The sequence below is a fragment of the Ovis canadensis genome, chromosome 3 (genome assembly GCF_042477335.2).
Source record: "Ovis canadensis isolate MfBH-ARS-UI-01 breed Bighorn chromosome 3, ARS-UI_OviCan_v2, whole genome shotgun sequence".
Classification (NCBI taxonomy): Eukaryota; Metazoa; Chordata; class Mammalia; order Artiodactyla; family Bovidae; genus Ovis; species Ovis canadensis.
The window spans coordinates 225,139,711-225,280,158 of NC_091247.1; the positions used below are offsets into that span (position 1 = coordinate 225,139,711).

Genomic DNA, 140,448 nt, shown 5'->3' on the forward strand with positions numbered 1-140,448 from the left:
CCTGGGGTGGGTGGTGGAAACCCAGAGGAAGAACCTACCAGATGTTTAAACCATGTTGCTTTTGCAGTAGCTGAGTCCTGTCTGACTCTGCGACCCCTATGAACTGTAGCACAGCCAGGCTCCTCTGTCCTCCACGATCTCCCAGAGTTTGCTCAAATTCATGTTCATTGAGTAGGTGATGCTATCTAACCATCTCATCCTCTGCGGGGCCCCCACACCATGTTGCACCCACCTTTCAAACACCCTGCAGGATCTGTCTCAGCAGCTAGCGCTGGTCCGTTCCCAGCTTTCGAGTCTTCTCCACTTGCAAATGAACCGCGCCATAAATCCCGGCACAGGCAAAGGCATGATTTTCTCAGCAGGGGGATGCGGAACGCTTGGAGACCTATATAATAAGCCGCGATCGGCAACAAGCACTTTCTCTCCCTGTTCATTATTGCTGCGCTTTAAGAGGCACAGGGAGGTCCCGCTCTCGCCCGGATCCAAAGAGACGCTCTGAGACTGCCTCGGGGGCGGGCGGCCGCTCCAGCACCAGCAGAGACAATGGAATACATTTTGAAATGTCTTTTCCCCAGTGCGCTGCCAAGCAAAAGCCTCGGAACCCTTTTGGGAATTCAATGTACATGGAAAGAAAACGAGGCCGGGCGGTCGGAGCCATGTGCGCCTCCCTCGGCTCAGCTCCCCCCGCCCAAGGTCTCCGAGGCCGCGCCGGTTCCCAGCGGCTGTAGTTGGGGATGCGCTCGCTAAACGCAGTCGCTATCTGCAAAGGCTCACGTCCCCTTCGGTTTTGAAGGCGTCTCTGTTTCTTCCCATTGATTGAACCGCCCGCCGCAGAGGACGACCCCGACAGCTAAGCCCGGGAAAGCCGTCTTCCCTTTTCTTCTCTCCCCTCTGGACAGACCCGTACCGGTGGTGCACAGCAGAGGACCTGCCTGAGCGATGGGTCGCTACCCACTCTCCTGCATGACGTTCCCAAGGGAACACCAATTTCCCATGCTTTAAAAATTCTCCTTGGGAAAAAAAAAAAAAAATTTGTAGTCACGGAAGAGTCCAGCCAGCCTGAACTTCAGAGATGGAGAGCTTGAAGTTACAAGCTCTGAACGTATTGCTAAACCCGCGGAGTCCCTCTGATCCCTGCTGGGTCAGGAATCCTCTCTGCTCCTAGTGCTGCTGACAGTGGTGTGTGACAGTTTGGCCGATTTGGCCCACTTGAGGGGAAAGGCCAATTTGGGTCAGGGAAAGTTATGAATTAGACCAAGTATAATAAAATGTATGCCTTTTAAATGATCTATTTACAATCTTTATTTATAATTCTTCATGCATACTGTAAAGAAAGGTCTTATGAAGGGAAATTTGGGGCAGGCCCCTATCAGTCATATTTGCATGGTTTGACTCTTGCTGTGAATACAGTTGAGGACTTCCCTGGTGGTCCAGTGGCAAAGACTCCACACTTCCAAAGCAGGGAGCCCGGATTCGATCCCTGGTCAGGGAACTAGATCCCATATGCTGCAACTGAGTCCTGGCACAGCCAAATAAAAGTAAATAAATAAATAAGTAAATGTTTAAAAAAACAGACACAGTTGAGGACCAAAGTAAATCATTTATCTTCTGTCACTACCCAGGAGGAATGAAGATGCAGTATTTATCACCAAGACACTCAAGTAAAGAAAATTTTTCTTTCATTAACTAAACTTATAAAATAGTATAATAAACCAATAATATTTAAATAAAAATATAATAAAATCTGTGAAAACCAAGACCAACTGATCAATTTTTTTTTAATCAATATTTGGCTATTTAGAAGCCAATACATCTTTACCCAGAATATAAAGTTCCTAACACCAGAAAAATCTTTTAACCACAACCTTTGACCAACTCTCACTAAATGTGCTTTGCAGCTAGGACTTTCTAAGAATGTTTAGAACTCAGCCTCACTTGTGTTATTCAGAGTTCTTCAGAAAAGTTCACTGAGTCAAAAATGAATTCTGAATTAAGACCAAGACTCTTACCAAGACTAAACTTGAGCTTCCCCCTCAAGTTACAATATATTTATTAAATGTCTTTAAGGGAAAATCATTAAGTCCACTGAATTATGCATCACAGACAAACTATATGGGGCATATGTTTGTTTTTTAAATTTAAAACATATTCACTCACAAACATTTTCCAGAACACTTATGCCTAATAATTGTGTAATTATATTAAATGTGGGCTCAACTGTATAAAATTGTTACCTTCAAAAGACATTTTGGGTAAAGATGATAGAATAAGTCATCCCTCAATACCTAACTGTCTCCATGATGTGTTTCTGGTCCCTTTTATTTTCTGTTTGGGAAGTTCTTTGGTCAATGCCCACTTTACAGACCAAAGAACTGGAGCACAGAGGTCACACACGGAGCCTATGATAGAATCACTCACGAGCTCGTGAGCTGTTCTCTCCCACCAAGAAGCCACAGTCCTCGAGGGCTCCACATCCACCCACTTGTCTGTCTGTAGGACAGCAGATTCTAGATAAGCATGTGAGGTCAGTCACTTCATTCATGTCCGACTCTTTGTGACCCTGTGGATTGTAGCCCGCCAGGCTCCTCTGTCCATGGGGATTCTCCAGGCAAGAATACTGGAATGGGTTGCCATGCCCTCCTCCAGGGGATCTTCCTGACCCAGGGATTGAACTTAGGTCTCCCACATTGCAGACAGATTCTTTATCATCTGAGCCACCAGGGAAGTCCAAGAATACTGGAGTCGGTAGGCCATCCCTTCTCCAGGGGAACTTCCCGTCCCAGGAATTAAACCGGTATATCCTGCATTGCAGCTGGATTCTTTACCAACTGAGCTACCCGGGAGTAACTAAATGCAAACTTTAAAAAAATTCTGATTTATTGTTTAAAAATGGCAACCCCTTCCAGTATTCTTGCTGGGAAATCCCATGGAGAGAGGAGCCTGGTGGGCTACAATCCATGGGGTCAAAAAGAATCAGCCACAATTGAGCAATTGAGCACAATAATATCTCATAGAACTACTATCATATGAAATACAGTTTGGAAAATCATGTTTTCATATAAATCCAATGAGTTTTAAGAGTATGAAAAAATTTTCCTTTTCCTCCAAAGTTTAAAAAATCAAATCAAGAGTACCGTGGTCATGGGACTTCCCAGGTGGTCCAGTGGTTAAGAATCCGCCTTGGGATGCAGGGGATGTGGGTTCCATCCCTGGTCAGGGAACTAAGATGCCGCATGCTGTGGAGCAACCAAGCCTGCACACCGCAGCGACCAAAGCCTGGCACTCTGGAGCCATCGTGCTACAGCTAGAGAGTCCGTGGGCCATAGGAAAAGATCCTGCTGGTGCAACGAAGACCCAACAGTTCAGTTCAGTCGCTCAGTCGCGTCCAATTCTTTGTGACTCCGTGGACTGCAGGACAGCAGGCCTCCCTGTGCATCACCAACTCCTGGAGCTTCCTCAACTCATGTCCATGCAGTTGGTGATGCCATCCAACCATCTCATCCTCTGTCGTCCCCTTCTCCTCCCACCTTCAATCTTTCCCAGCATCAGAGTCTTTTCCAATGAGTTAGTTCTTCACATTAGTTGGCGAAAGTATTGGAGTCTCAGCTTCAGCATCAGTCCTTCCAATCACTATTCAGGACTGATTTCCTTAGGATTGACTAGTTTGATCTCCTTTCAGTTCAAGGGACTCTCAAGAGTCTTCTCCAACACCAGAATTCAAAAGTATCAATTCTTCAGTGCTCAGCTTTCTTTATAGTCCCAACTTTCACATGCAAGAATGCTCAAACTCCCACACAATTGCACTCATGCCACACATTAGTAAAGTAATGCTCAAAATTCTCCAAGCCAGGCTTCAGCAATACGTGAACCATGAACTTCCAGATGTTCAAGCTGGTTTTAGAAAAGGCAGAGGAACCAGAGATCAAATTGCCAACATCCGCTGGATCATGGAAAAAGCAAGACAGTTCCAGAAAAACATCTATTTCTGCTTTATTGACTATGCCAAAGCCTTTGCTCACAATGAACTGTGGAAAATTCTGAAGATGGGAATACCGGACCACCTGACCTGCCTCTTGAGAAACCTGTATGCAGGTCAGGAAGCAACAGTCAGAATTGGACATGGAACAACAGACTGGTTCCAAATAGGAAAAGGAGTATGTCAAGGCTGTATGTTGTCACCTTGCTTATTTAATTTCTATGCAGAGTACATCATGAAACATGCTGGGCTTGAGGAAGCACAAGCTGGAATCAAGATTGCTGGGAGAAATATCAATCACCTCAGATATGCAGATGACACCACCCTTATGGGAGAAAGTGAAGAGGAGCTAAAAAGCCTCTTGATGAAAGTGAAAGAGGAGAGTGAGAAAGTTGGCTTAAAGCTCAACATTCAGAAAACGAAGATCATGGCATCTGGTCCCATCACTTCATGGGAAATAGATGGGGAAACAGTGGAAACAGTGTCAGACTTTATTCTTCTGGGCCCCCAAGTCACTGCAGATGGTGACTGCAGCCATGAAATTAAAAGACGCTTACTCCTTGGAAGGAAAGTTATGACCAACCTAGACAGCATATTCAAAAGCAGAGACATTACTTTGCCAACAAAAGTCCGTATAATCAAGGCTATGGTTTTTCCAGTGGTTATGTATGGATGTGAGAGATGGACTATAAAGAAAGCTGAGCACTGAAGAATTGATACTTTTGAACTGTGGTGTTGGAGAAGACTCTTGAGAGACCCTTGGACTGCAAGGAGATCCAACCAGTCCATCCTAAAGGAGATCAGTCCTGAGTGTACATTGGTAGGACTGATGCTGAAGCTGAAACTCCAATACTTTGGCCACCTCATGCGAAGACCTGACTCATTGGAAAAGACCCTGATGCTGGGAAAGATTGAGGGCAGGAGGAGAAAGGGATGACAGAGGATGAGATGGTTGGATGGCATCACCGACTCAATGGTTATGGGTTTGGGTGGACTCTAGGAGTTGGTGATGGACAGGGAGGCCTGGAGTGCTGCGGTTCATGGGGTCGCAAAGAATTGGACACGACTGAGCAACTTAACTGAACTTTCACATCCATACATGACTACTGGAAAAGCCACAGCTTTAACTAGGTGGACTTTTGTTGGCAAAGTAATGTCTCTGGTTTTTAATATGCTGTCTAGGTTGGTCATAGCTTTTCTTCCAAGGAGCCAAACCTCTTTTAATTTCATGGCTGCAGTCACCATTTGCAGTGATTTTGGAGCCCCCCAAAATAAAGTCTGACACTGTTTCCACTGTTTCTCCATCCATTTCCCATGAAGTGATGGGACCAGATGCCATGATCTTCGTTTTCTGAATGTTGAGCTTTAAGCCAACTTTCTCACTCTCCTCTTTCACTTTCATCAAGAGGCTTTTTAGCTCCTCTTCATTTTCTCCCATAAGGGTGGTGTCATCTGCATATCTGAGGTTATGGATATTTCTCCCGGCAATTTTGATTCCAGCTTGTGTTTCTTCCAGCCCAGCGTTTCTCATGATGTACTCTGCATAGAAGTTAAATAAGCAGGGTGACAATATACAGCCTTGACGTACTCCTTTTCCTATTTGGAACCAGTCTGTTGTTCCATGTCCAGTTCTAACTGTTGCTTCCTGACCTGCATACAGATTTCTCAAGAGGCAGGTCAGGTGGTCTGGTATTCCCATCTCTTTCAGAATCTTCCACAGTTTGTTGTGATCCACATAGTCAAAGGCTTTGGCATAGTCAATAAAGCAGAAATAGATGTTTTTCTGGAACTCTCTTGCTTTTTCCATGATCCAGAGGATGTTGGCAATTTGATCTCTGGTTCCTCTGCCTTTTCTAAAACCAGCTTGAACATCTGGAAGTTCATGGTTCACGTATTGCTGAAGCCTGGCTTGGAGAATTTTGAGCATTACTTTACTAGCATGTGAGATGAGTGCAATTGTGGGGTAGTTTGAGCATTCTTTGGCATTGCCTTTCTTTGGGATTGGAATGAAAACTGACCTTTTCCAGTCCTGTGGCCACTGCTGAGTTTTCCAAATTTGCTGGCGTATTGAGTGCAGCACTTTTACAGCATCATCTTTCAGGATTTGAAACAGCTCAACTGGAATTCCATCACCTCCACTAGCTTTGTCCGTAGTGATGCTTTCTAAGGCCCACTTGACTTCACATTCCAGGATGTCTGGCTCTAGGTGAGTGATCACACCATCATGATTATCTTGGTCATGAGATCTTTTTTGTACAGTTCTTCTGTGTATTCTTGCCACCTCTTCTTAATATCTTCTGCTTCTATTAGGTCCATACCATTTCTGTCCTTTATCGAGCCCATCTTTGCATGAAATGTTCCCTTGGTATCTCTAATTTTCTTGAAGAGATCTCTAGTCTTTCCCATTCTGTTGTTTGCCTCTATTTCTTTGTTTATCAGTGAAGAAGGCTTTCTTATTTCTTCTTGCTATTCTTTGGAACTCTGCATTCAGATGCTTATATCTTTCTTTTCTCCCTTGCTTTTTCTTCTCTTCTTTTCACAGCTATTTGTAAGGCCTCCCCAGACAGCCATTTTGCTTTTTCGCATTTCTTTTCCATGGGGACAGTCTTGATCCCTGCCTCATATACAATGTCACGAACCTCCATCCACAGTTCATCAGGCACTCTATCTATCAGATCTAGTCCCTTAAATCTATTTCACACTTCCACTGTATAATCATAAGGGATTTGATTAAGGTCATACCTGAGTGGTCTAGTGGTTTTCCCTACTTTTTTCAGTTTAAGTCTGAATTTGGCAATAAGGAGTTCATGATCTGAGCCACAGTCAGCTCCCAGTCTTACTTTGCTGACTGTATGGAGCTTCTCCGTCTTTGACTGCAAAGAATATAATCAATCTGATTTCGGTGTTGACCATCTGGTGATGTCCATGTGTAGAGCCTTCTCTTGTGTTGTTGGAAGAGGGTGTTTGCTATGACCAGTGTGTTCTCTTGGCAAAATTCTATTAGCCTTTGCCCTGCTTTATTCCATATTCCAAGGCCAAATTTGCCTGTTACTCCAGGTGTTTCTTGACTTCCTATTTTTGCATTCCAGTCCCCTATAATGAAAAGGACATCTTTTTGGGGTGTTAGTTCTAAAAGGTCTTGTAGGTCTTCATAGAACCGTTCAAGTTCAGCTTCTTCAGCGTTACTGGTTGGGGCATAGACTTGGATTACTGTGATATTGAATGGTTTGCCTTGGAAACAAACAGAGATCATTCTGTCGTTTTTGAGACTGCATCCAAGTACTGCATTTTGGACTCTTGTTGACCATGATGTCTACTCCATTTCTTCTAAGGGATTCCAGCCCACAGTAGCAGATATAATGGTCATCTGAGTTAAATTCACCCATTCCAGTCCATTTTAGGTCATGACCCCTACCCCTGTCAAACACAGCCCCGCCCATCAACAGAAAATTGGATTAAAGATTTATTGAGCATGGCCTCGCCCATCAGAATAAGATCCAGTTTCCCCTGAAGTCAGTCTCTCCCATCAGGAAGCTTCCACAAACCTCTTATCCTGATCTGTCTGAGGACAGACAGAATGAAAATCACAATCACAGAAAACTAATCAAACTGGTCACATGGACCACAGCCTTGTCTAACTCAATGAAACTATGAGCCGTGCCGTGTAGGGTCACCCAAGATGATATAAATAAATAAAGATGAAGAAATAAACAAAGATAATAAAAAAATAAATAGATAAAGTCCTCCTTTATGTGTGTGTGTATATATAAAGAATACAGTGGACATAGTCTAGAAGAAAATCTTACAGGCTGAAGTTAGGATGTGTGTGTGCTACGTTGCTTTAGTCGTGTCTGACTCTCTTTTGGGACTGTAGCCCACCAGGGTCCTCTGTCCATGGGATTTTCCAGGCAAGAATACTGGAGTGGGTTGCCATGCCTTCCTCCAGGGGATCTTCCTGATCCAGGGATCAAACACAAGTCTCCTGCATTGGCAGGTGGATTTTTTACCACTAGCACCATCTGGGAAGCCCCTGAAGTCAGGAGGTCCTGGCAAATCATTTGATTTCATGTCTCCAGGTCTTGATCTCTTGTTCCCTGAGGTTCAGGGTTCAGCTCACACCAAGATCTGTGACCTGGCCTTCCACCTCATACCACGGGCCTCTTCCGCAGCTGCAAGGCTGCTCCACATGGGCCCAACACGCTTTTGCTAAATGAATCAATGCCCCTAAAAGTACAAATGATGTGGCACTGTTGGGAGGAAACAGGAACAGGCATCTCTGTTTAAAGCACAATCACGAAAGAGGATATTTATTGGGCTTTTAACTTAATCTGGCTTTCTTTTCTTTTACCTATGCATTAATATATGTTGTAATTTCCTATTTGGGGCTGACTGCAGAGATTGCTAGGAGCCAAGGAGAGAGGAATAGTGGGGAGGTGAAAAGCCCATACGGCCATCTGTGTGCTTCTACTGACACCAAAGGCTTATCATGAAACTGACACTCCCAGTGCAGTCTCACTTCAGATCTGCTCTTTTTGTGCAAGAAAGGCTCAGGAGGACCTGTCAATAATGGGAAAACGAGATATACCAACTACGGACTGAGTTTTAAATGCAAGTTTTCCCTCTCTTTGTCTGACCTGTGCCTAATTTTGCAGGTATATATTAGCAGTCAGTTGCTGGTAACCTCATCCTGCTTAAGTGCCCCATCTAGGATGCCCTGGCCAGCCTTGTTTTGTTTGTTTTTCTTTTTTCTTCTTTTTTTCAGTGATGGTTGTAGTTTTAGAAGGAAAGGTTGACGATCCTAAATAGAAGGTTCTGGTCCCCTACTGCAGTCCCTATGGAGGGCTTGTGGCTCTACTTTTAGCAAAGTAATTCCTTTTTTCCTGTATAGTTTTTGAAAAGGCAGGATGGGGATTTTGTGGCTGTTGATGTGTGTGTGTGTGTGCTGTGTGCTTAGAGTCTTTGCAACCCTATGGACTATATAGTCCACCAGGCTCCTCTGTCCACGAGATTTTCCAGGCAAGAATGCTGGAATGGGTTGCCATTTCCTACTCCAGGTGTTCTTCCCCGCCCAGGGATTGAACCCACATCTCTTTCGTCTCCTGCAATGGCAGGCAGATTCTTTACCACTGCGCCATCTGGGAAGTCCCAGGTGGCTGCTGGTACGTCCTTCTAATACATACCTGCAAAATTAGACATGTGCTGCAGTTGGACACATGTTAACAAGATTTTAGAGACTTTCCTGATGGCCCAGTAGTTAGGACTCAGAGCTTCCACTGCTGGGGGCATGAGTTCAACCCCTGATCAGGGAACTAAGATCCCACAAGCTGTGCAGTGCAAAAAAAATAATAATAATAATAAGATTTTACATTTTAGAGAGTAAGATTCATCCCCTGTTCCACTACATAGTAAGCCAGAGCCCTTCACCAAACATGACAAGCTGCTGTCGAATTTCTTCAAACACCAGGAATCACGCGGAACCTGGCCACGCCTTCAGCTTGCAGGACACCTTCATATCAGTGTCCTTGACCCCCTTTCCCTCTCCTTAAAAATTAGCGTCCATTTTTACCTCTGAGGAATGCTAGTTAGTTCATGGTCCAGGAGTCACACAGGAATCACCCTCAGGGCCCCCGCAGCCTTGGTGAGGACCCAGACTTCATTCTGAGTGCTGGGGAAGCTGGTGAAGGATTTAGAGGTGAGGCATAGCCTGGCCTCACTTACATTCTAAAAGGATCATTTCATTTGCTATGGAGACTATTTCCCCAGTGCAAGGGCGAGAGGATGGCTTGGGTCAGAATGGGCGGTGGTGGGTGGAGGAAGAGGTGGATCAACTCTGGATGAATTCTGAAGATAAAGTCAGTGGGATTTGCTGATGAACTAGGACACTTTTGCCCAATGTTTAAATCCCTGCTACTGCCTTGTCTACTGTGCCAGGTAGATAAGGTTCTGTTTCATATGTATTACTCAAGTCAAGACCCATTTTCCTGCCCAAATGTTAAGTGGTCAGGGCAACCCCACTGGCTGCACCGACTTCCTGCCCTAATCTGGCAGCACTGAGCTAACTGTACAAGCAAACCTGAGCCTCCAATTCCACTGCAAGTGTTCATGTGCATTCAAAGTGTGTGCTGCAGCCTTATTTAAGAGACTAGATAGGAACTTCCTCGGTGGTCCAGTGGTTTAAGACACCTGCTTCCAGTGCAGGGGCTACGAGTTCAATCCCTGGTTAGAGAACTAAGGTCCCACACGCTGCATGGCACAGCCAAATTTTTTTAAAAATAAAATAAAAGCCTAGATGGATGGCCACAATGGAAATGCCCATTCGTAGATAAATTATGGCACACCCAGACTCTGAAAACTAACACAATTGTTAAAAAGGAGGTAGAAATATACGGGCTGATGGGAAAGATGTCTGCCACATCAACACTGTCAGTAAATGAATAAAGTGCATGAAAATATGTATGCTTTCTATTTTTATTTTAAAAGCATGATCTAGAAGGAAATGGCACCCCACTCCAGTATCCTTGCCTGGAAAAGCTCATAGACAGAGGAGCCTGGCAGGCTGCAGTCCACGGGGTTACATGACTGAGCATGCGTGCATGAGGGTGGAGGGAGACGGGTTGGCAGCAATAAACTGGTAAAACTAAAAAAATAAAATAAAAAGCATGTGCATGAGCCTAGAACAGAGAGCTGGGAGGCTGCATACCGCTGTGATTGGTAACTTCCCCAGGTGTGGGAGGGCAGAGGGTGAAAAGGACCATATATACTCTGTACTGGTTGCTTTTTTTTTTTTTTTAACAATTATTGTGTTCTTTTTATAGTAAAAAATGAGATCTGTTCCCCCCACAGGTCCTGTCCAGCTCTTGCAGGAGCTGGAGAAACATCTCTGCCCCTCCCCGCACCCTCCACCTCTTGTTATCTCTCCCAACGCTTTGCTCCTCTAGTCCTGCCAGGCAATGCCCTGCCAGGCTGCTTCTGGCTCCCAGCTTTTGGCTTCATGCCCTGGACTCCATTAAAGCCTCTTTTCCATCTGGCAGTGCCCACAGTCTGCCATCTGGAGACGGCCCTCACCCCCAGATCCTACCCCACCAGGCTAACCTGACCACCCACTGCTCCCAGGGCCCCTTCTCTAACCCGGCCCCCATGCCCATGTCCTGGAAGGTCTAAGACACTGATACACTTTGAAGTGCTTCTCTGCTGGGAAACTTCCAAGGTTTCCACTGCCTGTGAAATAAAATCCAAGTGCTCTGGCAGGGCAATAAAGGCCCTTTGCAAAACTTGGCACAATGTCCCTGCCCACTTGGGGCCATTCTCCTGATTGCCATTACCCAAGCTCAAGCCACACCAAACTGCTCAGGGTTCCAAACATGCCACACCCTGTAGGCCCTGTGGTCCTTATACCTTTGCTCAAGGAGCCTGGGATCAGCTCCACACTGGTCCTTATCCTTCACCCCCAAGTACTGATCCCAGGCAAACAAATATATAACTGTCAAAGCCTGTGTAAAATTCCCCTCCTCCTGGAAGCATTCTCAATCTTACCTTAGTCCTGCAGGAATAGTTACCCTCTGCCTGCTCTGTATTCTGTAGCATTTTGTACATTATGAGGTCAGTCATAGCTCAGGAATCAAAAAAAAAAAAAAAAAACAACCATAGCCTGTGGGTCAAATCTGGCCTGCCACTGATTTTTGTTGGCCTGCAAACCAAGTGTGTCTTTTACATTGTAAATGGTGAACAAAAATCAAAAGGAGAACATTTCATGACATATGAAAATTATATGAAATGTAAATTTCAGTCCATAAGTAAATTTGATTGGAACAAAGCCACACTTCTCTACTTAGTTAATGAGTGTTCATGGTTGCTTTTCACGCTACAATGATAGAATTGAATAGACTCCATGACCGCAAAGCCTAAAATATTTACTAGCTGGCTATTTTTTGTGCTCTCACCTCATGGCATGTGGGATCTTAAGTTCCCTGACAAGGGACTGAAACCGCCTGCCCCAGCATTGGAAGCATAGAGTCCAAACCACTGGGCCACCAAGAGAGGCCCCACCTGGCTTTTTATAGAAACATTTGCCGGCCCCTGGACTGCTCTGTTTATGTATTTATATGTCAGTTTTCAACAAGACATTAAACTCATAAAAACAAGAATATGCTGTACTTCCTGTCTATCAAAAAGATAGCCCTTAATACTGTATCCAGCATGCAGCAGAATTTCAGTATTTAGTGAGCAAATGCTTAGCTGTGCTCTCAAAAGGGAGAATATACCAGGCTCCTGATCCATGGAGGAAATGTCACCATAAAACAAAGATCAATGCCAGGTGTTACTGGGATCAGTGGTTAACATTATTTTCATGAAGTGGAGAGAAAATAAAACATGTCACCATCTCGATTCCATCCACAATTTCTACTGATTAAGGACAAAAACAAAGGCATAAAACAACAAAAGAAAAGTTGCTTTTCAAGGAAATTTCCCAGGCTCCGTTCATTCCACTGATCTTATTATCCTAACGCAGGCTCTTTTAGTAGGGACTGTAATTATCTTAAGACTTTGCTTCAGATACACAGGGCCTCTCCATTTCCTCTCTTGTCACATCCAAAAAGCTGATTAGTTTCCGAAGTTCCCCACAATTTGGTCCTACCCCAACCCATCCAACCCCAAATAGGAATTCTCTCCCCACAGGCAAATTGGGCTCTATTCTCCCCAAACAGCCATTTCCCGCCAAGGCCACTGATTGATCTCTAAGCATCCTTGAAGACCTACCTCAAGCCCACTCCTCCTTCCTGGAAGATTCTGACTCCTCTAGGTTTCCAGGACATGTGTTAAAAACAAAGCAATTACCCGGTTAACATCAAAATATCCACACACAATAAATGCTGGGGAGGGTGTGGAGAGAAGGGAACTCTCCTACACTGCTGGTGGGGATGTAGATTGGCACAGCCCCTATGGAGAACAGTAGGGAGGTTCTAAAAAGAGCTACCATGTGACCCTGCAATCCCACTCCTGGGCATACATCCAGAGGAAAACATATTCTGAAAGGATACATGTACCCCAATCTTCACTGAAGCACTGTTTACAATAGCCAAGACATGGAAGCTACCTTAATGTCCATCGACAGAGGAATGGATAAAGAAGGGTGTGTGTGTGTGTGTGTGTGTGCGCACGCACGCACACACACACACGCGCACGTGCGCGCAATGGAATATTATTCAGCCATTAAAAAGAATGAAATAATGCCATTTGCAGCAACATGGATGGACTCAGAGAATGTCACACTGAGTGAAGCAAGGCAGACAGAGAAGGAGAAATATCACAGGATATCCCTTAAAAGTGGAATATAAAAAGAAATGGTACCAATGAACTTACAAAACAGAAAGAGACTCACAAACTTAGAGAACAATTTTATGGTTGTTGGGGAGAAGGATGGGGGGCAGAGATAGTTGGAGAGTTTGGGATGGACGTGTATACACTGCTACATTTAAAACGGATAACAGCAAGGACCTACTGTATACAGAGGGAACTCTGCTCTATGCTATGTGGCAGCCCGGATGGGAGGAGGGTTTGGAGAATGGATACCTGTGTGTATGGCTGAGTCCCTTTGCTGTTCACCTGAAACCACCGCAAACTATCACAGTTTGCTAACTGGCTATACCTCAATATAAAATAAAAAGCAAACAAAACAATTATTTGTCCTAGAACTCTTGGCACTTGATAGAGTCTGGAAAATTAGCAGCCACAATAGAATTACATATATTGTATATAGTATTACATACACTGCATTATATTATATATAATATACTGTATATTCTCTGCAACAGAAAACTTCATGTCACTGTGTTTGTGTATCCCACATGGGTCAAGACCCTCAGCAAATGCTTGAAGGTTTTTTGAGTTGGGGGGATCAAAGGAGGAGTAGCCGAGATTAAACAAGAAGCTCAAAACTGTAATACTAAAAGTAAACTAAATTCTTTTTTTCTAAAGTAAATTCTATAATGGAAAACAACATACGAAGCTAGTGACAGGTCAGTGGGATCAGCCTGAGGTTCAGGGCATAGGTGCATGCCGTCAATTCAGGACGCTCTCTTTCACCAGAAGAAAGCGTCACACAGGTCTCCAGGCCAGGATGGAAATGCGCCCCGCCCGAGAAGGGGTTCTAGAAGGAGGGAGAACGGGGTTTGGAGGGCACGATGAGGATGAGACACTGTTCTTGTGTGTGGGGGTGTCTTTCTGTCTCTCTCAGAAGCAAACTCGCTCCTGGAAACCATCCAAAGGGTGGGAGGCAGCCGGTGCTGGGTGGCAAGAGAATCAAATTGAGTCGAACCTCACTTGGTGGAAAGCAGTTTTCCCACCCTTGAGTCCTGGCCTGCAGGATTGGTTAAAATACTTGCGTTTCCTCAGTTGCAACACAAGGGGGTTGGATGAAATTTTTTCTGGAGCCCATCTGAGGGCCTCTGAGCATCTATGCCGCCTTCAACCTGAGACTTTTTCACAATCTAAATGGAGACTGAACTGCGGCCTCACCAGAGGTGGGAATATCCTGAGGCCAGGAACAGGAGCCAAAGGGAAGCAGTGGGTAAAATCAGCGGGTGATTGTCAATGCACGTGGGTGTCGCCCACCACAGGGATCCAAGACAGGATCCAGTCTCTGAGTGCTCCAGAGCCCTGTGATGGCGAGATGAGTGAGATGAGAAGCCCGGCTTCTCACGGACCCTCAGTCCCTGTTGAAAGAGAGAAGCCAGCAGGGCTGGGTGGAGCACCCCACATCTCCACCCTGGGGCGCTGGGGAGGGGACAACCCGATGGGCAGAGTGAGTGAGGCTCAGAGATAGGAGGAGGCGCCGAGGCCAAACTTGACCTCCCTTGAGAAGCTGTCCAGGGCCTGCCCTGGTATGCTAGAGGCCAAAATAATTACCACCCTGACCTCCCGCAAACTCTGTTCCATTTAGTAAACATTAATTTAGGGAGGCCCAGCACTCCCAGCAAGAAAGCAGCCTACTCTTATTGGGAGGAACCACTGTATCATCATAGCAACCACAGGTTATGCCACCAGTCCCTTTCAACTGAAAGCCTCTTGTCTTAGGTTGGGTGCCCTGGGAAACAGAGCTGGAGTCTCTTACTGGTGCATTCAGACAGCTAATTGGGGAGCCTCTCAGGAAATGGCCTTTGAACAAATCAGACAGGCTGGGCAGAAATTGAACTCTGATGCAGCTGGGAGTCATTGTTGTGTTAGCCTGCCAGGCTCCTCTGTCCATGGAATTCTCCAGGCAAGAATACTGGAGTGGGTCGCCATGCCCTTCTCCAGGGGATCTTCCCAACCCAGGGATCGAACCCAGGGATCGAACCCAGGTCTCCCTCTTTGCAGGCAGATTCTTTACCGTTTGAGCTACCCGGGAAGCCCTGCTTGGAGCCTCACCTAATTCCACAGGGAGCTGAAGAGCTGGGATGGACTTTCAGAGTGGTCCTGAATCAAGGTAGGGGACTGACCCCAGCATGGACTGGATGTTAGCAGAGAACTACCCAGGGAGGTCATATCCTTGGGCATGGCAGGTCCCTTAAGTAAAGGGCAAGTCTCAGGGAAGAACTCAGCTGTGAGCTTTCACAGCTGATGGCTGGAGGAACCTCGGAGGATGCCGGTTGGGCACCAAGCCTCCCCTTCACTTCTTAAGGGCAGCCTGTTTGGTTCTCTGTTCTCTGTATGTCAGATTTTTCTCTTCCTGCTCCTTAGGTTTCAAGGATAGATGATGGTCACACCATTGCTCCTAATTTTTAAAAAATGTGTTCCATTCTGAAGACAAACCTAGACTAAGGCTGGAATCTCAAACCCAATTCCAGATTTGTGGGGCAGAGACCTTGGCTCAACTTGGGTCAGTGTGCCCACCCAGGAATTAGCTATGGTCTCAGGTTAGAGTCCAAGATACCAACAAGGCTGCCCAGGACCCACCCTGGCGACAATGTGCATGGGAGGTGGACAGATCTCCCCAAAGGAAAATTCTTGTGAATTAGGCATATATCCAGAGGTAAGCACAGCAATGAGTGGGAGCTTCTAGACTGAGGTAATAACATATGCCAAGGCATGGGAGAGCAGAGAGTACGCCATTGCCGAGAGTTCATGCATTTATTCATTTGACAAACATTTACTGAGCACCTGCTATGTACCAGATGTAATTACACGCTAGAAATACAACTGCGAAGAAACTGGGAAACTGACAACAGAGCCGTAAGCGGCCGTCCCCAGAGCACTTCCCAGCAGTGCTGAATGCAGAACCTACTAGAATAATTCCCCGAGATGTTTTGGTGAGACGTTGATGTATAAAGTAGCAGAGGTTGAGTTGACCTTTGTCATTGAGCAAGAAGAAAGAAAACCCCATTTCTTCTGTTATATGGTAGCAGTTGAGGCATTCTAGTCTGTGTTGCTCTGGTTGCTTAATAAACCAGGAAGAGCCTACCTCATTTGACTGTGGAGACCGTGGTGGGCAGGATGCAGGATTCGGGGCACGGGCGTGCCCTGCACCTGGCTGGGGGAATGCCAAAACATTAGAACTCTGAGACCACTGCTTCATTTTACAGCAAGAAAATGTGTCCCACACCTGACTTGGAGGAACCAGATGCACCTGGACTTCCTGTTCTGTGCTCCTTCCATGCCCCAGGGAAGATTGCAGTCCTGGGCTCACCTGTGACTCTGGCAGCTGACCACGGCAGTTGACAATGGATGATCTGTCAGCCCTCCTCCCGCCCGTGCCTCTCCCCGAGCTCTGCCCTGCGGCTTGAGGATAGTGATATCACTGAATGCTGACTCTGTGCCATACATTGGGAGAAAGAAGGGAAAACCACTAGACCACTCAGGTATGACCTAAATCAAATCTCTTATGATTATACAGTGGAAGTGAGAAATAGATTTAAGGGACTAGATCTGATAGATAGAGTGCCTGATGACTATGGAATGAGGTTCCTGACACTGTACAGGAGATAGGGATCAAGACCATCCCCAAGGAAAAGAAATGCCAAAAAGCAAAATGGCTCTCTGAGGAGGCCTTACAAATAGCTGTGAAAAGAAGAGAAGTGAAAAGCAAAGGAGAAAGGAAAGATATACCCATTTGAATGCAGAGTTTCAAAGAATAGCAAGGAGAGATAAGAAAGCCTTCCTCAGCGATCAATGCAAAGAAATAGAGGAAAACAACAGAATGGGAAAGACTAGAGATCTCTTCAACAAAATTAGAGATACCAAGGGAACATTTTATGCAAAGATGGGCTCAATAAAGGACAGAACTGGTAGGGACGTAACAGAAGCAGAAGATATTAAGAGGTGGCAAGAATACACAGAAGAACTGTACAAAAAAGATCTCATGACCAAGATAATCATGATGGTTTCATCACTCACCTAGAGCCAAACATCCTGGAACGTGAAGTCAAGTGGGCCTTAAAAAGCATCACTATGAACAAAGCTAGTGGAGGTGATGGAATTCCAGTTGAGCTATTTCAAATCCGGAAAGGTGATGCTGTGAAAGTGCTGCACTCAACATGCCAGCAAATTTGGAAAACTCAGCAGTGGCCACAGGACTGGAAAAGGTCAGTTTTCATTCCAATCCCAAAGAAACGCAATGCCAAAGAATGCTCAAACTACCGCACAATTGCTCAAAATTCTCCAAGCCAGGCTTCAGCAATACGTGAACCGTGAACTTCCAAATGTTCAAGCTGGTTTTCAAAAAGGCAGAAGAACCAGAGATCAAATTGCCAACATCCGGCGGATCATCGAAAAAGCAAGAGAGTTCCAGAAAAACATCTATTTCTGCTTTATTGACTATGCCAAAGCCTCTGACTGTGTGGATCACAATAAACTGTGGAAAATTCTGAAAGAGATGGGAATACCACACCACCTGACCTGCCTCTTGAGAAATCTGTATGCAGGTCAGGAAGCAACAGTTAGAACTGGACATGGAACAACAGACTGGTTCCAAATAGGGAAAGGAGTACATCAAGGCTGTATATTGTCACCCTGCTTATTTAATTCATATGCAGGGTACATCATGAGAAACGCGGGGCTGGAAGAAGCACAAGCTGGAATCAAAATTGCTGGGAGAAATATCAATAACCTCAGATATGCAGGTGATACCACCCTTATGGCAGAAAGTGAACAGGAGCTAAAGAGCCTCTTGATGAAAGTAAAAGAGGAGAGTGAAAAGTTGGCTTAAAGCTCAACATTCAGAAAATGAAGATCATGGCATCTGGTCCCATCACTTCACGGGAAATAGACGGGGAAACAGTGTCAGACTTTATTTTTGGGGGCTCCAAAATCACTGCAAATGGTGACTGCAGCCAAGAAGTTAAAAGACGCTTACTCCTTGGAAGAAAAGTTATGACCAACCTAGATAGCATATTCAAAAGCAAAGACATTACTTTGCCAACTAAGGTCCATCTCTATGGTTTTTCCTGTGGTCATGTATGGATGTGAGAGTTGGACTGTGAAGAAGGCTGAGTGCCAAAGAATTGATGCTTTTGAACTGTGGTGTTGGAGAAGACTCTTGAGAGTCCCTTGGACTGCAAGGAGATCCAACCAGTCCATTCTGAAGGAGATCAATCCTGGGATTTCTTTGGAAGGAATGATGCTAAAGCTGAAGCTCCACTACTTTGGCCACCTCATGTGAAGAGTTGACTCACTGGAAAAGACTCTGATGCTGGCAAGGATTGGGGGCAGGAGAAGAAGGGGATGACAGAGGATGAGATGGCTGGATGGCATCACTGATTCGATAGACATTGAGTTTTAGTGAACTCCGGAGTTGGTGATGGACAAGGGGGCCCAGTGTGCTGCAATTCATGGAGTCGCAAAGAGTCTGACACGATTGAGCAACTGAACTGAACTGAACTGAACTGAACTTCTCTGTCTTATCTAGTCTACCCTAGGAATCAGGTGTTAGAGATTTGCTGGCTTGCTTATCTTCTTTTCCCCTACCTCTTGATAAGACAATGCGATTTAATAAAAGATAACCCATACATCTGCTGGATCATGGAAAAAGCAAGAGAGTTCCAGAAAAAACATCTATTTCTGCTTTATTGACTATGCCAAAGCCTTTGACTGTGTGGATCACAATAAACTGTGGAAAATTCTGAAAGAGATGGGAATACCAGACCACCTGACCTGCCTCTTGAGAAATCTGTATGCAGGTCAGGAAGCAACAGTTAGAACTAGACATGGAACAACAGACTGGTTCCAAATAGGGAAAGGAGTACATCAAGGCTGTATGTTGTCACCCTGCTTATTTAACTTCTATTCAGAGTACATCATGAGAAACGCTGGGCTGGAAGAAACACAAGCTAGAATCAAGATTGCAGGGAGAAATATCAATAACCTCAGATATGCAGATGACACCACCCTTATGGCAGAAAGTGAAGAGGAGCTAAAAAGCTTCTTGATGAAAGTGAAAGTGGAGAGCGAAAAAGTTGGCTTAAAGCTCAACATTCATTTCAAAGACAAAGATCATGGCATCCGGTCCCATCATTTCATGGGAAATAGATGGGGAAACAGCAGAAACAGTGTCAGACTTTATTTTGGGGGCTCCAAAATCACTGAAGATGGTGACTGCAGCCATGAAGTTGAAAGATGCTTACTCCTTGGAAGAAAAGTTATGACCAACCTAGATAGCATATTCAAAAGCAGAGACATTACTTTGCTGACTAAGATCCGTCTAGTCAAGGCTGTGGTTTTTCCTGTGGTCATGTATGGATGTGAGTTGGACTGTGAAGAAGGCTGAGTGCCGAAGAATTGATGCTTTTGAACTGTAATATTGGAGAAGACTCTTGAGAGTCCCTTGGACTGCAAGGAGATCCAACCAGTCCATTCTGAAGGAGATCAATCCTGGGATTTCTTTGGAAGGAATGATGCTAAAGCTGAAGCTCCAGTACTTTGGCCACCTCATGTGAAGAGTTGACTCATTGGAAAAGACTCTGATGCTGGCAAGGATTGGGGGCAGGAGGAGAAGGGGACGACAGAGGATGAGATGGCTGGATGGCATCACGGACTTGACGGACGTGAGTCTGAGTGAACTCCGGAAGATGGTGATGGACAGGGAGGTCTGGCATGCTGTGATTCATGGGGTCGCAAAGAGTCGAACACAACTGAGCGACTGAACTGAACTGAACTGAACCCATACTATCTGAATTTGTATAATAAGAACTTACTCTTCTTGTGATTAAAAAGGTAAAGCAGTTATCCATAGCAAGACTGTATATGAGCCTAAGCTGTAATGACATTTCAAAGAAGCAAGGACAACCTAGAATGCAGTTTCCTTAACTGTAACCTTTGAAAGAAAAGAGAAGCCCAAAGTGAGAGGATCTCTGACTGTCAGGATTGTATTTCCTGGGCAACAGCAAAGATCTGTAGGTAATGCAGTCCTAGGCAACTCAAGCGTCTCTGGGTAATGCCTGGCTGGCAGCAAGGGTCTCTGGGTAATGCCCGGGTGGCACCAAGGGTCTCTGGGTAATGCCCGGGTGGCAGCAGGGGTCTCTGGGTAATGGCTGGGTGCCAGCAAGGGTCTCTGGGTAATACCCTGGTGGCAGCAAGGGCCTCTGGGTAATGCCTGGGTGGCAGCAAGGGTCTCTGGGTCATGTAGTCCTGGAAAATGCAAGGGTCTCTGGGTAACAGCAAGTGTCTATAGGTAATGCAGTCTGTCGCTGATACTGCAATGACACAAATGCCCTGACATGGCTTTGTTTAACACCTAGAATGTGTTTCTGGTGCATTTGGCTACACCCCCTCTTCCCTGTGGAAGGACTCTATTTGGATCAGCCCCTATGTACTTCACTGCAGAGGCCCACATGGCTATCATCCTATCCCAAAATATCTGTGGCTGGGCTCCAAAACAAGAGACGCCTGTGTCTTGTGTTGTGTATAATTTTTGGTTATTAATTTGCTTTTAAAACTTCTGTAATTCTCATTCCACCATTCCTTATAAACTTTTTTATTTACTTACTGGCTGCGCTGGGCCATGACTGTTGCATACGGGCTTTCTCTAGTTGCGGCGAGAGGGGGCTACTCTAGTTGCATTTCGCCAGCTTCTCTTGCTGCAGAGCACGGTTTCTAGGGCATGAGGGCTCAGTAGTTGTGCTTGTGGGCTTAGATGCCACACAGTATGCGGAATCTTCCAGGGACCAGGGCTGGCAGATTCTTAACCACTGGACCATCAGGGAAGTCCCTCAAGCTCCTTCAGTTAATCGCATCTTCAAGATCTCTTTTGCCATGTAAAGTAACACAACCACAGGCTCCAGATATTAGGACGCAAACAACTTTGGGAGGTTTTTTTCCTACTACAATGTACTTTATAGATTTTCTTTTTTTGGACTCCTCGTAAAGTGTATTACACTCTCGTTCGCTTTTGTGTCTTGCCTCTTTCGCTCACCATTACGTTTGTAACATTCGTCCACGGTACTGTGTGTAGCATCATTCATTTTTTGTCATTGCTACATTGTAGCCCCTCAAATTCACACACCATGGTTTATTTATTCATCTTCACTGATGGCCATTTAGATCATTCGGCTTTTGAATTTCACAAGCAATACTATTTGTACACATGTATCTTGACGGTCAGAATCCTTAGTCATCCTGATTCCGCCTCTTCCGTCTCCTCCCCACTCTCAACCACCCCCAGCCTGGCTGTACTACCTCCCTGTCTTATCCCTCCTGTCATCACCAGCCGAGGGCCTCCTGACACGCTTCTCTGCTCTGGCTCCCAGCACAGGGTCTGGGGAAAACCATCTGTCCACAAAATGTTTCTTTGATGAATCTGAAAACAGAAGTGTTGGGGGCACATGAACCTTGAGACCCCCTCAGTTAGACATTCTGGGATAAAGAAAGCGGCTTCCCTTTCTCACCTGAGGCCACAGGAAGACCCTGGTGGTGACAGGACAGTGCAGTTGGACCACTGGTTGAGCTACCGAGATCTTCTTACACCTAATGGTCAGGAGCCTCCACAAGACCCTCCACGTATGGTTTGCAGACCTCCCCAGCAAACAAAGGGTTAAGGCGGACTCCAGCCTGGCAAGAGGTCGCACACTTTGACTATCACTCCAGAAGGGTGGGTGTGGAAGGAGAGTTAGCTTTACTGAGTCAAGGTCTATCGGTCTAAAAACAACAACAACAACTGATGGTTTGGGTGAGCTCTATTTTATGACTTCTTAATTAATTAATTTTACAGTAGGTCCTTGTTGGTTATTTTAAATAAGCAGGGATCTCCCTGGTGGATCCATGGCTGAGAATCTGCCTTCCCATGCAGGGGACACGGGTTCAGTCCTTGGATGGGGAGCTAAGATTCCACAGGGCAACTAAGCCCATGTGCCACAACTGGAGAGAACCCCCTAAATGCTACAACTAGAGAAAGCCCACATGCCACAACAAAGACCCAAATAATAATAATAATTAATAAATGTAGCAACATGTCTGTTTTGTGACTTTAAGGTCTAAATGAAATGAAGTCAAACCCCCACAAAATAATAATAATAAATAAATAGAGCAAAATGTTTATTTTGTGATTTTTAAGGTCTAAATGAAATGAAGTGAAAACCCAAAACCCCTGGGCCAAAAGACCTAAAAGGGAAGCTGTGGGTCTTTCTCAGAAGGAACTGGCTATTTAGTCCCTCAAAGAAGGGGTTTTGTTTGTGGAGGAGAAGCAGAGGCGGGCTGTTTCCTTCCATCTCATCAGTCACCTGCGGGCTCCGAGGAAACAGGTCAGGCCTGGCCCCCGGCAGAAGCGAGAGGGGAGGTGGAACAGCTGGCCCGGCAGAGGGTGCTGAGGTCACTGTGCTTCAGGCAGGACGGGGCTGGCAGGCAGCCAGCTAGGGCTGAGGACATCAGGGCACAGACAGCTCTTGTGACTGCGTGGCGTGAAGTGCCAGAGCGCATGGCCAGCCTCGGGGATGAGTCAGCTGCCCTCGGCCACCTCGCTCACCCTGAGGCTGCTTGTCCAGGGCCAGGCACCCCACCAGGACCCGGCACTCCTGTACACCAAGCCCCCCTCGCTGAGACCCCAGCACACCAGCCCCCCAGGCTGACCAGCCTGGGCTACTGCCCATCGCTTTCAGTTGGCTCTGATACACCCCCTGTCCCCTAAGTCAGCATCTAAGTCCTGAATCCAGGCCCCAAGCAAAGAGGATCTGCTCTCTCGAAGCCTCTGGAGCTGTGTCCACTCACTCCTGCCCTCCCTGTCTGCAGGGGTTGGTGGGGCGGTGGGGGAGAGGGCAGGGGTCTGTTCTGAGGCTGAGCCCATGCAGGTCACCCTCAGTCAGGGCCCTCGTGCCTTGGCTTGCATTTGTGTACAGCGGGGACATCTCTAACAGTGTGAAACTAAGCTGACCCACAGGGGACTGAAAATAAGATATGAGCAGCATCCCCCAGAGACTGACCCATAAAACTGGACACCAGAGGCCCCCAAACATGGGAGCAGTCCCATAGGCACTGCACCTAAGGAGCCAAAAAGAAAAGTACAGTTCTTCAGGGGCCCTTGTTTCCTGAGGTTATGCACCATTCTTTATTCTTCCTGTATTAATTCATTCAACAAACAAATCTTCAAGCTCTTTTCACGTGCCATAGCTGTTCTCGTAACCTATTACTGTGTAACTGTCCGCACCAAGACTTGGTGACAAGGGCTTTTCTGGAGACGACTCAAAACTAGAAGTGAAGCAAAACTGACCGATTTAACTGCATTAGAAACAAAACAAAACAAAAAGACTTCTGTGTGGCAATGAGTACATTCATAAGTCAAATGAAAGACATTTGGGGAAAACATATGCAACTCATGTCACAGAGAAAGAACTAATCTCTCTAATAGAGAAAAGACATTTAAAAACACAGATGGCCCTGAGGTTCATAAAAAAAAAAATCAAGCCCACTTAAATCAAGAGAGAAATTCTAACTATAAGCGCCCTGCGAAACCATTTCTCTTCTAGCAGATTGACACAAATTCAAAAGCTGGAAACTGGCCTCCTCTGCCAAGGCCACAGGGGAGCAGGCAGGCTTGTCCAGCACAGGTGCAGCGCAGCATGGGACAGTCTGGCAATGTGGAACTCTAGCAACATCATGGGAAAAGTGGGAGAGATTTGTCCACGTGTACATTAAAAAACAAAAAACCGAGGAATACTAAGAAATTAATACAAGTTTCCTGAATTGAGTGGTAAGAGTGAGTTGGCCAAGAATGGGGTAAAAACAAGATGCCCCACTGCATACCTTCTTGCGTGTGCCTCCTTTGAACAACAGGAGTGCCTTATCACTTCAAACAAATATGCATAACTTAATGAGACAAAAAATGCACAATGTCAAATTGTATAGGACCTAGCTAAAGTCATCCTTTAGAAGTGTAAAGCTTTAGGGGATTTCCCTGGTGGTCCAGTGGTTAAGACACCATGCTTCCACTTTAGGGGGCACAGGTTTGATCCCTGATCAGGGAACTAAGATTCCGAATGCCTTGAGATGCAACTCCCCACACCCACCCACACCCCTACCCCCACCCCCCCCAAAAAAAAAAACTGCTTAAAGCTTTAAATTCGGTGAATAGGATACAAGGGAAAAAAATTTTTTTAAGTTAAAGCAAGTTGGAACAGAGCAAAACAGGCTTGTTAATAATGGCTGACAACATTTCACAGTGCAACATACTTGCTATTCCCTCATGTATTTAATCATATCTAAATTATAAATCAAGGGTTCTTGTCAGGTTTTTGGTTTTTTAGTGGAACTCTTAAGTTTGGGTATAATTTTAATTCACAGAAAAAGCTGCAGAGATAGTACAGAATTTCTTCTATGTCCTTCACCTAGCTCCCTATGATGTAAACACCTCGAATAACCATGATACAAAGGTAGAAATTAACATTAGGATGTTACTTGAACTAAACCCTAGATTTTAGATTTTTCCAGTTTTTTCCAAGAATGTCCCTTTCCTGTTGCAGGATCCGATCCAGGATACCACACTACATTTAGTGTCAGAGGTTGCCTTTATTTCATAAACTTAACCGAGGGAAATTTCCCCTTGCTGAGGACTAGGAACTCCTGGGAACATTTCTGCCTCTCACTTATTAACACCTTCCTACCTCTCTGGATGTGGACAGCATTCTGAGGAATGTAACCAAGGGAGTAAGGACACAAGACCTTAAGAATTACTCCCTGACTTCCCCGACTCTGGGCTGTTGCTTTTGTGAGTCCAGAGGGACAGGCTGGGAGGAAATGTTCTTTGTAATTCTCAGCCAATTCAATTGGCAGAAGTTGATTGAGCTTCTGCTGTGTCCAAGGGCTCTGGTAGGTGCTAAAGGGGCAAACAGAATTGAGTAAGACCTTTTCCTAATTTTAGAAGCTGACATCTACGGACTGGACCCAGTTGAACACAACACCATACAGGGGATGAGAGGTGGTGTACCGGCAGCAAAAACAAGAGATGGGGAGATACATGTCTCACCTGCAAGGACTGAAGAGGGCTTCCTGGAGCAGGTGACTTTCCAACCATGCTTTGAAAGAAGGGTAGGGTTTCAATGGCAAGGCAAAAGGGAAGTGTATTCTGGACCAAACCACAAACAGAGAACCCATAGGCTGGGGTTCCTGCAGCTGGATGTGTGCCCCAAAGGGCAGGGAGACAGGGGACTTCCCTGGTGGTCCAGTGGCTAAGACTCCAGACTCCCAATTAACTCAAGGGGCCTGAATTCAATCCCTGGTCAGGGAATTAGATTCCACATGCTGCAACTAAGAGTCTGCACGCCACAACGCAAAGATCCTGCATGCAGGACTTTCCTGGTGGTCCAGTGGTTAAGAATTGACCCTGCAATGCAGGGGACACCAGTTCGATCCCTGGTCTGGGAAGATCCTACGTGTCTCTGGGCAACAACTGAGCCTGTGTGCCACAACTGGTGAGCCTGAGCTCTGGTACCCAGGAACTGCAACTACTGAGCCCACGTTCTGCAGCTACCAAAGCCCATGAAGCTGGAGCCTGTGCTCCCCAATAAGAGAAGCCTCCACATTACAACTAGAGAGCGGTCCCCACTCTTTGCAACTAGAGCAAGCCCATGCCCAGCAACGAAGACCCAGCACAGTCAAAAAAAAAAAAAAAGATCCTGCATGCCACAATTAAGACCCAGCACAGTCAAATAAGTAAACGTTAGAAAGAAGAAGGGAAGACGGGCCTCAGAGACAGTCTCTAGTGCTAGGCGGGAGATCCACCTCTCTCCAGCAGGCAGTGATGCCAAAGGCCAGAACTGTGGCCATGCAGCAGGGGGAGCTGGTGGCGGCAGGATGTGTGAGTTGGAGCAGGGGGCCTAGCTGAAGGGAGTCCTTGTCTTCTTGGGGTGATGGGCACCCAGCCCAGGGGGTCACTGGAATGGGAGGGGTCAGAGGCAGGCAGTGAAAGGGTGCCGTGGATCCCGGTCAAGATGTGAATGTGAGGATGAGGAAGAGGATGGGGTGGGATGACTGAGGGGAGCCTGACGGACATAGGTGAGGCAGCGGATAAGGTCTGTGAGGGAAGGGCCGACTGGACTGAGGAGTGCAGAGGGGTGCATGCATGCTCAGTCGCTTCAGTCACATCTGACTCTTCGGGACCCCATGGACTGCAGTCCACCAGGCTCCTCTGTCAATGGGATTCTCCAGGCAAGAACACTGGAGTGGGTTGCCATGCCCTCCTCCAGGGGATCTTCCCGACCCAGGGATCGAACTTGCATCTGCCTGTGTCTCCTGCATTGTGGGCCAATTCTTTACCCACTGAGCCACCTGGACCAACAGAATTTGAGGTCAATGTGCTAGCTAGAGAAGTCCCCACTCAGAGGTCAGGCTGGAGCCTGGTGCCAGGTATAAATACGGCATCATCCATGACAAAGAGGTGGAACCCAGGGCAGTGGAGGAAGGAGCCTCTTCACAGGGGCCATGTCCCTCCCTGTGGCTTCTATACCTCAGGGTCTATGACCCCTGTTTAACTTGTCCAGGAGGCCACAGCATTTCTGGAACTCACGGACACCACCATGCATGTACCCACTGAGAGATGGTCTTGTCAACCCCAGCTCCCAGCTGACCCTCACCACTTAGTAAGGTCCAATCTCCTTAACTCCACACTCGGCCCCATCCTCACGTTTATGCACACTGTCCAGCCACCAACACCTTTCCCTGCACTGTGATTCGCTGCCAGTGTGTCCCCCACCAGCCCTGTCTTCAGAGCCTTGATCTCTGATCCCCTCCCCCTGACACACACCCACACCCCAGGGAGAATTCACTGGACAGCTCTCTCTCTAGCCCTCAGCTGCCTGGATTCTGGGCTCCAGTTACGGGCTCTGCTGGGCCATGACCCCTCAGGGTCCTAGGCTTTCCAACTAGCAAATGGTGCTAAGCAAAGAGGAAGTATTTCCCCTTATTTGTCCTAGACCTGTCACTTTCAGAGGTTCAAAAGATGCACTTTTGCACCTTTATTATAGGATTTGGTACCTCAAATATCCCCTTCATGATTTGGAGTTCTTGATCCTCTCCAAGCTCAATGTCATTGTCTATAATCCTCCCTCACCTGGGGGTTCCTCCATGTTCCCAATTTACACATTCATTGGTTCACTGGTACAACCAATATCAAGGCTAGCTCGGGCCGGAGACCTTGAAGACCCCAGGACACCGTGAGAACACAATGGAGGCAGTCCCGCCTTCCAGGAGAACGTTAAACCACTAAATAAAGAGCCTCCTCACCTTTAGCCCTCCAGTGGGGGTCCGTGAGGACCCAGGGGGTGCCCCGATCGCTGGGGCAGCTTCCTGGGCCTTCTCCAGCTCCTGATCCCGCGCAGGGGTAAGGATGGCCATGGGGATTGAGCAAGGGTCTGGTCCCATGGCCCCCGAGTCAGGCAGAGCCGGATCTGTTACCTAAGACACGGCCCCGGGTGCAGCCCAAGATTTTGGAGGTCGTTTGGCCAGAGCCCGCGGGCTCCCCGGCCGCTCTGCTCACAGCTGAGCGCTCAGCCCCATGTGGGCGCGTACGGGCTTCCCATTGTAAGCACGATCCGGGATCAGGTCTCCGCAAGAATCCAGCCAGCCCGCCGGAAGTCCTGCACGTGGGAGCGGGGGCGGGGCCGAGGGCGGAGTGGGCAGGCCTTTTGTGGGCGGGGACGAAGGCGGGACGGGAGAACGGAAGCTGGTGGGCGGGGCGGGGCAGGGCAGACAGGACGTTTATTGGCGGGGCCGAGGGCGGGTTTGGGGAAGGGACGACAGCTGGTGGGCGGGGCGGGCCACGACCATTGGTGGCCGGGGCGGGGCGGGGCCGGGGCCGGGGCGGGGCCGGCTCCCGAGGAGCCAGAGCCAGAACTGAAGTGTCTTGTCCCACGGCGGAGACTTAGCTAGAGTAAAGGCCTCCGTGCAACCTTGGGACGCGAACGATGGGTGAGGCTCCGCAGTCCCGGGCTCCCTAGAGCCCGAACGATGGGCGAGGCCACCCACCGGCGCGAGGGTGGGGCCCCGAGAACGGGTCGCACGTGGTCTCTCAGGATTCCGGGGGCCCCAAGTTAGAGAAGCAAACTGGCGGGGGCTCTGGGGGCACGCGGGTCTCAGGCCTGGCCAGGAGCGCCTGCGAGTGAAAAGGTCAGCCCTGGCGATGGAGGAGGCAGCCGGACCTGAGCGGGCCGGTGCCCCGGGGGTCAGGGCAAGGGGCCTGGGGTCGCGCCACCCGCGCTGAATCCTCTCTCCACCTGATTGCCCCTGTGTGACCTAGGGCGTGGACTGCACTTCCCTGTGCCTCAGGCTTCTGGGTTTGGGAAGGGAGGGCGAGAGTGCTCCAACTTACTGTGAAGATGTGGGGAGATGGGCCACCCCATTGGGCCCTCCACGAAGGCTTAGAAAACCTTGGCCATTGCTTATTACTCTGTTTACTCCAGTTTTACAAGAAGGAAAACTGGGTCAAGAGGTTTTAGTAACTTGCTCCAGGTCGCATGGCCATAAGTTACAGAGCCCAGGCCTAGCTAACCCCCACCCCCAACTTATTCTAGAAAATTCTACTGTGAACCCCTCCCAAGGTTTTTCCTCACCCAGTGGACCCAGCTTACCTCTCCCTCCTCCAGGTAGCCACACACCCACATCCGGCTCTTTATTTCAGGTCTCATCTCAAAGCTGAAGCTTGCTGTTCCATGGGGCCACATTGCGGCCAGAGCCTGGGGCTCCCATCAAGCTGCCCCCGTTCTCTGCCTTCACGGCTGGCTGGACAATGCCAACTCCTTTGACAGACTCATCCCTCTTCTCCCAAAAGGTGGGTCTGGGGGCTGAAGGAAAACCATGGGGTGAGGCATCGGGTCTGTAGGAGAATCAGAAGTGGGGGAGATGGCTGACCTGGATGCCCCCCCTCTCTCTCCCTGTCTCAGACTTTTATTATGTTGCCATGGACTTCGGGGGTCATGGGCTCTCATCCCACTACAGCCCAGGTTTCCCATACTACCATCAAAACTTTGTGAGTGAGGTCCGGAGAGTTGCAGCAGGTGAGCAAGAGACAGAGCCTGTGTGTTTGTCTGTAGGGGTCGGGGGTGGGGTGGGGTAGGGAATTGGGGAGGTGCTCTGTGAGTGGGATGTGATGGCCAGGAAGCAACGCTGGCCTGAGAGTGCCTTGGGGTCTGGCCCTAATTCTGCCAGCAACTCATGGGTGACTTTGTGCAAGCTGGAGAAAGATCGCTTCTTCCCATGAGTTCCAACCCCTCAGTGGCACTGGGGGCCCTTTCAGGGTGTTTCCTGAGTGGAGCATCCCAGGGCACAGGGACTGCGGGGCCGAGGGCAGGTGGGGGAGGCTGGCCCCACCCTGACCTGGCTCCATGTGTTTTCAGCCCTGAAATGGAACCGGTTTTCCATCCTGGGCCACAGTTTTGGTGAGTGCACTGGTCTCCAGCAGTGGGGCTGAGAGGGAGAGGACTAGTACATAGGTTCCCTGAGCCCCTGGGAACTGCAAGGAGATATAAAGGAGTTCGTTAGACACTGACCCATGGGCACCATGCCCAGTGGCCTCAGGCAACCCCCTAAGGGACAGGTGGCCCCATGGATGGCCGTTGTCTCCTGATTTGAGAAGGGAAACAGAGTCAGGTCCGATGCAGGGGCCACGTGGCCCCAGAGAGGGAGCTTCAAGTTTGATGGTGAATGCAGAGCCCCGACTACTGATGGGAGACAGGAGCTGGGTGGCCTGTCTGGGGGTAGGTCCACCTCTGGGAAGGAGTCTAGGTAGGACTCGGAGAGCTGGGGAATATCTGCCAACTACTCTTTTGTCCCCCCAGGTGGCACTGTGGGTGGAATGGTGAGTAGATGGCTTTGCAGTGACCACCTCTGGCCCCTCCTCCCGGTGGGATGGGGAGAGTAGGAGCAGGAAGGGGTAGTGAGTCCCAGGCAGCGCATTAGTGGCCTGTGCCAGCTTCCTTTGGAAGCAGCCATGATAATCACTATTGTGAGGACATTCCTGATGGAGTTAAGTGTTTCCACTGCCCATCCCCTCTGCAGAGAACCCTGGAGCATCCAGCCATCACTGGGGTCGGTGCTGGGTGGGGAGGAGGGGAGAGAAAGGTGCCTTGAAAGGATAGGAGATTCCCGGTGGCCCAGTGATCAGTACCCTGTCCCCACCCGCACACCAGTGTCCCCAGGGGACAGTCTGAGACCGTCTCCTTTTCCTCCCCTCTTCATGCTTCCGTTCTTCGGTGTTGCATCATAGTTTTCCTGTATCTTCCCTGAGATGGTGGATAAACTCGTTTTGCTGGACTCCTCACCACTTGCCCTGGACACGAACGTAAGGATGGGGCTTGCGCACATGGTGTCCCTGGGGTACCCGGGTCCCAGATAGTGTCCTCAGCCCTGCCGCCTTGGCGGATACCAGGGAGGCAGGAGGAGGTGGCAGACGGTGGACAAGAGGGCTCAGGGATCCACCCCCCACTGCCCCCAAAGGCAGAGTGGTGCTACCTATTCCCTCGGACTGGACAGGGAACAGGGTCACTGGCCTGTGTCGTCCTCAGAGGCCCTGCTTGTGGCCTGGAGTCTGCAAAAGGCCAGGTTGATCACAACGGCAGGGGTGGAGAGGGGAGGGCAGTGGGCTGAGGAGGCCCTAGGGGTGCGCAGTTGGGCGGGCGCACCGGCACTCAAGTGCCCTCACGGTGCACACGCACTGCACAACTGCACACATGAGGCCTGAGTGTGGACTGGTGGGCAAAGTGTTGACCCCTCTCGCCAGCACCACCAATGACGACCACCAGGGTTGTCACTGTATCTGAGTCCTGGCTCTGCCATTTTCTCTGCTGTGTGACTCTGGGCAGGTCACTTTGCCTCTCTGGGCCTCAGTTTCCTCACCTGTAAAATGAGGAGGTTGGACTAGGGCAGGGGTCCGCAGCCTCTGGGACCTAATGCCGGATGACCTGAGGTGGAGCTGCTGTAATAATGATAGACATAAAGTGCACAGTGAGTGTAAAGCGCTTGACTCATTCTGACACCGTCTCCCTCCCCCACCCTGATCCAAGGAAAACTTGTCTTCCACGAAACTGGTCCCTGGTACCAGGAAGATTGGGGTCCCCGGCCTCGATGATGTGGAGGCACCCTCCAGCTCTGACAAGAGTCTTTCTGTTCCCGAGGGCTTAGCCTCACACAGCTCCTTTATCAGCTTCAGTTTTCTTGTCCATAAGATGTCCACAGATTCCGTAAGCGCAACAACCAGAGCTGTCTCTTTACCACCACACACCCAGTCCTGGCACACAGTAAGCACTCAATAAGTGCATTGCGTGAGTGGAGAGCTCGTGGGTTATAGTGAGGATCTCCGAGACCGTGGTAACCACCACTCTGGCGTCTTTATTGGTTTCACCCACTGAGCTGACAAACACTGTGCCCCAGGGGGGTTCCTCGGGAGTTTCTGGTGACCCTTTGCTCCTCCCGGGGTGGATGGAGGTGTCACTTCCCATCGCTGCTCCAGGCAGGGGGCCTTGGACGAGGCCAGGCCGTGCTGAGAGTGAGCTGGGCTGGAAATGGGTGCACTGGAGGCTCCCTCCAGGTTGTACCCCCTCCGCAAGTTCCTCTCCACCATGTAGCGTGAGAGTGTCAATTAGAACAGATGAACTTGCCGTTCAGTTGGACCCTAATAGTGCACCTTTGCAAAGCACTTGGCAGTTAACAGAGCTCTCTCTTCCCCTCCATCTTCAGCCCGACCCCTCCAGCTCTCTCGGGCTGCAGGCTGGGCTGGGCAGCTGTGACCGAGGCGGACAACTTGCTCCAGGTCACAGGGCTGACTGGCAGGGGTTGATCCGGTGCCCTGCCGCTCTCGGGTTCAAAGTATTCTCGGGCTAAAAGGGTGTGCCGCTGAGTGGAGGGTGGGGCTGGGCGAAGAAGTGGGTCCCTGTCCGCCCAGCAGAACCCACGTCTCCTTTAGGAGGTAGACAACTTGCTGACCTGCAAGCGGAGGGCCATAGAGCATGTGCTACAGGTGGAGGCCTCCAGGAAGCCCGCGCAGGCAGTCAGCCCGGAAGAGATGCTGCAGGGGTGAGTGGCGGGGGGGACCAGTGGGAGTCGGAGACCTGGGGAAGCTATGGACCACCGAGGGGGGAAGTCTCGGGCCTGGAGGAAGCTCTGTCTCCTAGTCCCAAATCTGCAGCACACCTGTTTCTCTGTGTGCTCACCTGGCGCTCCTTAGCCACCCCGGCTGGGACTTTGTCTGCCCTCACTCACCCCACCCTGTAGCTGTGCCCTTCGCCCCACCCCTCCACAAGCTCTCTGCCACTCCCGGTACCCACACACACACAGACACACACACTCACACAACACTGACACAAACATCCCCATTGGTACAGGCGCATGTCCTTGGCGGGTGGCCTTTCCCCCCCTTCCTCTTCTTTTGCTTGGCCCCCCACCCCCGCCCCAGGCATCCAGTGTCCCCTCTTCCCCAGGTTCCTGAAAAACAACAGCCACGTGGGCGAGGCGTGCGGGAAGCATCTCCTGCAGAGAGGAACCACACAGGGGGCCACGGGTAAGGGGCTCGCTGTCCAAGGCCTTTGCTTATGGGCATTGTCCTTTCTGAGGAATGACAGTGGCTAAGCTTTACCGCTGCTTGCTCTGGACCAGGCGTGATCCTAAGCGCTTCGCAAAAGTACCTCCTTTAATGCTCCTACTGACTTAAGCATGCTAAGTTGCTTCAGTCATGTCTGATTCTTTGCGACCCCGTGGACTGTAGCCCACCAGGCTCTATGGAGTTCTCCAGGCAAGAATATTGGAGTGGGTTGCCATGCCACTGCCCTATACTCATCCCATTTAAAGCAGGAGAAATGGAGACTCAGATGGGCCAAGCATGTGCTAGGTCAGACGGCTGCCGCACATCCCAGAAAGTCACATCCTATGGGGAACTTAGTCAGGGGTCTGGGGGCTCATTGTCGAGGCACAACGCTGCCCTGCTCTGCCAACCCGGTGTGCTGGGCATCCAGTGTCCAAGGCGAGGCTTAGAGGACCCCCACGGGGCAGGCGACTTTGAAGATGTTTTTCAGAATGGAGAAGTTGAGTTGGTGGCACCTTGGTTTCAGGGCAGCATCAGGCATGTGTTTTCTGCATGTTATTTCCCAATATATTCAATCAGGAAATCTCCACCCAGAGTCCGCTCTGTGCCCAGCCCCGAGGGTGGTGAGCCAGAGCCGATACCTGGCTGGCACGACCCCAGGGGACGCCATCCACAAGTGCCCTTGCTGGCAATGACTCCCCGAGTTGCTCAGAGAGCGTGGGCAAGCTCTTCTGGACTCCTAGACCTTCCCAGGTGACTTCAGTTTATGAAGAACCAAATGAGGCCAGAGTCCAAAGTCCAAGTGCGCTCCGGGAGCTGAAGGAGTTGTGAAATTACCCCCGCTGCTAGGGGTGGGGCCTTGGGAAGTGATGGGGACCTTGATTGGAGACAGTAGGGCAGCCCCCAGTGGCCATCATGTGGGGACTCAGGTGGCCAGAACTTCTAGTTGTTCAAGAGAAGCCAAAGTTCGGCTGCGCTGTCATTTTTTTTTTTTTCTTTTCTTTTTGGCCACATGGTGGGGTATGTGGGGCCTTAGCTCGCCAACCAGGAATAGAACCTGGGGCCCTGCAGTGGAAGCGCGGTGCCTTAACCACCGGACCACCGGGGAAGTGCCTGCTCTGCTGTAGTTTTTCTCAGAAGTTGCCAAACCACCATTAGGTCAAGGGGAATATCCCTGAGTGGGTTGGTGACCTGTTCTTGTCTTAGTTACCATATCTGCCCCCGCTGCAAATCCATCATGGAGAAGGGAGGTGGAGTACAGAGGCCTATGGGCTCCGGCTCCCCTGATGGCAGACTGGAGGGGCCCCAAGGCAGAAGTGGGCTAATCTGGAATAAGACGGGGTGCCTGGCGAGGCTGGAGAAGCCGATTAGGGCAGCCCGGGGTCACGTGAGACGGTGAGCAGACGCTGAGCCAGGTGTCAAGGGGGTGGGAGCAGAGGAGAGAGGCGTCCTGGGCAGTGGGCAGGCGGCTGGATGGCTGTGTCAGGACAAGCCCCTCTGTGGCAGTGTGGCCCTTTGAGGCCTGGGGTTAACCTACAAGCAGACCAAGCAGCCTCCCAGACCCAACCAGACAGGGTGACCCCAGGGAGCTGGTGTTCAGGCTTCTCCTGAGTCCTGACCCCCTGACAGCCCTCCACTGCATTCTGGAGCAGGTCACACCCCCATCATCCAACCCAACCCCCTAGGATGTGTGTTTCTTTCCTAGGGCTGCCTATACAAAGCCGCACAGATGGGGCAGTCCACACAGCAGATATTTATTCTCACAGTTTGAGGCCAGAAGCCAAGATCAGAGTGTTGGCAGGGCTGTGGCGGGCCATCTGAGCCTCCCCCAGCTTCTGGTGGCCTCAGACGCTCTGTGGCCCATGTGTGGCCCTGTCGTTCTCCCCAAGTCTTCCCAGAGTCTGAGATGAGAGCACTCTAGGGAAAAAAACATCAAGTAAGGGAGGCCAGAGTTGGGGCCGAGCTTGTCCTTTGCTGTCTTCAATAGGAGGCCCTGGGTTGACCTCGTGGAGAAGGTGACCTCTGAACCCAGCGATGCAGGGAAACCTCCAGGAAAGGCTTGAGGCAGGAGCTTGATTGGGCTTCTGGGAAAAGCAGGAGGCAGCAAGCAGGGCGAGGAGGGAGGTCAACTCCGATTTTATCGGCTTCTTATCCGCGTTCCTGTCATAGTCGTGGCCCAGGCTGTCTAGAAGCAAGCTCAGTTGTTGGCGTGAGGTGGGGAGAGCCCTGCTCCGGGTGGTTTCGTGACCATGGACAGTCCCGTGTCAGCACCCGGCCGCTGCGGTGCTGACTTGGTCACTAGCTGGGCTGCCCTGGGGCTGCAAGCGTGATTTGTTTTGGCTTGTACACTTGAAACACAAACATTGGACACGAGGGGAATTTTGAACAGGTCGCTTGTGTTTAGAATAGAAAGGTTGTGTGTGAAAATGCAGAGTTCCAGTTTCTTTTTGTTCATTTGTTTGGCTGTGCCGGTCTTAGTTATGGCATGCAGGATGTTTAGTTGTGGCCTGCGAAGTCTTAGCTGTGGAGTGTGGGATGTAGTTTCTCAACTGAGGATCGAACCTGGGCCCCCCGGGGTTGGGAGCACAGAGTCTTAGCCGCTGGACCATCAGGGAGGTTTTCTTTTGAAAAACGCAAAGAGCTGGTGACACCCTCCCCACAGGCAATAGCAGCTGGACGGAGACCCCACCATGTGCTGGTGGGTGCAGCACCCACTCTGCCCAGCTCCTGTGGGTGTCTGCGTCCGTGAGCTTGGCAGGTCCCCGCAGAGAAGGGGAGTGGTGTGCCACCTTCCCAACACCTCGCACAAGCTCTCCAAAGGCAGAGATTTCTATGGGCTTTACCCCATAGGCATGCTGCTGCTGCTGCTAAGTCGCTTCAGTCGTGTCCGACTCTGTGCGACCCCATAGACGGCAACCCACCAGGCTCCCCCTCCCTGGGATTCTCCAGGCAAGAACACTGGAGTGAGTTGCCATTTCCTTCTCCAATGCATGCAGGCATGCTAAGTCGCTTCAGTCATGTCTGACTCTGTGCGCCCCCAGGGACAGCAGCCCACCAGGCTCTTCTGTCCACGGAATTCTCTAGACAAGAATACTGGAGTGGGTTGCCATTTCCTTCTCCCAACTCAGCCTCTAGTCCCTCTCTTTTCCCCAAAGGACCAAGGTGGGGTTGAAAGTTCCAAGCTCCTAATCATGGCCTGATCTTCCTGGTGACCAGCCCCCACCCTAAAGCCATCCAAGAACCACTCAGGATCACCCCATTTGAACAAAAGACACTCCTATTGCCCAGGAAATCCCAAGAGATTTAGGAGTTCTCTGTCAGAGACCAAGTGTTAGGACAAAAGATGACACTTTAGGAAGGGACAGTTTTGGGGAGCGCTGGCCAGGAGCCAAAGAGCAGGACTCAAAAATACGTTGCATCATATCACCACGGCACAATCGGCTGTTCCAAGAAAGGGGAGAGTCTAGGGTTCTCATAACATCTGCCTTCAAAACTGTTTTCTTATAAAATGTATATTTCATGCAACTTTCCAGGGATTTCTAAACCCTTGGAGGAGGCGTCCCTCACAAGTCAGGGGCTGGGCCAGCCTGAGGGGTCCCAGCCGCCAGGCTGACCTCAACCTCAACCCTCCCTGGTTCCGTCCCAGTAAAACAGATGCTGGCGTCTGCCTCTGTGTGGTTGTTGAGGGAATTAAATGAGGTGAATTGGCACAAAGCCCTGCTCATGGCTGCTGGCACGCGGTGACTGGGATTGGAATCTCACTGAGAAAACACCACGCGCCAGTCTCTTTCACGACCAGGAGCACCAGGGCCACTTGCTTTTGGACCTGGAGCTTGGACTTCTTATTTAAGTGACATCTGCTGTGGCCCACCGGTCTGAGAAACACCGTTCCTGCCCTCACAAAGGTCACTGTCACAGGAGAGGCAGGCAGGAAAGCAGACAGGTGCAGGAGTGCCCAGGTGGGGCGGGGGTCAGCTGGAGGCGAGGCTTGGAAGAGACGGAAGATGACCTCAGGGCGGGGCAGGGCCTCAGGGCAGAGAAAACAGCACTGTGGGGTCCTCAACACCTTGGGGGTCACCCCACCCCCAAGATAAATCCCCCCTTTTAAGTCTTTTCACATCCTCTGAGCAGCAGAAGCTCAGGCTTGGAGGAGGGAGGAGGGCAGTGAGCCTGGAGGCCAGGAGACGCAGGGGTCAGCTCCAGCCCTGCACGTGCAGCGGAGCCGGTCATCTGTGCAGGGAGGTCGTGGCCAGAGCTGAAGGCGGCCCAGCGGCCTTGGCCGTGGTTGCATCAGGCAGCAGTGATCCAGTAGTGCAGTGACCAGAGCGTCTTCGGATTACATGCTCCTTCCAAGCATTTTGAGTCACGAATGCCTAAGAACCCCCACCAACAATTGGCTATAGGACTGCCCTGGTTGGCCAGTGGTTACAAATCCGCCTGCCAATCAGGAGACACGGGTTCCATCCCTGATCCTGGTAGACTCCACTTGGCGAGGGGCAGCTGAGCCCATGAGCCTGCGCTCCTCATCAAGAGAAGCCACGGCAGTGAGATGCCCACACCACTGCAAAGAGCAGGCCCCGCAACCAGAGAAAGTCAAGTGCAGCCACGAAGACCCAGCGCAGGCAAGAATACTTTAAAAAATCAGCTGTGGACAAAAAAGAGACCAGATAATCCCCTTGTCCTCGTGGAAGCTGTGACCTAGCAGAGGAAAGAAGCACAGGCGGTAGATGACAGAAGGCATTAGAAATTTCTGGGGACAACAGAGAGAAAGAAGTCATCTGCGGTCATCTGTGCAGGTTGGGCGTGAAGGAAGGTCCCGGAGGTCTGGCTGGGAGTGTGGTGTTTGCGCAAAGGCAGGTGCGAAGGAAGGAGCAGCCTTGCTTCTCTCAGGCAGCACGTCTGCAGGGTGACCGCGTCACTGCATTCTCTCCCCTACTCAGGCCCTGCACCACTCAGATCAGGCTGCCTCCAGGCTCTGAGATTCTGTACCCTCCCTGACACCCTGCAGCCTTTTCTCTTTTTTTTTTTTTTAAGTACGAAAGAACACAGGAAAAACTGTTGGTTTTATTGGCATTAGAGGGTAGTTTTAATATAAGCTAAATACAAATGATTGTTAGATATTCAGTCACTTTTCTTGCCAAGCAATATGCCAAGATCAACCTTGAAGCATTTATACAAATGAAAATGTTTTCATTTTTAGAGTCCTCAATTAACTCTAAGGACTCTGTATACAAATTCGAAAACTTGAACTTATCAATAATTCATCAAAATGTTGCCCTACTAATAACTGAGTGGTAAAAAAAAAAAAAAAATTCTGATTTTTAAATTAAATAGCTCCAGGTGAAGCCATGTAATTTCCCACATCTGTTATCTTTGTATTCTGCACAAGAGTTCCAAGGCAAAGATTACTTCTAGTTTTATACCCTACCAGAGTGGATGACCCGTGTGGCTGGCTCATCACGGCCTCTTAGCCTTCTTTCCTGAGAGATCCTTCACTCCTTTAGGGGGAGGCATAGGAGTTGGTTTCCATGGAATTGGGTTATAAAAGGCTGGTTCTGGATAAGAATCCCCACTGTAAAAAATGGGTTCTTTTTCTGAACCCATCCTTCGTGCTTTTCTTCAGCAATTGTCTTTCTCTTTTCACGTTCTTCCACTTCTTTCTTTCTTTCTTTTCAGCTGTTGATTTAATTCCTACTGGTCTTGGAGAGTCTCCTAGGCTGGCATGAGGTGGCTGTGACTTACCCTGGGGACATGGGCACTGGTGACGGCAGTGTTCGGCTATATGAGCTGATGGCGGCTGCCATCCTGACTCCTGCCGCCCTTTCTTGAGGGGACATTGCCCAGGCGGGAATTGCTGGGCCGTATGTCACTGTGCTGTGCTGTGCCTAGTCGCTCAGTCCTGTCAGACTCTGCGACCCTATGGACTGTAGCCCACCAGGCTCCTCCGTCCATGGGATTCTCCAGGCAAGAATACTGAAGTGGGTTGCCATTTCCTTCTCCGGGGGATCTTCCTCACCCAGGGATCGAACCCGGGACTTCTGCATTGCAGACAGATTCTTTGCCATCTGAGCCACACAGGATAGGTGGCCCCTGTAGGGACTGTGGCAGAGAACCCAGATGGGGCTGGGACCACCCAGACCTCCCCCTGACACACAACCTTTCTTTTTTGGCTCAGTTTCTCTCCAACAAGTGATGACGTTCCTCTTAGCTTTTTGGTGCTTCCTGGTACATAAAGATCCCAGTGAACATTTCGGGGTTCCCAGAGATGAGATTGTGATGCCAGGTGGGTAGCTGTTCCCACCACCACCGTCACTCTGCTCCCTCCAGGATAGCTTGGAGGTACCTGCCTGGGCCACTCCAGTCCATGGCAGGGCAGCTACAGGCAAGCTCTGCTCTGAGGAAGCCCGAGAGGATACTCAGGGTGGTCCCTGCGGGCCCAGACTGAAGTGATGAGCCCTGGCTGGAAGGACCCAGGGTCCCTGGAGAACTGAGCTGTGTCTCCACCCCCCTCCACTTGCAACCAGCGGTGCTGAGTCCACGTCTTTCTGCTTCCTCCCAGGTGTGTGGCTGAACAGAGATCGGAGGATCACTTGGGTGAGTGCTGCTGTCTTCCCAACCCTTCACAGTGCCTGTCCACCTCTTTCCTTTTTTATGGTAGTAAGAGATATATTGTATAGCATGATAAACAACCATTTTCAAACCATTCGTGGCATTAAATGCATTCACGATGTTGTACAGTTGTCACCAACCCAAAATTGTTCATCATCCCCAATGAAACCCCTGCACCCGCTAAACACCACCTCCCCCGTCCTCCTCCCCCAGCCCCTGGAAACTGCCAGACTGTTTTCTGTCTCTCCCAGTTGACTCCTCCAGGCACCTCATATAAGTGGGATCACACAATGTGTGACTTTTTGTGTCCGGCTTCTTTCACGTAGATGTTTTCAAAGTTCCCTCATGTTATAGCATGTGTCGGAATTTCATTCCTTTTGTGTCTGAGTAACATGGACGTGGGCCTCCCTGGTGGCTCAGAAGAATCCCCCTGCCAGTGCGGGAGACACGGATTCGATCCCTGGGTCAGGAAGATCCCCTGGAGAAGGGAATGGCATTTTTGCTTGGGAAATGCCAGTGGACAGGGGATCTTGGTGGGCTACAGTCCATGGGATCTTTGCCTGAGAAAGATTTTTTTTTTGCTTGGGAAGTCCTGTGGGCAGAGGAGTTTGGTGGGCTACAGTCCATGGGATTGAAAAAAGTCACCACCACTTAGCAGCTAAACAACAACAAATATGGATATACCATTCATCCGTGAAGGCAAGGCCTGCTGTCGGCCGTGTTGTGGACAGGCTTGCAGTTCCATCTCTTTCCTTACGAGTGTCTGGAAGAAAGACACTCTACACAGACAAACACAGACATTCTACAAAGACAGACTTTTGTTCTAGGGCTTTTTTTTTTCATTGTTTAGGTGTTTACATGTTGTTTAGTTGCAAAGTCGTGTCTGCTGCTTTGGGACCCCAAGGACTGTAGCCCACCAGGCTCCTCTGTGCATGGGATATTCCAGGCAAGAATACTGGAGTGGGTTGCCAAATGGTTACAAATGCTTAGATGGATTTGGAATGACTGGAAGGGCAATAGGAGTTCCAGGGCAAGGCGGCCGACAGCTGGGGGAGGGCGTGGTCAGAAGTCCCTTAGAGCAGGTGGGCCGTGCCGGGCCCCAGGAGTGGGATGGAGAAGGGAAGGACGCTCAGGTAATTGTGACCATACAGGTGAGGCCTTGGAGTCGGTTCCGGGCATCTGAGGGGCGTTCCTGCTGGAGGGTGTGAAGACTGAAAGAGGAGAGAGGGGGACTGGTTAACAAAAGGCCTTAGAGGACTTCGCGGGCGGTGCAGTGGTTATGAATCTACACTTGAGGGCTCAGCTTTGATGCCTCGCTGGGGAAGTTCTGCATGCTGCAGGGTGTGGCCAAAAAACAAGCCAACTAAAGGCCTCAGAAAGTGGCAGGCAGCCTGGAGGCAGCCTGGTGTGTGACAGGAGTACTCTAGAAACTCAGTCATCTCTGCCACAGAGAGGCTGTGTGACCTTGGGCAAGGCACTTACCCTCTCTGAGCCTCGGCTGTCTTATGTGCAGAAAGAAAAGGCATTCGTTCGTTTATTCATTCGCGCAGCCAGTTGGTGAGCCGCCAGGAGGTGCCAGCCCCTGTGCATGCCTTCCTGGGGGGCGGCTGTGAAGACTAGCCAAGGTCACGTCCTGAGAGACCAGGCACCATGCTGTCACTTCGGCGCTCACAGACGAGGCTCTTTCTGCGACCGTGTAAGAGGGTTAAATGCTCTACACTGTGAGATGCTAGCATTAGAGGAGGGAAATTCTGGCCCCATGGAGCCTGCTGAGAGCTGTCGCCCAGGCCCAGGCGTGGACCCGAGGCCTGAACCAGGGCATCAGCCAAGGGGATGGGAATGTTCGGAGTTTTGTTTTTGATCCAGCTGGAATTTGTTCTCAAGCAAGGAAGGGTTGTTTGTTTGTTAAGTTGCTCAGTTGAGTCCAACTCTTCATGATCTCATGGACTGTAGCCCGCCAGGCTCCTCTGTCCTTGGGATTTCCCAGGCAAGAATACCAGAGTAGGTTGCTCTTTCCTCCTCCAGAGGATCTTCCCAACCCAGGGATCGAACCCAGGTCTCCTGCATTGGCAGGTGGGTTCTTTACTGCTGAGACACTGGGGAAGCCCATGGAGGGGTAGGGATCCATTTTCATTTTCCCCAGAGGAACACCAGTGGGTCCACCACCAGTTATCCAGGGCTGTCCCTACCACGGGGCTCACTCTCTGTGTCTTGTCTTCTGGGTGCCCATTCTTGGTGGGGGAGGCGGAGCTTACAGCTCAATCCCAATCAGCAGGGTCCTGGAGACCCTGATGGAGAGATCTTCCTCCAGGGAGAGTCTCCTGGCTGGCCCCCCAGGCCTGAGTCAGGCTGCTGTCCCAGCTGTCTGCTTCCGAGAGCACAGTTTGGGGTTTTTAAGTTTCTGTAGTAGAGCTACTCCTGCCAGTTTATTAACTTTTAGACTATTTATTTACTTTTTTATTTACTTGGCTGCGTGAGTTCTTAGCTGTGGCACTAGCAGTCCTCACTGTGTCTTGGGGGCTCAGTCATCGGGGTGCGTGGGCCGAGTTGCTCTGCTTAGAGTCTTAGTTCCCCACCCAGGGTTGCATCAGCATCACCTGCATTGCAAGGCGGATTCTTAACCGCTGGACCACAGGGAAGTCGGTTTGTTTGTTTCTGAGGGTGTTTGGAAATGCCCTTCCAGCCTCGGGGACTGTGCCCACAGCTGCTCTGCAGGGGCAGCCATGTGGTCATCACAGGGCCCAAGGGAGAGGGCCACTCACAGATGGGAAGACTCCCCTTGGGGCAGAAATTAAATCACCAAAGAGACAAATTCTAGGATGGGCCTGTCCCTTTTTATGTCCCATCGATCTCTTTGTCCACATCAAGTCACACGTTCTAATTCCCGTTTCTTTCTAATACGTTTTGATAGCAGATCTAGTCCACTCCCCTTGTTCTTTCACACATTTTCTTGCTTTTTCTTGCATATTCTCACTTCTGAGTGAAGTTTAGAATCATTGATTTCTGTTAAAAATTATATTGGGATGAATTTGTAGAATACTTTGGGAATTTAATTATGAAAGTTATGAATGGGGCTCTCCCAACTTATAATAAAGGCACCACCTCAGTTCAGTGAGGGGCAGGCAGTGGGTTATCTAGATGGAAAAGTATGACCCCAGGTCCCTGCCTCACACAATATACAAAAAATTAATTCACCGTGGATCATAGATCAAATATGAAGGGTGAAACAGTAATGTTCTAGAAGAAAAATTAGGGAATGGCTTCATGACCTTGAGGTAGACAAATATGTTTTAAGTAGACAAATATGTTTTAAGTAGACAAATACACACACACACACCATGAATCAATGAAAATGTTGATAGATACAGCTTTATTAAAATTTAGAATTTCTATTCATCAAAATAGAATAGTAAAAAAAAAAAAAAAAAAGAGGAACTTCCCTGGTGGCTAAGACTTTGTTCCACCAATGCAGGGGCCCTGGGTTTGATGCCTGGTCAGGGAACTAGATCCCACATGCTGCAACTAAGACCCAATGCAGTCAAATAAATAAATACGAATAAATATTTTTTTAAAAAACCAGAATATTAATGAAAAAGGGGACTTCCCTTGTGGTCCAGTGGCTAAGACTCTGCGCCCCCAATGCAGGGGGCCCAGGTTCGATCCCTGGTCAGGGAACTACAGCCCACATGCCACAACTAAGACACGACAGAGCCGAATAAATAAATAAATAGACAGGCTTGCAGAAGCACTCATATCTGGAATATGTAAGGAACTTCTACAAATCAATAAGATTAGAGGCTGACAACCTCATTTTTAAAAACTGGCGTAAGATTTGAACAGGCCCTTTCTGAAAGAGGCCATCCTGGTGGCCGATGAGCACATGAACGGTGCTGGGTGCCATTAGTTATTAGGGCAGCGCAAAAAAAACCCAAGCAAGAGACCTTCACACCCGCTCCAGAGCAGCTAAAACCGAAGTCGTGACAGTAAGTACCAAGTCTCGGTGGGGATGTGGAGAATCCAGAGCTGTCCCACACTGCGGGAGGAAGTGTAAGTTGATGCGGCCATTTTGGAAAACTGGCAGTAACTACTGAAGGAAAATAAATGCAAATTCTGTGCCCAGCAATCTCAATCCTAGATACACACCCGCCAACGCTGTGTGCTCCAGAAGACACGGCAGCTTGATTCATAATAGCCCCAAAGTGGAGATCACGCAAATGTCTATCAACGATAGAATGCATAAACTGCCACGCATTCATACAGGAGTGTGAAAAACACACATACAGGCCAAAAGAAGCCCGAACCCAGGAAGAGCACCATGACTCCACGTGTATGAAGTTCAAACAGCAGCAAAACCGTTCTAGGGAGCTAGAGGTCAGGACAGGTGGTGTCCTTGGGGAAGACCCCCAGAGGGAGCAGGCTGGTTGCTGAGCAGGTCCAACCTCCACCGGGGTCATGGCTACATCCTTCCGTGACACATGTACCCATGTGTCAGAAGCCATGATGAGGTAACACTCAGGTCTGTGCACTTCATTATAAGTTACACTGGAATTTATTGTTGTTGAGTTGCTAAGTCGTCTGACTCTTTTGCAGCCCCATGGACTGCCCATCAGGCTCCTCTGTCCATGGGATTTTTCAGGCAAGAATACTGGAGTGGGCTGCCATTTCCTTCTCCAGGTGATCTTCCCGTCTCAGGGATCAAACCCACTGAATCTCCTGCATTGGCAGGTGGATTCTTTACCACTGAGCCACCTGGGAAGCCCACACTTGAATTCCAAAAGAAAAATATAGATCAGGGAATGGAAGCACACTAGGAAAAGAAGGTCAAGGGAGGGATGGAGAAGAGAAGAAAAAAAGACAGAAGGAGATAAGATGCGCCCAGCAGCTGTCCTCAAAGGCTTTTTGGAGCCTTCATATTGTTGCCTTTGAGGAAAGCACTGCACAAACCCAGATCTGTGTTCTGTTTTCACATCTGGAGACATGCATGGAGGTGATATCCCTCAGAGACCTGCCTGTAATTCTGTTGAGGGCCTGCCTGGGCCATCAAGCCACAGGATCCCAGTCCTGGTGGGAGAAGCAAAATTAAGGCAAGCCTGAGAGACTGAGCGCCGAAGAATTGCTGCTTTTGAGCTGTGGTGTTGGAGGAGACTCTTGAGAGTCCCTTGGACTGCAAGGAGATCCAACCAGTCCGTCCTAAAGGAGATCAGTCCTGAATATTCATTGGAAGGACTGATGCTGAAGCTGAAGCTCCAATATTTTGGGCACCTGATGTGAAGAACTGACTCACTGGAAAAGACTCTGATGCTGGGAAAGATTGAAGGTGGGAGAAGGAGACAACAGAGGATGAGATGGGTGGATGGCATCACCGACTCAATGGACATGAGTTTGAGTAAACTCTGGGAGTTGGTGATGGACAGGGAAGCCGGCCTGCTGCAGTCCATGGGGTCGCAAAGTGTCGGACACGACTGAGCGACTGAACTGACTGAACTGAGAGACTGGGGGTGGGGGGCAGTCTGTGCCTGAGCTGAGTCTGGCGCCATCTCCTGTCACCTGTTGTTGTTTAGTCGCTAAGTCGTGTCCAACTCTTTTGTGACCCCATGGACTGTGTATAGCCTGCTAGGCTCCTCCGTCCATGGGATTTTCCAGGCATGAATACTGGAGTGGGTTGCCGTTTCCTTCTCCAGGGGATCTTTCCAACCCAGGGATGGAACCCACATCTCCTGCCTTGGCAGATGGATTCTTCACCGCTGAGCCACCTGGGAAGCCGGTCAGCTGCTGACTGAGACACAGTTGCTTTGCTGTTCTGATCCTCCGGGGAGGCAATAACATGTGGCATGTCTGGGTCCTCAGTAAATCTTCATCCAGCAGGCCTGTGGTTGACAGGGGGACCTCTGTTTCCGGACATTGCAGCCTGAGGAGGAGATAGCTGGGAGGGGTCAGAGCAGAACCAGGATGCGTTTTCTTGGCTGGCCAGATAGCTGTGTGTGCGTGCGTGCAGCTTCCTCGAGATGCTACAGGGGAACCGGACACTAACAATCAGTCCATGTTGGGGCGCTCTTGAATTAACCCACTCGGCACACACTCACTGAACCCCGTGCCTGTCACACGCGTGCTGAGAGCTGTGGACACAGAAAATCCCCAGCGCCCGCCCTCAGTGGGCTCTCGGCCCAGAGCAGCGCAGTCCAATAGAAGTATGACGTGCGCTCATGTTGAAGTCACACCTTCTTGTGGCCATAGAAAAAGAGTGAAGAGAAACAGGTGAAGTCAACTTTCATAATACCTTCTAACTCAGTGTATCCAAGATGTTGTCACTTCAGCATGGGATCAACATAAAAAAAAGGCGAGATATTTGACATTATTTTTTCATACTAAGTCTTTAAAATCTAGTGAGACAGCATGTCTCAGGCTGGACGAGCCCCAAGCCAAGCCCTCAGTAGCCACGTATGGTTACCGTGTCACGCCTCAGTCCTAAAACCTCGGTGTGAAGTGGCCCGGGGTCACTTCTCTGCATGTCGTTGCGTGGCCACACCTGGCAGAGGGGGGCCTGGACATGTCGTCTGCCTGGGCAGCCGTGAGCCCAGGAGGAGGAGTAATGATTACAGGGACAAGAGTCTCCAGTCTGAGTGAGGTGAAGCCTCTCTTGAGGTGGTGATGTGGCTAGGCAGCAGGCTTGGTCCTGGTTGGGTGCCTGAGGGGGGTGTCCGCTGCTCCCAAGAGAGCTGGGTTTCCACCCACAGCAGCGCCTGGGGCCTCGTGGCAAGAATTCACTGGGGTTTTTTGTCTCTGCAGCCGGAGCACTGCTTTGATTTCGTCAGCAGGGAGCTGTTCGTGCACTACATCAAAAATCTGCAGGCCCACGTCCTGCTCATCAAGTAAGTTGGAACCAAGCACCCCAGACAGACCCGAGTTTCAGGAATGCCCAGGTCTCCTGGTATGAGACCACTCTGCCATCTTTCCTGGGCAGCCCCCGACCGGTCGCTGGTGTGTGGAAAGCAGGTGAGGGGAGGGGGATGGGGAGAGGGCGCTGAGGGTGGGCAGGGATGGCACCACATCTTTCCACGGGTGTCTGTATCTGGAGGGCGGGGAACACTCAGGTATAGAGGGACCGGCAGTCAGTACCGCCTGGCCCCGTCCTCCAGCCATGCCAGGCCCCGCGCATCCCCAGGCCAGCCCTGGGCCTCCATCTGCTGTCCCCCTCCGCCATCCTCAGCCGCCTCTGGGCCCCACAGCCCATTGAACATCCTTCGGGGGGGCTCAGGTGCCACCCTGCTCCACTGCATTCAGCCTGGACATGGGACCTGGCAGGAACTGTGACTTCCAGGGACACGTCTGCCGAGCACAGGGGTTCAGAAGGCAGGGACTCATGGGGGGCAAATCCCAACCCCAGGGAGGGATGCTGCACACCCTCTGGGACATCTAGACTTTACAGGTGAGATAACAGGCGCTGCTGAGGGTGTGGAGGAGCTAGAAACTAGAACCCTGCCAGGCTGCTGTGCAACTGTAAAACGGTGCAGCCACTTTGGGAAGGTCTGGCAATTTTTCAAGCCCTAAAATCACTGTGTGACCCAGCAGTTCCACTCCTCGGTGTAATCCCAGCATCTGTCCACATCACAGTGAGTGCTGGTGGCTCACAGCGGTGTCCTTCAGAACAGAATGAACTGAGTGTGGGAGGCAACTCCAATGTCCGTCAGCTCACCAACAAGCAAATAGGCTCCATCCACACGATGAGATGGAATGACGCGGTCACACTACAACAGGCAGGAACCTTGAAAACATAGACTCGTTGAAAGAAGCCAGTCGGGAAAGCCCGCGTACTGTGTGATTGCATTCACTTGCAAGTCCACATCCATCATGTGCTCAGTCGTGTCCAACTCTGCGACCCCATGGACTGTAGCCCTCCAGGCTCCCGTCCATGGGGTTTCCCAGGCGAGAATACTGGAGTGGGCTGCCGTTTCCTCTTCCAGGGGATCTTCCCGACGCAGGAACTGGACCTCCTGCATTGTAGGATCCCCTGTGGCTCAGCTGAGGTGATAAATAGGATCAAAAATTGACTGTAGTGATGGTTGCTCACCTCTGAATGTACCAAAATCCATGGAACTGTACATTTTAAATGGGTGGAGTTAACTCAATAAAGCTGTTCAAAAAAGCACACTCAGAAGCCTGTTCAGATCCTGGCTCCACCATTCAGTGGCTGTAACCCTGGGAAGATCCCAAGATGAAACCTGTGCAGGCCTTGCTGAGCTGCGAGGGCCAGTGGGGACTGAATGACTCAGCCCTGAACTAAACCTGGGCTTGAAGGGCCCAGCGGTGGGAAGGTTAGAGGGATTCTCAGGCTTGGGCCGGTTTCAGAGCCTAGAGCCCAGGGCAGAGGCAGGGCATGCAGGGAGTGGTCCCAGGTGAACCTTCCTTCTCATCTTACAGAGCAACCGAAGGATATTATGCCCTAAGAAGAGAGAACGACGGCAACAGGGAGCCCATGATGTTCGTGAGCAGCTCACTTAAGTCTGTCCTGAAAGAGGTGTGTGCCCAGGGTTCAGGGCAGCTGGGGTCAGCAGGGGCTGCCAGGCTGCCCTGAGCTCCACCTGTCCATCTCTTTTCTTGCGCTGGGACCCCTGCTCTGGGCCCAGGTCTAACAGGTAACCCCAGGAGCTACCAGGCCTCATGTTCCACTGTGGTCCCTGGAATCACATATAAATCAGCACAGAAAGCAGGCTTTTCATTGGCAATCTCCTGGTTTTATTGTCCTCCTGTACTCCTGGGCCATGCCCAACTGAGTGGCTCTACAATTTCCTGGGGTCTCAAATGGGAACAGATGACCAGGCCCACCAGTGGGTGCCAGGCTCCAAGTTGGAGGGCTGGCACGTGTGCTGTGACTTTGATGTTTGCCTGGGCCCCTGGGAGCACCTGGCATTTTGGGAGCATCACCTAGTACAGACAGCCGACCCTGGGGCCTGAGCAGACAGCTGGGCATCATCACAACGGGGACGCCCCTGTGTGCCGGGCAATGTTCAGTCCTTCCTGCTCTGTGGGCCTTTCTCCCAGGCAAGATGGAAAAGCTGCTTGTTCCTTCTTCAAGTGAATATTATCTGATGACCAGACCCAGGAGCAGCCCCTGGACTCTCAAGCTCTACCACCTCAGCTCAGAATGGCCTAAAACCCGAGGGCTGGGCACTTCCCTCCCAGGAAGGCCTTTCCCACTGGCTCTGAGCCAGGCCCGTCTGCCCCCTCCCTGACTGACTAGGGCCTGCAGAGCTGTGGACACGTGGAACTGCTGGGAGGCGGCCTTCTACTGGGTCACCTCATCCCATGTTCCCTTCCCTCCCCAGAGGTTCCAGTACGTGGAAGTCCCAGGCAATCACTACATCCACATGAACCAACCCCAGCAGGTGGCTGGTGTCATCAGCTCCTTTTTACAGAACAAGGAAGGAACCCCAGCCCCCCTGTAGCCCTGGGCCTGGGGCTACAGCTGCCTGCTTCAGCACCAGACTCCCAGCTCCCAAGCCCAGACCAGCATGCTGGGGACAGGCCCCTGGTCCCGAAGACCAGCATAGCCAGAAGCGAGTGCTAAGGCAGAGCTGGGGGTGGGGGCGTGGAGAGGTGTTATGATTCTGACTTCAACATCTGTGACTTCTGGGGGGTGGGATGGTGTCTGTTTTATGACTAGGCAGAGGGTATGTGTGAGGCCTGAGATAGGCCCAGCTGGCTTTTATAGTCCTTTCTTGCCACCCAGCTGCATGAAAAATAAAATGTTCTTGTATTCTGCTTGTGAGGCCGTCTCACTGCCCACAGGGGCGTCTCTATCAGGAGGAAGGGGTGAACACAGCAGTCAGTCAGCCCTGAAAGGAGAGTCCGGAGCCAGACGGGGACGGGACCCAGGACAAGGAAGGAGCCAGCTCTGGGCCAGGGGCTTCCGGAGGCCAAGTCCTCGCTCCGGGCCCTAGGACGGCCGAAGCACACAGGAACCGACGGGTGACTCTGTACTTCACCCCACCCCGTGGGCTCAGGTCTCCGGGGTTTCACACAGCGGCCCCTTGGCCTGGGCACAGCCGTTGAGACGGGTGTTCCAGGACCCCGGGTCCTTGCTGGCTGTACACTGCCACCCAGTCACCACCCTGCTCCTCGGGGCCCGTGGGGGTGGGCGAGGCTCAGTAGGGTCGGAACTTGCGCTGGGCCCGCATCAGCTCGATTCTCTGCTTGTCCTCCTCGAACTTCTTGCGCAGCTGCGCGATATCTGGGGCGAGGGGGCAGGAGGGGAAACAGGGCCGGGGTCAGACGGCAGGCCGGGCGGGAGCTATGCCCCGTGGCCCCACTCGAGAGGACGGCAGCACCTCCCGTCAGCCACCACTGCCCCGGTTGGTTGGCGCTCAGCACGGCCTCCCCCATTGCCTCTGTGCTAGGAAACGGTGCAGATGCTGCCAGGAAATGGAACTGGGCCACAACCCAGTCAGAGGATGCAGGCTGAAGTGGAGATAACATGCCTGAGGTTTCAGACAGAAACTTTACCAGGTCAATGGGACTTCCCTGGTGGCCCAAGGATTAAGACTCCACCTTGCAATGCTGGGGACTCAGATGCCACACGCAGCGGGGCCACTCAGCCCTCATGCCACAACTACCCGAGCCCAGGCACCTCAACTAGAGAGGGACCCACCCATCATGGTTAAGAGCCTGCTCACTACAATTAAGACCCAACAAAGCCAAAACAAACAAACAAACAAACAAACAAACAAACACTACCTCTGTTATCCCCTCCACCTCCAACACACACCCCGAGGTGAAGGAAGAAGGCTTTGGGGGTGCTGGGAGATCCCCGGGACCCCTCTCCCAGCCTAACAGACCAGGGAACTCCACGCAGCTGGGGCTGGCAGAGCGGCCACAAGACCACGGCCCGGGCACCCCGGCAGGGGGGTGAAGGACAGGGCCCTGGGGCGCCTTACGCTCCATCTTGGTCTCGCGGTGCTGCCAGGCGTAGAAGTTGAGCAGCTCCTTGCGGGCGCGCTTCCGCCTCTCCCGCTCCAGCACCCGCAGGCTGGCCGCCTCCGTCCTCGGGAGCACTGGTCGGCGGCCCCGGCGGGTCACCTTCACCCAGCCCTCCTCGTCGGGGACGCCTTCCTCCTCCTTGGCCTTGGCCTCCTCCTGTAGGTTACAGGGCCCGTGATGGGCAGGCGCCTGGGACCCACCGTGTGGCCCCAGGAGCCCCTCGCCGCCTCCTCTCCGCTCTCCCTCCCACGCCTGGCACCACCCCACCGCCTCGGCCGCTCCCTCCGCGCCCAGCACCGTGTGCCCTCACGCTGCTCCCTTCCAGCCCTGATCGTCTGCCCCGACGAGAGACCATTTCCCTCGAGAGGGGCGCTTCCAGCTGGATGTTACCAGCTGGGAGGCCCAGCCAGCCGCCGCCCGTGCGGAAGCCCCACCTCTGCTATCTTCCGGTCGTAGGTCTCCATGAAGGCGTCCACCTCGACCCTCAGAGCCTCGGGGTCCGGCACCGAGTCCGTGTAGTCTCGGATCCACTCTGAGGGGGAAGAGGGCGAAGGAGACGGGGATTCCTAGGCCTGACTCTCAGGGGCCCCCCAGGACCTGCAGCGGGGCGGGATCTCCTCGCCCAGGCCGCCGGGATGCACACCCTGAGGGCCAGGCGACACGGGCAGACGCGGCCCCCAAAGCTGCCCTCCCCACCCGGGGCCGCGGTACTGACTGAGGACGCCGCTCCTCACAGGGTGACTCTCAGTGGAGACCAGCAGGGGGCCCTTCAGGGCCAAGGCGGCCGACATGCCGCCTGGCTTCTGGAACACCACGTAGGCCACCTGGAAGCCCTGGAGGAGAGAGGTCAGTGGCAGGAGCCTTCCCCAGGGGCGTCTCACCCCAGGGCCCCCCACCCGCCCTCAGCCTGACTGCCGCGGGACCAGGGGAGAAGGGCTGTACTAACCCAGGGGTGGGGTGCCCACACTCCTAGCTACACAACTTCTGCTAAGAGTGACCCGATCCAGCGTCTTCACCAGGGAGCGGTGGACCCTGGGGCCTGTTTCACTTGCGGGAGGGACTCAGGGGAGGGCGTGCTCTCCCGGGGCCAGGAGTGGACGGACAGACGGGGCGGGGGGCGCCCGCAAAGTCCCCTCAACAGGAGGAGGTGTGGGCTCCCAGACACAGAGAAGGGAGACCAGGGCCACCAAGCCTAAGGGAGAATCAACTTCCGCGGGGGGAAGCCAGCGGTGGGGGTGCTAGGGGAGGCCCCTCGGGCAGGGAGCAGAGATGTCTTTGAGCTTCCCCCCGCAGGACGATGGAAAGAGCTGGACAGGGAGGCTCCAGGATGTGGCAAATTCGGGTGGAGGCCGCTCAGCTGACAGGCCTCCTAGACCACAGGTCAGGACGGGCCTGACCACAGGGAACACCCTAATTGCCGCGGCCTCCCCTGATGCCACGTTCCCCTCACAGGCCGGGGACACCGCTCGGCCCTGCGCACGCCCTCACTGCTGCGGCCCGGTCCTGCAGGCTTACGGGAACTGGTTTGGGGTTAAAGAACTTCGACCGGGGCTCCTTTGGGCTCTCAGCAAGCTCTGGCTTCTCCTGTAACTTCACCGACTGGACGGACCCGCAGGGGGAGAGGAGGCGGGACAAGCACTCCTGCCAGGGCAGAGAGAAGCGCAGGGTGAGCCTCCCGCCACACCGGAGCCCCAGAGTCCAGCCTGCAGGGCGGGCACAGAGGGCCTGGGCAGGCACAGAGGGCCTGGGCACGCCACCCCCTCCTCAACACCGAGGTCACAACCCCAGCCCCCCACGGCCCAAGGGGGCCACCTTTTTTGACTTTGTGTTCAAAGCTGTGGGTAAAAGGGGACTCCAGAAGGAGGAGACAGAGGGGAGACGGAATTCAGGTATAATTTTTTGGCTTTATGACCTAACCCTGCTGGAAGCATGTGCCCAGGGTATGCTCCGTCTGTTCCGGAAAGGGACTGCTCCCTTTGAAAGGCCACCTGGCTGAAAGATCTCTTTTCCCCTGTCAATGTCTCTGAGGGATCTCCAAAGGAGGAGTGGGTTCTCAACTTTTCTTTTCCCACTATTACAAGAATGCATGCATGCTAAGTCACTTCAGTCATGTCTGACTCTTTGCGACTCCGTGGATGGTAGCCCTCCAGTCTCCTCTGTCCATGGGATTCTCCAGGCAAGAATACTGGAGTGGGTTGCCATGCCCTCCTCCAGGGGATCTTCCTGACCCAGGGATTGAACCCAGTCTCTTAGAATAGGTGGGGATGTTTTTAATTGTATTTTGATTTTATAAATTTTACTACCTGAATCGCCGTTTAGAAATAATTAAATCTCCCCTGTTGGAATCAGGTTGGTGGTTATCGCTGGCAGGGGGAGGGGGCGCAGCGGGATTTCTGGGGTGTGGGCGATGCTGTTTTTCAGTCTGGGCGCAGATGACACAGATTTGCTCAATCTGTAAAGTGCAGCAAGTGCTACACCTGGGCCCAGGTGCTTCTCTGTTCATACACTAGTCTTCAGGAAACATTAAAAATGACATTCTCCCCTCTCACTGTTTCTCTCTTTAACTACAGAGGAATCTTTTAGAAATTAATATTTCTTTTCTGAAAAAAAAAAAAAAAACTCATTGGAAATCCAGCAATTCCTTTAGTTTCTCTTCTGTAAATTAAAGAAATACTAAATTTAATAGCTTTTGTGAAGAAAAAAAAAAGTAACACATATCTGCATGCATGCTAAGTCACTTTAGTCATGTTCAGCTTTTTGCAACCCTATGGCCTATAGCCCACCAGGCTCCTCTGTCCATGGAATTCTCCAGGCTAGGATACTGGAGTGGGTTGCCATGCCCTCTTCTAGGGGATCTTCCTGGAGGGATTGAACCTGTGTCTCCTGCATTAGCAGACAGGTTCTTTAACACTAGCGCCACCTGGGAAACCTCTGAATAGTAGACTCAGAGGTAATTTTACTTTCTCCTACTTTTCTTATTTTTTTTTTTTTACTATGGATGCGGATCAATTAAAAAAAAACAAAACAATGTTTATGTTGTCAGACTTCACACAAGTAGTTGGCACAACCTTCACAATACTCAAGAAAAAATGTGAGAACAAGTGTCTGTCCTGGAGGAGGGCATGACAACCCACTCCAGTATTCTTGCCTGGAGAATCCCATGGACAGGCAGGCTCCTCTGTCCATGGGGTTGCAAAGAGTAGGACACGACTGAATGACTAACACTTTTGGTTTCAAGTGTATCTGTCTTCAGGTGGAATTATGCTTGGCAGACATAGTTATGCAACAACTACTTTAGGCAACAGAAGACTTTAGCTGTACTATAATACTACCTGCAATGGACATGTATCAATTTTATAATCGGGGAAAAAACACGTAACTCAAACAATTCTGGGTAACATATAAGAAGCTATGGGCTCCCTAGAGAATTATATTTAAAAAAGGACATCTTTAAAATGCCAACTTCCTGTTGTAAGAGATGCAGACTTCCAGACACCACCCCTCGGGACTTCAGTTAGCTGCTTCCCTCTCATCACTGAGGACTGGGGGGTGGGGGGCCCACAGGAGCCCCTGCCCCAGGCTCAGGTTCCCTTCCAGACACGAGTTTACCTCTGTGCAGTACGGAGGCACGTTGAGGACAAAAAGAGTCCGCTTCTGAGGCCAGGAAGACTTGGTGCCTTCTCGAACTTTGTGCTCTCTCACATAGAGGTAATGAGAAGACTGCTGCTTTTCAGAGAATTTGATCGGAATGGCTGGAAGGAACGTGGGAACGGGGAGGGACGACACACGAGTCAGGTTCAGGCTGTCCCTTTTTAGTCCTGTGTGCCTGTTGGTCCGCCCATCCACCCATCCATCCTTCACTGAGCTCTTCTCCTAGGCAAGGCCTGTGCAAGATGCTTCGGCAGGCTACACAGCTGAACGAACACCATCTGCCCAGGAGGGGCTCCAGTCGGCAGTAGAAGAGAATTTTAATGGGATGCGAAAGGAGAGAGGTTCAAACTCTGCTGCTCTGGGAGTAAACCCCAAATCCTTACCACGGTCCCCCGTGTAGCCTCTCTTCACCCCATCTTCCCCTCTCCACACCACATACCTCCTCTCTGTTCCTCCAATCAGCCAGGGCCTCACCCATGCTGCTCTGAAACATCAGCCCTCATCCTTCCACCCATTCTTCAGGTCCTTACTCCCTCGGGAGAGCCTTACATGCCAGGTTAGAGCTACCCGCTTTGTGCCTTAACATCTCTCTCGGTCTCTAAGCCCCTTGCTGTGTGATGATTTGGATAATCGCTGGCATTCCCATAAACTTTAATCCTGTCACAAGAGATGCAAACTTCCAGACACCACCTCTTGGGGCACGGAGAGCACGGAGAGGATCCAGAGGATCCAACTGCAACCCTGCACTCAGGAAGCTCACGTAGTGAAGTGAGAGGACAGAACAAGTCAGCATGTAACAAGGTGGTATCAAATAGGAAGGAAAAACACAGAGTGAAGTAGAGCAGACTAATGGGTGACAGACGCCTTTGGGGAACACCTCTTTGAGGAAGTAACATTAAAGCCTCCACCAGGGGCTTCCCCAGAGGCTCAGTGGTAAAGAATACACCTGCCAATGCAGGAGACACAGGTTGGATCCTGGATCCGGGAAGATCCCACATGCCACAGAGCAACTAAGCCTGGGCACCACAACTACTGAGTCTGTGCTCCAGAGCCCGGGAGCAGCAACTGCTGAAGCCGGCATGCCACCTAGATAGAGCCGGTGCTCCACTAAAGAAACCACTGCAATGAGAGGCGCACTGCAACCAGAGAGCAGCCCCGCTCCTGGCAACTAGAGAAAGGCCGGAGCACCAACCAAGACCCAGCACAGCCAAAAATAAATAAAATTCCAAACAGGAAGGAAACAGAGTGAAGTAGTGCAGGGTACTGGGTGACACAGGCCTTTAGACATCTATCAGGACCACCTCTTTGAGGAAGTAACATTAAAGCTTCGACCAGAATGACACGAAGCCCTGTAACGGGGCAGAGCTGTCTGAGGAACTCAGAGGAAAAAGACACAGTAAGTACAAAAACTCTGTGGGTGTAAAGAGCTTGTTGTCTCGGAGAAACAGAAAGACAGAGCTTGTAGGTCAGCTAGAGCCAGGATAGGAGGGATGTGATGTCTGGATTTTGTTTTACGTGCTAACTTTAGTCACTGCAGAGAGTTCGTCGGGGATGGGCGTGTGAGGCAAGATCTGAGTTAAATCTGACTTTAGAAAGAACATTCTGGCAGCTGAGTGAAAAACAGAAGGCAGGGGAACAGGCGAGGTGAGCGCTGAGGCGGCTGGACCAGAAATTGCAAAAAGGGGCTGATAAGTGGATGGGTGCATCTCAGGGGGGAGAATACAGACAGACACAAGTTCGCCCTGGAAAAGTGTAGACGAAGGTGCGCTCACTCAAGGAAAGCGTTGGCCAAACTAGGCTCGTCCCGAGCCAAGTGAACCCAGACGAGAACAGGTGCCGCGTGGGCTGAGGGGGCCCGGGGCTTCAGAACCTTCTGGGGCTCACGTCCAAGCGTGTGACTGCTCCTCGGGGTCCTGACCCACTGCCGACCCCCCAGGCTCTTCGTGGAGAAGCACGGCCGCTCCCCAGCCTCGCGCCCCGCAGCCCCTTACCTGAGTAGCCGGGCAGGGTTGGAGCCCCCGAATCAGATTCCCGCGCCGCACGCTTCCTTCTGCGCGCCACCATCTTGCCGACCGGAAGCTGCGGGGGATGCTGGGAGTTGTAGTTGGTCGCTGGTAGCCGTTTCCGTGACGACGGCGCCTCCTGGGGCCCCGCCCTCTCGGTTCCAGGCCCGCCTCTTGCGACCCCTAGTTCCCGCCTGCCCGGTCCCGCGGTCCTCCAGGGCCCAACCTTCAGTTCAGTCGCTCAGTCGTGTCCGACTCTTTGCGACTCCATGAACTGCAGCACGCCAGGCCTCCCTGTCCATCGCCAGTTCTTGGAATAAGGAATTATATTAAAGTACATAATTATATCGTGTATGTAAAACAACATATGAATATGCAAACATTTATTATTTGTATGTAAATGTTTATTATGTAAATACATATATATATTAAAAAGTTACCACAGTATACTATTGTTGATATTTTATCAGTGTTGATATTTCTAAGTGCCGAAACATTCCTTCTCTAGATATCCCTCAGCCCTTTCCCATTTATAAAATAATTGTTTTAAGTATTTCCTTTACATGCACTGAGAACATCGTTATTATTTTTGCTAACCACTAGGCTACCAGAGAACTCCCAACAACCATTATTTCTTCGACTTTTACTTTTCTCCTTCTGGGACTCATGTCACAGATTTTAGACTTTTTGTTACAGTACCATAGGCCCCCAAAGTCCTTCATTATTTTTAAGTCTATTTTTCCTTATTGTTCAGATTGGGTAGTTTCTATTGTTTCACCTTCAAGTTCACAGATTCTTCTCTATTACTTTTTTGGGGGGGCGGGAGGGGGAGAATGGTACTTGTAGTTTTCAATTTTATTTGGCTGCACCGTGCGGCTTGTAGGATCTTAGTTCCCTAACCAGAAATCAAGCCCACAGCTTTGGCAGTGAGTGCAAAGTCCTAACTACTGGACCTCCAGGGAATTTGGTGTACTTTCAACTTGAAAAGGTTTTTCTCTACTTCTGAAACCAACTTAAAGTGGTTTTTCTTTACTTCTTCGATTGTTTGAAGTTCAAATATTCCATCAATTGTTTTGTGTTAATCGCTTATTGACGCATTTTTAATGGTTGCTTTTAAATCCTTATCAGTAACTAACATCTCTGTCATCATCGAGTTAACATCCATTCTTGTCTCCTTCAGGGTGAAATTTTCCTGATCTTTAGTATGATCTGGAGAAGGCAACAGCACCCCACTTCAGTACTCTTGCCTGGAAAATCCTATGGACGGAGGAGCCTGGTAGGCTGCAGTCCATGGGGTCTCTAGGAGTCGGACACGACTGAGCGACTTCACTTTCACTTTTCACTTTCATGCACTGGAGAAGGAAATGGCAACCCACTCCAGTGTTCTTGCCTGGAGAATCCCAGGGACAGGGGAGCCTGGTGGGCTGCCGTCTATGGGGTCGCACAGAGTCGGACACGACTGAGGCGACTTGGCAGTTAGTATGATTGACTATTGACTGAAACATGGCCATTATGAAAGTTCTGTATCTTATTTAAATGTTACAGCATACCTCCTCTAATGGGCATGGAAAGAAACTGTGTCATTACTACCAGGTTATGGGTGGCAGTGAGCTCCATCATCCTAGACCCTCTGCTAATACCCTGGTTGGGAGGAGCTGTGGGGAGGTGCCCATTTCTCCTCCTGTGGCCTCCACTGACATCGACTTAAAAGTCCCAGCTCCCAGATTTGCGGGTGCCCCCAATACAGCCTAGTGAGTGAGCATGCATACGTATCTAGGACTCAACTTGGCATTTACTAGTGAAGGTGAGGCTGCAGTTTTTCCTGTGGTGTTTCACTAGTTTTCTTTCAGTCTTGTTAAGCTATCCCTTTTCAGGTCCTCACTTGGGGTTTTGGTTGTTTGTTGGTCTGCTTATTCAGCACCCAGCTTGGCATGTATGAAGCAAAAAGGAAACCCAGGGAACTCAATGCTGGTCATTCACTGGGTCCCCAGCCAGTCTTTTTTCTTTCCACCTTCCAGTCTTATGTTTTATGTAAAATAGACAAGGTTGTATTTAGTGGAAAGGATAGGAATAAAATACTTGAATTCCATCTTCCCATAAACGAATGTAAAATGGTGCAGCCACTGTGGAAATCAAAATAGTTGCATCTTCAAAAAATTAAAAATAGAACTGCCACACAATCCAGCAATTCCTCTTCTGGGTATATACCAAAGAGCTGAAAACAGAGTCTTGAAGAGATATTTGTACATTCATGTTCATAGCATTATTCACAATCGCTAAAACATGGAAGCAACCCAAGTGTCCAACAGATGGATAAGCAAAATATGGTATACACAGTGGAGTATTATTTAGCCTTAAAAAGAAATGACACATGCTACAACATGGATGAACCTTGAGGACACTATGCCAAGTGAAAGTCAATTAAGTTCAGTTGCTCAATCGTGTCCGACTCTTTGCAACCCCATGAATTGCAGCACGCTAGCCTTCCCTGTCCATCACCAGCTCCCAGAGCTTGCTCAAACTCACGTTCATCGAGTTGGTGATGCCATCCAACCATCTCCTCTGTTGTCCCCTTCTCCTCCTGCCTTCAACCTTTCCCAGCATCAGGGTCTTTTCAAATGGGTCAGTTCTTGGCATCAGGTGGCCAAAGTATTGGAGTTTCAGTCTCAGCATCAGTCCTTCCAATGAATATTCAGGACTGATTTCCTTTAGGATGGACTGGTTGGATCTGCCTGCAGTCCAAGGGACTCTCAAGAGTCTTCTCCAACACAGTTCAAAAGCATCAATTCTTCGGTGCTCAGCTTTCTTTAGAGTCCAAGTCTTACATCTATACATGACTACTGGGAAAACCATAGCTTTGACTAGATGGAACTTTGTTAGCAAAGTAATGTCTCTGCTTTTTAATATGCCGTCTGGGTTTGTCATGGCTTTTCTTCCAAGGAGCAAGTGTCTTTGGAGCCCAAGAAAATAGTCACAGAAAGACAAATATTGTGAGTCCACCCACGTGAGTAGTTAAAATCATGAAGACAAGAAGCGGACTAGTAGTTGCCAGAGGCTTGGGGGAGGGTGGAAGGAGAATGGGCTGGTGTTTAATGGAGAGTTTCAGCTCCATACGATGAAAAAGCTCTGGAGATGGATGGTAGTGATGGTTGTACAATTCTTGTGAATGTATTTAATACCACATATTTTATCACAAAATAAAAAAACCTACCAACTGATTTTTTTCTAGTACATAGTTGATCTAAGAGGTAAATTTTACCCCCAAGTGTAACTTCAAGGCAGCGACTCCCCTGTTCCCTATGAACAGACCTATGTTCGAGTTGACCATGCTTATACTCATGACGCACTTTAGGCCCAGGAGGTACTGAGTTTCTGTGCTAGGTCCTTCCCAAACATTCATGCTCATATTCTCTCAATTGTGGAGAAGTTCAAAGAGTCCTGTGAGGAACTGCCTGAAGGTCACAGCTGGTGAGCATCAAAGCAAAGGCAGATCTCTTTTTTCTGGTGCCAAATTCCAAGAGGCCCCTTAACATAATCTTTTAAGAAATGACAGCTCAAAAGTAGGAATAACAAACGTTTATTCAGAAATGGGTAAGTAACACATAGTCTCCTCCATCCCTTAATGCCTCTTCCTCTCCTTTTGGAAAAAAAAAAAAAGAGACAGACGGGGAATGTAGGGGAGTGGGAGGTGGAGAGGGACACAAGGACTGGCCTACCACCTTCTCGTTGCCCACGATGACACCTGTAGAACAGGGGGAAAACGGACTCTACCCTGCAATGGACCACACAGCCACCCAGAGGACAAGGTCCAGAGGGCCAGTGGGAGGATAAAGGCATACAGGCAGGGTAGTTACCTTCCCTACTGAACGCAGAGTCCAAGCAGTGATCTGACTGTCTCCAGACCTGAGAAGCCAGCTCCTAGTGTCTTATGGACACTCTCTGGGGTCAAGAAGGGGAGAGTGTAGGAGGAATGTCTTCTAGCTGACGAAGAGAACTTAGTTTGCACCCATTCAAAGAGGGAGAAGAGAATAAAAGCAGCCTTCTTCAAAGTACTGGACAGTGACCACCATCAGGCACATTCCCTGGACTTCCCAGGCCTGGGCAACCTCAGAGCTGGAGAACTGAGCTGAGTTCAAACCTAGGTCCTTGCTGCTTGATCTAACTCTGTGGAAATGTGAGTTTCCAGGTTTTTCTTCGCTGGAATGGCCCCAAGTAGGTCATGAAAGACTCTGTTTACACTTTCTAGGCTTGTGCCTTTCACACTATTTACTTACAGAATCTTGCTCCCCAAGACTCGCCAGCTCTGCTAGGCTGGATTCCCTCTACAGTCCCAACAAACCAGCAAGACACTGAGGATGAACGCCCCTGGAGTAATGCTGTCCTGGTGTAATCAGGGCTTCCCCCTTGGTTCTAGAGTTGTGCCCCCAATGCCTGGAACCACGCTGAGGGGACAACCTATCCACCTGCCTGGAAAGGCTGCTCTGCTCTCTCAACTCCCTCCCCACCTGTCAAGGCAGGAAAATGCCCCTCTGGTCAGGATGAATGGGTCACTCACAGTAGTGGAGACAGTGCCCCCTGGTGGCTGCTGGATATCTGCCACCTCTCAGCTTCCCTGACTACTACATGAACCTGAGGCCAGGAAAAAAACATCTTGGAGCAAGCCAACATCCCTATTCAAACCACCCCAAGGTCCTCAGTGTCACAGAACAGGAAGCAGACCTTTTGAAAACCCCACTATCAGAGAGCTGGCATTTGCACCAAAACCAAGTGTGACAAGTGCTAGGCTGGGTGAGAAATGGGGGGCTAACAAGGCAGCCCTGCCCAGCAGTTACACTCAGAAGGCCAAGAGAGCTGGGCTAGGCCACTCGGCACAACTCAGGGGAAGAAGAAATGTAAGCTCGAGAATTTACTCTGGGTTGACTGAGACAGTAGGGTCCCCCAAACCAAGAGCTAGGGTACACTCTTTCTGGCAGAGCAGTAGCCTCACCCTGCCCTTGCCAGGGTTCTCTCCAGAAAGCACTGGTCTGGAGCCAACTGCGAGGAGAGGACAAGGAGCCCGCGACCTGATCCCCACCCAGGCCATCTCCACTGACCAGGAGAGTGAGTGGCAAAGCTTTTGAGCTGATGTGGTTCCTATTAGGATGGCAGGGGCTTCCATCCCCTACTTTGTTTGAAAAGTTTTAAAAAGAGAAAGGGGAGTCAAACCCGCACCCTGAAGAAAGCAGTATCCTTCAAACAGCCCCTGCCCTGCATTCTATGGGGCCACAAGAAGGCCACTCAGAGAATTTCGGGCACCATTTCCAGATTAAAAAAAATCTATTTGGGGCTGAGTTTAGGGGGAAACACTCTGAACAACACAAGTCTACCTTGGTGATGAGGTGGAGAGAGAAGAAATGCACTACAGGAAATGTGAGCATACAGAAGAGCACAAGGCAGAACACAACACGGAAAGGCGGCTGCTGCCCAGTGAGGAGGCTTCTACCCCCAGTGGCCCTTCCTGCACTCGGGGGACCCCAGCCAATGGCCCCTTGGTCACAACTTTTGTTTAGGGAAACAGAGCCACCCTCCTCTGCCCCTGCTTCTGGCTGTCTCGCTCCCCAGCTCAAAGTTTGATTTTGAATTCTGTGGGCTGTGTGGTCACAGAGGCCCCCGATGACTTGAAAAGCGCCTTCAGGATGGTGTCAGGATCCACTTCAGCTGGAGGGTTGGATGAGGCGGCAGAATTCACTCTGCGAGGCAGCTCACTCTCCTTTTTCACCGAGGGGCTATCACTCAGCCGTCTGTAGAGAGCAGAGAAGAGTCAAAATCCTCGTCAGGTCCCTCTTCAGTGGAGAAGGGTCCCACCATTAGCTGGAGATCTGTTGTAAGCTAGACACCAAACACAATGCTTTCCATACCCTTTTACCCTATTTCTTATAGCAAACCTACCATTCTTTAAATTTGCTAAGAAAGTCGAGATGCAGCCTGCTAAGATCTGGGGTTTTAAGTTTAAGCCTCAAGGGATAGCCGAACACACATCAGCATATCACACATTCTGAGAAGTTCAGTAGATTTAATTGGGTCTAGCCCAGTGGTCCCAAATCCACTAGGTCATAAAACCCACATTTTTCAGAATACAACTTAATCCTGGAACACAGTTTAAGAAACTCATCTAAACCACACAATTCAATATCCAGGGTTCAAACTGCAGTCTTTCTAAATTTCAAAGTCTATTACAGGCCTGCCCCTCACTATACCCATGTTGACAAGCCTAATATTCTCCCTGGATCTCTGTATCTACCTCAAAAGGACCTCCTTTTACATATCAATCTAGACATTTTCTGCATCTCAGGCTTCAAAAAGTCCTCAGTTCTGAGCCAGGCATGTACACTGGGTGTGTAACAAAATAAGGGGGAGCACCCAGCACAGTCCCCAGAGTCAATCATGAGGAGGTGGGTTTTCTGCTCATCTGACAATGCACACCCAATCATGCAAACAGGGACACAACCAGCCTGCTCTCCACTTTCTAAATTATAAGGCAGGGAATGAGGTTAAGTTAGCCCCTGTGGGGTCAATCTCCTGTAGAAATGATATAACAACCCACTCTGTACAAATTTAAGCCTCCTCATCGGCTGGCTGCTCTCAGAGCAGAGGAAATGGAATGGAGCTGTGATGCAAACATTTCACTCCTCACAACAAAGAGATGATCATGCCCAGTAAGCAAGCCGAAAAGCCTCACATGGTCCCCAGCACCTCTGCCTTTGGAACTTACAGCAGGATGGGCTGGTCTGAGGTGATAACATTCCCATTCATGTGGAGGTTGCACTTCATTGGTTGCCCTGAAAAACCAAAAAAGAAAAAGCTCTGCCATGAGCCCTCAGCTCCTCACATGGAAGGACAGGGACTGCCGCTTTTGTTACCAGGAGTCAAAGCACCCACCGCTGGCAGCTCTGGCTTCACAGCTAGGGCTGGGGCTGTCAGGTTTCAGCAAAGCCCAGAGACTATGAGGGTTATGAGGTCCATGAAACTTTGGTAATGACAGTGTCAAAAAGCAAACTGGCAACACACCCTGCTTCGTGCAGGAGGAGATGAGAATCAAAGTAAGGGAGAAAGTACACACAGCATGAAACAACCCAAACTGGTTGTGAAGCAAGTAGAAAGGGGAAATGTTTATGGTACAAAATTAAGTGAAAAAAATTCGAAAGCGTATGTTCACATTTCTACTTTGTCCATGAAAGATTAACCTTATAAGTACCAGACTCCCACTTTGCATTTTATGTAGTAAGTATAACAATAACAGCACAAAAAAAGGGGAAAGTGGGACTAGAGCCTTATTGGAGTAACATTTCTAAATTTCACTGTGGCTACATTAATATTAATCTGAAATAGACTCTGATAACCTACAATATATACTATAAATCCTTGAGCAACTGTTAAGAAAAGAAAGTGACTCAAAAAATATACTGGAAAAAATAATTAAAGGAACTAAAACACTACACTAAAAAATAATTATATAATGCAAAAAAGGCCACATAAAATGTAAATGGATTAAATAATACAATCAAAAGGCAAAGGCTGTGATAACCAACAAGGATCTACTGCATAGCATAGCACAGGGAACTATTCTCAGTATTTTGTAATGACCCTTAAGGGTTAAGAATCTGAAAAGGAAGATTTATACAACTGAATCACTGTGCTGTACATCTGAAACTAAAACAACATTGTAAACCAACCACACTTCAATTAAAAACAAAACATCACTGCTTATTCTTAGTACACAGGAGGCCCTGGAGAGTTTAGAGCACTAGGCAGATGCCCACCTACTCATCCCAGAGGAGGGCTTCCCCCGAAGGCCTGCTGTGAGCAGCGAGGAGCAGCGAGGAGAGGAGGCTGCTTTCTCTGACTTACCATCCAGACACCGGTTGTTATACTTCTTATACGCGGTGATGGCATCGTCCTTCTTTACAAACACCACCTCTGCTACCCCAGGATGGACCAGCCGAGCTCGCTTCAGGGCTCCACAAACACAAAAAAGCTCCTATGAAGAGCAAAAGGGCTTGGGTTGGGGAAGAATTTCAGGCGGTTGTTCTCCCTGCCTGCAATTCACACATTTCAGACAGGGCTCTGGGTTGACAGGTGGCTTCACTCTGACTGAACATGCCAAGCAGCCAAGATTTCAGGAAGGCTCCATGTCATGGTAGTATTCCTGGGACATCCAGAGGCCTCGACCTGGGGCCAGATGAGGGAACGAGTTGCGCTGGGCTCATAAGCCTTGTGATCCCTATGACTCAAGTCACCCCTGAAGTCCTCCTGCCTCAGTGCCCACTTCCTCACCAAGGGTAATAGTTACGGAATATGGTTATTTCTGTCAAAAGAGTGCTGTGTCATGAAAATGGATGGACGTGTAGGGCTCCACTGGATGTCCACATGGATGGACAAAGAGTGGTTAATATATCACCCGGGAATCAGTTAGAAACACAAATTCTGCAGTTCAATGCAGGGTGACCAATCATCCTGGTTGGCAAGATTGAGGGGTTTCAACTAAAACCATTTTCAAGGCAGGGCTTTGTACACATATCATCATCATCCTTTACTCCAATCCCTCACTTCTCAGATGAAGAGACTGAAGTCAGAGAGGGAACACAGTATGGATACAGACTGCAAAGGCTAACTAACAACCATTCCATTTCTTCACCTGCAACTGCCTTCACAAGGCTGTAATGAGGACAAAGGGAAGATCTGTCAAAAGGTCGTTGAAATGATTTCCAACGATAAAAGGGAAAATGTACATATCAAAACCAAGACACAAAACTGAATACCAAGTGTGATCCTAATTTTATTATTATTATCATTTTTAAACATCTACTTTAACCTGTGCAGTACGTGGGATCTTAGTTCTCCAAGCAGGGATTGAACCCAGGCCCCAGCAGTGAAAATGCCGAGTCCTAACCACTGGGCACCAGGGAATTCCTCTGGCTCTGGATTACAGGCTATAAGGAAAAGAGGTTAACATATCTGGCCTGCCTGCTCTCCTTTGGAAGAACTGCTTCTAAGGTTGACCCTTAGCTTGGGTTTGGGATCCTGGATTCTGGGAGGGCGCTCATCACCATAACTGGTAAGAGTGGCAACTTGCAACTAAACTGTGCCAACAATGTGGTTCATGCCAAACACTTGATTTCCTTCTGTGTCTGGAATTTTGGTATGTGGCAGGCGGACGGTGCATATGTGATTAGTCCCTGAGAAAAACTCTGGGGACTGAGTCTCTAATGAGCTTCCCTGGTCTTTACCACTGACTGCTGGGGGAGGAAGTGCAGCCTGTGTGACTCCCCTGGGAGAGGACTCCAGCAGTTTGAGTCTACTTTCCTCTAGCTTTTCCTCCACAAGTTGTCCCCCTCTGCTGATACTGCTTTGCATCCTGTAATGCATCTCAGCCCAGACACAACTCTATGCTAAGTCCTGTGAGTCCTCTTAGACAATCAGCTAACCTGGGGGTGGTCTTGGGGACCCTTGGAACAGATGTGGCTTGAGATCTGAAATTCTGGCAGGCCACAGTACTCACAACAATGTCCTCCTCGGTGACTCGAGGGTGCAGATTATTCACGGTCATCTTGGTGCCTTCCAAAGGGCTGAGGACAGGCTGCCACAGATAGAAGAACGTTACCAGAAGTTACCAGAGAACAGAATGTTACCAGACAACAGCTGCGCTTGAACGGCAGAACTCACTTCAGCCAATGACCAGGAAGGCCCAGAGGAAACCTCTATGGAGAGTTTCCTATCACAGCTGGGCCCCTCTAATCATGTCCCAGTCACCTTATGCTAAGGAATGGAACTTCTCATGTTTCCCAAATATTCCAGGCCTTTTCAGGCCTGAACCTCTGCACAGGATGCCACTCATGCTTCAAGACCCATCCGGCTCAAATGGCACTTTCTCTTTAAAGCCTGCCTGTGTCCCCGGTGCAATGAGGGGCTCTTTCAGCAGTGCTCCTGACAGCCCTGTGCTGCAGCAGACATGGTGCTCTGTCTGCAGCTGTGTTTCCTACTCGCTTGCCTGTGGGCTCTCTGAGGGCAGGGTCTACTGGATCTTGGTTTGCTCATCTGTAAAACAGGGGTGGCAACACCTACCTCACAGAGGCACTATGAGGACCCAATGAGATGCTCACTGCCCACCCAGCTCAGGCTAACTCTTGACTAGTGTGAACATTTCTCCTTCGCCTTCACCTCACCTCTGCAGGCGGCAGCTCTTTGGGGGGCTCCTCCTTGTTCACTAATGTCCGGGACATGTTGGTCAAGGCTTTTGTCCGAACAGAGGAGGAGAGAGCAGGAGCAGTGTACGCATCATTCTGAACCACTTTGGTGAGAGGAAGGGCCTTGGACATGGACAGCTTGGAACTGCTCACCCCGGCCTAAACAAAGAGGCAGACAGGAATCTGAGAAGCCAGGGACCCAGATACCCTAGGGGACTGACAACCCCCAATCTCAAGGCCTCCTACCGCCCCAGTTCCATTACTAATTTAAAGCCAGAAAGGTACCAGCTGCCAGGGAAGGGACAGGAGGAGGATACACGTGCTCACAGAAGCCACGTTCCAGTGTAGGGACCCCTTGGCAAGAAGCATCCAGGCAGTTCCCGAACAGGAGCCACAGCTCAGCAATACCATTTAGACTTGATAAAAACCTACAACCTGGAGTTAGTCAGAGTCCAAAAGCTTGGAGTCAAGTTCATTCCCAGATATGCTTCTATCACCATGGCCTGACTGGGACTAGGAAGTTACTCTTAAGAAGGCCCAGATCCTCGCTTTTTGGTCCCTGTTCTGGTCATATAGAGAAATTACAAGTAGCTCACCTTTGCAGCTCCCGGATGGTCAGGTGCATGCTAGCAGAGTCAGCACATGCAAACCAGCAGAAACCATTCCCTCCCTCCCTCCCCTGCTACCCTTAACTGGGGAAGTGATCCCTTAGAAATATAAACCACCAAACTGCCTGGTTTTAATGTGTCTGGAGAAAAAACAATGCATGAGGCAGAAATGGTTAGTGGTCTTGCTCACTGAGGACACTGTCTACCAAGCACTGATTCCGGGAGAAAGGAGGAATGCAGCGGCCAGAGAGACAGACGATGGAACAGAGTTAATTCACCAGCTTCTCCCAACCCAGGTGACTCAGTGTGGATCCCACACTTCTCAAGCTGTTTCCTGAGTTTCAAGAGCCAGCAGAGTACAGTGGTTAAAACATGGCCTGGGGGCCAGATTGCTGAGGCTTAAATCCTAATCTACTACTTACAAGCTGAGCAGATTTATTTAACCTCTCTGTGTCTAACTCCTAGTCCATACAACAGGGGTAGTAACAGTACCCATGTCACAGGGTGGGGAGAAAGGGAACTCTTAAATAAGCTAATATAAACTGATTTTTCCAATTAGGGTTAGCCACTAACTGAGTTAGCTGACAGTCCCCCTGGTAACAGACACAAGCACTCTAATGACTAGAAAGGCTCAGCCCCTTTGTAACAAACTGGCATCATTCAGCTTCACATTTCAAAGAGCTTCAAGGATAACCAGGAAATTGGTCCACATATTCAGTGCAGTGACTAAAACCGAGTCTCTGGATGCCTGAAGACCAAATTAAGGCCTGGGTACCCACTCGCCTCCTGTATGTGATCTGGTTGCACACACCGAGCCGAGCAGTGCAGAGCTCCCTGACGTTCCCAGATATACTGCTTTCTTTCCTTCTCTGCATGGCAGAACATCCATCAGACTTTCCCTCCACGCAGGCGGCACCTGGTGGAGCTTTCAGGAAAGGTTGTTTATTCTTGCTAACACATCAACCAATGGAATCCAGATTCAAGAATGGGGCCAGAGCTGATGACCACAGAAGGAAGGGAACTGGCAGAATGTCCTTCCCTAAAGGAAATAAAATGTGACTCTGTCCTGTGGGATCACTTACATTTCCCCTGAAGTCTCCAAATCCAGCAACTGGGAACTAAAGCCTGCAGTTCACTGTCTGTCAGATCTTGAACAAGTCTGCAGACATGCTAAGCCTCAGTATTTATAAAAACCAGGGGCTGGATTAGTTCCAGTTCTGATAATCTTAGGACCCAAATAAGGAAATATTTCTGAATTGAAAGATCCTACTCTCCACCACATCTCCCATGCACCTGATCAGAGACACACAGAGTTTAAGAAGAATGTAAGATCACATACCATGTGGTGGAGAAAGCTGCCTGAGGCTGCAAATTTCATCTGTTTAGTAGGAATGGGAGCTATAACATCGTCGTCATCATCCAGGTCATATAAATTCTGAAAATAAAGAAATACACGCTAAAGTAGCATGCAGGCTCTCAGCACACATTTGGAGTAAGGACAGCAGGAGATGAGAGCTGAATTAATTAAGCGAGGTGTAGGCAGAAATGCGTACACCTGAAGTAGAATGGAGTGCCTGGGCAAACTGGCCTGGGTGACTGGGGCTCAGTTCTGGCAGGCTCCCTGCCCGTAAGAGCCGAATGCAAATGCTGTGAAATTTCAGGTACATCAGAAGTACCTTTCTACAGGTGGGCAATATCTATTACAGATTCCTAAAATGCCTGTTTATACCTTTTGGCTTAGAAAGTCTGTGCCGGGCAATCTGGTCTATAGAAATAAACTCAAACTGTAGAAAGAGCTTTATTCTCCAAGATGTTCATAGAAGCATGTCTAACAGTGAAAATTATAGGAAAATGGTTGATATTAACTAAATGTCTACTCAATGGATCAAGCAGTTATTAAAATGTTTACAGTAAATGTGAACCACAGAAAAATGCTTGAGTTATAAAGTGAAAACAGAACAATATGAAACTGGATAATAACATACACAACTACAGCTATGCATTAAATAATCTCTCTCACATATACACACACACAAACAAGAAAAACACAAGAAGAATTCAGGGCAGAGCTTCAACAGGGGCTCACTATCGAGAGCCATAGCATAAGAACTACCCCCATCCCCCCCCAACCTTTCTGTTTTGCTAATTTTCTATAGTAAGCACACACTACTTTTACTTTAAAAAAATAAAAAGATTTTCAACTTGCCTCTCTGCTTCTATGCATTTAAGAAATTTCTTCTTAAAACTCATAAACTGCAATAAGAGTCAATCTCCAACTCTTCAAATCGGAACCCTGGGCCAGGCATCAGTTAATCCACTTGGAAGATCACATCAAAACACACACTTGTGTGCAGTCTCTCTCTCTCTCTCTCTCTCTCTCACACACACACACACACACACACACACACACACACACTCCACCTGTTTGGCCTGGTGGTTATTGACGACATTGATCCTCATTCCAGCAGGGTGAGCATGAATTGGTGCCATGGCCTTCTGCTGTGGAACCTAGAAACACCCAGTGGTCATAATTCATCCCACTTGGCCTACATGCGTTCTCTACAAGTAGGGGATAAATGAACTTTAATATGGTGGGCATTCAGTTTTGGTCTGTGGTAAAAGGTCCTACAGAGTGCCTCATTTGCAAAGCAGGAAAGCGACAGGAAGACTCATCATCCCAGAGATCATGTAACAATGCACCTGCAGGGCTCAATGAATCTGGCTTAATAAATGTTCACTGCTTCAGCAGTTCCTATTACCAAAGTTGCTGTGAAGATTAAATGATTCTGTTTCTATTCCCTTTGGGGGCAGTGGCTCTGCAGGTGGCCAGGACTCTGCACTAAGAGCCAGGTATGACAAGGCTTCTATCCTGATGCTTCCACTGACCAGCTGTGTGACTGCACGAAGATTCACATCTTTGAGACTTGGATTCTTCTTTTATAAACTGTGGCAATAACTGGGGTTGCATGAGGAATAGATACTCAGCATCTGCACATAGCACTAGCTCAACTAGTCTGTCCTCTTCTCTCTTCCTTCTACCACTATTTCACCTGCAGAGTCACTTAATTTCTCTGGACAATCCCCACCACTACCCCACCCATTTTCTTTTACATGAAACTGAGATGATATCTTGCCTCCACATATGGTTACTCTTCAAACAGTTGGGGGGACTGTCATTTTGCTTAAACACACCTGGTCTCTGCCTGATTCCACAGTTGTTACTGGTTTCGAGGAGTTTTTTGGCAGGAGTCTCAACCTACCTGGATGGTTTTAGTGAGCTTCAGAGCAGGGGTCACTGTCCCGATGGGTGGGCTCATGAAGGCAGCAGGGGAATTCCGCTTCAAGCTGATTTTCTCCCGGGCATCAGCAACCTGGTGGGGCTTCTGGGGTGCTGTGCTCTGTTGCTTGCGCGAGTTCAGCATCTCTCTGGCATCCTGCACTTTCCCTTTGATCCGGAACCGAGCATCTTTCTGCAAAAGCTTTTCCCGGGCATCCTTGACTCCTAGCTTGAGGCGGGCATCTGAGAGGCCAATTTTCTGCCGGGCATCAAACCTCTGCTGGAAGGTGGCTGTGCGTGCTGGCTGGCTAAGAAGGCTCTGTTGGATCCCAACACGCGATCGGACACCTCCCACTCCTGGTCTGGCACTGAGCCTGCAAATAAAAACTGCAATGTTAACAAGATCTGGATATCAACAATAGCCTGTGGTAGTAGTAGAGTTGTGGTGATACTGGGAACAAAGGAGGTCCTGGAGAAACCAGAAAGCTGCTTCCTCTTAGAGAAAACAATTAAGTAGAGAAAACAATTAAGTCTATACAGAGACTTCTTTCACAGTTTTATGCCTTTTAAGTCTGCATGGTAAACAAAGTAAGGGAGGAGGGCCTGGTGGTTTCTATCACTAGGCAAGACTGCTTTGCACCCCAGACCAGGTGTTTTGAGACACTATCATGGATAATAACCTCTAAACAATACCAAATGAAATAAGAATATTTCCCAGATATCGTAACCCCACACAGTGAAAGAGTAACTTCAGTTTCCAAATTTCTTTCACATCCTTGTTCTCTATCAGCCCTCTCAACACCCTGTGAAGCAAGCGATATTATGCCCATTTTACAGTGGAAGACACAGGCCTAGAGAGGTCCAATGATCAACAAAGGGCGCCCAGCTGGCCTATGACAGTCTCGTGCCTCCAGGGCAGGTAGACACCCCAATGGGCTGGGACCAAGAAAGTCAACACATGGGTCTGTCTCGGAGTCTGAGGTCTAATAAAGACATAAAGACTTGGAAGAAAAGAAAAATAACCACTCTGTCTGAACTGTTTTTATTCATAACACTGTGACTTCAAATGTGTAGGTTTTTTCCTCATGCCAACCAATTCTCCAACTCTCGAGACACCAACTGGGTGTCTGACAGCCCAAATTTGACACTACCTACCTAGAGCTGGCACAGACTCCACCGGTTAAAGGCTCAGTCCCACAAGACTGCCCTCACTTCAGAGAACAGTTTCAAGTCCTAGGCTTCCTGTTCATTTGACAAAGGTTATAAAATTGAGGGTTCACAAGACCCTCCCCACAAGTTAGATAATTTGCTAGGGTAGCTCAAAGGACTCCGGAAAACACTTTACTTATTATTATTACCAATTTATTACAAACGATACAACTCAAGAGCAGCCAAATAGAAGAGATGTATAAGGCATGGTATGGGAAAAGGGTATGGTAACACCACCCTCCTGGCACATGGATGTGTTCATCAACCCAAAATTTCTTCAAACTCAACTGTATAAGGGTTTCTATGGAAGTTCCATTACCTAGCATAACTGATCAAATCACTGGCCACAGATGATAATCGCTTAATCTCTAGATCCTCTTTTCCCCCTGGAGGTCCAGGGCAGAGAGTGGGGGTGGAGATGCAAGTTTCAACAAGCTAAGCAGGCCTACACCTTTCTGGAGGCCAGCCTCTGTCCAGGGGCCCACTGAGAGCTGCCTCATTGGAACAAAAGATGCTCTTAACACCCTTACCACTCAGGAAATTCCAAGGGTTTTATAAACTGTATGCCAGGGACAAAGACCAAATATATATTTATTACACTCTGAAACAACAAAAATATCAAGTTCAGAAACTTAAAACTGGAAAGGAACAAAACTCCATTAAACAAGCCCCATTCTCTTCTGGGGCTCCTTTGCTGGCTCTTCAATGACTTGAGAGTAAAACAGAAGAGCCCTTCAAGTACAATCCTTAAAGTCCTCCCTGGGGTCTTCGGGCTTCTGCTTCACCCCACCTGCCCACCCCACCACAAAGCCTCCAGCCACACATACATACACTCCTCCTGTGGCAGGTGCCCTGGCTGGGGACACAGACTCCCACAGCAACACCTCCTTTTTGGGAAACCTTCTTTGATCCTTCCAGGACGGCCCTCCTTTGTGCCTGTTATCATGACTGTTTGTGTTGTTCTTTTCTCTCCCCACCTTGGACTAGGAGGGAAGGGGCAGATGGGGATCACTCCTGTTTCAGAGCCCCGTGCTTTGTAAGTGTTGCTCAGACCTAGCTCAGTATCAGAAACGTCTAAGGAGCTTCTTAAAAATACAGCTCTCTCTTTAAAAAAAAAAAAAAAAAAAGGCAAGAAAGAAAACAAAAAGATACAGCTCTCCAAACCCCACTCCAGAGCTACTGAGTTCAAAATTTGTGTAAAAGCCTGGGCATATGCATTTTTCATTCCACAGGTGATCCTGGAGGATAGCAGTGCTGAGAATCTCTGGCCTGGAGTTTAAGGCAAAATTGCTGAATAAACAAGTTGCTGCATCATGTCCTACCCACATCACAGCCCAAGCCTCCCAGGAGGCATTCTTCATCACCAGCAAGCCTCTGGGTTCTCCTACTGCCTCATGCTTCCTCAGCTGGAAGCTGGAGCGAGACTGTTTCTCAGCTCTTCTGCTAACAGCAGAAGCACACCCAAAGGTGAGTCTTCCTAGCACCAGTAAAAGAAAATCTGGACCTTCATCTTGTTATCCAAGCACAGTGGAAAAATACTTGCTGCCTCTAACAGGCCAGAGCCAGACCTGAGGCAGTGATGCACAGTACTGTTTTTCTTTGAAAATCAACAAATTATTTTAGGATTTAAGTATTTTCCAGTGGGTTTACACACAAAAAACAGGTGGGAGAGTGGAAGGGGTCATTTACAGAATCGATCAGATTAGGCTGAAGGTGGGTGGGACTGCTTGTGCATCCCTGCTCTATTTTCCCATGTAGTCTCTGGGAGACTGAGGTGCTAGAAAAAGCAAGGCCCAAAGGAATGAGGTGTTTAGGGAGACCAGTAAGCGCCATCAGGGAGAGGGAAACAGTTGTGTGCAGGAGCATCTATTTGTCCCTGAACTAGGCTACCCTAGGCTTTGTGCCTGTGAAGCCATGGGAAATAGTGAGGCTATGCTCTGTGGTAAGCACAGAAACCTGTAGCTGCAGAGGGGCCCTTGGTATTTATGGAGAAACTTTCTAACAAAGCCCTGTCCCCAGGACCAACTGGCAGGTAAGGCCTCCACTAAGGTTTGTTTGGTTTTTTAAAAAAATGCTTTCAACTCCCTGTATCTGTTGATGATGCCCATCAAAGAAAAGCAACAGGTTGTCAGTTCAGACCAGGGTCTACTACTGAAAGTCTACTCATAAAATGTGGGAAAAAGATTTGGATCAACATTTACATGCACATCCAGATGAAACCTGAGTTAGTGGAAAGCATTCCAGATGAAATTCCTCACTTGTCAAGAACTGGAACTCTCTGAAGGCAGAGGCCTTGGGTACCAAAAGGAGCAAAGTGAGGAACGGGACGCCAAACTATGGGGTGGGCTGGAGCAGATGGGACATACAGATCAGCAAATAATCAGCATGCTCCCGCTCTAGGAGAGGAAGGGCCAAGGTCTGTGGGCTGTGGGCAGCCTTTCAGGATTTCTGGAAAGAGTAGTGTCAAAGGACATCCTCAATTCAGTTCAGTCGCTCAGTTGTGTCCAACTCTTTGTGACCCCATGAACTGGAGCATGCCAGGCCTCCCTGTCCATCACCATCTCCCGGAGTTCACTCACTCATGTGCATCAAGTCGGTGATGCCATCCAGCCATCTCACCCTCTGTCGTCCCCTTCTCCTCCTGCCTCCAATCCCGCCCAGCATCAGAGTCTTTTCCAATGAGTCAACTCTTTGCATAAGGTGACCAAAGTACTGGAGTTTCAGCTTTAACATCAGTCCTTCCAAAGAACACGCAGGACTGATCTCCTTTAGAATGGACTGGTTGGATCTCCTTGCAGTCCAAGGGACTCACAAGAGTCTTCTCCAACACCACAGTTCAAAAGCATCAATTCTTCGGCGCTCAGCCTTCTTCACAGTCCAACTCTCACCTCCATACATGACCACTGGAAAAACCATAGCCTTGACTAGACGGACCTTTTCCAAATATGGAAAGCACCCCCAATAGCCCACAGCTTGCAGCTTCTTTGCTGTTAGAGTCCTCAAAACACTGGACAAAGCTTCTATCAAAGCACTTACCATGCAACATCACAATGATTTATTTACAAGCCCGCATCTCCCACAGGACTAAGAGCTTCTGAGGGTAGATCCAATGTCTCCTCCTCCACATCAATACTGCCCCAGGGGAATGACAAAGGCTCTAAGAGCTCTGTCTAAGGGACCCCACAGGGTTTCTATCTTATCTTCTCCTTTTAGGCTCACCATCTCTGAGATTACCTGCCATCAGTTCCACCTTACAGGGGAGAAACCAAATCAAAGAGCACAGTCATTCCAATAACAGATTTTAAGCTTTCCTCTTTCCTATTCCAGGCCTCAGGGGAGTTAAGATGGGACAAAGGATGGCTGCCCTGGAAGGGCTTCTCCTAGAGAAGACTGCCTCTGCAAACGCAGTCCTCCACCGTGCCCTAGGATCCTGGCCACCAACTGCTCTCCCAGCTGAGAAAGGGCACCCACAGAGCCATGGCACAGGGGCTCCTCCGGCCCTTACCCCAAAAGTGGACCCACAAGGATCTTGTTGAACTGCAGGTGCTTCAGGAAAGGCCTTCTAGAAGAGAAAGCAGCTGGTCTCTGACTAAGTGGACATTACAAAGGGAACCAAGCTACATAAACACTGACAACGAAGGCATCACTGATGACCAGGTCCACCACACAGGAGGGGTCAGACACATCCACAAAGAAATGTGAGCAGGTCCTGAATGAAGATCACCTATCTTCATCTGTCTTCTTTCATCACCAGGGTACCCCTTCCACAGGCTCCTGATATTTATAACTATAGGAGGTGCGGTGATCTTATCCTGTAATACACCATATCTTCAGTTCAGTTGCTCAGTCGTGTCCCATTCTTTGCGACCCCATGGACTGCAGCACGCCAGGCCTTCCTGTCCATCACCAGCTCCTGGAGCTTGCTCAAACTTAGGTCCATCAAGTTGGTGATGCCATCCAACCATCTCATCCTCTGTTGTCCCCTTCTCCTCTTGCCTTCAATCTTTCCCAGCATCAGAGTCTTTTCCAATGAGTCAGTTCTTTGCATCAGGTGGCCAAATGATCTTACCACACTGTAAAACTGGGCAAATCTAGATCCCGTGGCATAAATTATGCTTTCAAAAAATCTACTTACCCAATTTCACCATTTAATCAATTAAACATTATGGCCAAAAAAAGAAACAAAGGAAAAGAAAAAGCTGTTGAAAGCAACTATTTTGAATAATTAAAGGAACAATGAAATTCTTGAAAACAAAATTCATATCCCTGGACAAAAAATGAGGAAAGGGGCAGATTCAAAAGTTTTCTGGTTCATTCCAATTGGGTCTGAACAGTAAACCTTTGCAGTAGGAGGAGCAAGGGAGATCAGGTCTCTGCAACCTTAATTTACTCATATTCCTCAACAATTTCCCTTCTCTGATAAACTGTAATGGCTGTTTGAAATGTCAGTATAGAGAATTCACAGGAGTTTGTGCTTGATAAGCAATGTCTACCATGGCCACATAAGGGGCAACTAGCTACTACGGTTTATGAAAAGATTTTACAGTGGAAGCACTCTCAACTAATCGTTTTGAGCACTTAACTGCAGATCCATAAACTTTGCCTCACCTCCTTTAACCCTCACCACTCTGAGAATTAGATTATTATCCACATTTTATAGATGGGGAAACTGAGATTCAAGGAGAGTAACTATTTCAAATCACAGAGTGATAATGGTAAAGCATCTGCCTTTCAATGCGGGAGACCCGGGTTCGATTCCTGGGTTGGGAAGATCCCCTGGAGAAGGAAATGGCAACCCACTCCAGTACTCTTGCTTGGAAAATCCCATGGACACAGTCCACAGGGTCGCAAAGAGTCGGACACAACTGAGCGACTTCACTCACTCATACCTAATTAAGGGTTTCTCTGGTGGCTCAGTCAGTAATGAATCCGCCTACAATGCAGGAGATGCTAATTTGATCCCTGGGTCCCCTGGAAAAGGAAATGGCAACCCACTCCAATATTCTTGCCTCGGAAATCCAATGGACAGAGGAGCCTGGTGGGCTACAGTCCATGGGGTCCCAAGAGTTGGACACACAACTTAGCGACAAAACCACCACCACCACCACACCTAGTTAAAATACCAATAAATCCAGCATGGGTCAAAAACAAAGAACAAGACTAGAAAAGTTAAGGAAGGGTGAATACTGTCCTCAAACTAAGAAAAAAATGAGGACTCCAGTTACATCCAGGGAAACAGTGCACCCTCTAGTGACCAGAGGGTGAAAACACACACACTAAGGATGGACTCACCAGAAACCCGCACACCATACTGCTTGTCTGGCAAGAAATACCACCATGGTGGCCCATGCTGCTATTTTTATCTACTTGAACAGCACAAAAGGTACACTTTCAGGAGGGAGGTGATACAGTTGTGGATGTAGGAGCCTAAGTAAGCTACTTTCACTCAATTACATATATTCGGTTCTCTGGTTACATCACTTCTCAACTTCTTTCATGAGCAGCTTTAGGGGGTTTCAGTGCTCAGGATTTTTCTAATTACTGCTCCTCTTCCTGCATGAGAAGACAGCTATTCATCCCAGCAGGCAGTGGTACTGCTTATATGGCAGGCATTAGTCATCAGGAACTTTTCAAGTAAACACTCCTGCTAGGAGCAGGTCTCTAATATATCGAGCCAATTCTGTTCCCCTCGTGGCTCCAATAACTGCTAAGGACTCCCTAAAAAAGCGCAACCCCTCAGTGGAACCCCCAGTCTGTCTCCCACTGACTGCAGCTTCCCTTCCCACTGCAGACTGTCTGATGTTCCTGAACACATTCTGGGGTTTTGGCCTCAGTAAACGTTTGGGAGGGGGAGAGAGGAGTGTTTTTACTGCCCTGCCTCATGATACCTGTAACAGGGCAACTGTGCACTGGTTCCAGATGCTCACCAGGTACTCTACTAGGTCCTAGAAGAGCGGTGTGGGCAAGAGAGCAGACACTTACTGGGGCCTGAGCCCTCTCCCCCAGCACCCTCCCTCCACTGGAGCCTGGCAGACACAGGGAAGGTCTGTCTGGGGCTAGGAATGCCTCACCCTCTTGGATCTGCCTGTGGAGGGCACAGTGGCCCCTGGCTCTGGACAGATGTCCAGTCCAAAGGATTTGGAGGGACCCTAAATTGTTCAAAGTGGGTTTTAACCCATGGGATCTCTGGGTTAGAATGTGTGTGTTGAGGTCATCTTAGAAAATAGACTTCAGTTCTAACAATTAGAGGGTCAGTTCTGAACTATGCACTTTAGAGACACAAAGAAAAACAAGACAGGATCCCCTTACCTTTGTGCCGATGTTTCATTTTAAATTATAATTCTTCCCTTCCAAGCTAACCTAACAACTCATTTCCCTCCTCTTTGTTTTAGGTCTAATTTCTTTTACCTTATTTCAGTAAAGAAACCAGCAGAGAGTATGGGAGCAGAGCCCTGGTCTCAACTGGAAAATTCCCTAACCTCTCCCCACAGTTCCAAGGATTCTCCACATACGTATCTAGCTCAGAGCCACTCACCTCGAGCACACTCTAAGCCCAACTTCTCCATTAAGACTGCCAGTCACCATCTACCTGCATGGAAGCAGTGACAGCTATCCTCTGACAGTTGAACTAAGCAAACCAAAGAGGAGGGTGACTTGACTAACCAATTACGTCCAAAGGAAGAAACTGACAAGAGAGGCAGGCCCACACTGCAGCTGGTGCCCAGTGCTACCCTGAGGAGACTCATCTATGGGTCTTGAACAACTGAAACCACTATAGACATGCTGTGTTGGGGGAAGAACAGCACCTCACCACAGCCTGGATGAAGTATCATAAAATAATCCCCCACTTTCTTGAATCTCATATTAATCAAAGAACTTTCTGATGATTAATTGAGGGCCAAATAATAATGATGGTAATGACACCTTTCTTGACTTACACAGTACAATGAACACAAAACAGAATAGCTGTTCTGAAGAACAAGCACATTCCACGACTTTTGAGAATCGGTTTATTTACACTTGCAGAGGCTCAGTCCTTTGCTATTTCCTTTAAGAAGAGAAAAGAAGTTTTCTTTCTCTTGCTTTTTTTTTAAAAAAGAAGAGAAAAGAAGTTTTCTTTTTCTTTTTTTTTTTAAAAGAAGAGAAAAGAAGTTTTCTGAGATGGTCATAGGCTCTTCCTAAATTATTAAGCACAAAGTTCTCTCTGTGACATCCCTACACTACACCAAGGTGCCAGTAAAGAGATTTCTTCTAAGGAGCAAATAGAACAGCATTTATTTACTGTAGGAAATACCATTTGTTCAGACCTTTCACAGCTCTTGACAAGAACTCTAACCCCCGATCTAGTTTTTCTCTTTTGGCTGTGCAAGCAAAATGGAGTTTCCAGTAGGTTTAATCCAAACCCAGCATGTGGTCCAGTTTCTTTCACACTGTCTCTTTGCCTGCATTTCCCCCAAATCAATCTTTACATAATAGCAACGCAATATTCTCACACTGAAGACTGAATATTACTTCTTTCCTTAAAAGCCTTCATTAACAATAATGACGAGAGCTAACATCTACTGGGCACTTAGTACCCACTAGATGCTTTCTGAAGTACTTTAGATACATTAATTCACTTAGTCCTGACAATAACCAGTAAATATTACCCATGTTTTACAGATAAGAAAAGAGAGGCATGGCATGGTTAAGTAACTTTCATATGACAAGTGGGACTGAAACTTGGCAGTCTGACTCTAGGACCCCAATGCTTACTTATTATGTCCCCTAAAGGAGGGATTTGGGCTTCTACTTCTTTAAAGCCATCTGCTGAACACTTACTATCTGGTACAAAGTTTAAAACATACACTCTTACATCCTCATATTTAATCTTCTCAACCACCTCAGTTCAGTTCAGTCGCTCAGTCATGTCCTACTCTTTGCGACCCCATGAACTGCAGCACACCAGGCCTCCGTGTCCATCACCATCTCCCAGAGTTCACTCAGACTCACATCCATCGAGTCTGTGATGCCATCCAGCCATCTCATCCTTGGTCGTCCCCTTCTCCTCCTGCCCCCAATCCCTCCCAGCATCAGAGTCTTTTCCAATGAGTCAACTCTTCGCATGAGGTGGTCAAAGTACTGGAGCTTCAGCTTTAGCATCATTCCTTCCAAAGAAATCCCAGGGTTGATCTCCTTCAGAATGGACTGGTTGGATCTCCTTGCAGTCCAAGGGACTCTCAAGAGTCTTCTCCATCAACCACCTACCTGGAACCGTTATTACAAACAAGGAAACTGCCTAAATCAGAGGTCATCAGGCCACAGAAGCAAAGAACCCCACAATGGGGCCCGCCAAGGGACCAGGTCTGCCTGGCTGCAGAGTCTCTGCTCTTGTGGGGGATCCACAAATACTCCCTTCCCTGCAGTCCCATCCAAGGCCCATCACAAGACACTACACACATCAACACCAACTGCAGGTACAGACTGCCTGCAGTTGGGAACCAAGGGGAGCACCTGCAGGAAGCTCAGGTCCTGGGAAGCTGGCTCCCTCAGCAACTGTCCAGCAAACCTGTGAAACCTGGATGGGCTCAGACGTCACCAAAGGACCCAGTACCAATTTCCTGCCAGTTACTAGAGGGTAGACCTAAAAGAGGGCTTCCCAGGTGGCGCAGTGGTAAAGAACCTGCTGGCTGAGGCACAAGCCACAGGAGATGCCAGTTCGATCCCTGGGTGGGGAAGAACCCCTGGAGGAGGAAGTGGCAACACACTCCAATATTCTTGCCTGGAAAATCCCATGGACCAGAAGAGCCTGGCAGGCGACAGTCTATGGGGTCGCCAAGAATCGCACACGACTGAGCACACAACACAAGCACAAGGATAGACGAAATCAATGCTGCGTGCCTATTATGAACCAGAAACCTCGTGAAGGGCTGGCTGGGGAATGGGGGGGGGGGGGGGAGGCGGGAGCAGTTGTGGTGGATCTGTGTGTACAGGTTGAGGGTGAGGGATACCTTTCGCACAGTGAAAAGAATCCATTTTCCAGCCACCACACAGGCGGTATTAATAAACATCTGCCGAGTGAACGACTGCCGGAGAAAACAACATCCTTCTTTACAGCCTCGCTTCTCCACAAGGACATCTGAACTAATCTAACCTGTGCTAGAAAACCACTGGCCCAGGTTTCCCATCTCTTTCACATAGATGAACTGGAGCCCTTATAGAGTCTGGAAATGACTACCAATACTTTAAGAGTCCAGAGGAAGTTTGGGTCACAAAACTGCAAGCCAACTACGCGACTCTTCACCCCGACACAGAACAGGGTTCTCTGAGAGTCATCAAGAAACGGCCGGCCTCCCGCCCCGTCCCGCCAGTTTGTCTTGCCCAAGCCTGAGGCCAACTCTCAGAGCACACTCGGCCCCGCTCTGAGCTCTCCGCGGCCGCGGGCAAATTCCACCTCAAGCCCCTCACTTGGAAAACATTAATAGCTGGCTGACAGGACTGCGCGCCGGCGAAGCGCCCCCGAGAACCTGAAATGCCTCACAAAGGGCTGCGAGTGTGAACAGCGGGGAACCGGGCGAAGGATTTGGAAATCTTAAAGGTCTGACTTTGGGTCGCGGTTTCGGCAGCAACAGACCCGGAGAGTCTGAGCAAATCACTTCTCCGAGAAACTCCAGTCCTGACTCGAAGGCCGCGCGGAGACCTTGGCGCCGCGCCCGTCTCCTCAGAGGAGGAGGGGGCTGCGCCGGGGAGACCCTCCGGACTCCAGGCAGGCCGCGGGGCAGCGTGTCCGGTCCGCGGCCGCAGCTCCGCCCCCGGCGGGCCGCCCCGCGGGCCGCTAGCACAAGCCCAGCAGTCCTGCCCCTTCATCGGCGGCGGCCCCACCAGCCTCCGCGCCTACAGCCAGTGGGCGGCCGGGCGACCCGGCCCGCGGCGGCGGCGGCGGCCGGGCCAATGAGGAGCGCGGCTGAGGTAGGGGGCGGGCGCAGACTGGCCCTCCGCGTCGCTCCCGGGCCGCTCCCTCCTCCGCCTCAAGCCCCACTAAGACTAGGACCCTGAAACCCGAAGGGAAAAAGGCCACTCACCGCCCCTTCGCTGCAGCTCCTCGCTTTCGGATGAGCTCGTCCAGAGAGATGTCGGCCATCTTGCACCGCCGAACGAGCCGAGAGCACCTTAGGCTCCCTCAGGCTTCGAGCCCGCCCCTTCGGCCGCTGTGGAGCGACTAGCGGTTTCCGGCGTTCGGCAGATGAGCTCTCGCGACAGTTCAGACTGAGAAAGGAACCGGAAGGGGCGGGGCTCTCCCCGTGAACCTTTGCGAGCCGGTTGCTTATCTGCATATTGTGGCCCTACCTTTCCCCCCCCCCTCAACTAAAAAATAGTAAAATGAAAAGCGACATAGAACAATGAAATGAATAAGGCAGCCTTCAACGAACAAAGTACAGGCTTTAACGTTCCACTTTTATACTCACCGTATTGCTAATGAGATTGGGATTCATTACCTAGGAAGTAAGCCAGTTACGTCTTTATGCCTTAAACTTATGAGTAAGGAAAATAACGATTCGGGGTGACGCCCGAATCCTCACTGCTAATGTGAGACGAATTTTTGAGCGGGTAAAGGTTGCCCCTAAGGTGACCCGCCTACTTTGCGGGATGCCTGGGAGTTGCGATCTGCCCGTCCCCCTTATACTCGAAAAAGTAGAATGGTTTGGGTGTGTATGTATGGGATTAAGATTGAAAGTAATCATCGGTAGTACGTTTAGTCACGTGTCTTACTTCCAGGCTGTATAACGTTCAGAAGCCAGCCGTTTCTCCTTCCTGTGTATATATGTACCTGTGTCTTCCTGGTCTGTACTGTGAGAGTGGGGCAAACAGCACAGGCTTTTTGCGATCTAAGTATGTAACATGTGGAATTGCCTTTTCGTTGAACCGCCTGCCCTGACCCTGGCATGAGATGGGTAGTCAATCGTATCTGAGGAGTTAATGAAACCCGGCTCCCTTGTGGTTCAGATGGTAAAGAATCTGCATATAATGCCGGAGACGCGGGTTCAGTCTCTGGGTTGGGAAGCTCTCCTGGAGGAGGGATAGGGCATGGCAACCCACTCCAGTATTCTTGCCCGGAGAATCCCAAGGACAGAGGAGCTGCTGGGCCGCAGTCCATGGAGTCGCAGAGTCGGACACGACTGAGACATTAACACACACAATCAATGGAAAATACAGGCGATGCCTTGAGCACAGTGCCAGGCACGGACTAAGTGCCCTATGAGTCACTACTGTTATTCTTTTATAGGTCTGGCGAGTGGAGTTAGTTACTCTTGACAGCACCACAACACAATAAAAAATCCGGCGTCGGAAGGTCTGTGGAAAAACGAGCTGGTGAAGCCGGAGGGGGTCTGAGATTGGGCTTCATGAGGGGGGAAATCCAGGTGGCCTCTGCACTGCCGAGACTGGGTGCCGGCCCCCTAAACTACTAGAGTAGGGTCCTTAACTGATACTATATCTGACAGTGAGGGGGATGGCTCTCCACCAGGAAGATTTCGTAACTCTGGGGTCGCACTTGGCGGCCTGGGCGGCGGGGATCCGGTCACGTGAAGGGTGCACAGGGTGGGGCGTCCCGCTGGCCCTCCTACGCCGGAGACGTCCCGGGGCTGGAGGTGCGGGTTATGATTCTCTGGGTCGGGGTTTCGCTCCGTTTCTTGCACGAACACACAGGACTTTTTGCCCGGTGAGGACACACATGGATTGCCAGCAGTGCAGCTGCGCTGTAGCCAAAGGTACTGACTCCTGCTTTCCTTGGAGACTAAGCAAGGATTGTGCTCGGGCCTGGGAGAACCGCACCGGGGAGGCAAAGCCCGGGAGGCGAGACTGCGCCGGGCGGATCCCTTGTGCCTGGGCTCAGACCGGTGCTTCCTCCGGGTCCTGCGCCCAGCACTGACATGCTGAAATGTGCATCACTTTATACATTCCCTTTTTTTTTTTTTAATGGCCCAACGGCATGTGAGATACTCTTTTCCCGACCAGAGATGAAATTCTTTACCCGCTGCAGTGATAGCACTGTCTTAACCTACTGGATCGCCCCTTTTACTTTTTTTTTTTTGCTTTTATAATATGGTTGGAGCTTTGCGTTGACTTCTAAAAAATTCTGTATGGGTAGGTGATATCTATCACCTGTGAATTCACTTCAGGAGAGTAAAGGGGCTGTTAAAGTGGAAGTTGCTCAGTCTGGCTGGACTCTGCAACCCTACTGACTGTAGCCCACCAGTCTCCTCTGTCCATGGCACTATTCTTGCCTGGATGGATTCTCCAGGCAAGAATAGTGGAGTGAGTTGCCATGCCCTTCTCCAGGGGATCTTCCTGACCCAGGGATCAAACCCAGGTCTCCTGCATTGCAGGCAGATTCTTTATCTGGACCCTGAATGAAGGAACTCCCTTCTCTACCTGTAGCCTCCACAGGACAAGGTGACACCTGCCTCACCTTGGGCCACCCCGCCTCACCACCCTGAAAACCACTCACTGCCCTCAGCCTCAGTCTCTCTGCGGGAGAGGGGGGCTACTAACTTTTTCCTACTTCTTTCAGGGTGTCCAGAGGAGAGCGTACAATGGAAAAGACGGGTCACATGGGGTTGTCTGAAGTTAGGACTGGGCACACTTTCTGACACAACGGAGATGATCTGTGCAAGACTGAGTGTGAGGGATGCTTGACTCCCAGGGTCCACACTCTGTTTTCCAGGAATCTATCCTAAAAGAAACCACTAGAGAGGAGGCTGAAGATAGCCATTGTGACTTACGACAGCCAAACTGTCCAACAGCAGGGATCTGCTACATAAAAAGCCATGATCTATCAGGCTTATGGCGAGTTTCTGACCACACAGAGAAAGCATACCTGCCATCAGGGTGAGCAGTGGCCACACAGTGGACCGTGTGGTTCCATCTCAGTTGTAAGTGTTTGCCTCTGGATGTCCACAATTTTCCTGGGTATAGTTTTTATTTTTCCTGCATATATATTTTTTTCCTGTGACTTATTTCTTTTCCTGTGTATATTTTTCTGTACTCTCCACAAATTTTCTTTTTTTTTTTTTGGCCGTGATGCAGAACCTGTGGGATCTTAGTTCCTTGACCAGGAATAGAACCCGTGCCCCCTGCAGTGGAAGCATGGAGTGGAAGAACAGCCAAGGAGTTCCCCAAAGTTCCACTAAAAACACAAACCAACCTCAGAAATAAATGCCAGGTCTTACACAGCCCCTTCCCCTCTCCTGCCCCAACAACGTAGGTCACAGAGCCTCCAGGAGTTCCAAAAGGGTTTAAACTAGCAAAGTTTTACTTCAATGTTATGTTTGCTCATAAATGACTCTGAAAAAGCCGATATGCAAGAGGCTAACACGCTGTGTCTAAGGCAACGTCGAGGCCACTGTGAATGTCCTTCAGACAAGGGGCTCTGCTCGAAATCTCCCTGACCTGGGGCAGGGGCAGCAAGGGGGCTCTGGGACGGATGAATAAATGCACACCATCTCAGCTCTGCCATCAGGGCTGGCTGCCTGGGACGCTAAGGCAGTCGATGGGAGGTGGACTGCTTGGAACTTCCAAAGCTGCCCAAATGTTTGGGTGTTTTTGCTGAGGCTTTGGGAGGGCCCACGTGCCAGCTGGAAGGGCCCTTGGCCAGCCCCCTCCTCCCACACCAGCCCCAGGGACAAGCCCACCTCCCTGCTGACTGGACCTGCTGGGCCCTGGGTGGTTTGGCCAACCTCTCACCCCAGCAGCCCCTGCCACGGGGACTTATTGGTGTCAGCTACCACGTAGTGTCAGCTGTGGAAGCCTGGCAGTGGCCCTGAAGCAGGCGAGGGTCTGCAGCCTGGGTGAGGGCCTGCGGCCTGCAGCTAAGGGTTGCCTGTACATTTCTGCTTATTTCCAGGGTGTGGGATGCTCTGGGGAGGTTGGGGAGCGTGGTGCTCGCAGCCTCCACCCAGTAGTGTGTATGTTGGGATGGGCAGAGAGGGAAGGAACATCTCCGGCGAGGCCTAGACAGGAATCTGTCTTAAAGGTGGCCAACGGTGGCCCACCTGTAACAGACACCTGCTCCCAAAGGGGCCCCTCAGGGGCCAGCCCAGCGGGGTGACCTCCCAGGCACGGGCAGGCCAGGCTGAACCCGGCCGCAGCTGGAGACGTGGGGCGGGTGATGTTAATGAACAGTGGCAGGAGGGGTGGGTGCGGCCAGGGCACAGTGAGAGCGGGCAGCAGGGCCCGTCCATCAGAAGGCAAAGCAGCGCTCCTTCGGGTGGCCCACGCGGTCCAGGTTGGGCAGGCAGGCATACTGGATCATGGGTGGGGGTCCGCACATCAGCACCAGCGGTTCCTCCTCTGGGGGCGGCAGGTGGTCCCGGATCATCTCCTCGTTCACAAAGCCCTGGCTGTAGTCCCAGGCTGCAGGGCGGGAGACCAGGTGAGCCTGAGGGTGCCCGTGTGACCGACCACCAACTGCCCACCACCCCCTCCTCCGTGATAAAGCTGCTGTGCCTGGTAATGGCAATCCACTCCAGCACTCTTGCCTGGAAAATCCCATGGACAGAGGAGCCTGATAGGCCACAGTCCACGGGGTTGCAAAGAGTCAGACACGACTGAGTGACTTCACTTTTTTTTTCAACAAGGAAGAATGGAGCAGACCTCGGCCCTGATCCCCTGCCCCCATGCCTGGCTCACCTGGATCACAAATGCAAGCCTGTCAAGGTTCCCTAACCACACTTTATAGTTTGCAAAGCCTTTCACTTCTACTGGCCTCTTGTGTGACCCTGGTGGATGGACAGGGCGGGGCTTACTGATCCCATTTTACAGATGTGGAAACTGAGGCCCAGAGGACCCAGGATTGTCTCAGGTCATACAGTGAGGCATGGACAGGGCTGGGACATTAACCCCAGGTCCCAGAGATCCCCCAGCCAGTGCTCAGTGCCAGCCTGGTCAGGGTGATGCTGCCTACCCCCCACTCCTCTTCTTGCTACCTACCAGCCCCATGCCTACTGTCTGACTCTTCCCTCCATGGAGTGTTGGCCCACGAGGAGCCATCTCTAGTCCACAGCTGTAGCCCCAGTGCCTAGACAGCCGAGCACAGAGTAGTTGCTCAATAAATAATGAACAAAGGAATGTGTCCCAAATAAGCATTAGATGCTTTTGAATTGTGGTGTTGGAGGAAACTCTTGAGAGTCCCTTGGACTGCAAGCAGATCCAACCAGTCCATCCTAAAGGAAATCAGTCCTGGAAGGACTGATGCTAAAGCTGCAACTCCAATACTTTGGCCACCTGATGCGAAGAACTGACTCACTGGAAAAGACCCTGATACTGGCAAAGATTGAAGGCGGGAGGAGAAGGGGACGACAAAGGATGAGATGGTTGGATGGCATCACTGACTCAATGGACATGAGTTTGAGTAAACTCCGGGAGTTGGTGATGGACAGGGAGCCCTGGCATGCTGCAGTCCATGGGGTCACAAAGAGTTGGACACGACTGAGCAACTGAACTGAACTGAAATGAGCCAGAAAGCAGTGAGGCCAGGACACAGGCTGAAGTTCCAGATGCAGGATCCTCAAAACAGCAGCCTCCTTGAAGTCCTGCTTGCCTCCCTGTCTCGCACGCGCATATGCGCGGTTGTATCTCCGGGTTTCGCCTGAGATCCAGAGCTGCCTTTTATTCCTCCCAGTGACTGCCAGTGCCCATGGTGAGAACCTGGCGCCCTGGGGCTGGCAGGACTCTAGTCCCACATGGACCCTCAGGACTGACCCACCGACGGGGGCTGCTCAGGGACGGGGACCAGCCAGTCCTGGTGCACGGCTCCCTGCCCCCATCATCTGTACTGCCCAACAACGTGACTCCCCTTTGCAGATGCGTGAGGAGCAACCCAGTCTGAAGCTCACCTTGCTCTGCAGTTCTTCAATGGTCAGTCGGGACAAACACTGCTTGGGGACTGAGGGCACATGCTAGCCCCTCAAATGACCCCTGTGCTGAGCAGCTCAGCAGGATCTCAACCCCAGAGGGACAAACAAAGGGACTTGCCGGATGCCCGCCACCTGCTGCCCGCTCCCTCCCCTCCGAAAAGCCACCCTCAGCCACCTCCTGATCCCACGGTGGGCGCCTGACCCCAGGCCAGCCTCTGAGCCCCGGCCAGTGAGTGGGGGCCTACCCAGGCCAGCCCTCTGGCTTGGCTCTGGCGAAACAGCAGCCGAGGGCCACGCGAGCAGCAGAGCATCACTGCGTCTATCAGATGAGCAGGGCTCCACCAGGCCCGCCTGAGGCTGGGGGAGGACCCTGCACCCTGAGTCCCTCTGGCTCCAAACACCCAATCATCTGGTTTCTCTGTCCTTCACGATCTGGAAGAACCTCACTAAAGCTTTTGACACCAATAGAAACGCAGCTGTGGAAGTCCAAGGTCACGTGGAGGTCACCAAGGGACCTTGTCTAAACGGACACTGCTCCGCGTCACACCCTGTACACTCCACGGGGGCGGGGGGGGGGGAGGCGACGAGGGACGGGGGGTGTCCCCTGAGGGAGGCAGGTAAGTCGGTCTCAGCTGGTCCTGGATGAGGAAGCCTCCACTGTGCTGAGCAATGGGGTGTATTCTCTACCTCACAGGCACTGTGCTTAGTGACTGACCACACCTCCCCTTTCACACTGGCTGCTGGGAAGCTCCGAGTGATATGCATGGTCAGTCCTGGTGAGGCCGCACCACAGCCCGTGCTCCTGTACAAACCTCTCTAGATTCCATTTTATGGGCCTGCCCTTGTTTTCCTTTCACTCTGACTCACTCCATAAGTCTCTGTAAGCTGCCTAAAATCCCTCTGGAATGGGGCGGCACATAGACAGGTAGATAACATTTTATTAACAGATCTCAAAGTATTTTGTAAAAAACTCCATGGGATTAAACCCTATCTGCTAGTATATGAAATGCACAGGTGTATAAGATACATCTCAGTTTTACAAGTATTTTTTTTTAGGCAAGTATTTCTCTGCGTGCATACTGAAGGAGACTGTGGGGGAAACGTGGTTAGCGGGCCCCTCCCCCGACTCCTCTAGCTCCACAGTCGCCGCGCTGGCCTGGTACCATGTTCTTTTTCAGCATCAACCTTTTCCAGTTTATTCCTCATGGTACAGCAGTCCTCCAACTACTCTCGAATCGTGGTCAGGGTAATAATAAACATAAGTGTAAAATACCAGAAAACTACCCAGCTGTCTCTCTTCTTGGGCCATACTACTTGGCTCCTCTTAAAACTCTTCCTGGGAGGCGGCACTTTGGTCTCGGCGTTGCCAGGTGCCACCACCAGAGGGCGGTGTCCACGAACAGTGCATGCATGCTATGCGTGCTAAGTCGCTTCAGTCGTGTCTTTTTCAGTTGACTCTTTGCGACCCCATGGACTGTAGCCCACAAGGCTCCTCTGTCCATGAGACTCTCCAGGTAAGAACACTGCAGTGGGCTGCCATGCCCTCCTCCAACTAACAGTGTGGCCAGGCCTTTTGCTGGCAGGAGACTGGAGCAAGGTCTAGCTCCCAGAGGACAACCTTGTTTCGAGTTTTGGGGCAGCTTTCACTCCCTGCCTCCTGTGTGTCCTTGGCAAACAGCCCAAACACCTGGACAGGCAGAGTGAAGGTAACTGTACATCAGTGCAGCCCATTCCATCAGCAGGGCTGATGACGGCACTGAGGAAATGATCCCCCTTCGCCCCCAGCACTGGCCTCAGCTCGGGGGGAGAACGGCGGCCTTCTATGTCCAGCAGTGCAGGCAGGGGGAGGCCTAGGGCTCCCTAAGAGGCGGACACGAGCTCAAGTCCTGGCTCTGGGGCTTTCTCGCTGTGCGCTGTGGGGCACTCACCTCCCCTCTGACCCCTCTCTCCTCACTGCCCTCCCGTCACAGGACCGCCGTGAGCTGGACCAAGGGAGGCCACGCAGACAGAAGGCTCCTCCTGGCAGAGGGCTTGCAGCACAGGTGGGCATGGGCCAGCACCCCCACCGCAGCCTACCCGCCCGGGCACGCTCACCTTCAGGGGCTTTGTCCACCGTGTACCAGAGCTTGAAGCGTGCAGAGTGCTCGTTCCTCAGTTCCTCCAGCTCGGGCCGCAGCAGGATGTCCTTCTCGGTCTGGGGGGCGGACAGGGCCCAGTGGTCAGGAGGGACAGCGGCAGGGACTGCCCTTGGAGACCCTCTTCATCCCGCCCACCCGTGGGCCACACGCTTGGCAAAGTTTCCAGGCAAAGTCCAAGTCTTTCTATGTTCTGGCATCTCAGGCTATATCAACAGGTCCATAATTTAAGGAATATAGATGCGACTCCCCAAATCACACAACCCGCAACCTTTCCCACATCGATCCCTCTGCTTGGCCTGCAGCTCCCCACCTTCACCCCCACTGATTTCACTCAGCCAGCCCCACGTGGCCCTGTAGAGTTCAGCTTGTTTCACCTCCTCTAGGAAGCCTTCCTAGACCCCCAGGGAGTGTGAGCAATCTACTCCAGAAACATTCCCTCTTTCCATTTCTAAGCATACTTTGCCTGGAATGTTTGCAGGTCACTCACAGATCTGGCTCCTCCGGTCAGTGAGGGGTACAACTGACTCACAGGACTGTTGTGAAACCAGGGCCAAAGAGCGCCGTCAGCCAGCAAAGGTCACCCACTCACTGACCTCTCCTGAGCTCCCCGCTGGGACAGGCAGGTAGCGAGAGAGGCAAGGAAACTGTTCTGAACATCCTCCTTTGTGAACAACACCTCTCTGACCACCCTAAGTGCCCTGTCAATTCCTTAGGATCAACCTGAGGAAGTGGAGTCCAGGGCAGAAAATTCCACATAGTTAGGGCCTCTAATACAAGCCGCTGCTTTATTCCCCACGCAGGTTACAACCAACACACAGGCCTGCAGGGAGTCCTCTATACCTCCACCAGGACTGGGTAATGATCATTTAAGCTTTGCCAGTCAGACTGATGGAAAATAAAGCTTGTGTTTTATCTTTTATTATTAGTAAGCTTGTCACTGGTCTGTTCATATTTTCTTATTAGTTTGTAAAAACTCTTTTTATATGAAGGATATTAATTTTTATTGATACATTATGTGTCTCATCCTCAGTTATCTTTCTACCTTATGTATCACTTCAGTTCAGTCGCTCAGTTGTGTCCAACTCTTTGTGACCTTTTTCCCCAGAGGAGCTTTTCATTTTTAAGCAGATGGCTCCATCAGTCTTCTCTTTGACGGGCTCTCCTCCAGTGTCTTGCTTAGCCTGACCATCTTTGTTCATTCATTCAGTAATACTTCTTGTATTTAAAAATGCTTGCCCTCTACTTTTAAAGCTTCACTTTTTCGCACATATATCCTTAACCTACACTTCATTGTTCTATAAGGTAAGGTAGGGATCTACTTCATTTTTCCCAAGTGTACAGCAACTAACCCAACACTCCTTTTCGTCTCCTCAGGTTTGACATGTCACCTGCATCAGATACAGAGTCTCATTTACACTCAGGTCTGTTTCTAGGTCAGGGCTGTTCAACCAAGCCTTCTACAATGATGGGAATGTTCTAGATCTGTGTTGTCCAACAAGGAGACTATGGAACAACAAAATGTGCCTAGTGAGACTGGGAAAGGGTGTTTATTTATTTAATCTTAACTAACCTCAGCGTAAATAGCCACATATTCTGGCATGTTCCAGCACAGTCCAGACTTCCTGCTGTATTACCCGGAATCACAGCCAGTCCAGTAAACCCAGGTCTCCCGTGTGGCTGCAGAGCTGCGCTCTCTTTATCACTGACACTTCTTGGTGCTCTTCCTCGCCACCCTTCTTTTCAAATCTTTCTTGGCTTCCCATGTGTACTTTGTCTTCCAGGCCACAGTGTGTCATTTTGTCACATTATAAAAGGAAAACAATGATCCTACTGGGACTTCTGAATATTACTTTCTGAAGAACCGACGCCTTCAGAACGTCAGTCTCCCTGCCCAAGAGCCAGGCTGCCCTGCTGTTTATTATCTCCCTGACACCCTTCTGAAAGCGGGGCTTCCCTCTTCACCCTGGGTCCCCACTGGCCTCCACCCCGCCACCCGGCGCCTCCAGGAAGAACGCACACATCTGCAATGCTGAGCGCTCCTGTCCCAGGCCGCCTCAGTCCTCACACGGTCCTGAGAGGTGGGCCCCTGTCCCCCTACACTGCAGATGGGGAACTGAAGGGGCTGCAGCCCCCGTCCAAGCCGAGCACACACGTCACTCGGGGGAAGCAGGGAGAGCCAACAACCCGACTGGAGCAAAGCCGCGGTATCCCGTGTGGGGTTCCCTGCGGACCCCCGGGGTCCCTGAGACCCTCTAGCGGGACCCTGAGGTCAGAACGATTTTCACACGATACTTTTTTGCACTTTTTTCACTCTCGCTCCCTCGCCAGCGTGGAGTGGAACTTTCAGAGGCTACGTGACTTGTGACACCACACTGACTAAGTGCAGAAACAATACAGGAGCCACCGCCCCCGCCGACAGGCAAAACGCCGCCGTTTCAGGCGACAGAGGGCCTCCATGGAGACCGCCCAGCACCACCAAGCCGAGTGCAGCCCACCCGCTCACCCCACCAGCCAGCCTGGAGTTTCTGGCTCTTTCCACCCACCCCTGGGCCTGGTCAAGGCCGCGCTGGTTGACCTCAGGGCAGTTTTCTGCAGCTGTGTGGGAGTCCAGGGACCTCAAGCCAACCTTTCCCCTCTGGGCTCAGCGTCCTTGCAGATGGATGGGGCAGAGCCTGGGCCAGACGGACCCAGGGCAGGCTGACCTGAACCGTATCTGAGAGGTGAGGGGGGCCGGGTGCACGCCCCCCCACGCACGCAGGGGGCGTCCCATATGAGCCTCCCCACAAAGGGGCCTCACTACAAAATCCACATATTAAGTCATGAAACGCTGAGCCTGGAGAGATCCTCATGATGACCTGGCTTTGTCAGCTCATTCCTCAGGGAGACAGGGAAGCCCAGAGAGGGAGAATGACTTGTCCAAGGCCACACAGCAGGCCAGGGCAGGCAGGCAAGTAGCAGGCATGGGGAGGAGGACATGTGCTTGGGAGCCAGAGAGCCCAGGTCCAAACCTGACCCCAACACCCCCGGCTCGGGGACCTCGGGTGGGTGCATCCTCTGCACCTCATTTGTGCAGATGCACCTCAGGCTCTTCCGCATCCCTGGTGGGTCCCAAATTCCACGTGTGGTAGAGGGAGCGCTGAGGTGCCGAGGAAGTGGCCAGGAGAGCCAGTCTCGGTGTGGGGGTGCTCCAGGGGCCCCAACCAAGCAGCCCTGCTTGGGTCAGACGCTCTAGCTCTGCCCAACCTCACCAGCTGCTGCAAGGCTGCTGTGCACAAAACTCAACACACCTTCCAGCCACTGTGAGCATCCCCACAGCGCCTTGCAGATCCCTGAGCAGTGCCTGCCCGGCACCCCAACCTCGGGTCTGCAGACCTCAGGACCGCCCACTGACCTGGTTGGCAAAGAGCAGGTGGCACACGGTGTGGTCATCAGGGTCCTTCATGATGGCGCGGATCACCTGTAGCATTGGCGTGATGCCTGCAAAACAAGCCACCCCCACACGCTGTGTGAGCGCCTGCTGCATACACACAGCGCCAGGCAGATGCCCAGGGAGCTGCCAGGACAACCGTGACCTCAGACAGCTCCCGGGCACTCATAACCTGTGTGGCGTCCCATACCCTGCCCCCAACTTGACACCTCCGCCCTCCAGGGACTCGGGCAGGGATCCAGGTCCACATACCCGTTCCTCCTGCGATCATGCCCACAGATTTCACCGTCTTGATGACAGGGTTGGACTTCTTGTCTGGACGGATGGCAAACTTTCCTGGGGAGAGCAGACGGGGTGAGGTCCAGCTCTCAAACAGACCATGCTTGGGGGTCAGACGGGCTGGAAACCCTGCCCCATCTCAAGAGTTTGGGTGTGGCAACCACCATACCCGCCCAGCCAGTCAGGTGAGGAGGATGGGAAGAGGGGACTAGGGCCAGCTCAAATGCCAAGAGCAGCAGGAGGCTGGAGGAGCAGGGGTCCCAGCTCAACCCTCCCCTGGTTTGTTTAGAGCCTAACAGAGCTAGTCTGTGGGCAGGATGTGCCCCCCAAGGCTGGTCTGCAACCCCTGCACTGACCACCTTGACCCCTAACAGCTGGGGAAATGAGGCCCCAGAGAGGAGGTGGCCTGCCCTACAGGAGTCACCCTTCCAGGCAGCAGCAGGGGCAGGGCCTGCACCAACATCCACCGCACCAGCCGGGTCCTTGGGGAGTCCAACCCGGATCACCTTTGCCCTGGTAGACCAGCAGCCCGTTGGGGCCCCGGAACTCAATGGTGTCGCCAATCTTCATGCTTTCCAGGTACTGGGACATCTTCCCTCCAGCGGGAAACTTGGGATGGGTGTCTTTGAAGTAAACCTGCAAGACACGTGCACCGTCCTCAGCCCCCGTTCCCAGGCCGCCAGGGTGAGCTCCGGGGTCTCCCGGGGCTACGTGTGGCCTGCTCACTCGGTGCACCTCCCACCCATCAGAACTTACCTGTCTGTGCCCTGTCCCCCCCGGGGGCCTGCCTTCCCCGTAATGTCCCCTTGGAGGGCAAAGCACCAGCCTGGTGTCCACGGCAGCTGACCCAAGGGCCTGAAGTGTAACATTCTGCCAAGACCCGTGTCTGTGGCCCCTCCCAGCAAGAGATTCCCACGGCTGTCAGCCCAGTGCGGGCCCTGCTGGTGGCTGTTCAGTTCTTTCTGCTTTGCACTGCCGTGAAAACGTCACTCTTGGAACAACTCCCTTCTCTGTGCCCTTTGGGATTTCAGCTTTGGGAAAAAGGGATGCAGCTACAACCCTCGACAAAGAGATGGGCAGACAGAGGAGGAGCTCCAGGACAGAGGGGCATCTGTGCTGGGCCTTGAAGGGCAAGCAGGAGTGATGGGCAGAGAGGGGGCAGGGGCAGGGCGTGCCAAGGCCAGGGGCCTCACAGGGCTTGGAACCTCTGGGTTGTGGAGGGGAGAACTCGTGGCGGCAGGACAGCCGGCGTGTCTGTGTGTCTGGGGTCAGGGAAGAGAGTGGGCAGAGCCCACTGTGTGCCAGGCCAGTGCTCTGACCTTTAGCCAGGGTGAACCAAGGGGGCCACGAGGTCTCCAAGCCAGGAAGGACCTGGTCCTCATAAGCATTTCATCCTCTACTTGAATCCCCACCCCCAACACCTCCTCTACATCCGGCTGGGGTGAATTCAGCAAGAAGAGATGCATGAACCCTCACCACCTTCCCGTTCCTTCTGGACAAAGCCCCATCCCTGCAGGGCCTCCAAGGCTCTGCCCAGCCCCACTGACCCTCAAGTCCTCAAGCCTCCTCCTGACCCCAGGGCCTTTGCACAGGGAGGGTCCTTTCCCTCCATCTCCACCTGCTCGCCTCCTCGTTGCCTGCTCAGAGGGACGGGGTGGGGGGCACAGCTGTTATCACCCTGCCCCAGCTCCAGGGTCCTCGGAACAAACACTGACCTCTGTGTGCCCACCTGTTCAGTGTCCACTCTCCAGCCAAAGACAGGCTCCCAAGGCCAGGTGGGCTGGGCACCCGGCGTGTGGCCTGAGTGACACTGAGCAAAGAAGGGACCCAGGCCAGAGCCAGGACTGCCAGGCCAGCTCCTTTCCTGCCCTCACAGACCCAGCGCCCAGCCCGGGACCCTGAAACCCCCAGGGCTGAAACTGCGGCCCAGCGGGGGTCTGTTTCTGTCTCCCCATCCTGAGGCCCAGTGAGGGGGCCAGGGGCCTGCACGGCGGCGCTGGGACAGTAAGCCTGGTCCCCGGGGGGTGCTGAGCCAGGGTGGCTGTGGGTGGGGGTTGTGGTTTGGGCCTTGACTGGAGAAGGTGTCTAACACCCCACACCCACCACCAGCTCTGGCAGGTTCCCACTTTTTAGGGGTGTGTAATCAGAGAAAGTGACTCACTGCTGTAAAGCTTGTGTTTCTCATTTTCACAAAAATGTACTGGGTTAGAGGTGTCACTTCTCCTTCTGCTCAGTGTCTTGTTTTTTAAGATCCTTTCTGGGTGGTCTGTGTCTCTCTGGTCTGTTGCTTCTAACGGCTCTATCTTCCCCGTGGTGTGCATCCACCCCGACTGGTGGCGGATCCCAGACAGCCCCTCACCACAGCGCCCACACAAGGACCCATGAGCCCCACACCGCACCGCCAGAGTGCCTGTGGGGTGCTTCTCAAGGGTGAGCAGGCACCCAGCTCCCCGGGCCTCCCCCGTTTGCGAGTGGGAAGGCAGGCCCTGCATGAGCTGGTGGGCCTGCCTGCTTCCTCTCCGGCAGACCATCTGTCCTGGTTTGAAGACACTGAGCCTGAATCCCACCACCCGCCCTCTGCTGAGACCCCCATGCTCGGCTTGCGCTAAGAACCACAGGGTGCCCCTCACTCTGAGGCCAGGCTCAGCGAGCACAGGGCCTTCGGGGGCCAGATTCTGGGGCGTGTGGGGCCCGTGGAGGCCTTGGCTGCAATGTGGTCACCCCTGCCCCACCCAGCTGTGGCCCCAAGGACTCACCTTGATGACCAGGTCCACAAAGCCCTTGTCGTCATCGCTGGAGACGGGCGTGTAGGGCCGAATAACCAGGTTCCCATCGATTCGAGCTGAGAGGTAGATGTGCTGGCCTGCAGGACGGCGGGGGTGAGTCTGGGCCCGGGACCATCCCTGCAGCGTCCCTTGGGTCTTGTCAACCCACTTCCCTGTGCCCCACCATAACCTGGACTGACCTCGGCTCCTGCTGTACCCCTTACCGCCTCCCACCCCAGCGACTCCCATCATATCCCAGCTCTCTGCCTTTGCTCGTGCTGGGGCCACTGCCAGGGACACTAGGGCATTCTGCCCTCTTGTTCTGACACTCATCCTCGAAGGCCTGGGATGGCTGACACCTCCTCCTTGAAGCCCTCCCTGCTCTCACTGAAATGTAAACCCCCCCGCCGCCCCCACCTCCCTTTCCCAGCGCTGGCTCTGTGTGGGCTGGGTCGGGGCTGCACTCACCGACAGGGAGGCCCAGGATGTGCTCAGGCGATGGCAGCGCAAAGCGGAACCGCCGGGTGTCATGGCTGATGACCTGCAAGGAGGCCGAGCTGCTGGACGACACCCAGGGCAGAGGGGCCACCAGACCCAGAGCTGCCACCCTGCCCCAGCACCAGGGTGTCACTGAGAGATGCCACTGACAGGCGGACACACGCCCTGCACACACGTGTGCATGTGAGGGCACAGAGGCCAGCCACACACTGCAAGTGTTCTGTTCTCGTTGGCCCAGAGAAGGGCAGTGACCCACCCAGAGCCACAGAGCAAGGTGGTTGGGCAGGGAGGGAGCTCCGGATCCCAAAGGGAGGCTGCCAAATGGCCCAGAAAATTCCAGGGCTTCCAGGGGCAGGAGGGAAGGAACCACCTCTGCCATAGCTTGAGAAGTGTCCTGTCCTGGGGTGGTGGGAAGAGCCTGGAGGCTGACCACAGAGTCGGGGAGGGCTGAGACAAAGCTCCTGTGAGTCTTGGGGCTGGGACTTGAGAGAGGGGTTCTAGAAGCCACTAAACCAAAAGCCCCCAGTAGGCAGGATGGCATGACTGTGGCAGGGCTACATGGGGCTGGAGGCACGGCAGCCTCACTGCCCGGGAGGTGGACATGGCCATGTACGCCCAGGGCACGGTCAACAGGCAAAGGCCATCTCCCCTCCAGGGTGGGCAGAGGCGGCTCAGGCCCAAGGCTGGGCTGAGGACGGGGCCTGGTCTTAACAGAGGCCAGGGAGGTGAGCGTCCCACAGTGTCAGAGCTAGGACGTGAACCCAGTGCCCAGACCCCGACTAGGCTCCAGAAGGCCCCCGGGGGGGGGGGTCTCCCCTGCACCAGGCGCTGCAGGACGGTGGTTGTGGAGGGGCCATTGGAAAGGCAGGCAGCTAGCTGTCTGCACTTGTGTTCATGCTCACAGGAGGCAAGGTCCAGTAATGGACAGTGCTACCACCCAGGGAGGCTCAAGAGACCTCCAAAGGGCCAGAGCATCACTGGAGTGAGCAAGCTGGGGCAGGAGGCCTGGATCTCAGGAAAGACGGCACCCAGCCCCCACTCAGGATGCAGGGCTTATTGGAGGCCGGCGGGTCTCTCTGCCCCACAGTCCAGCTGCAAACAGAGGCCTAAGGCCTCCTGCAAGTGGATTCCAGGATTATCAACCAGTCCTGGGGTTCGAGGTCAGAAATCCACATGCCAGACATTTTTGGAGGAAGCACAGAAATGAGGCAAAGTCCCTGAAGATTACTGTGTTTGACGACCTCCAGCCCAGGACAGCAAAACTCACGAGGCTGACGTCTGAGAGGGCTTGGCATGCTGCTGCTTCCAAGAAGCCCCTGGTCACGACAAGCTGAGCAGTAGATTCTCAGAGCTCAGGGCGACCCTGCCCATCACCTGGTCCAGGCCCGTTCGGACAGGGGAAGGGCGGGCATCCGGGACCCTTCCCTGAGCCACAGCAAGGAGCGAGAGCAAGTCCACCTGCTGACCCTGCAAAGCCACCAGGAGGCTACAATGGGGGAGGGTAACTGCTAGGACATTGGACACTCGCTGCCCGCTCAATCACAGGGGCCTGCAGGGTCCACTGCGGACATCCCTGTGACAAACACCAGAGAGCTGTCAAACGGGATGACTTGGCTTTGGGTTAGACATGAAAAGGGGTCTGTGCGGTGTGTGAAGGTGAAAGTGGTTAAGTCGCTCAGTCGCGTCTGACTCTGGACTGCAGCCCGCCAGGGTCCTCTGTCCACGGGGATTCTCCAGGCGAGAATACTGGAGTGGATTGCTATTTCCTTCCCGACCCAGGGATTGAACTAGCATCTCCTGCACTGCAGGCAGATTCTTTACTGTCTGAGCCACCAGGGAAGTCCATGTCGTACAGCCAGGTAAAAATGTTAGGTTATTTAAAAAGAGAAACTAAGTATACACACACCTGAACGTCCACACGTCATGTACATAACCAAAGTGACGCCAGGGAAGGCTCACGATGACCCGTGACCGGGACCCTCTTGCACAGGGGTCATGGTGCGGGGGAGGGGAACATTCGCACCTTGAGAACAGAGCACGTATAAATATGTGCCTTTTTTTTATAAAAGTACAATTTTTACAGCGAGCACATGTAAATCATACATTACTTCTGGAATTAAAAAACAGTAACAAGGGTGTTCCCTGGTGGCCTAGGGGTTAGAATTCTGGGCTTTCACTGCCGTGGCTGGGGTTCAATCCCTGGTCCGGGAACTAAGATCCCACAAGCCACGTGGTGAGAAAAACAAGGAAAAAGAACTTTCTGAAAAGAAAAGCATTCAAACCATTGTGATTTCATTTTAGTAGGAAAAAACTGTGTACAGGACATACTGAAAGGACTAAGTCTGGTCTCATCTGGGAAGTGGTCATTTTTTTTTTTTTTTGGCCTCTTTCTGGTTTTCGACTTCTAAGAAGAACTCCTGGTACAATTACAGTCACAGGCGCTGCAGCTCTAACGTGGAGCCCAGGGCACAGACCAGAGCCCAGGATTCAGGCTTGCAGCAGGTGACTGGCTTTCTCTGCCCCATGACTCAGTTCCTCCCTGCCACACCCCTTCTGAGGCAGCTGCCTGTGGCCAGAAATAGCACGGGGGAGGCTTTGATGGGGGAGAGTGAGGAGGGAAGCGGCCCTATAGGGTGGGCGGCTGGGCAAAGATGGGGAGAGGATGGTTTTAAATCAAAGCCACGATCAGAGGTTTGAAAAAGGAAAAGCATTGTGCAGACACAGCCACAGTTAAGATCATGGGGACACGCAGGGAATCAGGACTCTAGGGGCCCTGGGTGGGTGGGCCTGGGAGAGAGGGAAGGAGAGGGGAGGAGACCTTATCTTTAAGGAAGGGGCCCTGGGATGCGGCACCCTGGATGACCACGAGGCCTATGCCTGAGTCCTAACCCAACCCCTAGATCACAATGTGACCTGAGTTAATCCTCTCTTGCCCTCTGTTTTCACATCTGTTAAATGGGTACTTGGACCCAAAAGTCCAAGTACAGCATCGCTCCCACTCTGATTTTCTGTGGGATAGTAAGTGTGGCTCAGAGAACCTGCTCTGTGGTCAAAGACCCGGGTTCAAATCCCTCAGTAATTTACTGGTAGCCTTAGAAATGGATATGCGTGCATGCATGCCAAGTCGCTTCAGTCATGTCCGACTCTTTGTGACTCCATGGACTGTAGCCCGCCAGGATCCCCTGTCCATGGGATTCTCCAGGCAAGAATACTGGAGTGTACACGAATGACCAGCCATATACTTGAAGTTAGTGTCAACATTTATAAAAGCCTTCACAGCCAGTTCCAGAGAGGAAACCAATTATGCTGAAGAGCCAAGATACTCTTAAGAAGCAATAAATTATGCTGAAAATACATTCAATGATTAACTCAAAAAATGAAATAGTCATGGTATAAAGAAGTCCAAAATATAAAGACAGTCAATTGCAAAAAATAAAAGTGAAGCTTGTATTTTAATTATTCCAACTGTTCTTACAATAAATTTGATGTAAAACCACCGAAAATACATTTTTTGAAAAACAGTGAAAAAAAAAAAAAGAATACTGGAGTGGGATGCCAGGCCCTCCTCCAGGGGATTGAACCCGCATCTCTTATGTCTCCTGCATTGGCAGGCATGTTCTTTACCACTAGTGCCACCTGGGAAGACCTTAGAAATGGACATCACCTCACTTTCCCCATCTGTAAAATGGGCAAATAATGGGATCTACTTCAAGAGGGTCCGTACCCTAAGCACACAGTAGATGCCCACGAAATGCTCTGATGCTGAGAAAGAGAGAGAGGTGCCTGTGCCCCATGACCCCTCAGGCCCCGCACTGACCTCCTTGTCAATCAGCCGCAGCGGGTACTTGATGTCTGGATTCTCGAGTGTGATGGCCGGGGTGGAGCGCTGGAACAGCTTCATGATCAGGCTGTACAGGAACCAGACTGGGGAGAGGACCACGTGGCCCAACTGAAACGACAGGGCAGACACGAGAGGTCAGCTCGGCCCCAGGGAGGGTCTACCCCCTGCACTTCCCCCAAACACACCAGTTGGTCCACACCTCTGGACCGCTCCTCTGCCACGAACACCCTCTCTCCACTTCATCCAGGCACCCCGACTCCATCTTGGTGCCAGCTGGGAGACGCTATTAATACAAAACTCAGACTCATGAAACTCATCAGTGTATTACTACATCACTGGAAAAGCTCCATTTCACCTGAGGAACAGGGACAAAGAAAGCTACATAACTGAGCATGTAGCCCCTTTTCACTATGGCTGCCAGGAAGCTCAGCACAAAGTTCCCAAGTACCTGTGCTTAACCTTGAGTACTGCATATCTGTGCTCCCTTCCTCCCTCCTCGAGTCAATCTCCCTGACTGCATTAAGTGGTGTCAAGTGCTAGCTCTCTACAGACAAACCCCTGAGCCCTGGGGTTCTGCTTTCAGATGTGAGGGGCAGCTGGGGCACTGAGCCGGATGCTGGGAAGCTCTGCTCCTTGCTGGCTGGGTGACCCTGGTCGAGTCCTCTCCCCTCCTCTGAACTGAACTGGACAAAGGTGATCTGCAAGGCCCCCTGAAGCTCTCCGCATCGTGCTGAGCCCCACACGGGGGTTAACTTCACGACGACCCTGAAGCAGGTGCTGACGTCACTGCTGCTTTACAGACAAGGGAACGGCTCAGGGAGGTGAAGCAACTCACCCAAAGGCACACAGCTGGCAGGTGGGGAGCTGGGATTCCAGCCCGAGTCCACCTCCCTCCCCAGCCATTCTCTTATGACATCAGTCCTCGCCCTCAACATCACGCTCACCCTGCTTTGTGGCTCTAAGGGGCTCTTCTTCGTCAGCCCCCTGCACCCCCTGCCCCATGCTCTCAGCCTCACAAAGACCCTCAGAGGTGGTCTGGATACTTTGAAGACAGAGAAAACTCAAATCACATGGCCAGATAAAACTGCTCAGGTTTTACCTGGAGAGGACATCCTTGCAAAGAAAGGCAACTAGCCTGCTCCTCTTTCTAGCTGTGTTTGTCCCTGGGAAGCAAAACCAATGAGCCTCTCTGCCCTGCTTCTCCATCTGTGAAATGGGGATCAGAAAACACACTTCCTGGTTGTCGAGACGGAACTCAGCCATGGAAAGCGGCTAACCCAGGCTGTCCCCCAGCAGGCCTGTGACCTCACTGGGCATGTATGTGGGTGCAGCGGCTACCCTGGGCCATCCGGAAGTCGTGTCCTTGGTAGCTTTCACTAACAGGACCACAAGCAAGACCCAAGGAGAAGACAAGAACGGCCTCAAGACCGCTCAGACCAATCCTGCAGCAGAGAACCTGGCAGACCCCACCCTGAGCAGCGAGCAGCATAGGAAAGGGGCCAGGCTCGCCAGGCGACTCCTGACATGGAGCGAGAGGGGCCAGCACGGCCCATGCCTTCTTCAGGACCCACCTCCAACACAAGGAAACACCGAGGGGCCGTCCTCTGGGACCACTGGCACTCTTCAAAAATATCAAGGCCATGAGAAACGAAGGCTGAGGAACGGGTTCCAGATTAAAGGAGGCTCTGGTGGGTTGCAGGGTGGCCCCCAAAAGACCTGTTCACCCAGATCGTCGGGATGGAAAAAGGGGTTTTGCAGCTGTAATTAAACCAAGGAGGACTTCCCTGGTGGTACAGTGGATAAGAATCTGCCTGCCACTGCAGGGGACAGGGGTTCAATCCCTGGTCGGGGAACTAAGATCCCACATGTCGCAGGGTAAGGAAAGCCCAAACGCCACAAATACTGAGCCTGTGCCCTAGAGCCCACAAGCTGCACCTCCTGGAGTCCCCGCACCGCAACTATTGAAACACACACACCTAGAGCCCGTCTCCACAACGAGAGAAGTCGCCGCAATGAGAAGCCTGGGCACCCCAGCGAAGAGTAGCCCCCGCTCACCACGACAAGAGAAAGCTCTCACAGCCACAAAGACCCAGTGCCGCCGGAATAAACTAACTGGGAGGAAAAAAAAGCAAACTAAGGATCTGGACGTGAGATCCTCTTGGATTCTGGCCAGCAGGCCCCAAATCCCATGACAAGTGTCCTTCTCAGAGAGAGAAGAGTCAGGGGAGAGGGCTGCATGAAGGAGGAAAGGACCCTCCCCTTGGCCTCCAGAGCGCTCCCTGCCAGTACCCTGATTCTAGACTTCGGGTCTCCAGAGTGTGAGAGAAGGAATTTCAATTGCTTTGTGCTATCTAGTTTGTGACAATTTATATGCAGTCAGAGAAAATGAAGACAGGGAAGCCCCCTACCTACAAACAAGTTCTGTCCGGACAGCACTTTTGTGAAGTCCAATTTGCTCGTAAGTCTGACACAGGCACCCAACTCACACAATCGGCTATGTTGTACTGTACTGTAATGGGCTTATAATACTTCTCACACAAATGATACACAAATAAAAAAAATAAAGGCAACATTTAAAATCTTGCAGGAGAGTACCTTGATAAATACAGTAGTCCAGTACAACAGCTGGCACACAGGGTCTGGCATTGAGTAAACAGATGAGAAGAGTTACGGGCTGGAGGCGGGAGAAGAGGTGGGAAACGGTGGAACTGAAGGACTGTCAGCAAGAGCAGACGGAGGCCGAGCAAGACAGTGTGATTCCATCCGCGCCTCACGCCGATGGACACGTGTTCGCATCTCTGAGAGTCTGCATCGTGCAGGGTCACGTGTAAGGCACGTACTCTACACCCGTGTTTCTGCGTTCTGAGTCACTGGGAAAACCTCCACTTCCCCTGAGGAATAGGGACAAGGTTCGTATGGAGGAGACTCACTGTACAGAGGCCAAAGGGACAGAAAAACTGCAGAAAAAATGCAATGGGCAGTTCTGAATTAGATTCTGGGCCGGGGGGAAGAAAACACAGCTGTAAGGGACAATCCTGGGACAACCGGCGGAATCTGCATTAAGGCCCACGGATTAGACAATAGCACTGTATGTTTCTGATTTGATCACCATCCTGCAGTTATGCAGAAGAAAGTCCTTGTTCTTAGGAGACAGACACAAGTATTTAGAGGCAAAGAATTAACATAATGTCATTTACTCTCAAACGGTTTAAAATACACACACACGGTAATAAGGTAAACACAGCAAATGTGAACACCTGGTGTATTTTGGTGAAGAGTATATAAGGGCTCTTTTACGCACTCTTCCAAACTTACTGTAAGTTTGAAATTATTTCAAAATTAAACGTGAAGAAGGCAGTCCACACTAGCAGTTCAAACAGCAAGGTCAAGAACCAAAAGTTCTCCCCAAACACTGGTTCTCAAGGAAACGGTCTCACAGCTTGTTCACTCGTCCTCCCTAGGGTGCCTCCCTGAGCTTGGTTCTCACGGTAGACAACCGTGCACGTTCTTCCGCGCAAGTTCCCCCTTTTCCTTGGCCGCCAGGAAGCTCAGAGCCAAGTTCCTTGCCTGCGGGGAGGCCTCTCTGCTTCCTCTGCAGACCTCTTGAGAAGATCCTCCCCTCTCTAGGCCCAGCCTCAATGCTCCCTCCCTTCCTGGAAGCCCTGCCAGTACCTGGGGCCTCTGAGCCTTGGTGTTCTTATCTATGGGAAGAAGGTCAGGGCCACTGACTGGCCTACCACCCAGGGGATCTGGGACATGAGATGAGGTAGGGGGCTGAGGTCACACACACACACACACACACACACACAGGAGCTTTCTCTACCACCCTCATGGGGCCCCGACCACAAGTGAAGGAAGAACACAGACACCAGGATTCCACACCAGGCCTGGCCCTGCCCCCCAAACCAGCCCAGCAGCTTCAAGTTGCCCCGCCGCAGCTTTGGTTACAGGCCTTTTGTTGGGCTCAGAATACCATCGACGGTGCCTAGTGCCTCTCTGGCAGACAGGGCCTCCGGGCCTCATGCAACCAAGGCCTCATCCCACGGGGCCCCTGGTCTGTACCAGTGGGTGTAAAGGGAAGGCCCGAGGGAGCTGGCCTCAGCACACACCCTGGCACACACACCCCCCAACCCCTGGCCTGCACAGGGCCACACAAAGGGTCTCTGGTCTCCTGCTCATTTACCTACCACCTACAATGTCCCGACCACCACGTGCTATTTCTCCCACCCTGAACTTCATTTGGGGCCCATTATGGGGACTTCTCTAGTGGTCCAGTGGCTAAGACTCCTCGCTCCCAATGCTGGGGGTCCAGGTTCAATCCCTGGTCGGGGAACTAGATCCCACGTGCTACGACTAAGACTGGACACAGCCAAACAAATAAATGAATAAAATAAATGTTGAAAAAAGTTCTGTTGGCAGCCCAGGACTCCAGGGGACGCGAGGTTGAGACCCAGCTCAGGACTTCAGGAGAGAAATCTTCACCTCTCCAGGCTCCACCTTCCTCAGGAAGGTCTCACCTAATGCTGGCAGCGGTGGGCGGGCGGGGGTGGGGGCTGGGGGGTGGGGGTGGGAATCGAGGCTGGAAAAGGCCTTGCGCACACATGGCCCAAAAGCACACATGGCCCCGAGCTGGCACTGCTCCACGAGTGGGCTGCGAATCCTCTGAGCTAATCCTCACTTCAACCCCAGGCTGCAGCACCGTGACTATCACACAGTTAAGGATAAGCCAACTCTGTCCTCAAGGGGCCAGGCTCAAAACGAGTGAGACTGCTGTCCCCGTTTTTCAGACAGGTTAAGAGATTTGCCCAAGGCCATGAAACCCAGCCGTGTGTAGTCTGGTTCTTCTGGAGGCGCCTCCCAAGACAGATGCCCTGGAGCCCACAGCCCAAATCCCCGGCTCTACCGAAATCCCATCTCCCACCTCCTTCAGCCAGGCCCCAGCAGCCCAAAGCAACGGGCTGCTCCCCTCGACACCCATCACCGTGGCTCCCCACTGCCTACACTCAAGGTCCCTACCATCCTGTCACCAGCCTTTTTTGCTTCAGGCCTCTGCACACTCTTCCCTCATTCAACCAGCACATTCCTTTCCTATTTAGCTTCCAAGAGTCCAGCTCAAACCTCAGATCTCACCTGCCAGGCCCCTCCCTGGCTAATCAAGCCCTTAGCAGACTTCCGGAGCCCCCACTGCCCTTTGCCAACTCCCCGGGGATGAGGGTGGGGCACTCTGATGATTCCTCTGTTCCAGGCCCCTTCCACGTCTATCAGGGAAGGCATATTCACCGGGAACATTGTTTAGGAAAAAAACTGAGCCAAGTTACATTTGTAGGAAATCACTATTGTCGGCAGCCCTGGAAATAAACTTAAATGACATTAAGAGCCAAGTGGAGCTGTGCTCCCTGGAGTTTTCCTTCCTCCCAGCACAGCTGTTTTCAGCGCATGCACAGCCAGGTTTGATAACTAAGACCCCTGGCTGGCAGGTAAAAAACCTGCCCGAGATGCAGGGGACCCGGGTTCGATCCCTGGTTTGGGAAGATCCCTGGAGAAGGAAATGGCAACCCATTGCAGAATTTTTGCCTATAGAATTCCATGGACCAGAGGAGCCTGGCAGGCTACAGTCCATGGGGTCACAAAGAGTCAGACACAACTGAGCAACTCACACACACCCCTGGCCTGCAGTTCGCTGCGCAGTCTGCAAAGCACCTTCCTCTGCGTTTCTTCACTGACCCTCCACCGTGGGAGACGGGCCAGCTGCCTTCCTCCTTGGCTTGGCAAGGCCCCGGGTAGAGTCTGCACTCCGGATCCCCTGTCTCTCCCCTCCAATCTCTCACCCGCCCCAAATGCCAAGCCAGGGCAGGTGCTGAGCCATGAAAAAAGGCTCATTCGTCAACAGCTCTGAAGGCGAGCCCTCAACACTGACCCTGGCCCTCGCACAGAACTTGCACATTCCAGGCACCAGCTCCATGTGCCCTGGATGCCAGCCTGGGGCTCACACGCCCAGGCCAACTCCCCACGCGCGATCACAATGCAGAATGGCAGACACAGGGAGGTGGGGGCCCTGGTGTCTCATCTCCAGCAGTCAGAGCAGAGACTTGGTAAATATCTGTGGATAAATTCACATGGGGACAAGCACCAGCACCTACCCCGCAGTCTGTCTGACTTCTCTTACTTTATCTGAATGTTTCAGTAACCAGGACAAGAGACCAGATGCCCACAGCGGGAGGGCAAGAATCGACCCTCCACCAGGCACTGGCCAGATGGGTGGATCCTGAATTCCTGGCGGACACACCTGCCTCCCAGAGGTGGGGCTGGAGCCGCTGCTGGAAGGAGCTGACCTGGGACTGATGGGTAAACATTAGCGGTCTTTCCTCCAGTCCCCACGCCCAGCTGCTCCACATGAGCACAGGTCCTCAAGCCCAGCACGCGGGCACTACGGCCACCCTACTTCAGTGAGGACACTGAGGCAGGGTGAGAACTGGCGGCCAGTTCGGTCTGTGCACTGAGCCCCGCCACCACAACTCTGCCCCCGCGGACAGTGTGGCCACTGAAGAGAGCAGGGGTGGACTCTGCACAAATTCCTTTCCAAGAGGCAGCTATGGGCAGACGCTCGTTGTCAGTCGGTCCTTCAGGACACAAACCTCAGTGGGCACAGCTGGCAGAGAAAAGGGTGCCGTGGAAAGGTCAAAGCTTTGTCTCTGGGAAATTGGGAGGCTTTACCAGACTCACAAGGGGTTGGGACGCCCTGCCACCCCTGCAAACAGTGGGCAGAGTAAACAGGATGGACGAGGCTAAGGCCCCACCTCAGTTCCTCAGTGCACTGCACATACATGTGCGCGCGTGTGTGCGCGCGCACACACACACACACACACACAACCACCTCCCCCCGGCCACCCAGGGGGCTAGGGGACAGCTGCCTCCCAGGCCTTGACCTGGTGCCCCAAAGGTTACACTCTGCCCACCATGGAACCCACCTCCCTTTCCCCACCTCTGATAACATAGGACGGGGAGAGGAAAACGGGGCACCAGGGTGTCTCCAGGGAGCCCCCAGCCTGCCCAACAGAGCAGAGAGGCGGGGTAGCCCTACCACCCCTATGCGGCACCCTGCCAGCTGCTCACCCCCTGGAATTCCGCTCCCCTCGACCCCGGGACCCTGCCATCCTCTCTACCCAGGTCAGATCTCAGCGGGCAAAAGGACCTGCCAGGACCTCCACCTGGCAGGGGTGTTCCTCCCCAGGTGCCAGCCCCCTGTGCTGAGGCCTACCTGCCTGCTGCCCACCCGTCAGCTGTCTGGCTGGGATCTGAGCGTCCACCTCCCTCAAAGCCCCCTTTTCAGGAAGTGGGAGGGAACAGAGGAAGTCCTGCAGCGAAGGGCTCCTGGAGCCGGGCTCCTGGCTCGGGGCTCGGGGTTAAGGGAACCCAGGAGGAGGAGCGGGTGCAGAGCCTATCCGCCCAATTCGCCCTCCGCAAGGGAGGCCCAGCCCTGCTGCCCAGGGGCAGGGGGATTGGGACCACGGACTAGGCACAGGGCTGCCGGCGGCAGGAGCAAGCCTTGGCCTCTACCTGTGGTGGCGGCCTGTCCAGGTCCACTAAGCGCTCACGTCTGTGCTGGCGGCAGGGGAGTCAGGGTTGGGGCCGGCCAGCTAAACCCCCAGCATGTACCCTCAGGTGGCTGGCAGACTCCAGAGCTAACCCCTCTTCTGTGAGTGGGAGGAGGCCTCTTGCAGGGCCTGCATGTCCCAGATAAAAAGTTTGGTGCCCCAAGCCCGAGCGGGCCTCCGGCAGACTGTGTGGAGCCTCTGTGCCCGTAGGCAGGGCTGGGGTCTGCTCCGGGTATTCTGGGTCAAGCCGGGACCCCAGCAGGGGCCGAAGAAGGGACCATCCCACCACCCCTTGGAGAGAGGAGGCTCAGGAGTCAGGACAGGTCTCCTGACGCTCAGATGGGGTTCTGTCCCTCACAGAGGGGCTACAAGGGGTCCTTGGCTACTCAGCAAAAATACTGAGCAGCCACATCCCAGGGTGCGTGCTCAGTCACTCAGTCATGTCTGACTCTGTGCGACCCCGTGGACTACAGCCCACCAGGCTCCTTTGTCCATGGGATTCTCCAGGCCAGAATACTGGAGTAGGTTGCCATTCCCTCCTCCAGAGGATCTTCCGGACCCAGGGATGGAACCCATGTCTCCTGCATTGCAGGTGGATTCTTTACTGTCTGAGCCACGAGGGAAGCTCATCGAAGGGACGCAGAGACAAATCCAGGCAATGTGTATGGCTAGAAGGTAAGAAGCCCTGTGGGAAAACAGCAAGGGGTGGGGGGTGTCTGGGCTGGGGGGTAGAAGGCTGAGCGGTAAGGAAGGAAGGTAATTTCTGGGAACACGGTCAGGATGTTCCACTGAGCTGGGGTGATGCCCCCAGGTTTGCCCTGAGTAAAGCTGCCCCTCGGTCTGAATGGCCCCGAGTCCCAGGCTGGGCCACTCACCCAGAGCAAACTGGCCAGGCCAGGAGGCTTTCTGCCTCATCCCCAAGGGGGAGCTGCAAAGAGCTGCAAAGAGGGCAGAGGTGGGGGAGGAGGCCAGGCAAGAGGCTCTGGGCCTCCTGCTCCCAGAGAACCCCAGCCAGCCCAAGGGACCAGAGTGTGGGGGGCAGACCTGGCCACAGCCTGGAGGGGGAACACAGGCCACCCACCCCACTGCGGCTTCTGAAGAATCCCAAAGGAGGCGGCCCTGGGCCCGGCCAACGTGACAGCGGGACAGTGGACTTTGAGGCCCCAAGAGTTCAGACTCGGCCCGCCGGGCGGGTGGCCAAGGTCCCCAGCGGCATATCTGTAAAATGGGGCCTCGCCAGTTTCTTGGGTTAAAAGAAACCAGAGCCCAGCATGCAGCCCAGTACAGGGCTCAGGGGTGGTAGGTGGTTAAAAAAAAAACCACTCCGTGATCCAGCAACATCTCACGTGTGCACACACACCCACTCCACACGCACACACTCGCAGGTACGCACCTGTTCACACTCCCGCACAGCTGCACACTCACTCACCGTCCCTAAAACCTAAAGACACCCCTAAACACACAGTTGCACATGCACACACGTCACACCCACACCCCGGTCACACACACATCTCACACTCGCACAGAGGCGACGTTCACACTTCACACGTGTTCACGCTCATGAACTCACGCGGGGTCACCAGTCTCTTTCACCGCCCCCACCCCGCACTCGCCCATCCCTGGCGCGCACACCCGCACTCCTGGGCCGGGCAGAGGGGCGGGGCTCCCCCGGAGCTCGGCCACCCCCGCCACCCCAACCCCGGCTCCGGGCGACGCCCCTCGGCCGGGAGGGCCGGGCCGGAGGGCAGGAGCCCGGGGCCTGAGTCACGGCTGTCAGGGGACGGCCGGGGCGCGGCGGGCAGGGCGGGGCCGGGTGGGGTCCTGCGTCCCACGTCCGAGCCGGGCCCCCCCGCCCCGACCCCGAGGCCGGCCGCAGTCGGCGCTGCCCGAGATGGAGGCCCGGCGCCCGCGGCTCCGGTCCGCAGCGACGCCCCCCGGCCCGCGGCGGCCGGCGCCAGGCTCCCCGCCTACCGTGCTCAGCTGGGCCCCCATGTTGCCGCCGCGCTGCGCTCGCTCCGCCGCCGACACCGCTGCGCCCCGGGCCCGCCCGCGGCTGCGTCACCCGGGAGGAGGGGCGCGCCGAGCCCGGCCCAGTGGCGGCGCGCGGGGGGCGGGAGGCCGGCCTCCAGGCCCCGCCCCGCCCGCTTCCGTCCGCGGCCAGAAGGTGCCCCCGCGAGGGGCCGGCGGAACGCGTGGGCGGCCGGCGCTGTTGGCTACCGCCCCCCGCCCCAAAGCCCACCCACCGACCCGCTGTGTGGCCTCCAGTAGGACGCTGGCGGTCTCTGGGCCTCGTTGGCCGTCAAAGGGGAGAAGATGGCGCCCCCCGACCCCCCCATTGTTGGGCTCTAAAATAAAATCCGGAAAACTCTTTGTGGCTTCCCAGGCTGGCAGGAGGAAGCTCCTGCTTGGTCTGACTTCTGATCGCGCCCCTGAGCCTCCCCGGGGCCTTCTCGTTCCTCAAACTGGCTGGCTCCCACCTCCAGGCCTTGCCCTCTCCCTGGAAGACCATCCCCACTTGCCTCAGGATCAGTCCCGCCTTATTGCTTGGGCATCAGGTCAGATGTTCCCTCCTCAGTAAGACGTGCCCTAACCTGCCCGCCCCCTGCAGGCCGCCCCTCGTGGTCTTCCCAGCGCTTAGCATTGAGCTGAAGTCATCCCATGTGTTTGCTTAAGGGCGGCCTGCCGCTTGTCCTACCCCATCACAGTGAACTCTGGGCTGCCTGCATGCCTAGAGCCTAGCACAGAGCATATGGTAGCAAAGCGGGGAGGTGGGGTGGGGTGGCTGCGGGCAGAAAAAACGTGAAAGGGTTGTGTTAGTCCCTCAGTCCTGTGGAACTCTTTGTGACCCCCGCATGGACACCAGGCTCCTCTGTCCATAGGGATTCTCCAGGCAAGAACGCTGGACTAGGTAGCCATTCCCTTTTCCAGGGGATCTTCCCAACCCAGGGATTGAACCCACGTCTCCCACATCGCAGGCAGATTCTTTACCGTCTGAGCCACCTAGGAAGCCCAGCTGCATACAGTTGGTGCTCAATAAATACTTGTTGAATGAGTGACTTAAAAACAGGCAGTGGGCACCTGTTCTGGATAAACCCATGCTGGCCCCCGGGGACTCTCTAGCCTTGCTCTTCTGGAATGGTCTTGGACTGGAACGTGAGCTCCTGGTACTGTAATCAGCAGCCTGCGGCAGGCAGTGTGTTCCTGCAGTGTGGAGCTGGCCAGGCACAGGACAGCTGGGCCTTCCTGGCAGAAGGAGCTGGGCAGAGCCTGGGGAAGAAGTGGACAGACGCAGGGTCAGCAAGACCAGAGGGGCTGATACAGTGGGACCTGGAGGTGCTGGTGTGATGTGACGTCAGGGTGAGGCAGTGTGGGGACCCAGGTGGAGGGAACTGGGATGTAGGGGGTTGTGGGGAGCCCTGGAGGATTTTGGAGGAGGAAATGGCAACCCACTCCAGTATTCCTGCCTGGGAAATCCCATGAACAGAGGAGCCTGGCAGGTTACAGTCCATGGGATGGCAAAGAGTCGGACATGACTGGGCAACTAACATGAACTAACTCACTAACTGGAGGATTTAGGCAGATGGGGGAGTGACCAGCTGGTTTTGAAAGGGAAAACTGGGACTTCCCTGGTGGTCCAGTGGTTAGGAGTTCGCCTGCCAATGCAGGGTACACGAGTTCCATCCCTGATATGGGAAGATACCATAATGCGATGGAGCAACTAAGCCCATGAGCTGCAACCACCGAGGCGGCGTGTTGCAACGGCTGAAGCCCACACGCCTAGAGTCCGCGCTCCACGAGGGAAGCCACTGCGGTTAGATACCCACACCAGCCGCAAAGAGAGAAAGCCAGCATTCAGCAGCAAAGACCCAGCACAGTCAAAAATAAATGAATGAATGAGCAAGTCATTTTTAAGAAGGGAGCAGCATGGAGAGGACAGGGAGAGAGACCTCTTACCATAGAACATGAGGGTGAATGTCACCGCAGGTCGGTGAGGTGTTCTTTCAGTTTTAACGATCACGATTTTCATATTACCAATAGGAAAGCTTGATGTCAGCGTGTGCAGCCGGTGAGTTCCCAGTGCTAGGTGCTTCCTGGGCTACCCTCTCCAGAGCCACCTTCTAGGAGGCCGGGAGAGCAGCAGGTCTCCCCCAACCTCTGCGTCTCCCCCAGTCACTTCGAATTTTCTCCGTTTTTTGTCACTCCTGGACCGATGATGCCTCTGGCGAATGTGGATGTGTGATGCTGGGTTTTCTTCTCCTTGTGAAATTCGGAGGTGACTAAGTTGGCTTTCTCCTTTTAATCATCCTCTCACAAACCGTGAAGAATTCCTAGAGGGCTTTTCTTCTAAAGACTCATCACCTAAATGGCATTAAATCAACAAAACTTAAATCCTGTTTAGATCAAAGCTATAGACATAAGTCCAACCAAAAAAATCCTACAGAATTACAATTAAGATTGAATCTCTTTTTCTGTCTTATGTTTTCACTTCAATTACTATATGCACTTGAAGGCTCAAAAAGGAAATAGCTTTCCTCTTAAAGTTATCACTGCTGTTGTTGCCTCTCTTAAGTTCATATTAACTGCCCATTTCTTTTCCTGTTTATCTTTTTGAGCCTTTTCATAATTGTTTTGACATATAAAATTTACACGATCAGTTCAGTTCAGTTGCTCAGTTGTGTCCGACTCTTTGCGACCCCATGAACCGCAGCACACCAGGCCTCCCTGTCCATCACCAACTCCAGGAGTTCACTCAAACCCATGTCCATTGAGTCGGTGATGTCATTCAACCAGATAACAATCAATATAAATTACTGAAGCATTTTACTCTCACCACAGTAAAACCTGTTGTGTTTACACCTCACCCCGCTGACTCACTTCTATTTGTACAGTGCAAAAGGGGATATCACTTCTGTTTACATCTGAAGGCTTCTCTAGAAAGTAACCTGCATGCCAGGCCTGGCCTTGCAGGCGGGAGTTGTGGCCCAGTTTCTTTGTAGGATTACAGGGTAAACTTCTCCCCAGACTCCAAAGGGGCTGTTCACCTCTTGCTTGACTGTAGGGTGGCCTCAGTGACAGAATGTTGGCAAGTGAGAAGGAGCAATGTGAAGAACGAGGGGTGGCATTGATTAGGTGGCCCATCCCTACTCTGGGGACTCAGACCCAGTGGGGCGGGTTCAGCAGCCAATTCACTATATGACCACAGGCCAAGACCTTTCTCTTTCTGGGAAAGGGCGACTTCTGATATTTTATTCTGGGTCGGCATTCCTTCAGGCTTTTAATTTTTTTCTTTTATTTATTGATTTTGGCTGCACTGGGTCTTTACTTTGCACATGGACTTTGCCTAGTTGAGGTGAATGGGAGCTACTCTTCGGTGTGGTGCTCAGGCTTTTCCTTGCAGCAGCTTCTTTTGCTGCAGAGCATGAAGGGAAAGCTGGCTTCAGTAGTTGTGGCACGCTGGCTTAGTTGCCCCGGGACAATTGGAATCTTCCTGGAGCAGGGATCAAACCCGTGTCCCCCGTGTTGGCAGGAAGATCCTTAACCATTGGACCACCAGGGAAGTCCTCCTTCAGGCTTTGTACTTGGAAAAATGTCAACTGTACAGAGAAGTTGCAAGAACAGTATGATGAACTGTCAGATTCACCAACTGTTATTACATGGTTTTTCCAGTAGTCGTGTATGGATGTGAGAGTTGGTCCAAAAGAAGACTGATCGCCAGAGAATCAATGCTTTCAAACTGTGGTGCTGGAGAAGACTCTTTAGAGTCCCTTGGACTGCAAGGAGATCAAACCAGTCCACTCTAAAGGAAATCAACCCTGAATGTTCATTGGAAGGACTGATGCTGAAGCTGAAATTCCAATACTTTGGCCATTTGGTTCGAAGATCTGACTCAGTGGAAAAGATCCTGATGCTGAGAAAGATTGAGGGCAGGAAAAGAAAGGGGTGACAGATAAGATGGTTGGATGCCATCACTGACTCAATGGATATGAATTTGAGTGAACCCTGGGAGATAGTGGCAGACAGAGGAGCCTGGTGTGCTACAGCTTACAGGGTCAAAAAGAGTTGGGCACAGCTTAGCAACTGAATGACAACAACAACATCATCTGACGTCTTCCTTCTTTCTTCCCTGTCTATCTGTTTGTTTTGGCTGAACCATGGAGAGTTAGCTGCAGACAAATGGCCCTTCACCTCTGAACCGTTCACCATGCTTCTCCCAAGAACGAGGCCATTCTCCTACATACCACTATGCAAGCATCAAATTCAGGGAATGTAACACTGAAACAGCGCAGATATCTTATCTCCAGTCTGCATTCCACTCGTCCCAGTTGCTCCGTATTGTCCTTTCAGGCCATTGTTTTTTCTGGCCCAGGCTCTAACTGCAGGTCAGGCTTGGCAAGTTTACTTGGCAGGTGTCTTTAGCCTCCTTTAACCAGCAGACAGATTGGATCACAGGGCAGGCGATGGCTCTGTTGGCGCCTGCCTGGTCTCCCTATTGTAAAAGTAACTTTCCCTTTGATGCTGTATGAATGTCCTAATTCCCAACAAACTTCCATCCAATGGTTTTAGCATCCGTTGATGGTCTTTGTCTGAAACAATTCTCATCAAGGTGGTTTAATTGGTTTACAAGGTTGTCGTTTAGTCGCCAAATCATGTCCGACTCTTTTTGACCCCATGGACTGTAGCCCACCAGGCTTCTCTGTCCATGGGATTCTCAGGCAAGAATACTGGAGTGGGTTGCCATTTCCTCCTCTAGGGGATCTTCCCTACCCACGGATCGAACCCACGACTCCTGCTTGGCAGATGGATTCTTGACCACTAAGCCACCTAGGAAGCCAGGTCTACAAGGTACTTTGCGCGGGGTCGGGGGGAAGACCTTTGTCTTAGTTATTCCTCAAGGCCCTTCAGTGATTCAAAGAATAGAAACTCCCACAAGCCTGTTTGCCTTTAGGGTAGGCTGAGAATCCCCTGCCTACTCAAGTCTCAGATCCCTGGGAGAAGCGGGGGAATAGGGCAGAGAAACCATGAGTTTCTTTTTGTATAGAAGGAACCTTTTATATAGGAGGAAACTAGGTCCAGAGAGAGGAGAGAAGTGGGAAGCTGTGGAATAATTCCTCCCAAGAGTCTCTGGGTTCCCGTCCATTCCATGGACCAGGGCAAGAGTCTGGAAAGGAGGCTTTCAGGCCAACTGCGGGCAGAGCATCAGGGTCCAGGTTGGAACTATCCAACCCCTGCCAGCCCCCTTGGTCTCTGTTACCTATGTAGGACCTAGGTTGTCAGATTTGGCAAATAAAATTTCAGGATGCCCAGTTAGATTTGAATTTCAGTGACAAGATGAGTCATTTTTTGGTTCAAGTATTCCAAGATATTGCACTTATACGTGAAGTGAAAGTCGCTGTCATGTCTGACTCGTTTGAGACCCCCGTGGACCGCAGCCCACCAGGCTCCTCTGTCCATGGGATTCTCCAGGAAAGAATACTGGAGTGGGTTGCCATTTCCTCCTCCAGGGGATCTTCCTGACCCAGGGATCAAACCTGAGTCTCTTATGTCTCCTGCATTGGCAGGCGGGTTCTTTACCGCTAGCACCACCTGGGAATTCTTAAACATACCTATACATACCTATGCACTTAAACATACCTATATTAAAAAAAATTAAACTAAAACCTCAAGATGTCCAGGGTGTGTGGACTAACATTAGGGTTGCCAGGTAAAATATGGGACACAGTTCAAATTTAATTTCAAAGAAACAGTGAATAATTTTTTCACCCGGGTATGGGGAATTTAAAAAACATATGGCCCATATGAGGGCTTTCCTGGTGGCTCAGAGGTTAAAGCGTCTGCCTCCAATGCCGGAGACCAGGGTTCGATCCCTGGGTCGGGAAGATCCCCTGGAGAAGGAAATGGCAACCCACTCCAGTATTCTTGCCTGGAGAATCCCATGGACGGAGAAGCCTGGTGGGCTGCAGTCCACTGGGTCACAAAGAGTCGGACACGACTGAGTGACTTTACTCACTTACTTATGGCCCATATGGGACTTCCCATGTGGTCCAGTGGTTAAAACTCCAGGCTTCCGCTGCAGGGGGCATGGGTTGACCCCTGGATGGGGAAGTAAGGTTCCACATGCTGGGTGAAATGGCCACATAAATAAATAAATAAATACTGTATGGCACTTAGAGCTGATTCACTTAGTTACACAGCAGAAACTAACACAACATTGTAAAGCAACAATACCTCAATTTAAAAAGAAAGAAAGAAAGAAAATCATCAGGAAGAAATCAGAGTCAAAAGCACTTTCAAGGAACCTCCCCAGCGGCCCAGTGATTAGGAATCTGCCTTGAAATGCAGGAGACGCATGTTCAATCCCTGGTCGGGGAACCAAGATTCCACATTTTGTGAAGGAGCAAGCCTGCTTGCCACAACTGCTCAGTCCACATGCTGCAATGAAAGATCCCACCTGCTGTAACTAAGACCCAAGAAAGCCAAATAAATTTATTTTCCTTTAAAAAAAAAAAAAGGCAGCACTTTCAAAAGGGGCAGAAGGTGATCTCATAAATTTTGGTAAAATAAATAAGTAAATTTAAAAAATGTATAGCATTTGTTACCACTTGTAGGAAATGAGGCAGGTAAAGTCAGTGGGGGCCTTGAATGCTGGGCTGAGCTGCGCTTCTGATAGTAGCTGACAGCTTGGAAAGAAAGGATGAAACCTTGGAGGTCCATTGCCAAACAGTTCTAGAAAGTTCTCTGACTATGGAGCATGGGCAGAGGGGAGCAAAACTAAAGTCCAGGGACCAGTCAGGGGAGACTGCAGTGGCTGGCGACATGCTGTGAGGCCCAGGCCAGTGGCCAGTGGATGCAGAGAACACTCAGGAGGCAGGACTGATGGGGCCTGGGGTCCCCCAGCTGGGGCGAGTAGGCAGGAGGCATCTGGCCTGGCATGCTAAGGGGACAAGTTTTGGGGGGACTTTGGGAGGGGCGGGGAAAGTCTGAGAGGCAGTAGAGACCAGAATCTGAAGTTCAGAAGGAGGAGAGAGTGGCCCTGCGGCAGGGAAGGAGGGACACGGAGCTAGCGCAGGTGGTGGACGGTGGAGTGACTGCCCAGGAAGCATTTCTGCCCAAAGTGTTCCCCTGCCACGTTTCTGCAATGGGAGGAGCTGGCTGGACCTAAGGGCCCTGGGAGAGGAGGGCTGTGTCTCCTGGCTCCTGGAGGCGGGAGCGGGTGCAGCCAGAACCAGCCTCACAACCCGCCTATCTGCACTCAGAGCTGAGTGCCTGGAGAGACCAGTGAGATGATATGTTGGGAGCTGATGTTATTAATCCCCTTGCGCATTTCGCAATCCGAAGAGAACGTGGGGGCTCAGTCGCTCAGTCGTGTCCAACTCTTTGCCACCCCAGGGACTGTAGCCCCGCAGGCTCCTCTGTCCATGGAGAGAGGTTTTTTTTTTTTTTTAAAGATGGAAGGAGCAGCAGGGACTGGAATCGCTTTTTAGCCAGTGACCCAGGCTTTACTGGTAGAATTAATCACCTGTTCAGGCTGCGAACAGGCTTCAGCAGGGAGGGGGCGCTGGGACCGGAAGGCGGCTCTGGTGTCACCAAGTCTGTCCTGCGGAGGCCTTTCTGGAAGCCGCACAGTCTGCTCTGGTGCAGTCCCTGTGCCAGCGGAGCTGGAATGTTGATGCAACAGGAACTGGTGCCCTGCGTGTGCTGTGGCAACCGCGCCAAGTTCTCCAGAGGTATTCACAGCACAGGCCCCGCCGGCAGGGTCCCAAACCCCACAGAGCCAGTGGCATCTGGTCAGCACCCCTGGACCAGCGAGGCTGAGAGTGAGTCATCAGGGCATCCCTTCTCCATCTTACAGAGAAGAGGCCGTGGCTCAGAGAGGGAAGAGCCTGGCCCGATGTCACAAACCTGGCGAGGGTTGGGAATGGAGTTTGAACCCAAGTCTATTGGCTTCTGAAGCTCAGTTCTCCCCACAGCCTCCCGCCCCTGGAATCAGGCATCTGTATTCCTATTCCCTGCTGGCTTGAGCCATCTTCCAGAGAAGGGCAGAGGCTGACTAGGGGTTGCGGGGTCTGTGTTACTTCCTCCAAAGCTTGCCTTCTCCGTATCAGAGATTTTCAAATCTTGACTCTTGCTGTGTGACCTTGGGCAAATTCCTCTCCCTTCTGGGCCTTACAGTTTTATCGGCTGTAAAGTGAGGGATTATCTAAAATCTAGTAGAATCCGATAGAGCAAAGGTTGCAAATTGTTGGCTGAAGGTCGGCATCCTGCCCACATAAGAGTCTGCTCTGGGTTTGAGCTTCATTTGAGTCAATTGCCAAGTTAGGATTTCTGGCTTCTTGTGACAAATCTGAGGCTCCTGCCACACCAGCTCCCAGCTGCAGGCCTTGCAAGTGCTGGGGTCGCAACCTCTGGTGCAGCTGATTCTAAGATCCTCCCGAAGTGCTCCCACAGTGTAATTTCCATACTCTTTGCTTCCGGGGAACCGGGGGAGATGGGTTCTAGGCACGGCTCAGCTCCTAATCAGCTGTCTGATCTTGAGCCAGTCAGCAGCCCTCTCCAGGCCGTAACTGTAAACAGGGGTGACACACCCATCTCAGAAGTCTATGGGAAGGGTGAACTGAGGTCAACCCGCTTTACAAAACAAGTTCTATCGACAGGTGGAAACTAGAAGCATCATTACCTGAGTGTTTATGTTATGCTGAACACTAGGCTGAAGAATCCCAACTGAATGAGGCTTCATCCCCTGAGAGACACAGAAGGACCGAGCTGAGAACAGTGGGGAGGAACCCTGGGTCTGGGTCTTTCACTTATGAGTGAAATCAAGGGAGACCTCATCAAGGAGGTGACATTGAGCTGCTGCCACCAGATTCATTCATTCATTTCTCATATCTTTTTTTGAGTGCGGGGAGCTATACTGTGTGGCTTACAGGATCTTAGTTCCCAATCAGAGATTGAACCCGTGCCTTCGGCAGCAAAAGCGTGGAGCTTTTGGGCCACTGGACTATCAGGGAGTTCCCTCCTTCCCCGTATCTTTACTGTGTCCCTTCTCTGTTTCAGGCACTATTCTAGGTGCTGGAGCAGTGAACAAGACAGACAAAAGTGCCTTGGAAGAGCTGACATTGGTGGTAGGTGGAGAGTAAATAAAAAATAAGTTTTAAAAATAGACATGTGACTTCACTGGGAAAAGGAACAGCAGACCAGAGTCACAGGTAGTAGCAGGAGAGTTGCTGTTTTATTTAGGAGCCAGGGAGGCCTTCCAGAGGTGATGCTATTAAAGCAGAGACCTGCAGGAATTCAACAAGTAAGCCCTGTGGATAAAGGGGGAAAGAGCATTCCACACAGTGAGAGCAGCAAGTGCAAAGGCCCTGAGGCGGGAGGGTGCTTGGCTCCTTTAAGAAGCAGCAATGATGTCAGTTTGTTCCTTGACTGTGAGGCCACTTTGATCACTTGCCCAGCCATGTCTACTAGGCTTCTCCCTATAAAGGTCTTTTTTCCCCCCTTCTTTGTATTTAATGTCATCCATGGAGTGGTCTTTTGAGACAGTGATTACATGATTTGACTCAATTCTCGTAGCAGCCCTAAAGCAGTTTTAAAACGTATCTGTAAATTCTTTGATTTTCCATCCGTTGATAGATGGGAGTGTGTCCCCTCCCCTTGAATCTGGGTTCTGTGACTTCTCGACCAATCGAAGCTCTGTTGACTGAGTGACATGCTGCCGTTTGGGTGGGGGCCAGACCATAAGAGATTGGTGGCTTCCACTTCCAGTCTTTTGGGATGCTTGCTCTTTTTTCAGATTCTTATCGCGGTTACTTGGTTTACAGCTTTGTGTTCGTTTCAGGTGCGCAGCAAAGTGAGTCTGTTATGCGTACACATACGTGCACTTTTTTTAAGATTCTTTTCCCATATAGACTATTACAGAGTATTGAGTAGAGTTTCCTGCGTTATACAGTAGGTCCTGATTAATTATAAGTTTTATATATAATCATGTGTTTCTGTCAATCCCAATCTTCCAATGTATCCCTCCACCCCTGCCACCACCCCTCGGGAGCTAGCTCTTGAAACCCAGCCTCCCTGCTGTGAGGAAGCCCAAGCAGTCCATAGAGAGGTCCTTGTGGAGAAGAACTGAGGTCTCTGACCCTCAGCTCAGCTGAGCTCCCCAGCCAACAGTCAATAGCTATTTGCCAATTTGCCAGCCGTGTGAGTGTGTCATCCCGGAAGCAGGACCTCCAGCCCCCGCCCCCCAACCCCCGCTGACACCTGGGGAGCAGATGAGCCGCCCCCCACAAGCCCTGCTCAAATTTCACATCCATAAGCAAATTAAAAGACTATTGTTGTTGGGCTTCCCCGGTGGCTCAGCGGTAAAGACGCCAGCGCCAGTGCAAGAGACACGGGTTTGAGCTCTGATCCGCGAAGACCCCATATGCTAAGCCCACGGGCCACAACTCCTGAAGCCTGTGCACCTACAGCCCACCATCCGAAGCAAGAGAAGCCATCGGCATGAGAAGCCTGGAGGCTGCAGTGAGGAGTAGCCCCTGCTTGCTGCGACTAGAGACTGACCACACACAGCAGCAAAGACCCAGCACAGCCAAATACAAGCAGTCAGTAAATTAAAAAACCAAAGACCACTGTGATTTTGTGCAAACCAAGGGGGAAGGGGGCCAGCCCCCGGTGCCAGGCACTTTGCCTGTGTGGAGAGACAGGATCCGAGACGTCAATCGGGGCTCTGCTTTATCTCATTTCCCCTGCATTTTTCTCCTTCCCTTTTCATGTGCTCACTGCCCCAGCAGAAAGGCCGGGAGAGCGGAAAGCCAGCAGTCTGGGCCAGGGGGAGGGTTCCTGGCATGCACAGGGCTCCCTGAGGACACGTGGAGGAGAGAAGGCTCCCAACCCTGCTTGGAGAGATGGACCCAGGGCTGCACCAAGAGGGGAGAGGCTAAAGGCCGAGGGGTCTGCGTCCAGCACTAGTGCCGGCCCACGGGACGCCTTGTGTGAGTTAGGGAAAGGCACCTCTTTGGGAGAGGCCCCCACCTCGGCCCCACGCTGCGATCCAGGGCTTGGTGAGTGACCACACTGGGTGTCGAGCTGGGTGTCCACTCGCACCTCTACTGGGTTCCTGCACAACAAGACAAGATGGTTCTGCCTGCACCTGCTTCCCGGTGGGCTATATTGCCATAGCACAGGGGTCCTCCCGGTGTTCATGGGCCACTGGGGGCCAGGCAGTCTTCCAGAGAAGCCTCTGGGGCACACAGGGGTGGGGGAGAAGCAAAGAGCTGCTTGGTTTCAGCCCCGCATGCTGATTTGTGAAGACACATGACTAGCAGAAGCCTCTGAGGACTGGTGACCGAGGCTAGGCCCACCCAACTCCTCATCAAACTTCCTCCCTCCCTTTCTTCCTTTCTTATCTTCTTTCAGATTGTTAAACCTTTGCTTACTGGGAGCTCTGTCAGTTAGTTGGTCCATGTCCCTTTAACACAGTATACGTGTGTGTATGTGTGTGAGTCTTTCCGAAGTTTCTGGCATTACAAAATGCTCCAGGCTCATTCTGCATAAGAAAGAAGAAATTCAGTGCTAAGTTGTGTCCAACTCTTGCAGTCCCATAAACTGTAGCCTGCCAGGCACCTCTGTCCTTGGGATTCTCCAGGCAAGAATACCAGAGTGGGTTGCCATTTCCTTCTCCAGGGGAACCTCCCTACCCAAGAATTGAACCCAGGTCTCCCGCGTTGCAGGCAGATGCTTTGCCGACACAGGAGCTACACAGGAAGCCCAGACAAGTCCAGACATTCTGTATAATCCCTGCCCTAGTTCTAGAATCAGGCATTTCTCCAAGGAGACCAGGTTCCTTTTATTGGAGAATGGCATTAGAAGCCAAGATCTGGCTGCATGATACTCCATTGTATGGATAAATACATCCATCCATCTATTTATGGATATTTGGGCTGTTTTCCACTCATTGGCTATTATGAGTAATGCTACTATGAGCAGCATCTGTGTACAGATTTGTGTACAAATTTGTGTGTGGGCATGTTTTCATTTCCCCTGGTGGCATACCTAGGGGCAGAATTCCTGGGTCATATAATTCTGGGTTTATCTTACTGAGGAGCCACCAGTTAGCTAAAGCAGCTGCACCATTTTCCACAACCACCAGCAGTGTAGGAGGGTTCCAATTTCTCCATCTTCTCACCAATGCTTGTTATCATCTGTCTTTTCGATTATAGCCATGCTAGTGGGTGTGATGTGGTATTGACTTGTATTTCCCTAAGAGCTGATGATCTCAAGGGCATCTTTTTATATGCTTGTTGGACTTCTGTGTACCTCGGAGAAATGTCCATTCAGACCCTATGGGTGGTGTTAGTTGCTAAGTCGTGTCTGACTCTTTGCAACCCCACAGACTATAGCCCGCCAGGCTCCTCTCTCCATGAGATTCTCCAGACAAGAATACTGGAGTGGGTAGCCATTTCCTTCTCCAGAGAATCTTCCCAGCCCAGGGACTGAACCTGGGTCTCTTGCATTGGAGGCAGATTTTTTGCCACATGAGCTACAGAGAATTGCCCACTGTTAATTGGGTTGTCTTAGTCACTGCTTTTGGGCGCCCCTTCATTTTGGGGCCTGAGGAGACAGCCTCTCTGGCTTCACCCAGTCCTGATCTTAGTTTTAAAGAAATGAATGGGGGGCAGTGGACTTTAGTGAGGGGGCGTGTTATCAATTCCCAGAAGTTTTGCTTATCAGATGTACGATGAGAATGTGGCAGCCACAGGGATGAGGCGTCCCAACTCCGGCGGGGTTGGATGCCCTGGTGGGTGTGGGGGTCGGGAGCACTGGAGGGCTTGCTTGGCCCCTAGAAAAGGAGTGGGAACTATCAGGGTATCTGGGCTTGAAGAGCTGACATAAAACAGGCACAACCTGCTCGCTTCTCCGACACCCCTGTCCCTCCATGCCTGCAGGAGCCTTGCTCTGCGCCTCCCCAGGTCACCCCCAGCTGAGCCAGCTCCAGGGTGTTTATCCCCAAACCGGTTTGTGCCTGTTGCGTCCTTTCTACTGTAACCCTTCAAGTAATACAGTGTTACATAAGCTGCTGAAACTTGAGGGCTAACAGAAGAATTGTGGGAGTTTCTGTGAAAACGAACTTGAATCCCATGTAAAAGTTTGATATAGGCAACTTGCTTAAAAGGTTTCCACAGGACGGGAACCTCCCTCCTGGCCCAGTGGTTAAGACTCCATGCTTCCACTGCAGAGGGCGTGGGTTCGAACCCTGCTTGGGGAATGAAGACACTGTACGGTGCAGCCGAATAAAAAAACCAAAACCCTGCAAATTAGGTGGGTGAAATGACTGCTTAATTCTGCACTCGGATGGCTTCTCAAATCTCTGAAGATTCGAGCTCTCCCTGGGAGCCAAGCCCGGAAGCCCCAGATACGGCCTGGTGGGGGTTATTGTTTAGTCGCTCAGTCGTGTCTGACCCTTTTGCAACCCCACGGACTGTAGCCCGCCAGGCACCTCTGTCCGTGGGATTTCCCAGACAAGAATAGTGGAATGGGTTATCGTTTCCTTCTCTAGGGGAGTTTCCTGACCCAGGGATTGAACCCGCATCTCCTCCGCTGGCAGGCAGATTCTCGGCCACGGAGTCACCAGGGAGGCCCACTGGGTGGGGATGGGTTAGGGCAAAAGCAAGGGCCTGTTTCCAGGCAGCAGCTCCAACCTCCAGAGACGTCTGGGCTCCTCATCAGCAAATTCTGAGGGGATGTCCTCTCACAGCAGTTAAGGCAAGCTGCTTAAGGCACGCATGCGCCTCTGAGTCCACGAGCTCCTTCACTAACTGACCATACCTGTCCCACCAGGGAGAAGAGGGAGCCTGACCACATGACGGCATCCTGTGTGGGGAGATGGACGGGAGACACCCAAGGTCCGGGAGAGGGGAGGAGCTCGGCGAGGGCCGGGCTTCAGTCTCAGCTTGCCTACCATGGCCCTGGGCCCCCACTGCAGCCCTGGGCGGGCTCCAGGCAGAGTTAACAGCCCCATTTCCCGGAGGCCATGACATGCCCACAGCGGGGCAGAAGTGGCCCCACGGCCAGTGTGTGGACTGGATTTCGGGGCTCTTTATGCTTCTGGGTCTGGCCCCAAGCCCGTGGGGACAAGCAGGGCATAAAGAAATGAGTCCAGGCTTTCCTGGTGGTCCAGTGGTTGAGAATCCACCTGCCGGTACAGAGGGCATGGGTTCGATTCCTGGTCCGGGAGGATCCCACCTAACTAAGCCCATGCGCCACTACTGAGCCCAAGGGCTGCAGCTACTGGAGCCCGCTTACCCACAGCCCAGGCCACCGTCGCACCGCGACGAAGAGCAGACCCTACTCGCCACAACTAGAGAAAGCCCGTGCGCAGCCCAACCAAAAATAAATATATAACGAAATAAAATTTTTAAAAAAATTTAGAAATGAGTCTAGAGAAAGCCCAGGGGTTTGGGTCCCCCAGGACATGGTCTCCAGGATTCAGAGCCTCAGTACAGCTGGGGCTTGGGCACAGGAAAGAACTCAGGTCTGGCGTCCAACAGACCCGGCTTCAAGGCCCGCCCTCTCCACGCACTGGCTGCGCGGCCAGGCTGGAGTCTGTTTCCCCCACTGCAGCACGGAGACAATGATACACACGCATCCTCTGTGGGACACACCTCTCTCGTGGGTCTGTGCTCCCTCCTCCACCAGGGGTACCTCTCAGGAGCCCAGCGCTTTGGTAACAGAACTGCTGCTCAGGCCCTCGACGCCCCAGGGCTTTGCCATCCCAGCCCCCAAGCCTAGGCACCAGCCAAGGTGCGGGCCCCTGGCACCATGAGAAGGGGCCCAGGCTCTGGGATGCCAGGTGTGGCCGTGGGGGAGAGAGGGGAGCACACTCCCACCCGAAGGACTCTCACTGTCAGTCACTTCCCCGCTCCGGGCCTCAGTCTCCTCATCCGTGCAAGGGGATGACACCACCTACCTGGTGGTTGGGAGGCTCAGAAGAGCATGCCTTGGGTGTCCCAAACCCCAGCCATCCCAGGGCTGGTGACAGGTTTGCTCCCTTGAGCTCCACCTCCTCTGTTAAGTCCTTAAATCCATTCGCTTTTTTCCTTCATGGCATATAGATGGGGAAACAGTGGAAAAGTGGCTGACTTTATTTTTCTGGGTTCCAAAATCACTGCAGATGGTTGGTGACTGCAGCCATGAAATTAAAAGAAGCTTACTCCTTGGAAGGAAAAGTTATGACCAACCTAGACAGCATATTAAAAAGCAGAGACATTACTTTGCCAACAAAGGTCCATCTAATCAAGGCTATGGTTTTTCCTGTGGTCATGTATGGAGGTGAGAGTTGGACTATAAAGAAAGCTGAGTGCTGAAGAATTGATGCTTTTGAACTGTGCTGTTGGAGAAGGCTCTTGAGAGTCCCTTGGACTGCAAGGAGGTCCAACCAGTCCATTCTAAAGGAGATCAGTCCTGGGTGTTCTCTGGAAGGATTGATGCTAAAGCTGAAACTCCACTACTTTGGCCACCTCATGTGAAGAACTGACTCATTGGAAAAAACCCTGATGCTGAGAAAGATTGAGGGCAGGAGGAGAAGGAGACAACAGAGGATGAGATGGTTGGATGGCATCATCAACTCGATGTACATGGATTTGGGTGGACTCTGGGAGTTGGTGATGGACGGGGAGGCCTGGCGTGCTGAGGTTCATGGGATCGCAAGGAGCTGGACACGACTGAGCAACTGAACTGACTGACTTTTTCCTTAAAAAAGAAACTATGTCATCACTAGTAGAGGACAAGGATCTCTTGTCAGAAATAGAAAGTAACCATAAAGATAAGCACAGTGGAGATTATGGGACCACATTCTAGCTGTGCGCTGGGATGACCAGAGGCCCGATGGGGGCTCACTGTCCTCTCGACAGAAGGTGCTCAGAGGCGGCCAGGTGTCCTTGCCCTGAACTGAGCTCTCTTCTCCACAGAAAAGGTGGGAAAGAGACTTGAAAAGGCGGGCGCTTTCTCTCCTTGACAGTCCACATTAGTGAATGCCTGCCACACCTTGTGGTTGTTCAGTTGCTCAGTCGTGTCTGATTCTTTGCGACCCCACGGACTGCAGCACGCCAGGCTTCCCTGTCCATCAATCACTCAGTCATGTCCGACTCCTTGTGACCCCACGGATTGCAGCATGCCAGGCCTCCCTGTCCTTCACCATCTCCCAGAGTTGGCTCAAACCCATGTCCATTGAGTTGGTGATGCCAACCAACCATCTCATCCTCTGTCGTCTCCTTCTCCTCCTGCCTTCAATCTTTCCCAGCATTAGGGTCTTTTCCATTGAGTCAGTTCTTCGCATCAGGTGGCCAAAGTATTGGAGTTTCAGCTCCAGCATCAGTCCTTCCAATGAACACCCAGGACTGATCTCCTTTAGGATGGACTGGTTGGATCTCCTTGCAGTCCAAGGGACCCTCAAGAGTCTTCTCCAACACTACAGTTCAAAAGCATCAGTTCTTCGGCGCTCAGCTTTCTTCACAGTCCGACTCTCACATCCATCCATAGCCACTGGAAAAACCATAGCTTTGATTATACGGACCTTTGCTAGCAAGGTGATGTTTCTGCTTTTTAATACACAGTTTAGATTCTGACTCAAGGACCCCCTGGCCCCAGTGGGACACGCCCCCACTCAGGTGAGTCCCTCTGTGTAAACTAAGGTGTGTCCTCTCTGTAGACTAAGACCTGGCCGCTCTGGGTTCTTGGTCAGTTGCCTGGGGTCTGGTTAATAGAAAGTCAAGTCCCATAGTCCTTCCCTGCCGGGAATGCCAGGGGCAGAGGACCCCAGGGCAGCCCCCCTGAGGTATGGTCCTGCAGAGCCCTGTCCTGTGGGAAAACACTTCTCTACCCCAGGGGACCTCGTGCTGTTGGTGTGCCCTGCACACTGCATGGCGGCCCCTGCGGGCCTGCCTTCGGGAGCTGCAGGGATGGGGTGCAGGCCCAGAAACAGGGGTGGCAGAGGGAGATGGCAGAGGGGGCACCAAGGAGGAGGGAAGGCCAGGCAGCCACGGGAAGCCACCTGTGTGGGGCCTCGGCTTTAAGGCAAAGATGGAGAAGGAACGGCAGGAGAAAAGGGGAGAAGAGAAAGGAGTTCTGGTGGTGCAGGAGGTGAGGGGGCAGGGCCCAAGGCCGGGCTGGCCCGTTGAGAGCCCAGTGACAGGGCCAGACCGCCCGCGTCTTGATGTGTGACCTTGAGCAGCACAGGCCAGGCCTCTCGCATTCACGGCTGGGGAGGGCGAGCAAAAGATGTCACCTGGGGCGTCTGGGCAGGCGGCGCGGAGGAGGAGCTGGTGAGCGGAAGCAAGAGGGAACGGGGGCCCAGAGCTCTCTGCAAGCTCCTTTCACAACCTTGTTATCCGGCGCCCCCAGGTGGACAATATGAGAATGACAGAAAATCCTAAAAATAAAGGCGAGGAAACCAGCATTGCCCTCCCTTCCCACGTCCAACAGCCACAGGCAACCCCATCTGAATCCCTCCACCTCTTACCTGCTCTGGGTCTTAGGCAGCCCACTGGAATTCTCAGTTTTGTCACTTGTAAAGTGGGATTCAATCCCAGGAGGTCATCAGATAATTGGCTATCCCTCCCCGCCCCCTGACACCGTGTTTTCACGGGTGTGGACAGGACGAAAAAGGTGATCTTTCAGGTCCCAGAAAGTCTGCAGAAGGCTGGAATACTAACACCCCTGACACTGTTGTAGCCACGTGTTCGGGGAAACAAACTCACTCAGAAGGACAATGCAGAGAGCGAGTGCAGTTTATTACACTGGCGGGCCCAAGGCAGAGTCTCCTCTTAGCCAAGGACCCCAGTTTTTGTGAAAAGCTTATATACCCTAAGTGTACGTGCCCAAACCCACCTCCCCAAATTCCCTGAAACTAATCTGAACAAAGGAAAAGAAAGATACAAAGTTAACCTGTGATTCACATGCCTTAAGCCCAGGTAGTTAACAGTGGACAATTATCAATAGGCCTGTGGTCATACCCCAATAAGCATAATAGAATGTATGATTCTATTCGGTTACACAGATAATTAGGGTATTCTTATAGGTGACAGAGAGTCTAGGTATGAGCCCTGGGGCTCTTCCATGTTGCAGGAGAGAGGGGGGGTCTGGTTTTCCCGTTGGTAAGTCGTTTCCATGGATACTGGGCATATAGCTCAAAGTCCACAGTCTGGCCCAAGCTGGAGTCCTGCTTTCAAGAGGGAGCCTGTTCTGTTTCCTCCTTCACCACCACCCCCCTGGATAACCCCAGGTAAGGATTGTGTAAGTCCTATGTGAAGAAAGACTTAAATAAAAAGACAGCCTTTATTCTTGAATGAGAAATCTAATCAACATCGTTTAAATGCCCTTTTTCTTTTCCTGAATCACTTACTCATTTAAAAAATCCAAATAGGATATTTAAAAACTAGTCAAATGACTCACCTAGAAGAGTAAATGTGTGAAAATAGCTAGGACAATTCTGAAAAGGAAGAGTAATGAGGAAGGGAAGGACTGACTCTATTCGCTGTTAAAAGATGCGGTGCTTGTTATTGTAATTTTCCACAGCAGTTGAGCACTTAATATGTTTCAGGCCCTGTTAACAAAAGCATTCAATCTTCATTACAACACTTGTGGAAGTAGGGGCTTAATACAGCGACCCTTTTCTCCTGCAAAGGTTCAGATCCACTGAGAGGAAGACAAGGAAGTCAGGGATCAATATATCCTTACTACTGATAGAAGCTGGATTAGAGGCTAAGGCAGAGGCAGGGCCAACAATGGGCTTCTTTTTTCTTTACTATTTATTTATGTGACTGCACTGGGCCTTAGTTTTGGCATATGGGATCTAGATCCCTGATCAGCGACTGAACTCAGGCAGCATTGGGAGCATGAAGTCTAGCCACTCGATCACCAGGGAAGTCTCGGCGTTTGGGGGTTTTTTTTTTTAAGATATGTTTTTCTTTTACTGTGGTGGGTGTCTGTTGCTGTGCATGGGTTTTCTCTAGTTGTGGCGAGTGGGGGCCACTCTTCTTTGAGGTTCTCACTGTGGTGGCTTTTCTTGTGGGGTGGGGACTCTAGGGCGTGTGGCCTTAGTAGTTGCAGCCCCTGAGCTCGAGAGCACAGGCTGAATGGTTGTGGTTCACGGGTTTAGTTGCTCCACGGCATGTGAAATCTTCCCAGATCAGAAACTGAACCCCTGTCTCTTGCATGGACAGGCGAATTCTGTACCACTGAGCCACCAGGGGCTTTTTAAAGTAGAACTCCATCAAGGGAATAAACAGACAAGTCAGACACTGGGAGAAAATATTTGAAAAACACATATCTGATAACTTATATGCGAAATATACAAAGAACACTTCTAACTCAGCAATGAGAAAAAAAAAAGAATGACCCAGTTTAAAATGGTTTAAAGATCTAGGCAGACACATCACCAAAGACGTATACATATAGCACATAAGCAGAGGAAAAGATGGCCAATACAATACACGCTCAGTTCAGCTCAGTCGCTCAGTTTAGGCAATTGCAAATTAAAATAGTGAGATACCACTACATACCTATTAAAATCCAAATGGCTAAGATCCAAGGAAACAGAAAAACAAAACAAAGCCCACAGCTCCAAATACCGATGTGGAGGTGGAGCAACAGGAAGTCTCATTCATTGCTGGTGGAGATGCAAAGCAGCCCCAGCAATCACACTCCAAGGTATTTACTCAAAGGACTCGAAAACTTATGTCCACACAAAAACCTGTACATGGATATGTATAGCAGTTTTATGATTTCATAATTTATTAATATTAAATGATTACTTTCATAATGTTTTCATAATTGCTAAAACCTAAAAAGGCAGCCATGATGTCCTTCCATAGGTGAATGGATAGTGAAATATACACCCATAAAGCAGAATATTATTCAGCACTAAAATGAAATGTGGCTATCAAGCCACAAAAAAGATGTTGAGTAACTTCAAACTATCAATTAGCTAAAGAGGTCAGTCTGGAAAGGCTGTATGATTCCAGCTATATGACATTCTGGAAAAGGCAAAACTACACGGACAGTAAAAAGATCAATGCCTGGGGTCCTAGGGGAGCAGGGAGAAGGATGAACAGCGGATGTTCAGAGCAGTGAAATTATTCCGTGTGATTCCGTAATGGTGGCCCCCTGACGTGCGTTTGTCTAGCTCAGCACTGTGCGACACCAAGTGTGGACTCTTGTAAATTGTGTTTATGTGTGTGCGCGCGCGCGCTCAGTCACTCAGTCGTGTCCGACTCTTTGCAACCCTATGGACTCTAGGTCTCCAGGTTCTTCTGTCCCTGAGACTCTCCAGGCAAGAACACTGGAGTGGGTTGCGATGACCTCCTCCAGGGGATCTTCCCACCCCGGGTACGTCTCCTGCATTGGCAGGTGGGTTCTTTCCCACTAGGGCCACCTGGGAAGCCCTGTCCAGCGCAGGGTGGACATAAATGGAACCATTTGAGAGTCCAGAAACAGACCAAAGGATACAGGTGGCATTTCAAATCGAGGAGGAAAGATGATGAGTTAGTCAGTAACGAGGTTGGGGGAGATTACTGAGATCTCCTCCCCCACCACCGTCTGTCACATGACCTAAAATTCCACCCAACATAGCCCCTCTCGCTGAGTTAAGGTGCAGTCACGCTAGTCATTATCAACCCCACTCTTAGAGCAGTGCTAACTTATTCCGTAGTCTGGGGCCTGGCTCATGAGTGGGTTATGTGTGAGTAGGCAGTGGAAGGGCCTCGTCTGGAAGCTGGGCATCCCTGAGGGGTTCTGGGAAATACCAACACTACCCCTGCCCTCGCTTCCCAGGTGGCTCAGGGGTAAAGAACCTGCCAGTGCAGGAGATACAGGAGACTGATGATATCCCTGGGTCAGGAAGATTCCCCTGGAGGGGGAAAGGGCAACCCACTCCAGTATGTTTGTCTGGGAAATCCCCTGGTTGGAGGAGCCTGGTGGGCTACAGTCCCTGGGGTCAGACAGGACAGAGGGACTGAGCAGCCACGCACCCCTGCCCTGCAGCTAACCTGGGCAGCAAGAGGGATTGAGGGGGGAGGCAAGACCTGGGTACCACCATCTGGGGATGACTCAGGGAGGTGAGGTGGGCAGAAGGGTGGACCATACTTCCAGACAGGGCGCTGTGGACGCGAGTTTGAGCAGGCTCAGGTGAACGAGTGTGAGCTCGAGTTGTGGGTGCCCAGGGTGTGCGCTTGTCACCCAGGGGAATGGGGCCGGGGGGGTGGGGGGGGGCGGTCAGAGACGAAAGGCCGGGTCTTGGCGGATTCAGATCTGCCCTCCGGGCCGCTCCTTCTCCAGTGTTCACCAGGAGGCGCCCGGTCTCATTCAGAGACCTACAGTCGTGGATTCTGGGGAGAGGTTAGGGGAGGACTCTCAGGGGCGCATCCGGCCAGAGATCAGACTTAGGGGGCGCTTCGAGCCATGGAACGTGCCCGCTGGGAGGCTCTGGTCTGCAGGGGGCGGCCTCGGGCCAGGAAAGGGGTCCCCGCGGCTGCGCCGGTCCCGCGGTCTCTGCCTTCACCCACGTGGTCTCCCCTGGGAGGCAGGTGTTGGGGGTCTATGGCCCGGGAGGGGGCTGACCCGCCACGCCCCGGGTCCCCGCCGCTCCAGCTGTTCCGGTTCGTTCGGCGTCTGTCTGTAGGAGCCTGCGGACCCTTCGATGGGGAGGGGATGGGACGCTGGACCCGAGGGCTGTGGGGCTGTGGGGCTTTGGGGCTCTGGGGAAACTGTCCCTGGGCGGGGTGCACTGCCGAGGGAGGCTGCGGGGAGGCCTGGCAGGACGCGGGTTAAATGCGTGGAGGAAGGGTTCCAGGCCAGGGGCACAGCCCTGAGGTTGCGAGATCTGGGGGTCGGGGGACCCTAAGCCAGGGTGGGAGAGGCCGGCTGGGGCGCCAGTGAGGGGCAGGGGTCCACCTGCCTAGGCCTGCGTCCCCCGCCCCACGGCCGTCGTCGAGGGCGCCTCCGAAACCCCTCTTCTGCCTCCCAGGAGGCAGCACCGAGCCCCCCAGCGCTCAAGACAAAAATCCTCCTCCTGTCCCCCTCCAGCTCCTTCCTGCGTTGGCCTTTCTCCGGTTTATTGCCCCGCTGCGCTCAGCTCGTCTAGCCGGGTCCCCCTAGTTCTCCTGCGCCCCTGGTTCTCCAGAGGTCGGTGGGATGGAGAGCTTGCACGGGGGCCTCGCTGGGGTCCGCGGACGGCTCGCCTTTGGGCGTCCCCACCTGGTGGGTTCATGGAGCTCAGAGCCGGGCACAAAGAACGTTCTTCATCCGCGTGAGCTTTTACGAACTGCAGTCTACACCCCCGCCCCAAAACCTCCCGTAGGTGCCAGTCCACCCCCCCCCCTCTGACTTCCACACTCTGGACTTTTCTTCCATGCTTTCCCACTTCCCTTCCTTCCAAACAGACTACATCCTTTGACTAAAAATCCAGAAAGACACCCAGCCCTTGCTGTCTGCTACCCATTAGGAACTCTTAACACTCCCTTCCCGGCAATTTCTGTTTCTTGAGGAAGTTCCAGCCGCGTAGCACCTTAAACCCAAGGGACCCAATAATGGTGCACCAGCCAGCTGGGGGTGAGGTCCTGAGGGTCTCCAAGTCCAGCCCTCCCCCTTGCCCCCACCTCCATCCTCCTAGGCAGGCTCAGGTGCTGAGCCCACTGGGAGGGGGGTGGGGCGTTCCTGAGCCAGCATTTCCCACGGGACTCCCTGCAGCTTGAGCAGGTGAGACCTGAACCGGAAGGTTCAAGCTACTGCAGAACCTCCCATTATCTCAGGCCACTTGTCTTCCTGGCCATTGGTGACGGCGGCCACTTGTGCCTTCTGTGAAATCCTGCTGGGTTAGGGCAGAGTCCTAAAGAGGGGGATGTGACTGAGAACAGAGAGGAAGCCTGGGCCTGCCTTTGACACTGCCTTTGACCTTGAATTTGTTACTTAACTTCCTGAACCTCAGTTTCCTCACCTGTAAAATGAGAATAATTGTACCCATTCTGTTTCTGGCTGAAGAGTTGTACACGACTGAGCGACTGAACTGAACTGTCTCTGGCAACCTTTTTAATGCCTCTGAGCTTCAATTTTCTCATCTGTAAAATGAGGTTAATTATAGCCTTTTCTGTCTACCTTATGGTTTTACAATGAATTCCGTTCATCTGTTCATTAGATGATTCAGCTGATGATGAAAGGAGAATGTTTCCTATGTGCCTGACACTGTGCACACACCTTAACTCATCCATTCCTTCGACCACTCTGGGAGGGAGATGTCTATATCACCACCATTCCGCAGATGAGGAAGCAGGCCACCTACTCACTCAGTGTCTACTCACAAGTGCCTGCTTTTATCCAACCTTGGCTACCTACTGGGGTCCCAGTTTTTTCTTCAAACTTTATTTTCAGTTAATTATTTTTTATTTTTATTGGATTATAGTTGCTTTACAGTGTGTTAGTTTCTGCTGTACAGCTCTGCGTATACATATATCCCCTTATTTGGATTTCCTTCCCATCGAGGTCACCACAGAGCTGAGTAGAGGTCCCCATGCTGTACAGTCCGTTCTTACTCATTGTTTTTTACACAGTATTGTATATCTGTCAACCCCGATCTCCCAGTTCTTTCCCCCTGCTCCTTTTCCTCTTGGTGTCCATATGCTTGTTCTCTATGTCTGTGTCTATTTCTGCTTTGCAAATAAGTTCATCTACATCATTTTTCTAGACTCCACATGTATGTGTTAATATATGATGTTTATTTTTCTTGGGGTCCTATTTTCTTCAGCATCCAATAGCAATCTCCTCACGGTTCTTTAAGCTTCACTAACAGTTTCCTCAAGGCCCTTCCTACCATCTGGTTCCCAAACCAGTGCCACATGTATAAAGTTTTTATTTCAACAGCTTCCTAGTTGTACCTATCAATTTGCCTTCTGGTCATCTACTGCTGTGCGTTTCACTGGTGGCTTCGTGGTAAAGAATCTGCCTACAATGCAGGAGATGGGGATTCGATCCCTAGGTCAGGAAGATGCCCTGGATAAGGAAATGGCAACCCACTTCAGTATCCTTGCCTGGAAAACCCCATGGACAGAGGAGCCTGGCAGGCTACAGTCCATGGGGTCACAAAAGAGGCAGACACAACTTAGTGCTTAAACGACATCTGTTGCTGCATTAAAAACCATCCCCATATTTAGCAGCTTAAAACAACAATCATTTCTTGCTCACAGTTTGCAGTTTCATAGACTCAGCAGGATCATCCCTCAGCTATACATGGCATCAACAGGGATAGCTGACTGCCCGGAAAATTCCCTTCCCACAGGGCTCCCTCACAAGGCTGGGAGCTCAGTGGAAACTGTTGGATGAACTAGGAGCCTAGTTATCTTCCATGTGGGCCTGTCCAGGCAGCTGCTTAGGCTTCCTCACAGCATGGCATTCAGGTACAAGAGGGAAGAAGTAGAAACTGCCTGATTTCTTAAACGTCAGGCCCAGAGTGGCACGCCCAGCACTTCTGCTGGGTCCTAGTCTCATCCCAGACTCAAGGGTTAGATGTAAGCTTCAGGTCTTGATGGAGGAGGGACCTGTGTGTATAGGGGGCTGGGACTGTTTGGGGTCATCTTTGGAGACTACCACATCCCTGATTTTACAGATGAGGAAACTGAGTCACAAGCAGGTAGGTAACTTGCCCAAAGCCATTTGCCTTGTGAGAAGAGAGCCCAGAATCAAGCCTAAGCAGTCCAGAGTCCACCAGCAGCCAAGTCCAAAAGCCATTACATTTTTTTCTTGAGATGTGATTTTGGCATTAACAACAAAGTGGAACTGTGCCCAAGATGCTAGCGAGTTCCAAATAAAACAAAATGTGACATTCTTCATGCTTCAGCACAATGAATTCTGGAAATTTGTGTCACAAAATGACTTGCATTTTTCCATAGGAGCCCTCTGTGGCAGACATGGCCAGTTCCTCCCTAATACCCATTTCTCTGTCTTATATAGTAACAGATTTTTTGGTTGGGCACCTGGCTTCCCAACTAACAACTGTTTTTGTGGTTTTTTTTCCCCCAGTTCCCCTTGAGAGCAGATGTGATGAAAGTGATCTCTGGGTCAGGTCTGCTGGCTGAGTATGGGTGCAATGGCAGGAGCTGGAGCAACTGCTTTGGACCATGAGTGAAAACTGAGTGTGAATGGGCAGACAGAGTAGCCAAAGCCTGGGGTGTTTGAATGAGTCTCGGGAGTGGATAAATCCTTGAGCCCTAACTTCCCACCTCTGGTGTCTTACCTAAGAGAAAAGAGAAATAATTCTGCCTTCATTTGCTGTTCAGTCACTCAGTTGTGTCCAGCTCTTTGTGACCCTGTGGACTGCACCATGCCAGGCTTCCTTGTCCTCCACCATCTTCCAGAGTTTGCTCAAACTCATGTCCATTGAATCGGTGATGCCACCCAGTCATCTCATCCTCTGTCGTCCCCTTCTCCTCCTGCCCTCAATCTTTCCCAGCATCAGGGTCTTTTCCAGTGAGTCAGCTCTTCACATCAGGTGGCCCAAGTATTGGAGCTTCTGCTTCAGCATCAATTCTTCCAATGAATATTCAGGGTTGATTTCCTTTAGGATGGACTGGTTTGATCTCCTTGCTGTCCCAGTGTTTCTCAAGAGTCTACCTTCTTTAAGCCATTGTTAATGCCAGTGTTTGTTTTCACATATCAAATCATGGTAATTTATAGACAATCCAAATGGAAGGGAAAATGCTTGTCCAGGGATGTAACAGCTGGGCCAGTAGGTCTACAGTAACTCTCAGTCCTGAAATTCTGTGGCTTTTTGATGGAAAAGGGTTGGGCTGGGCTGAGGGCTTCCAGCAGTTTCTTGGCTCTGGACTGGATGCTGATCTTGTCTTCCTTTTCTTTGTGTGAATATTTTCCAACCTCAGTTCTGACCTTCTGTAATTGAACTAGGGGTCAGAATATATTTAAAACCCAAATGGAAAGTAAGAAGCTGTTTGCAAATGAATCTTCCTTTCAGTCTCTCTGGGAAGTAGGGACAGTTGATGATCATTCTGCAAGAGCCAGAAATCCATTTCGTGAAATGCTGGTTTTTGTTTGTTTTGTTCTCTGCCACTTGCAAAGTAATTGGAGGTTTCATGAACACTGATTAAAAAAAAAAAAAAGCTTGTTTTTCCAGTATGGCTAGGATGTGGAGTTTCCAGGTGAAGAAATAATTCAGGTTTATTTGGCTTCTCTTAGGCTTCTGGTTATGCGGGGGCTTTCCTGGGACAGGGAACAGAATGGGGAGGCTCAGGGGTTGGGGGAGACAAATACAGATGTGAAAGGGGAGGCGGGGTTGCCAGGAGATGGAGCCTGGAGCCCCAGCATGGTGAGGCTAAGGCAGAGGCAGAAACGGAAGAGAGGGTGACCGGGAAGCATTGGCTGAGAACAGAGGTCTGAGGGCAGGGAAGCCAGGTGGCTGGTTCCAGGGGCACAGTCCCCATGCTGGCCTCTCTCTGATCTTATCCAGGGGGACTCACCTCGCATGCTTCATCAGGAGTCAGACTGGCCAAACACGGAAGTGGAAAGACCAATGTCAAAATGACATTGACTACAAACGAATCATCCTGACTTAGGTGTTTCCAGATCTTGCGAAGTGGGGTCAATATACACCTTTCCTCAAAGGCTGAATGTGGAGTAAATGAGTTAGCGTATAAAAAGTGCTTAGGTGGCACTGCTACTGCTAAGTCGCTTCAGTCATGTCTGACCCTGTGCGACCACAGAGACGGCAGTCCATCAGGCTCCCCTGTCCCTGGGATTCTCCAAGCAAGAATACTGGAGTGGATTGCCATTTCCTCCTCCAATGCATCAAAGTGAAAGTGAAGTCGCTCAGTCGTGTCCGACTCGTAGCGACCCCGTGGACTGCAGCCCACCAGGCTCCTCCGTCCTTGGGATTGGCAACCCACTCCGGTATTCTTGTGTGAAGAATCCCACGGACAGAGGAGCCTAGAGGACTACAGTCCATAGGATTGTACAGAGTCGGAACACAACTGAAGTGGCTTAGCATGCCATGATAGTGCTTGGCTGAGAATAAGGGCTGGAAAATGTTAGCAGCCACTGCCACTACCATCGTCAATCATACCATTATCATTGTCATCATCCTTCCTTCCCCCTGCCCCCGTTTAAACAGACGGTTATTCACTGGAGTCAGCTGTGGCCTTTCAGACCAAGAAAGTTTTGTCATGAGAGAGGTCCATGCTGCTTTAAAAACAGTGAATTGCTAAAGGCAAATAGTGAGCTGTTTCAATTTCCCTGAAGTCTGAGGACCTTCTGGTTTGGGACTTCTGGCTTTTAAGCACAAGTCAGCCTTGACACATATCTGTTGGATGGCTTTCAAATTCGAGCCACTGACTTTGCCATAGTGCTTCCTGACCTGGCCTCACACTTCCCATCTCCTTTTTATTATCATTTTAAAAAACTTAACTATGGTAAAATATGTATAACATATAAAGTATCCTCTCATTTAAAAATAATTTTTTTTTTGGCACAAGGCATATGGGGGTCTTAGTTCCTGGACCAAGGATTGAACCCACTACCTCTGCATTGGAATCGTGGAGTCTTGACAACTGGCCCACCAGAGAAGTCCCCTCTCAGGCATTTTTACGGATAAAGTTCAGTGGTCTTTGGTATAGGCTTCCCAGGTGGCTCAGTGGTAAAGAACCCACCTGCCAATGCAGGAGGTTCAGGTTCAATCCCTGGGTCAGGAAGATCCCTTGGAGAAGGAAATGGCAACCCCCTCCAATATTCTTGCCTGGAAAATCCCATGGACAGGGGAGCTTGCCTGGTGGCCGTCAGTCCATGGGGTTGCAAACGACTCAGATACGACTCAGCAACCAAACAATAGCAACAATAACTTTTCAGTCCATTCACATTGTTTTCAAACAATAGCAACAATAACTTTTCAGTCCATTCACATTGTTTTCAGTCCATTCATCATTTCCATTTTGAATATTATCTTGCAGCGATCTTGATGGTAAAATTCTCTCTCTCTCAGCCATCACTATTCAATCCTTGTTTCCTTTCCAGTAAAATGAACTCTTCCTAAACATTTCAGCTGGGGCTGGGGCTGGGGTGATGTGGGGATGGGGTTCCCGTCTCACTCATGACTTTAAAGCAAGCTGGGGTCAGAGCTGCCGCTCCCCTGCCCCTGTCCTACTTGACAGCTGGGCAACCACGACTGGGCACACGACATCTGCAAGCCAGGGCGGAGTGGGCCCTTAGTAACCTGTTGTCTCTAAGATGCTTTGCCACTCAGAAGCAGCTGGTTCGGGACTTCCCGGGTGGTCCAGTGGCTAAGAATACAGCTGCCAATGCAAGGAACACAGGTTCGCTCCCTGGTTCAGGAAGATCCCACATCCCGGGGGCAGCTAAACCTGTGTGCCATGTTCTGGTGCCTGCATACTCTATAGCCCATGCTCTGCAGCAAGAGAAGCCTCTGCAGTAAGAAGCCCCCACTCGCTGCAACCAGAGAAAGCCCGGGCACGGCAGCAAAGACCCAGCATGGCCAAAAATAAATAAATAATTTAAAAAAAAAAATAAAAGGAACAGCTGGTCAAAGACAGTGGGGGCATGACCCATACCATGAAGACTCAAGGGATGACTAGTTGGGAAGCAACACCTGAAAAATGGTGTCCTGACTTTAGAGGCGACACTGTCTGTGAATCAGAGACCAACATAGCCTGTAACAAAACACAGCCAGGAATCAGGACTGTACCGGCGATTGCTCACAGAATTTTTGTTTGCTTTTGCTGAAACTTGGAGGGGGAATGTTTCCAACCGTGGACAGATCAATGGTTTCACTGAATTGGAAGCTGGGACTGCCACAAGGCCATGCTAGTCTGCTTATCCCTGGGACCAAGGTAAACAGATAAAGTAAACACATATAACATATAAAATATAAATTATATATTTAAAAATATTATTACCATAGCATTTGCCCCATTGTTTTTTTTTAAGTATATTTGCAGAACTAGGCAGCCATCATTACTAATTTTAGAACATTTTCATCATTCCCAAAAGAACCGCTGTTCCTATTAGCAGTCCCTCCCTTCCTCACTCTCTCCAGCCCCTGGCAACCACTAATCTGCTTTCTGTCTCTATGGATTTGCCTGTTTGGTACAGTCTATATAAATAGTATCATGTGATTCTATTAGAATCGTATGAATCTATTCATAACGATTCTAAAGCCGTTTCTGTCTGGCTCTTTTCACTCCTCATGTTTTCAAAGTTCATCTGTGTTATATCATGTGGCAGTACTTCCTTCCATTTTATTGCGGAATAATATTCCATTGTATGGACATACCCATTCATCAGTCGGTGGATATTTGGGTTGCTATCGCCTTTGGCTATAATAATACTGCTATAAACACTCATGTATGTGGGACTTCCCTGGGGGTCCAGTCGCTAAGACTCTGTGCTCCCAGTGCCTGCGGCCTGGGTTATATGTCTGGTTGGGGAACTAGATCCCACGTGCTACAACTAAGATCCAGCACAGCCAAAAAAAAGAACATTCATATACGTGTTTTTGTGTGGATACATGCTTTTCTCGGATATATACAGGTAAAGGGAGTTTCTGGGTCATGAGGTAACTCCATGCTTAGCTTCTTGAGGAATTGCCCGACTGTTTTCCAAAGTGGCTACACCATTTTACGTCCCCCAGCCATGTATGACGTCTCTCTGACATTTGTCATTGTCTCAGCTTTCTGATTATAGCCATCCTAGTGGGTTTCCAGAAAAACATCTACTTCTGCTTTATTGACTATGCCAGAGCCTTTGACTGTGTGGATCACAATAAACTGTGGAAAATTCTGAAAGAGATGGGAATACCAGACCACCTGACCTGCCTCTTGAGAAACTTGTATGCAGGTCAGGAAGCAGCAGTTGGAACTGGACATGGAACAACAGACTGGTTCCGAATTGGGAAAGGAGTTCGTCAAGGCTATATATTGTCACCTTGCTTATTTAACTTATATGCAGAGTACATCATGAAAAATGCTGGGCTGGAGGAAGCACAAGCTGGAATCGAGATTGCCGGGAGAAATATCAATAACCTCAGATATGCAGATGACACCACCCTTATGGCAGAAAGTGAAGAGGAACTAAAAAGCCTCTTGATGAATGTGAAAGAGGAGAGTGAAAAAGTCGGCTTAAAGCTCAACATTCAGAAAACGAAGATCATGGCATCTGGTCCCATCACTTCATGGCAAATAGATGGGGAAACAGTGGAAACAGTGGCTGATTTTATTTTTCTGGGCTCCAAAATCACTGTGGATGATGATTGCAGCCATGAAATTAAAAGATGCTTACTCCTTGGAAGGAAGGTTATGACCAACCTAGACAGCATGGTAAAAAGCAGAGACATTACTTTGTCAACAAAGGTTCGTCTAGTCAAGGCTATGGTTTTTCCAGTGGTCATGTATGGATGTGAGAGTTGGACTGTGAAGAAAGCTGAGCACCAAAGAATTGATATTTTTGAACTGTGGTGTTGGAAAAGA

The 140,448-nt window shown here is 51.2% G+C and overlaps 4 protein-coding genes, 2 long non-coding RNA genes and 1 other non-coding gene across 11 annotated transcripts; 4 read left to right on the forward strand and 3 right to left on the reverse strand.

Moving 5' to 3' along the window:
• The first annotated feature begins 28,220 nt into the window (after positions 1-28,220).
• On the forward strand, positions 28,221-49,307 carry SERHL2 (serine hydrolase like 2). 2 transcript variants are annotated; one of them, XM_069581698.1, is made up of 12 exons: positions 28,221-28,336; positions 29,046-29,195; positions 29,308-29,421; positions 29,761-29,802; positions 30,202-30,221; positions 30,630-30,704; positions 32,325-32,434; positions 32,839-32,918; positions 39,499-39,533; positions 46,335-46,417; positions 47,967-48,063; positions 48,872-49,307. In XM_069581698.1, the coding sequence occupies exons 1-12, from the start codon at positions 28,333-28,335 to the stop codon at positions 48,989-48,991; spliced, it is 930 nt and encodes a 309-aa protein (XP_069437799.1). In that variant the 5' UTR covers positions 28,221-28,332; the 3' UTR covers positions 48,992-49,307. The 2 variants fall into 2 exon arrangements, with proteins under 2 accessions (XP_069437799.1, XP_069437800.1); XM_069581699.1 differs by lacking the exons at positions 47,967-48,063; positions 48,872-49,307 and adding an exon at positions 47,160-47,694.
• On the reverse strand, positions 48,259-56,327 carry RRP7A (ribosomal RNA processing 7 homolog A). The gene is made up of 7 exons (XM_069581700.1): positions 56,165-56,327; positions 54,132-54,274; positions 52,038-52,163; positions 51,238-51,355; positions 50,957-51,054; positions 50,480-50,678; positions 48,259-49,776 (listed from the first exon to the last, which is right to left on the reverse strand). Exons 1-7 carry the CDS (start codon positions 56,235-56,237, stop codon positions 49,691-49,693), a joined length of 843 nt encoding a protein of 280 aa, XP_069437801.1. The 5' UTR covers positions 56,238-56,327; the 3' UTR covers positions 48,259-49,690.
• A 3,410-nt stretch (positions 56,328-59,737) lies between these two features.
• On the reverse strand, positions 59,738-81,741 carry POLDIP3 (DNA polymerase delta interacting protein 3). Of its 3 annotated transcripts, XM_069586046.1 has the most exons (9): positions 81,555-81,741; positions 70,268-70,658; positions 69,429-69,515; positions 68,347-68,442; positions 66,379-66,558; positions 65,715-65,792; positions 64,064-64,193; positions 62,928-62,994; positions 59,738-61,956 (listed from the first exon to the last, which is right to left on the reverse strand). In XM_069586046.1, the coding sequence occupies exons 1-9, from the start codon at positions 81,611-81,613 to the stop codon at positions 61,779-61,781; spliced, it is 1,266 nt and encodes a 421-aa protein (XP_069442147.1). In that variant the 5' UTR covers positions 81,614-81,741; the 3' UTR covers positions 59,738-61,778. The 3 variants fall into 3 exon arrangements, with proteins under 3 accessions (XP_069442147.1, XP_069442148.1, XP_069442149.1); XM_069586047.1 differs by lacking the exon at positions 69,429-69,515 and having other exon boundaries at positions 81,555-81,740; XM_069586048.1 differs by lacking the exon at positions 66,379-66,558 and having other exon boundaries at positions 81,555-81,727.
• A 253-nt stretch (positions 81,742-81,994) lies between these two features.
• Positions 81,995-82,144, forward strand: LOC138438529 (U12 minor spliceosomal RNA). Its single transcript, XR_011256446.1, has one exon. It is a non-coding gene; the product is annotated as a U12 minor spliceosomal RNA (small nuclear RNA).
• A 950-nt stretch (positions 82,145-83,094) lies between these two features.
• On the forward strand, positions 83,095-84,863 carry LOC138437930 (uncharacterized). The gene is made up of 3 exons (XR_011256209.1): positions 83,095-83,240; positions 84,197-84,404; positions 84,559-84,863. It is a non-coding gene; the product is annotated as an uncharacterized lncRNA (long non-coding RNA).
• On the reverse strand, positions 84,767-110,154 carry CYB5R3 (cytochrome b5 reductase 3). Of its 2 annotated transcripts, none has more exons than XM_069586056.1 (9): positions 109,901-110,154; positions 100,311-100,442; positions 96,464-96,536; positions 95,987-96,093; positions 93,737-93,866; positions 93,204-93,287; positions 92,916-93,001; positions 89,481-89,580; positions 84,767-85,884 (listed from the first exon to the last, which is right to left on the reverse strand). In XM_069586056.1, the coding sequence occupies exons 1-9, from the start codon at positions 109,919-109,921 to the stop codon at positions 85,712-85,714; spliced, it is 906 nt and encodes a 301-aa protein (XP_069442157.1). In that variant the 5' UTR covers positions 109,922-110,154; the 3' UTR covers positions 84,767-85,711. The 2 variants fall into 2 exon arrangements, with proteins under 2 accessions (XP_069442157.1, XP_069442156.1); XM_069586055.1 differs by lacking the exon at positions 109,901-110,154 and adding an exon at positions 102,930-104,571.
• On the forward strand, positions 108,360-115,245 carry LOC138437929 (uncharacterized). The gene is made up of 2 exons (XR_011256208.1): positions 108,360-108,604; positions 113,597-115,245. It is a non-coding gene; the product is annotated as an uncharacterized lncRNA (long non-coding RNA).
• Positions 115,246-140,448: the final 25,203 nt, after the last annotated feature.

Excerpts from the sequence above, each read along its gene's own strand:
- SERHL2 (XM_069581698.1), top strand. Across the intron at positions 29,196-29,307 it reads CATCCCTCTTCTCCCAAAAG|ACTTTTATTATGTTGCCATG; the intron begins GTGGGTCTGGGG and ends TCCCTGTCTCAG. Across the intron at positions 30,222-30,629 it reads GTGGCACTGTGGGTGGAATG|TTTTCCTGTATCTTCCCTGA; the intron begins GTGAGTAGATGG and ends GTTGCATCATAG.
- RRP7A (XM_069581700.1), bottom strand. The coding sequence starts at position 56,237 with ATGGTGGCGCGCAGAAGGAAGCGTGCGGCGCGGGAATCTGATTCGGGG. Across the intron at positions 52,164-54,131 it reads TGCCTCCGTACTGCACAGAG|GAGTGCTTGTCCCGCCTCCT; the intron begins GTAAACTCGTGT and ends CTGCCCTGGCAG. Across the intron at positions 51,055-51,237 it reads TGTGAGGAGCGGCGTCCTCA|AGTGGATCCGAGACTACACG; the intron begins GTCAGTACCGCG and ends CTTCCCCCTCAG.
- POLDIP3 (XM_069586046.1), bottom strand. The coding sequence starts at position 81,613 with ATGGCCGACATCTCTCTGGACGAGCTCATCCGAAAGCGAGGAGCTGCA. Across the intron at positions 70,659-81,554 it reads GGAGCTGCAGCGAAGGGGCG|GCTCAGTGCCAGACCAGGAG; the intron begins GTGAGTGGCCTT and ends TTTTATTTGCAG. Across the intron at positions 61,957-62,927 it reads TCAGACCAGCCCATCCTGCT|ACGGCTGAGTGATAGCCCCT; the intron begins GTAAGTTCCAAA and ends TGCTCTCTACAG.
- CYB5R3 (XM_069586055.1), bottom strand. The coding sequence starts at position 102,980 with ATGCCAGACCCTGTGTGCCAGCTGTTGTACTGGACTACTGTATTTATC. Across the intron at positions 93,288-93,736 it reads GCTGGTCTACCAGGGCAAAG|GAAAGTTTGCCATCCGTCCA; the intron begins GTGATCCGGGTT and ends TGCTCTCCCCAG. Across the intron at positions 93,002-93,203 it reads CATGATCGCAGGAGGAACGG|GCATCACGCCAATGCTACAG; the intron begins GTATGTGGACCT and ends CTTGTTTTGCAG.